The 132,788-nt window shown below is 34.4% G+C and overlaps 4 protein-coding genes, 29 non-coding genes and 4 pseudogenes across 34 annotated transcripts; 19 read left to right on the forward strand and 18 right to left on the reverse strand.

The window, feature by feature from the left end:
• The first annotated feature begins 7,304 nt into the window (after nt 1-7,304).
• LOC127832835 (U6 spliceosomal RNA) lies at nt 7,305-7,410 on the forward strand. The gene has a single exon (XR_008027184.1). It is a non-coding gene; the product is annotated as a U6 spliceosomal RNA (small nuclear RNA).
• A 172-nt stretch (nt 7,411-7,582) lies between these two features.
• On the reverse strand, nt 7,583-43,160 carry LOC127881080 (uncharacterized). Of its 2 annotated transcripts, none has more exons than XM_052428704.1 (2): nt 42,808-43,160; nt 7,583-8,522 (listed from the first exon to the last, which is right to left on the reverse strand). In XM_052428704.1, the coding sequence occupies exons 1-2, from the start codon at nt 43,108-43,110 to the stop codon at nt 8,436-8,438; spliced, it is 390 nt and encodes a 129-aa protein (XP_052284664.1). In that variant the 5' UTR covers nt 43,111-43,160; the 3' UTR covers nt 7,583-8,435. The 2 variants fall into 2 exon arrangements, with proteins under 2 accessions (XP_052284664.1, XP_052284665.1); XM_052428705.1 differs by lacking the exon at nt 7,583-8,522 and adding an exon at nt 30,793-31,561.
• Nucleotides 30,341-30,446, forward strand: LOC127832819 (U6 spliceosomal RNA). The gene has a single exon (XR_008027169.1). It is a non-coding gene; the product is annotated as a U6 spliceosomal RNA (small nuclear RNA).
• Nucleotides 43,161-51,327: 8,167 nt separating the features above from the next.
• On the forward strand, nt 51,328-51,433 carry LOC127832820 (U6 spliceosomal RNA). Its single transcript, XR_008027170.1, has one exon. It is a non-coding gene; the product is annotated as a U6 spliceosomal RNA (small nuclear RNA).
• A 72-nt stretch (nt 51,434-51,505) lies between these two features.
• Nucleotides 51,506-51,622, reverse strand: LOC127832734 (U5 spliceosomal RNA). The gene has a single exon (XR_008027093.1). It is a non-coding gene; the product is annotated as a U5 spliceosomal RNA (small nuclear RNA).
• Nucleotides 51,623-52,597: 975 nt separating this feature from the next.
• LOC127832847 (U6 spliceosomal RNA) lies at nt 52,598-52,707 on the forward strand. The gene has a single exon (XR_008027195.1). It is a non-coding gene; the product is annotated as a U6 spliceosomal RNA (small nuclear RNA).
• A 3,866-nt stretch (nt 52,708-56,573) lies between these two features.
• LOC127832745 (U5 spliceosomal RNA) lies at nt 56,574-56,690 on the reverse strand. Its single transcript, XR_008027104.1, has one exon. It is a non-coding gene; the product is annotated as a U5 spliceosomal RNA (small nuclear RNA).
• Nucleotides 56,691-57,666: 976 nt separating this feature from the next.
• On the forward strand, nt 57,667-57,776 carry LOC127832848 (U6 spliceosomal RNA). The gene has a single exon (XR_008027196.1). It is a non-coding gene; the product is annotated as a U6 spliceosomal RNA (small nuclear RNA).
• A 3,294-nt stretch (nt 57,777-61,070) lies between these two features.
• Nucleotides 61,071-61,159, forward strand: LOC127832855 (U6 spliceosomal RNA; annotated as a pseudogene).
• A 72-nt stretch (nt 61,160-61,231) lies between these two features.
• Nucleotides 61,232-61,348, reverse strand: LOC127832899 (U5 spliceosomal RNA). Its single transcript, XR_008027236.1, has one exon. It is a non-coding gene; the product is annotated as a U5 spliceosomal RNA (small nuclear RNA).
• A 974-nt stretch (nt 61,349-62,322) lies between these two features.
• Nucleotides 62,323-62,429, forward strand: LOC127832850 (U6 spliceosomal RNA). The gene has a single exon (XR_008027198.1). It is a non-coding gene; the product is annotated as a U6 spliceosomal RNA (small nuclear RNA).
• Nucleotides 62,430-66,301: 3,872 nt separating this feature from the next.
• LOC127832735 (U5 spliceosomal RNA) lies at nt 66,302-66,418 on the reverse strand. Its single transcript, XR_008027094.1, has one exon. It is a non-coding gene; the product is annotated as a U5 spliceosomal RNA (small nuclear RNA).
• A 975-nt stretch (nt 66,419-67,393) lies between these two features.
• LOC127832821 (U6 spliceosomal RNA) lies at nt 67,394-67,499 on the forward strand. The gene has a single exon (XR_008027171.1). It is a non-coding gene; the product is annotated as a U6 spliceosomal RNA (small nuclear RNA).
• A 72-nt stretch (nt 67,500-67,571) lies between these two features.
• Nucleotides 67,572-67,688, reverse strand: LOC127832736 (U5 spliceosomal RNA). Its single transcript, XR_008027095.1, has one exon. It is a non-coding gene; the product is annotated as a U5 spliceosomal RNA (small nuclear RNA).
• Nucleotides 67,689-68,665: 977 nt separating this feature from the next.
• Nucleotides 68,666-68,771, forward strand: LOC127832832 (U6 spliceosomal RNA). Its single transcript, XR_008027182.1, has one exon. It is a non-coding gene; the product is annotated as a U6 spliceosomal RNA (small nuclear RNA).
• A 72-nt stretch (nt 68,772-68,843) lies between these two features.
• On the reverse strand, nt 68,844-68,957 carry LOC127832749 (U5 spliceosomal RNA). Its single transcript, XR_008027107.1, has one exon. It is a non-coding gene; the product is annotated as a U5 spliceosomal RNA (small nuclear RNA).
• A 6,268-nt stretch (nt 68,958-75,225) lies between these two features.
• On the reverse strand, nt 75,226-75,261 carry LOC127832757 (U5 spliceosomal RNA; annotated as a pseudogene).
• A 999-nt stretch (nt 75,262-76,260) lies between these two features.
• Nucleotides 76,261-76,366, forward strand: LOC127832822 (U6 spliceosomal RNA). The gene has a single exon (XR_008027172.1). It is a non-coding gene; the product is annotated as a U6 spliceosomal RNA (small nuclear RNA).
• A 72-nt stretch (nt 76,367-76,438) lies between these two features.
• LOC127832751 (U5 spliceosomal RNA) lies at nt 76,439-76,553 on the reverse strand. Its single transcript, XR_008027109.1, has one exon. It is a non-coding gene; the product is annotated as a U5 spliceosomal RNA (small nuclear RNA).
• Nucleotides 76,554-84,101: 7,548 nt separating this feature from the next.
• On the forward strand, nt 84,102-84,207 carry LOC127832823 (U6 spliceosomal RNA). The gene has a single exon (XR_008027173.1). It is a non-coding gene; the product is annotated as a U6 spliceosomal RNA (small nuclear RNA).
• Nucleotides 84,208-84,279: 72 nt separating this feature from the next.
• LOC127832738 (U5 spliceosomal RNA) lies at nt 84,280-84,396 on the reverse strand. Its single transcript, XR_008027097.1, has one exon. It is a non-coding gene; the product is annotated as a U5 spliceosomal RNA (small nuclear RNA).
• Nucleotides 84,397-85,371: 975 nt separating this feature from the next.
• LOC127832824 (U6 spliceosomal RNA) lies at nt 85,372-85,477 on the forward strand. Its single transcript, XR_008027174.1, has one exon. It is a non-coding gene; the product is annotated as a U6 spliceosomal RNA (small nuclear RNA).
• Nucleotides 85,478-85,549: 72 nt separating this feature from the next.
• LOC127832739 (U5 spliceosomal RNA) lies at nt 85,550-85,666 on the reverse strand. The gene has a single exon (XR_008027098.1). It is a non-coding gene; the product is annotated as a U5 spliceosomal RNA (small nuclear RNA).
• A 975-nt stretch (nt 85,667-86,641) lies between these two features.
• LOC127832825 (U6 spliceosomal RNA) lies at nt 86,642-86,747 on the forward strand. Its single transcript, XR_008027175.1, has one exon. It is a non-coding gene; the product is annotated as a U6 spliceosomal RNA (small nuclear RNA).
• A 7,547-nt stretch (nt 86,748-94,294) lies between these two features.
• LOC127832826 (U6 spliceosomal RNA) lies at nt 94,295-94,400 on the forward strand. The gene has a single exon (XR_008027176.1). It is a non-coding gene; the product is annotated as a U6 spliceosomal RNA (small nuclear RNA).
• A 72-nt stretch (nt 94,401-94,472) lies between these two features.
• Nucleotides 94,473-94,589, reverse strand: LOC127832740 (U5 spliceosomal RNA). Its single transcript, XR_008027099.1, has one exon. It is a non-coding gene; the product is annotated as a U5 spliceosomal RNA (small nuclear RNA).
• A 976-nt stretch (nt 94,590-95,565) lies between these two features.
• LOC127832827 (U6 spliceosomal RNA) lies at nt 95,566-95,671 on the forward strand. Its single transcript, XR_008027177.1, has one exon. It is a non-coding gene; the product is annotated as a U6 spliceosomal RNA (small nuclear RNA).
• Nucleotides 95,672-95,743: 72 nt separating this feature from the next.
• On the reverse strand, nt 95,744-95,860 carry LOC127832741 (U5 spliceosomal RNA). Its single transcript, XR_008027100.1, has one exon. It is a non-coding gene; the product is annotated as a U5 spliceosomal RNA (small nuclear RNA).
• A 975-nt stretch (nt 95,861-96,835) lies between these two features.
• LOC127832828 (U6 spliceosomal RNA) lies at nt 96,836-96,941 on the forward strand. The gene has a single exon (XR_008027178.1). It is a non-coding gene; the product is annotated as a U6 spliceosomal RNA (small nuclear RNA).
• Nucleotides 96,942-97,013: 72 nt separating this feature from the next.
• On the reverse strand, nt 97,014-97,130 carry LOC127832742 (U5 spliceosomal RNA). Its single transcript, XR_008027101.1, has one exon. It is a non-coding gene; the product is annotated as a U5 spliceosomal RNA (small nuclear RNA).
• Nucleotides 97,131-98,106: 976 nt separating this feature from the next.
• On the forward strand, nt 98,107-98,216 carry LOC127832849 (U6 spliceosomal RNA). The gene has a single exon (XR_008027197.1). It is a non-coding gene; the product is annotated as a U6 spliceosomal RNA (small nuclear RNA).
• A 3,872-nt stretch (nt 98,217-102,088) lies between these two features.
• Nucleotides 102,089-102,203, reverse strand: LOC127832747 (U5 spliceosomal RNA). Its single transcript, XR_008027106.1, has one exon. It is a non-coding gene; the product is annotated as a U5 spliceosomal RNA (small nuclear RNA).
• A 4,614-nt stretch (nt 102,204-106,817) lies between these two features.
• LOC127832860 (U6 spliceosomal RNA) lies at nt 106,818-106,888 on the forward strand (annotated as a pseudogene).
• Nucleotides 106,889-107,620: 732 nt separating this feature from the next.
• On the reverse strand, nt 107,621-110,698 carry LOC127881077 (uncharacterized). The gene is made up of 4 exons (XM_052428701.1): nt 110,535-110,698; nt 109,947-110,212; nt 109,257-109,505; nt 107,621-108,796 (listed from the first exon to the last, which is right to left on the reverse strand). Exons 1-4 carry the CDS (start codon nt 110,661-110,663, stop codon nt 108,208-108,210), a joined length of 1,233 nt encoding a protein of 410 aa, XP_052284661.1. The 5' UTR covers nt 110,664-110,698; the 3' UTR covers nt 107,621-108,207.
• A 572-nt stretch (nt 110,699-111,270) lies between these two features.
• On the reverse strand, nt 111,271-116,068 carry LOC127831591 (uncharacterized). The gene is made up of 6 exons (XM_052356568.1): nt 115,588-116,068; nt 114,467-114,650; nt 113,848-114,167; nt 113,324-113,610; nt 111,796-112,588; nt 111,271-111,539 (listed from the first exon to the last, which is right to left on the reverse strand). Exons 1-6 carry the CDS (start codon nt 115,967-115,969, stop codon nt 111,271-111,273), a joined length of 2,235 nt encoding a protein of 744 aa, XP_052212528.1. The 5' UTR covers nt 115,970-116,068.
• A 337-nt stretch (nt 116,069-116,405) lies between these two features.
• LOC127881078 (uncharacterized) lies at nt 116,406-117,802 on the reverse strand. Its single transcript, XM_052428702.1, has 3 exons — nt 117,700-117,802; nt 116,989-117,240; nt 116,406-116,778 (listed from the first exon to the last, which is right to left on the reverse strand). The coding sequence occupies exons 1-3, from the start codon at nt 117,779-117,781 to the stop codon at nt 116,645-116,647; spliced, it is 468 nt and encodes a 155-aa protein (XP_052284662.1). The 5' UTR covers nt 117,782-117,802; the 3' UTR covers nt 116,406-116,644.
• An 8,649-nt stretch (nt 117,803-126,451) lies between these two features.
• On the forward strand, nt 126,452-126,512 carry LOC127832858 (U6 spliceosomal RNA; annotated as a pseudogene).
• Nucleotides 126,513-132,788: the final 6,276 nt, after the last annotated feature.

A 132,788-nucleotide genomic window follows, 5' to 3' on the forward strand; every position in this document is an offset into this window, starting at 1 on the left:
CTCAACAAATAAATGATCTATAGTTTCTGGTTTCGAACAAAATGTGCATTTACTAGATCTTATCATATTTCTCGAAAAAAGATATTGGTTGGTTAAAAGAGCATTATGAACAATGGAAAAACATGTGTTCCTACACTCAGGATCTACTGCACTGGAAAAGACATTTTTAAAGCTATTATTAAAATCTACAGATTTACAATCCCTTACACATTTTGGTTCAATATTCATATTTTCAATAAAGTAATTATAAATCTCTTTAACAGTCCAGAGAGAATTAACACTTGATTTACAGTTTTCCACAAAATCTGTAAATACACTTAAACATTTAACATAAAAAGGGGGAATAATTTCACTATGAGGAATATTATTAGATGCAATTGAAGGATTATATTTCTTCAATTGCAAACCTGTCCAATAAACAGCAAATTCTACCCAAGGAGTATTGTAGTTATTAATTATTTTAAAAATATGACATAGATAGAATGAATGGATTTTTAATTCTAAATTTGGAACATTAAGTCCACCTTTTAACATGTGTGAATACAATGTTTTGCGGGATATAGGCTCTAATTTTCTGCCCCATATAAAGTTGAAGCAACGTTTTTGAAACATGTTTATATAATGACTAGGTACAATTTGAGCTTGTATAAAATATATAAGTTTTGAAAATACAAATGTGTTCAAAATCGAACTTTTACCCTTATACGATTTACCACGAGATTTCCATAAATTAAGAATTCTTTCAAAATTAGATAATAAATCATGAAATAAATCATCATCTGTTAAATCATAACCAAACCTGTAACCTAATAACTTGCAATTTTTTCCCCAAGAAATGCCGAAAGGATGATCAGACCTTGACTTCCATTTCCCCAAAAACATTCCACAGCTTTTCTTATAATCTACCCTTGACCCCGAAACCTTTTCAAAGTCTGACACATGTTTAAACAAGAGCACCGCCTTGCGGGTGCAGACCGCTCATCTATTTTCTTTTTAAAGGTGAAGGGACTCTCAATTTCAATCACAAAGGAGGGAGGGATGGAGTGAAGAGGAGGCGATGGTTGGACGGTATTTCAAAAATAAAATAATAAAAATAAATATTGGTGTTTTTTAACCGTTTCAAAAAAAAAATTTGGGGGGGGGTGGGGGGTGGGGGTGGGGAATAGTGTGAGGGTGTGGTGGTCATTTGTGAAATGATCTTTAAAAAAAAATGGGAGGGGGGGGATTTGGGGGGGGGTATTCGGGGGGGGGAGGGGGGGAGGGCGTGGGGGGATGGTTTGGGTGGAGTCTATTGTGGTATGTCAGGTAGGAGTTGTTTTGTCAAAGTATCAATAAAATCTAATTATAAATAAAGAAGTTATGGCAATTTTAGCAAAATTTAATAATTTGACCTTGAGAGTCAAGGTAATTCAAAGGTCAAGGTAAAATTCAACTTGCCAGGTACAGTAACCTCATGATAGCATGAAAGTATTTGAAGTTTGAAAGCAATAACCTTGATACTTTAGAAGTAAAGTGGATCGAAACACAAAATTTAACCATATATTCAAAGTTACCGAGTCAAAAAAGGGCCATAATTCCATAAAAATGACAACCAGAGTTATGCAACTTGTCCTTTTACTGTCCCCTTATGATAGTTTGCAAGTGTTCCAAGTATGAAAGCAATATCTATGATACTTTAGGGGTAAAGTGGACCAAAACACAAAACTCAATTTTCTAAGTATAAAGGGCCCATAATTCCGTCCAAATGCCAGTCAGAGTTACATAACTTTGCCTGCACAGTCCCCTTATGATAGTTAATAAGTGTTGCAAGTATGAAAGCAATAGCTTTGATACTGTAGGAATAAAGTGCACCAAAACACAAAACTTAACCAAATTTTCAATTTTCTAAGTATAAAAAGGGCACATAATTCTGTCAAAATGCCAGTCAGAGTTACATAACTTTCCCTGCACAGTCCCCTTATGATAGTTAGTAAGTGTTGCAGGTATGAAAGCAATAGCTTTGATACTTAAGGAATAAAATGGACCTAAACACAAAACTTAACCAAAATTTTCAATTTTCTAAGTATAAAAAGGGCACATAATTCTGTCAAAATGCATGCCAGAGTTATCTAACTTTGCCTGCCCAGTCCCCTCATGATAGTAAGTAAGTGTACCAAGTTTGAATGCAATAGCATTGATACTTTCTGAGAAAAGTGGACCTAAACGCAAAACTTAACCGGACGCCGACGCCGACGCCAAGGTGATGACAATAGCTCATAATTTTTTTTCAAAAAATAGATGAGCGAAAAATAAGGAAATTGACTTTTCATCTGATAGACAGGTGGTATTGTCATCAGCATAAAGGGACATTTTCACATCAAACTTTCCACCAGGAGTTTTGATACCATTTATATGTGGGTCATCTTGAATAACCTTAGCAAAGGGCTCTAAACATAAAACATAAAGGAGAGGTGATAAAGAACAGCCCTGACGGACTGATCTTGTCAATGCAAATGGCTCAGAAATATGTCCATTTACAATGACAGATGACCTTATGTCTTGATACAAGACCTTAATCCAATGTATAAAAGAGTCATTAAAGCCAAATGATTGAAGAGTGCTAAACAGAAAAGGCCATGACACACGGTCGAAGGCCTTCTCCTGGTCCAAGCAGATAAAACAAGCTGTTAGGTTTTTCTGCTCGACATAACTTATTATATTACGAAGTAAATGAATATTATCAAAAATAGTCCTCCCAGGTATTGAACATGTTTGAGTTATTTCAATAATAGAGGGCAAAACCTTTCCTAATCGTGTGGCCAAAACCTTTGACAAAATCTTCCTATCAATATTCAAAAGTGAAATTGGTCTATAATTTTTAACAGATGTTTTATTACTGTTATCTTTGCAAAGTAATGTTATATAAGATAATTTTTGTGATTCTGACATATTCAAAACAAGTATTAAATAAATACAATAAAATATCACCAAACAGATGAAAGAATTTAACATATATCAAAGAAGTAAGTCCATCACTTCCTGGAGACTTAGTATGATCCATTTCCTTTAATGTAGAGAAAATCTCATCCAGAGTAAGAGGTTGGCTTAACATAGCATCATCATCATTGGACATTTTAGGTAGGTTATTTAAAAACTTAGAGTTTAAAGAAGGGTCAACAGGTTCATCAGTATACAAATTTTCATAAAATGAATGAAAAGTTTTTAAAATATCATGTGATGATTTCTTGTCCATACCATCATCTATTATATGAGTTATAGTTTTATAAATACCATTTTGAAACTCTTTATCATGAAAATAATTTGAAGCATTTTCATTGCTATTCAGCATATTAATTTTGCTTCTTATGTAGGAACCATCATATATTTTATTTTGTAAATTTTCAAGTTGATTTTTTATATTAATTTTTTCTTCAATATCTTGTGAATTATGGTAAGTTTTAATTAATAGTTTTATTTCTTTGTATGCATTAGATTTCTTTGATTTAGAGTAATCAATACAACATTCTTTTATTTTATTTTTAATTCCATCCCACCAATCTAAAGTAATATCTTCCGTTCTACTTATTATTTTAAAATAAAACTCAAAGGCTGAAATAAATTCATCATCATTTAAAATTGAATTATTTAATTTCCAATAGGAATTTCCAATAGAAATGGTTTCATTAGAGTTGTTTAAATTAATAATTACATTTACAAAATCATGGTCTGAATAAATGCAAGGTTTAATGGAAGACTCAATACAATTACCAATTAATAAATTCGACACATAAATCCTATCTAGTCTACAACTTATTAATTCTTTTTTAATAGATATTCTACTCCATGTTGTAGTGGTTTGTTTAGGATACAAATGTCTAAAGACATCTTTTAATTTATATTTATCAATTATATGTTTGAAAACAGCACAGCCAATAGGAAGTCTATCAGTATCTCCCCCTGATTTATCTAACTTAGGATTCAGAACAAAATTGAAATCTCCAATAACAACTAGATGATACGAACTAACCAAATATTTCTTAATGGAGGAAAAATAATTATTTCTATCTCCAGGGGCATTTGGAGCATAAATATTACATACCCTGAAATTTGTGTTTACAAACTCAACATCTGCATATATAAAACGACCATCATAATCCGTTTGAAAACTATGGCAAATAATATTTTTATCAGTAATAATAGTACAAACACCACATGACTTATTTCCATTTGAAAAACTCCAAATATATTTATAATCTTTGGAGATAAAATTTTCTACATCTTTGGCTTTGGAGTAAATGTTTATATGTGTTTCCTGTATACATAAAATGGCAGGCTTATTTTGCAAAATGTAATCTTTAATATACTGCTGTTTTTTTCTGGATCTAAATCCATTTATGTTAATACTATGTATTATTAAAGACATTCTTGTAAGTTTTGAAATAATCTAAAACATAACTTGCACAATGAACGACACCGACGTTTTAAAAATGTAAATTATTTTTAGAACACTATCCATTACACCGAAACATACAGGACAGACATTACATGAGCTAGAAATAATCAAGGAAAGTGCATGTACAATTAAAGATGGCTGCGCCCACAAAATAAACGTTATCGGGCATTTAATTCTATTGGAGCAGTGATAATAAACTTTAGCATACGGATAGAAGTGAATCGAAAAAGATTAATAGCGAACATTCAGACTACGTGCAAATAAGCAGTCGATAGAAAAATAAAAGCGGGGCGGGATACACGAGCATTGGCAGCTAAGAAATAAAGCAGACGAAATATATTTGTGAGATAAATCGAGACCGTAAGACAAAATAGTCTGAAACTGGTTTAAACAAAATGTGTACGAGAAAAACATGTTTATAGAAGGAGAGATAATCCCACACATATTAACAAATGTGTACACAAAAAGACTGGATAGAACTGAAACATGTTCAAACATGTATATATTCATGTAGAGTTTTACAATGTTTAAACATTTTATGGCAAAAGTGCAATATAATATATATATATATTTACATAAATGTATTTATGCTTACATATTTTTAGACCTTTAACACTTCTGGGAATAGTGCAATTAACTATATGAATAACTACATAGATGTAGAAAAAGGAATAAGCAATTTCGAAGTCCATAAAGCATGCGGTTTGTTTCCAGGCCATTTTTAATATAAAGCAATCCGTTGTGCAACAATCAAGTCCATTTATGAGTCCAATCAATACAAACACTACATTCTATGGGGGGACTGAGTCGCCAACATAACATCATAGATGGAATCTTGAGATAGCATGTCAGACATATCTATCCCCCCACTCTCAACTTGTTCGACCCCACTAACTACCCTGTTACGGGGCATTGGGGTAAATTCCTCCTCTGTCTCTAATTTCCGTTTTGAAGTTCCCTCACTTACTTCCATTTCCTTGGTCTCAACCACTGGCATTTCTAAAGTGACTGGAGATGGCGTCTGGTCACCGGGAGGAGAAGTAGCAGGGGCCGCGTCCTGCGTCTCGGGGGCCTTCTTCGCCTTCTTCCCCTTCCGGGCCACATCCGTCCACGTCGATACAGAACCTGTATCCTCAACAGGCTTCGCCACCTCCGAGGCCTGTTTTCCAACTGAAAGAGAGACTGTCGGCCTGATGACCTTGCCGGGACAGTCCCTCCCCACGTGCCCGAGCGGCATGCACCTCAAGCACAAAGGAGGCCGTCCCCGCATTGTCAACAGGGCCTTGTTGCCACATTCAAAATTAACCACATGTGGTATTTTGTTCTTTGATTGCTGCGGCATTTCAACAGTTACAATTCGCACTCCCGAAAATGTCACAAAATCTTGGACAGTTAGTTTTTCAAGCTCAATCTTCAACACTTTACCAAACTGAGAGAAAAAATCTTCCAGAATCTTATTTCCTATGAAAATGGGCAGCCAATGTACTCTAATGTGCACTACTTGGCTCCCATACGACTCAAATTTGTATCTTAGTTTCTGAAAAACCGTTTCATCCGATTTCATACTAGCAAGAAAGGAAGTCAACTTATCTGGCTCTGTGAAGACCACGTCATATGCCATCGAACCCGGTAGGTTACTGGAGACCGCATCAACATCATTCTCCGTGACCCCGAGACTCCTTATCAAATTGATAATGTTCACAAGAGAAGATCCACGTTGGCCCTGTATTTTGACAGTCCTCTGTAGAATCCTATCGCAAATTTCATTTCCATCCAGCGGTCTAAAATTGCTACTAATCACTGCTATTTTTACTACTCAAAATCGCTCGTTTATGAAAAAACGACCAACGGATCACTAAAGCCACGATTTTTTCGTGACTGTAGTGAAACCAGAGTTGTTAAAGAGGGAACGCCCGTGCATTGGTTGATGTACTGAACCTGTATATCAGCTCGCAGGTTACGCTCTGCAGTGTTCCGCTACGAACGCCAATCACGAGAGTTCCTATTAAGGTTACAGTATACTAAATAATCGTTTCATGTAGGGCTGTACTCTCTAAAAAAAATATCATAGTTGACAGGAAGGCATGCTTTACACTTTAAACTATCGTTCGGGTTTTATCTTTCGGAGATAATGGTAGGGCATGAATAGGTGTTCACTACTGAATCCCTGAAATATGATAAACTTTAAGACTATAGTAAAGCAGTGCACTGAAAAAGGTTACATGCCACTAAGAAACGGCCGAAAACAAAAGTTGCAAAAACAGTCGATTTTGATTCGTGTCAAGTTCTTGCTTGGTTTGAACATGGCTACCTTTTTTATTGCATAAATCGATTCCGCTTAGAATGGCCTTTAAGAAAAGGTATTGTTATGGGGTCTCTATGTGCAAAATGTTGCACTTATTTTCGCTTAAAGTTGTCGCGCTTTTACATTGAATTATACAGGGAAACTATTTAGTATATTATGACCGACCTTAATAGTGAAGCCATTGTAAACGCACAGCTATTAGCTGGAAAACGCTATTAATAGTGAAGCTATTGTATACGTACAGCTTTTGTTCGGAAAACACAATACGTCGTGGCTAAAAATAGACTGGTAAAATTAGTACAGTGCGTCGCAATGTTTAACATTTACCATTCACAGCTGCGCTCTTCTGTTCCGTTGCACGCGATTGAAACGATGTCGGCATCTCATTCGCGTATCCTAGTACGCTGCGACCGTAGAAAGCGAATATACACTGCCGGCCGAAATACCTCTAGGTAAGTATCTGAGGCGGAACACACGCATACGGGCATTTTAGCGCGCATTTGAACCTGCAAAAGTGTACATCAGATAGCAACACATATATACAGCATTATGGCAACGTCCTTTTTCGTACTGCTTCGGCAGTACATATACTAAAATTGGAACGATACTGAGAAGATTAGCATGGCCCCTGCGCAAGGATGACACGCAAATTCGTGAAGCGTTCAATATTTTTTAGAACAAACAATATATTTAGACTCGGGTGCCTAGCTGCCACCAAGGTTTATGTATTGACACATTATCGCATATCCTGAATTAACAGGACTTGAGAAATAAGTCTATAGACTCATTGAATGTTCCACTGCACGGAAATCTTTAGTAAAAGGCGAATTTTTTTTTTCTTTTTCATAAAATTTATTTATCACATAATTGGGGTGTAAAACGCCCCAAGTATCCGCTTTAAAGAAATTAAATGAATTTATATAAGGTGACTTTAAATAATATTTATCAATAGTAAGGAAAGAAGAAAACTAATTATTTAATAATTAATTGATACACACAGTCTTTTTACCGTCTGCACGTTTTATGTATCAATATATAATTTGTAACAGTCTTTTCACGTCTGCACGTAGATAATGAAATAGATATTATATAGAATTAGAGAAATAGTGAAACGGTTTTAACAAATAAAAAGTCACCGACCTAAATGTAGCGGATCTTAATTAGTACAATGATAAGGAGGTTGTTTTATTTAATATAAATGCTAACAAATCACACTTCAAACAAAAAGAAAAAAGGTGCTCCCAGCGAACCACCCCAGGTCATGCCCGAGCACCCCCAGTGATGGTCCGCCAGGAACATGTCAAGAAGTCTACAGCTGAAACCAGATGATGGAGCTGAAGCACGTGAGAGCCTTCAGTACCACACCTCACCCGCCCCAGCCCCACCATCCGGCCAAGCCGGAAATAATTATGTAACAATAAATGTATATTAACGAATCAATTGGAAAAAGCCTCTTTACTTAAGGAAAGGTTAGTCAAGTATCCTATGACCTACATGGATGAAAATGTGTTAATGGTATGTCGAAATACATAGTGATGAAAAATGAGTGATAATGAAGTTCAATGAGTGAAATGAGATGAGCCCAACACTGGGTTACATAATATATGAAACAATGATTGAAATGATTCATAGGAATACTGATGATATAAGAGATGATGCAATAATACAATTTACAATATACAATTCACAAAAACTTCTTCACACAAAATTAACACTGTCACGTTCCCTCTCTGATCCAGGATGACAACCCGAGTAACAGCCACTAACGGCCCCGCAGCTGCCATCCTGAAATCAGAGAGAAAGCACAAAACAGCAGAGAGAAACTTAATATACATATTTCAATCATAACACTAAATGTTAGCATAAATTGCAGGATTCAAGTCTAATCTAAACTCAACTTTTTTATTTGCATTAACGTCACAATAATTACCCCATATTAATTCAAATTTCTCAGATGGAAATCTTTCAAAATCTAATAAAATGCGATATTTTAATCTATAAATAAGTTTGCAAATAAGATCAAATGGACTAAACAGTCTTTTGTCAAATTGTACATCATTTCTAGTTCTCCAAATTATTTGTCTTGACTCCGACAGCAGAATAAGAAAAACATAATTAATTTCCTTATCATATGAATTATCAAGATTAAGATAATGAAATTGTTTGAGAGACAGTTTATGATTGTCTGCAGTTAATACATGCATTAAAAATAATACGACTTTATTTATAGATGTAGAAATATAACACTCAACAAATAAATGATCTATAGTTTCTGGTTTCGAACAAAATGTGCATTTACTAGATCTTATCATATTTCTTGAAAAAAGATATTGGTTGGTTAAAAGAGCATTATGAACAATGGAAAAACATGTGTTCCTACACTCAGGATCTACTGCACTTGAAAAAACATTTTTAAAGCTATTATTAAAATCTACAAATTTACAATCCCTTACACATTTTGGTTCAATATTCATATTTTCAATAAAGTAATTATAAATCTCTTTAACAGTCCAGAGAGAATTAACATTTGATTTACAGTTTTCCACAAAATCTGTAAATACACTTAAACATTTAACATAAAAAGGGGTAATAATTCCACTATGAGGAATATTATTAGATGCAATTGAAGGATTATATTTCTTCAATTGCAAACCTGTCCAATAAACAGCAAATTCTACCCAAGGAGTATTGTAGTTATTAATTATTTTAAAAATATGACATAGATAGAATGAATGGATTTTTAATTCTAAATTTGGAACATTAAGTCCACCTTTTAACATGTGTGAATACAATGTTTTGCGGGATATAGGCTCTAATTTTCTGCCCCATATAAAGTTGAAGCAACGTTTTTGAAACATGTTTATATAATGACTAGGTACAATTTGGGCTTGTATAAAATATATAAGTTTTGAAAATACAAATGTGTTCAAAATCGAACTTTTACCCTTATACGATTTACCACGAGATTTCCATAAATTAAGAATTCTTTCAAAATTAGATAATAAATCATGAAATAAATCATCATCTGTTAAATCATAACCAAACCTGTAACCTAATAACTTGCATTTTTTTCCCCAAGAAATGCCGAAAGGATGATCAGACCTTGACTTCCATTTCCCCAAAAACATTCCACAGCTTTTCTTATAATTTACCCTTGACCCCGAAACCTTTTCAAAGTCTGACACATGTTTAAAAAATAAGGAAATTGACTTTTCATCTGATAGACAGGTGGTATTGTCATCAGCATAAAGGGACATTTTCACATGAAACTTTCCACCAGGAGTTTTGATACCATTTATATGTGGGTCATCTTGAATAACCTTAGCAAAAGGCTCTAAACATAAAACATAAAGGAGAGGTGATAAAGAACAGCCCTGACGGACTGATCTTGTCAATGCAAATGGCTCAGAAATATGTCCATTTACAATGACAGATGACCTTATGTCTTGATACAAGACCTTAATCCAATGTATAAAAGAGTCATTAAAGCCAAATGATTGAAGGGTGCTAAACAGAAAAGGCCATGACACACGGTCGAAGGCCTTCTCCTGGTCCAAGCAGATAAAACAATCTGTTAGGTTTTTCTGCTCGACATAACTTATTATATTACGAAGTAAATGAATATTATCAAAAATAGTTCTCCCAGGTATTGAACATGTTTGAGTTATTCCAATAATAGAGGGCAAAACCTTTCCTAATCGTGTGGCCAAAACCTTTGACAAAATCTTCCTATCAATATTCAAAAGTGAAATTGGTCTATAATTTTTAACAGATGTTTTATTACTGTTATCTTTGCAAAGTAATGTTATATAAGATAATTTTTGTGATTCTGACATATGGCCACATTCAAAACAAGTATTAAATAAATACAATAAAATATCACCAAACAGATGAAAAAATTTAACATATATCAAAGAAGTAAGTCCATCACTTCCTGGAGACTTAGTATGATCCATTTCCTTTAATGTAGAGAAAATCTCATCCAGAGTAAGTGGTTGGCTTAACATAGCATTATCAACATTGGAATTTTTAGGTAGGTTATTTAAAAACTTAGAGTTTAAAGAAGGGTCAACAGGTTCATCAGTATACAAATTTTCATAAAATGAATGAAAAGTTTTTAAAATATCATGTGATGATTTCTTGTCCATACCATCATCTATTATATGAGTTATAGTTTTATTAATACCATTTTGAAATTCTTTATCATGAAAATAATTTGAAGCATTTTCATTGCTATTCAGCATATTAATTTTGCTTCTTATGTAGGAACCATCATATATATTATTTTGTAAATTTTCAAGTTGATTTTTAATGTTAATTTTTTCTTCAATATCTTGTGAATTATGGTAAGTTTAAATTAATAGTTTTATTTCTTTGTATGCATTAGATTTCTTTGATTTAGAGTAATCGATACAAAATTCTTTTATTTTATTTTTAATTCCATCCCACCAATCTAAAGTAATATCTTCCGTTCTACTTATTATTTTAAAATAAAACTCAAAGGCTGAAATAAATTCATCATCATTTAAAATTGAATTATTTAATTTCCAATAGGAATTTCCAATAGAAATTGTTTCATTAAAGTTGTTTAGATTAATAATTACATTTACAAAATCATGGTCTGAATAAATGCAAGGTTTAATGGAAGACTCAATACAATTACCAATTAATAAATTCGACACATAAATCCTATCTAGTCTACAACTAATTAATTCTTTTTTAATAGATATTCTACTCCATGTTGTAGTGGTTTGTTTAGGATACAAATGTCTAAAGACATCTTTTAATTTATATTTATCAATTATATGTTTGAAAACAGCACAGCCAATAGCAAGTCTATCAGTATCTCCCCCTGATTTATCTAACTTAGGATTCAAAACAAAATTGAAATCTCCAATAACAACTAGATGATAAGAACTAACCAAATATTTCTTAATGGAGGAAAAATAATTATTTCTATCTCCAGGGGCATTTGGAGCATAAATATTACATACCCTGAAATTTGTGTTTACAAACTCAACATCTGCATATATAAAACGACCATCATAATCAGTTTGAAAACTATGGCAAATAATATTTTTATCAGTAATAATAGTACAAACACCACATGACTTATTTCCATTTGAAAAACTCCAAATATGGAATGAGTGATGTATTGGACGTCATCATTGATGACGTTCAATCGAACGAATGATAAAGGGGGCTAAAATTCGTTAAGCTCCAGCGTATAGCAGCGATTTGGGAGTCTTGAAAACTGGCCCAACACTTGTGCTGAAATTTGACATGTATATGGACCAGAACTCGATCTACACGATGGCGTATTCGTCATATCTGGGAAAAGTCCAGTTTTTGATAAAATTACGAAAAAGTGGTGTTTTTTATTGCGCAATCGCTATAAAATGAGTTCTCGCCGGAAGCGTTAATAGCGTTAATAGCAACCCAAACACAATTCAACCCAAGGAGACAATTCACGCGATAGAAACTTCAAATTTGATTTTAATTAATACATATTGCGATTTTATTCCCAAATTAATAAATAAGTTCATATTGCGTTTAACATACGAAGCTGAACCCGTTTAGAAAATATTAACAAAACAAACAAAAACAAACAACAGTTAAATTTCATTGATGTAAATATGGTAACCTGATTACATATCCACTAGCGTACACATGAAAAATAGTTCGCAAGTAAACAACAAACAATCAAATTTAAACGCAAATAAGTTAACAAAATATATAAAATAAAACCGAGAAATCGATACTTAAAACTACAATTTCTGCACTAAAAACATTTTTGAGAGTCATTAAAACATATAATTTCGGAAGTATACAACCAACAATCAAAATGGCTGCCAATGAACGTTAGAAAAGAACGCGAGAAAGTATTTACAAAATAACATCATCAAAATAATTAAAGTGAACGCTACTTCGCCGTTTTTTAGATAAGTATACGATCTATTGAAAAACACTAGCATTTGACATAAACACACCCGTGGATATGGAAATAGACATCACGCGGCTCCCGCATTTTGCGCTATGTACGGTTGTTCAGAAAACTTGGTGTCATTGTGTTCTTGACTTTGTCCGATGAGTTGAATTTTATATACCATTACCATGCGAGAAAGTTTTCAAACACATTTATTTATTACGAAACTTACCTTGAAAAATAAACAACACACATATTAGTGGCACGAACTGGTAGTTGCACGAAACGACAATCAACCGTAAAAGTTCAAGGACAATGGCATAATTTGAATGGAAATACATGTGTTGAATATTGGATAAATTAATTGTTTTGCCGTTAAAAGGGTAAGTTTTTTTGGTTTGCTTTGCTTATTTTTTTTTTTATCAAAACACAAGTTTTATAGTTTGATTTCTGTACAACAGTTCAGTTAACGTTATATCTTGAATTTATAAATATCGAAATAGATGTCGGAGTATGCACATTTCGGACGTTGCTATGCAAGTTAGTTCTCGATAGAATATACTGTTTTACCTTTTCGCATACAGTTGTGCAGCTGTTTTCCATGAAATGATGCAATGTTTTACGTCTGGAATACCCCCCTCGATGATTATAAATCATTAACTTCTCAAATTATAAGCATCGTCAACTTGACAAGGTTCTGTCAAGATTTAATTTTTTAATTTAATTAATAATTAGTAGAATATGAAAAGCTGAGTAACATTAATTCATACTGATTTCTGATTAGGGCAGTGGTTCACCTGATTCTCTCATAGGTTGACCACACCACAATTTATAGCAGAACAAAAACAAATAGCTTGTAATTATAATTGGTAAATGTGAATGTTTAATTTATTTGTTTGCAACAATTTGGAACCTTTTGGTTTAAGCATTGTAAGCCTAGTGTATAATTGCCCCTTTGTTCAGCACACATGAATTGATATGAAATACAGCTATATCTCGTGTGGCGTATTTTCATTTAAACTCTGGATTGTAATGACTACAAGTCAGTCGTGCAGTTAAATATGTTTTAAAGCATAGAAAGAATCCAAAATTATTTTGGATTTTGTGTTTGCCATGCATAATTTAAATTTTCATAGGAATAAAATAACTTACAGCGACAGGATTACGGCTTTGTTATGTTAAGCATTTGATACAAATGTAATTAAGAATTAGTGTGGTTGTAAATAAATTTTGAGAAATGGAACGCAAAAAAATCACAGAAAATGGAAGTGCATGCATGTTACTGTATCTTGCAACTTTATTGTTGTAAGAATTGGATTAAAGTTTAAATTTAGGTAAGCGTGTTGCTTATACCTAATTAAGTTTTTATGTCTCCTTTGCTCTAATATGGTATGAAATGCGTATCTCGTGTAACGTAATTTCATTAAAACTCTGGATTTTAATGACGACAAGTCAGACGTGTTATTTTATTTAACAGTAAAATATTTTTTAAAGCATCAAAAGATTGTAAAAATATTTCCGATTGTATTTTTGTCATGCATAATTTAATCTTCCATAAGAATAAATAACTCGCTGCGTAAAGATTTCGGTTTCCTTAACCCTTTGCATGCTGGGAAATTTGTTGTCTGCTAAAATGTCGTCTGCTGAATTTCTAAAATTAGCATTTTCTTCGATTTTTTTTCAAAGAATATTATCAGAATAGCAAACAGTTTGGACCCTGATGAGACGCAACGTTCTGTGGCGTCTCATCTGGATCCAAACTGTTTGCAAAGGCCTTCAAAATTCGGTTCCCGCACTGAAAGGGTTAATCATGTTTTAGGTAAGAATGGTTAGAATTGATACACAAATTAAAAAAAAAATAGTGTGGTTTTTAATAAATTTTGAGAAAGAGAAGGATGACCAAAATTGGAGGTTCATATCTTTGTAACTTTATTGTTTTAAGCAAAGGATTAAAGTTAAAATTGATGTACATGTAAGCGTGTCGTTAATACTAAATTTAGTTTTTTTATGACTCCTTCGCTTCTGTATATACAATGTATACACTACGAGACCCGTGATTGTTGCCTAATTTGCGGAGTCAAGGCGGACAGTTTGCTTTTTGAGTGGAAAATCACCGCGATTTCACGTGATTCGTCACTCTGCCGTCGTGCGAGAGCAAGATAATCTTCGCCCTGATTCCCCTCAGTTTGCGGTGATTCGCCATGATCGCAGTGGATATCGGTGACATCGATGATTCAGCAATTCATGCATATAAACCAAATTGTATCGATAACTGTATACATAACGCTTTTCTAATGTTCACAATTATCAAATAATCTAACATAATTACAACATCACTTACGAAAAAATAATCTTAAACATTTATATCGGTAAATATGTTTGAGAATTTCATTAACACAACCATATGGCTACGCCATTTTTCAGAAGTGTAAAGAGTACAGTGCATAATGCGGGGGGACGAGCGTATTTAAAAAGCTTATATCATATTTCTCGTAAATTACCAAATTATTAGTTTTGTCTAAATCAAATACCATGTATAGAGAAACAAGGTAATTATAACCGACCAATGACAAAACACTATGCAACTTTCAATTTAGACAGTGCTACATGTATATGGCAACAATATGGAATTTGAAAAGTGGTAGTGTATTCGGGCCTGGAATATAATTAAATAATGTTTACATGTTATGTTCAATAATTATTGCATGATCATTCTGCGCTGTTATATTAATTTGGAGCCGTTAAAGCTTCCGACATTACTTCATCAAATTCATGTCGGAACGGGAGTATTTTAGCTAATACGCCCATTGTATACAACAACAACAAAAGCTTTATTATTGCAATGTATAATGTAAGTGTAAACATATATGTTACATGTACATGCGGTGATGCGAGAATCGCGGCAAAAATCACGGGTCGCGTAGTGTAGTATAAAAATACATATCTCGTGTAACATAATTTCATGTAAACTCTGGACTTTAATGACGACAAGTTAGATGTACGGTTTCCTATATTGTGTTTAAGGTCAGAATGGTTAGCATTTTATACTTTTATAATTAAAAAATAGTGTGGTTTTAAATAAAATTTGAGAAAGGGAAGGAAGAACAGAAAATGGAAGTTCATATCATTGTAACTTTATTGTTTAAAGCATTGGGTTTAAGTTAAAATTGAGGTAAGCGTGTTGCTAATAATAAATTAAGTTTTTTTATGACTCCTTCGCTCTTGTAAAGTATGAAATACGTATCTCGTGTATCGTAAATTCTTTTAAACTCTGGATTTTGTGATCGCCTTTTGTGTGTCGTCTGTTGTTAGTCGTAACATTTACCTTGTTAACACTTAAGAATGTAATGTATTGCAGATTCAGAGATGTCTGTTCTGTTTTGAAGGTCATGTGAAAAATAAACTTATGGGATGTTTGCATATTTTAATAACATATAAATATTGTTCAAATCTATTTGTTGATAGATTTAAAATAGCTAACTTTCCTCTTACATGCCCTTGTATTTCAAGATAGAATACTTTCCTTCACAGAGGAAAGAGGTCTGAGTTTGAATCTCAGTGGGGGCTTCAGAGGATGATTTATTTGTAGAAAAATGATTATATTTGCTCAACTTTGTAAATGACTTAAAGCCACACACCTAAAAATTAACTGCATGGCATAGTAAATTTATGTATAAATAATAAACATATTTTTATCTTTGCCATTTAGAATATATCTGGTGATTACAAGGTAGAAATCAGTCTTTTTTGCGCTTTAAAACTTAAAAATAATTGCATTTGTCGAAATAGACATATATGTCTACAAATCCTACTTTTGGTTTAAAAGCGGTACCATTTAAACAATAATATATTATTTTCTAACTAGGCTATAGATTTAATTTTATCTATGCCAATTAGAATATACACATGTAATGCTATAGATTTAATGACAATTTTGCACACTTTCAAATTGCATCTTTATGTATTGATTAACATGTATTTCATTTCAAAATGTGTGGCTTTAACCAAATAACTTTGAAAATTTCTTTTAAAGAATGAGGTTTCTGAAAATTCAATTATTGAAGAAACATTTATAATTTGAGGGTACAATAAGACAGCAAACTAAGAATAGACATCTATTTGAGTTTTTTTATTAATTGAATATGCAAAGAAGAAATTAAATATCTGCAATACAAAAGCCTGTAATATGTGCAGCGTGTGGTTTTTCTATCTATCTATATATGCTCAGTCAAAGGTGTTTATCATATAAAATGATAAAATTATTGAATAGCTATTAATTTTAAGGTCACACATTTGTATCTGACGTTAAATAATAATACACGCCATACATGGTACTAGTTTTGTTTAGCAATTTTTATGTCCCCCACTATAGTAGTGGGGGACATATTGTTTTTGCCCTGTCTGTCTGTTGGTCTGTTGGTCTGTCTGTCTGTTTGCGCCAACTTTAACATTTTGCAATAACTTTTGCTATACTAGAGTTGCGACACCTTAAGGGTTTCGCGGGATGGAATGAGTGGAGAGTTCAAATCAAATTGAAAATCGATTATTTCAAAATAAAAAATTGGTACGAAAAAATATGTGGGCAGTGGGTACGAAAAAAAAAAAATTTGGGTTAGAAAACAAATTTGAGTACGAAAAAAAAAGGGTACGAACAAAATAAAGGTACGAAAAACTATTTGGGTACGAAAAAAATGGGTACAAATAAAAAATTAGGTACGAACAAATTTGTGTACGAAAAAAATTTGAGTACGAACAAATGGGTACGAAAAAATTTGGGTACGAACAAATTTGTGTACGAAGAAATAATGGTTACGAACATAATATGGGCAGGAAAAAAAACTAATTTGGTTATGAAAACAAATTAGAGTACGAAAAAATAAAGGAAACAAAAAAAAATAGGGTACAAAACTATTTGGGTACGAAAAAAATGGGTACAAATAAAAATTTGGGTACGAAAAAATCTGGGTACGAAACAAATTTGGGTACTAAAAAAATGGGTACGAATTTTTTTATTTGGGTACGAAAAAAATGGGTATGAAAAAAAATTTGGGTACGAACAAATTTGGGTACGAAAAAGATTGGTACGAAAAAATAAATGGGTACCAACAAATTTGGGTACGAAAAACATTTGGGAACGAAAAAAATGGGTACAAAAAAAAAAATTGGGTATGAAAACAATTGGGAACAAAAAACATTTGGGTACGAAAAAAATGGGTACGAAAAAAAAAATTGTTACGAAAAAAAATTTGGTACGAACAAAAATTTAGGTACGAAAAAAATGGGTACGAAAAAAATTGGGCACGAAAAAAAAGGGGTACGAAAAAAATTGGGTACCAAAAAATTGGGTACGAAAAATTTGGGTACGAAAAACATTTGGGTACGAAAATAATGGGTATGATTTTTTTTTAGGTACGAACAAATTTGGGTACGAAAAACATTTGGGTACGACAAAAATGATTACGAAAATCGAAAAATTGGGGTATGAAAAATCTAATTTGAATTGTGTAGCCCGTGAATTGTCTCCTGGGGGTGAATTGTCTTGGGGTTGCTATTAAGGCTACATGTACTTCCGGCCAAGCCACGTGTTTATAGCGATTGCGCAATAAAAAACACCACTTTTTCGTGATTTAATCAAAAACTAGATTTTTCACAGTAATAACGAATACGCCAACAGGTAGATCGCGTTATATGTACAGTTAATGGAAAATTTCATAGGGCCATACATTGTAACTCTGTGAAAAATCATCTGACCAGAACCGGCTGATAATAAGCATGTCTCCTCTTGGTAGTGAAGCTTCCCATTAAGTTTAATTGAATTCCAGTCATTAGTTGCTGAGAAATAGCCCGGACAAAAATTGTGCACGGACGGACAGACGAAGCGGCGACTATATGCTCCCCCCTTAAAAAATTTGGGGAGAGCATAATAAAAAAGTTGTGGCAATTTAAAGGTGGTACGCAAACTTTAAAATAGATTTATCAATTATATGCTTATTCTTAGTGAAAAAAAGGCCATTATTGTTACAAAATGCTTGATACAGTTATCTGCTTTTGTTTATACATTGGGGTCATGTTGGTTAAGAAGCAAAATACATGTATGAAAGCAATATGTCAATGGACATAGGAAATATATTCGAGGTAGTACGCAAACATTCCAATGCGCGCACCTACGCCGGGGTGAGTAGGATAGGTCCACTATATATATTTCATATATAATAGTCGAGCTAAAAATTAAATATACTATAAACAACAAGCTTACCTCAATCACAATTTTAATGCAATACAGTTAAACAACAAGGGACAAAATTGTCACAAAACCAGGTTTTCATTGTGAAAAAAAAATCTGATAAAGGGAGAAAACTGAAACTGAACTTTTGAAATGACCAAAAAAAATTAACCCCCTTTGTAAGTTTTTTTTTTTTTTTTAAATCTATTTTTAGTCGTGGCGACCTTGACATTGGAGATATTGACGTGATTCTTTCGTGGGACACACCGTCCCATGATGGTGAACAAATGTGCCAAATGATTTTAAAATCTCACAATGAATGACATAGTTATGGCCAGGACAAGCTCATTTATGGCCATTTTTGACCTTTGAACTCAAAGTGTGACCTTGACCTTGGAGATATCGACGTAATTATTTCGCGCGACACACCGTCCAATGATGGTGAACAAATGTGCCAAATGATTTTAAAATCTGACAATGAAAGACATAGTTATGGCCCGGACAAGCTTATTCCGCCAGCCCGCCAGCCAGCCAGCCAGCCCGCCAGCCCGCCCGCATTCGCCAATCTAATAACCAGTTTTTTCCTTCGGAAAACCTGGTTAATAAAGTTACAATGATATGCCAGGGATTGAAACTAACTTTTTGCTATTGTGGGCAACCATCTTTAGTATTTTGGTTGCCCAGATAAAGAATAACGATCCCAGAAATATGAACATGTGAATATTATTATACATTTTTTTAATAAAATAATAGATAATTATATACATTTGCTGACAATACACATGTTCAATGCATGATGTATTATTATGAGCCTGAATTGAGTCATGTCCTATTCCTAAATAATGAATGTTATTTAACTAGTATTGATCCATGGTGATCAATTGTTTTTCAATTTTTATTGCACTGAATTGTTTTAAGATTTAAAAAAAAGAAGTTTACCAACTTTTGAAATTGAGTTGCCCAGGCCAAAATCTACTTGCCCCGGGCTCACGGGATACCACATATTTCCATCCCTGTATGCTCTTCATTTTCTGATCTTCCATCCCATTCTCAAAATTAATTTTAAAGCACAATATTTTTTAATAACATTTGTATGAATTACTAACCATTATCACCCAAAACACAATTTTACAACGCTGTAATCGTGTCGTAGAGATTTAGTTTACTATTAAATACCGTTAAATACCGTCAGCCAGCGATTCTGCCGGTTACATTTACTCTTACATTTACATGACGGCTTCTTTTCCCAAATATATCAAGTAAATGTCATAAATGCTTTTGTTTTACTGCATAGTTGCCGGCCATATAACTGGTACTCAATTTTCTGGAAAACACTGAATTATGCATGACAAACACACAATACTTAAAATCTTAGATTCGTTTTTAAAATAAATTGACACTTCCAGCTTGTCGCCATTAAAATCCAAAGATTCAAATAATTTTCCACGAGGTACGTCAACAATTGCGTAATCAAATGAATGAAAAATAAAAGTAAAGAAAGCCGGTGTTTACATAAATTCCAGGTTGATAAACACAACAAGGTAAATGTACCTTGTAGTCAGTGAGATATAATAATAATACAGTTAGTAAGGCTCGTACCCTGGGTACGGTAAATATACTAAAACGTACCCAGAAATTTTAACACTAAATCGGTTGTTGTCGGGTATTTTGTAAAAATTAATTATGTTTACATTTATGTCAATTTTCTGTTCAATGGCATTTATATTATCAAAACTCATTGTTAAAACCAATGATGTGATTTAATTTTAAATCTTAAATTGTTTAAAGTCGCGTCATTGTATGACGTCGTCAAGTATAATATTTTCCGCGACATCGCACGCTAACTTTTTACCGTCATAGATTTTTTTAAAGAAACATTATTTGGTTTGCAAGGTCCGTTAAATGGGGAACACCATATTCGGTATTTATATTATGTTTTAACAATTAATTCATGCTGTGTAATAAATATTGTATAAGATATTTCGATATTGATTGAAAATGTTTCAAATTGTTATTTATGAAACCTCTTATTCTAATGAGTGTTTGCTATTATATTATACTTTGAAAAGCATATCTGTTGTACTATAATCTTATTATTCATTTTTTATTGTTAATTTCATTTATTGTAGAGAATCGTCAATGTTACATCTAGGCGCCAATGCTTGTCGTCAGTGTTAGTCGTAAATGCTTGTGATCATTGTCGTCAATGTTAGTCGTCAATCCTTATCGTCATTATACATGAAGGAAATAAAAGCAGAAACAGAGACATATTCTTGATTACTTGCTTATTCCTACGGCGTCCTCTCAACACTCAAACTAAAAAGCATGTTGATGCAGATTTTTTAAAAGAGAAGGTTGTTTAAGGTAAACAAAATCGTTCTACGTTATCGGTAGCATGTTTAACGACATCAGATTTTTGGCGGATATACAACTCGGATACAATTTTATATTTGCGGGTATGTTTAAGTTTATTTACCGTACCCGGGGAACATGTAAGTAAAGTTAAGAGTACCCAGGGTACATGTACCGGTAAGTAGTACCCGAGCCGAGAATGACCAATCGAGCCTTAGTAAGTGATTGATGGTGTATGGGATAACATGCACTGAGGGTGTATATTTTTCATGGACAAGTCAATTGAAGGTGTTAGAGATGCATTGATCCATAACATTAAAAAGGGTAATTAACCAAGGGCTTATTAAAATTAAAACGATGATATTACATTGTACCAGCTGTTTATTGTTCAGTACTGTAAGCTTGCAATATTTTAAATAATGTAAACAACTTACCTTGTATTAAGTTGGCACATTGTTGTCAGGTGTAGAAACTTTTTATACTTATTTCTGTTAAGTTGCACTGGCTGAACCAAAAGAATTATGTAGTCGTTTCTAAATAATCACGAAACAACCTACTAATGCATATATGCTTGCCAGTTGCTGAGTTTGTGCATTTCCATTCATTATACTATCGGCCTTGACAAACAGCGTAGACTCAGATTAGACGCCGCATGATGTCTGCTATTTGGTACGCAGAAGATTTGCATATCCACGGGTGTTTTATGTCAAATGTTATGGTTTTTCAATAGATCGTATACTTATCTACAAAACAGCGAATTAGCGTTCACTTGACATCATTTTTAATTATGTTATTTTGTTAATACTTTCTCGCGTTCTTTTCGCCTTTGGTCGACGCCGTCTGCTATTTCGAACGATGAAGATTTCCATATCCACTGGCGTTTTTTTATGTCAAATGTTAGTGTTTTCCAATGGATCGTATACTTATCTACAAAACAGATAAGTAGCGTTCACTTTACATTGTTTGAGATGATGTTTTTTTGTAAATACTTTCTAAGCGTTCATTCTGACGAAGTCGACCATTTTGACGGGTGTGAAGAAATACCGAATTTCCCGTAATTACCAAAATCCCCAGAAATCCACGAGATCCCACGAAATCCCCATTAATATTGATTATTTATCGAAAAACTGCGTATTTTAATATAGACTGTTGCGAAATACACGGAAATCACTAATGAAACATTGTTTTTATCAAAGTTTGATTTCGGGAATTTCGGTAGGGAATTCGGTATATCCACACCGCATTTTGTAATTCCGGTTTTGTCAAACTTGCGAAACGTTTTCGTGATTTAATCAAAAACTATATTTTTTCCAGGTATAACGCCTACGCCAACAGGTAGATCGCATTCTTCTTCATGTACATGTCAAATTTCAGCAAAAGTTGCCGACCAGTTTTCAAGCGCCTCAAATCGCGGCTATATGCACCAACTTAATGAAACTTAGCCCCCTTTATCATTCGTTCGAATGAACGTCATCAATGATGACGTCCAATACATCACTCATTCCATATTGAAGATAGCAACTTCATATTTGGCATGCATGTGTATCTCATGAAGCTGCACATTTTGAGTGGTGAAAGGTCAAGGTCAAGGTCATCCTTCAAGGTCAGAGGTCAAATATATGTGGCCAAAATCGCTCATTTTATGAATACTTTTGCAATATTGAAGATAGCAACTTGATATTTGGCATGCATGTGTATCTCATGGAGCTGCACATTTTGAGTGGTGAAAGGTCAAGGTCAAGGTCATCCTTCAAGGTCAGAGATCAATTATATGTGACCAAAATCGCTCATTTTATGAATACTTTTGCAATATTGAAGATAGCAACTTGATATTTGGCATGCATGTGCATCTCATGGAGCTGCTCATTTTGAGTGGTGAAAGGTCAAGGTCAAGGTCATCCTTCAAGGTCAGAGGTCAAATATATGTGGCCCAAATAGCTTATTTTATGAATACTTTTGCAATATTGAAGAAAGCAACTTGATATTTGGCATGCATGTGTATCTCATGGAGCTGCACATTTTAAGTGGTGAAAGGTCAAGGTCAAGGTCATCCTTCACAAGGTCAAGGTCATCCTACAATGTCAAACATCATATAGGGGGACATTGTGTTTCACAAACACATCTTGTTTTTTTTAAATGCTGAACGCATGTTAACAGTGAATATAAACAGGAATCGCTTCTTTGTAATATCTTAAGAACAATTTCCAAAACAAAAGTACTTTATACTTTTTTAACTAGTCTAAGCTATGCTTAGCGCGCATGTCAGGTATGAGTCTGGTCAATACAGCCTAAACTTACAACGGCCTCGATAAATGACAACCGGCCTGTTTCACGCATGGACATTGATAGCCAAGATAATAACGGTTTGAATGACAATGATCATTATTATACATTACTATTGCTATTAAAACCACACAAATTGATATCTGCATCATTTAAATTGTAATAATCAGATTTATGATTATCTTGTTAAGCGACTAGGCCGTCATGGATTTGGACCGTCCTGACCCGCATTTGTAAGATGCACATAAATAGACCAATCAGGTGCCCTCGGAAAATTCCGTCAGCAGAAAGAGCGTTGGTACGGAAAAGCACGTGTATAAAGACGCTATTGCTATTTTTGCACCTCAGAAAACTTTCAGAGCCATTAACAAACCTATACAAACCTATGAATTTGTTTTTGTTTTTTTTACCGGACAATCAGTCCTGTAAATTTGACAGACAGGCCAGACCTTACACAATTTTACAGGACGTGTCCGTCGGTCCGGCCATGTTTGGCCAAGACTGTATACTGTCTAACTCCCCTTTCGGGTATTATTGACAGGTAATAGATATGACAGATTACTCTGTGAATATAATTGTGCACTCAAATTTTTTATGACAAGTTGAATTATTAGTATTGTATATACCATTTCCATGCGATAAATTTTAGAAACCCATTTATTTCTCACAAACTGGGGTTGAAAAGTAAACAATAACGGGGTTTGATTTTACATTCATGAGTTTTTTGGGGTGTTTAATACATGTATAGTCATTCAAATTACTAATGTTTGACAAGGTTTTATTAATTCTGGGTATAGTTAAAAATGTTCTGTCGGTTTAAAACCATGGCCGTTGAGGGCATAGCAGTTTTCTTTATAAGGGCCAATGGCTATAGTAAAATCTTGTTACCACTCTAGAAATCACATTTACTGTGCATCCTTCAAGAAACTTGGTCAGGTCATTTGTTCTAATGATGTCTTGGCTGAATTTGAAAAACTGTTTCGCTTTCTTTAATTGTTTCGCAAATCTTAATGAAGTTTGGTCAGAAGATTTGTATAAATTAAATCTCAGCCAAGTTTGACACTGGGTCATTTGAGCTAACAAAATTGGTTAATATATTAAACAAACAAAAAGCATGTTTATACCACAGAAGTCACACTACACTGTTAGTCTAATCTTCATCAACATCGGTATGCATATTTAACTTCAAAACAAATATTGGACCAGCGATTTCAATAGAAGCAGAATCCTGCAAATTGACCCGAGCAAATTAAAAATGACTCATTTTTGACGCAACCCTTTTTTCTGCCGTGCGTCATTTTGACGCATCGAAAATTTAACCCGTGTGTCAGTCAGTTAACATCTCCAGTTCCATGGTAATAAATCGGCCTGTGCTCCTAATCAAAATTAATGTTTCAGTATTTGAAACTCGGTCTATAATCGAGGGAATAGAGGTCTACCCCGGGCGTTGTTTTTTTATACTCACAAGTCATAATACTACACATAAACATTAAGAAAACACATTTTCTCAATTAGATATAAATTATCCGAGTAGAATTAAATTGCTACGTCTTGACCTTTGACATTGTAATTAGCGGACGTATTGTAAATTAACATTAAACCCGCGTTCAATTAAAAAATGGCGATTCAAACAACAACAACAATTCAAATTACAAGTAATGGTGATTCAATAATGGAGATAGCATTAACTGGATTTAACGAACATTAAATAAGGTTTGTTAAACCAGATAACAACAAGGAAATTTTGGATTATTAAAGTTAAACTACTACTGGTAAGGCATTCTTAAGTGTATATATTTCCAACATGTATAGTATTTGGATAAACAGTAATAGATATACTAGATGTTCCATGCATTTAGATTGTGTTTTTGTACAAAAGCTATCATAGGGATGATGATAAAATAACAAGGATAAATATGTAATGAAAAGGTGCTACAGGTACATATCTTAAATTACTTAAATGTGTTATGATGAAGTAGATTTTAATGAGCATTTTTATTGTTTTAACAAATAAACATAGTATAGTGATAGAAATAATAAAAGTTGTAAAATGAACATGTTTTGTTTTTGAAAAACTTAAAGTTGATATTGTTCGCACAAATTATTGATATTTTGTCCTTATCTTTGTGTACCAATTCATTAAAATATGTTGTGTTATGTATCATGGTATTTTTATTTAATAACGCAGTATAACTTTTTTTAGATATTGTGTAACTCTTGGAGCATGTTTTTATCTAAAAAAATTGAATAATACAGACAAAAACACAATTAACGCACTTCAAAGTTGACCCCAGAATTTTTCAATTTGACTCCTCAAAATTTCAGTGCAGGGTCATTGACTCCTGGTTTTTATGGAATGAGTGCTATATTGACGTCATCATTTGATGACGTTCAATTGAACAAATGATAATGGCGACTAAAATTCGATAAGCTCCAGCGTATAGCAGCGATTTGAGAGTGTTGAAACTGGCCCGACACTTGTGCTGAAATTTCTCATGTATATGGCGTTTTTCGTCATATCTGGGAAAAATCCAGTTTTTGATAAAATGACGAAAAAGTGGTGTTTTTTATTTGCGCAATCGCTTTAAACACATGGATAAGCCGGAAGTACATGTAGTGTTAATAGCAACCCCAAGACAATTCACCCCCACAAGACGATTCACCCGCTAGACAATTCAAAATTGATTTTTAATATAAACAAATTCGTACCCATTATATTTCGTAACCATATTTTTTTCGTACCTATTTTTTTTGTACCCATTGTTTCGTCCTTAAATTTTTTTCGTACCCAATTTTTTTTTTCGTACCCATTTTGTTCGTACCCAAATGTTTTTTGTACCCTAATTTGTTCGTACCCAATTCTTTTTTTCGTCCCCTTTTTTTTCGAACCCAAATGTTTTTCGTACCCAATTCTTTTTCGTACCGAATTTTTTTTTGTACCCAAATTTTTTTTGTACCCATTTTTTTTTCGTACCCATTTTTTTCATACCCAAATGTTTTTCGTACCCAAATTTGTTCGTACCCAAATTTTTTTTCGTACCCATTTTTTTCGTACCCAAATTTTTTTCGTACCCATTTTTTCGTTCCAAATGTGTCTGTTCCCAATTTTTGTCTTACCCAATTTTTTTTTTCGTACCCATTTTTTTCGTACCCAAATGGTTTTCGTACCCAAAAAAAATTTCGTACCCATCTTTTTCGTACCCAAATGTTTTTTGTACCCAAATTTTTTCGTACCCAAATTTTGTTTCGTACCCATTTTTTTCATACCCAAATTTGTTTCGTACCAAAACTTTTATTCGTACCCATTTTTTTCGTACCCAAATAGTTTTTTCGTACCCTAATTTTTTTCGTTCCCTATATTTTTCGTATTCTAATTTGTTTTCGTAACCAAATTGTTTTTTTTCCTACCCACATTTTTTTCATACCCATTTTTTTTTCGTACACAAAGTTGTTCGTACCCAAATTTTTTTCGTACCCATTTGTTCGTAGTCATTTTTTTTTCGTACCCGAATTTTTTCGTACCTAATTTTTTAATTGGTACCCATTTTTTTCGTACCCAAATAGTTTTTCGTACCCTTATTTTGTTCGTACCCTTTTTTTCGTACTCAAATTTGTTTTCATGCCCAAATTTGTTTTTTTTCGTACCCACATATTTGTTTCGTACCAATTTTTTTTTTTTATTTCATTTGATATCTCCACTCATTCCATCACGCGAAACCCTTAAGGTGTCGCAACTCTAGTATATTTATAATCTTTGGAGATAAAATTTTCTACATCTTTGGCTTTTGAGTAAATGTCTATATGTGTTTCATGTATACATAAAATGGCAGGCTTATTTTGCAAAATGTAATCTTTAATATACTGCTGTTTTTTTCTGGATCTAAATCCATTTATGTTAATACTATGTATTATTAAAGACATTCTTGTAAGTTTTGAAATAATCTAAAACATAACTTGCACAATGAACGACACCGACGTTTTAAAAATGTTAGTTATTTTTAGAACACTATCCATTACACCGAAACATACAGGACAGACATTACATGAGCTAGAAATAATCGAGGAAAGTGCATGTACAATTAAAGATGGCTGCGCCCACAAAATAAACGTTATCGGGCATTTAATTCTATTGGAGCAGTGATAATAAACTTTAGCATACGGATAGAAGTGAATCGATAAAGATTTATAGCGAACATTCAGACTACGTGCAAATAAGCAGTCGATAGAAAAATAAAAGCGGGGCGGGATACACGAGCATTGGCAGCTAAGAAATAAAGCAGACGAAATATACTTGTGAGATAAATCGAGACCGTAAGACAACATAGTCTGAAACTGGTTTAAACAAAATGTGTACGAGAAAAACATGTTTATAGAAGGAGAGATAATCCCACACATATTAACACATGTGTACACAAAAAGACTGGATAGAACAGAAACATGTTCAAACATGTATATATTCATGTAGAGTTTTACAATGTTTAAACATTTTATGGCAAAATTGCAATATAATATATATATATTTACATAAATGTATTTATGCTTACAGATTTTTAGACCTTTAACACTTCTGGGAATAGTGCAATTAACTATATGAATAACTACATAGATATAGAAAAAGGAATAAGCAATTTCAAAGTCCATAAAGCATGCGGTTTGTTTCCAGGCCATTTTTAATATAAAGCAATCCGTTGTGCAACAATCAAGTCCATTTATGAGTCCAATCAATACAAACACTACATTCTATGGGGGGACTGAGTCGCCAACATACCATCATAGATTGAATCTTGAGATAGCATGTCAGACATATCTATACCCCACTCTCAACTTGTTCGACCCCACTAACTACCCTGTTACGGGGCATTGGGGTAAATTCCTCCTCTGTCTCTAATTTCCGTTTTGAAGTACCCTCACTTACTTCCATTTCCTTGGTCTCAACCACTGCCATTTCTGAAGTGACTGGAGACGGCGTCTGGTCACCGGGAGGAGAAATAGCAGGGGCCGCGTCCTGCGTCTCGGGGGCCTTCTTCGCCTTCTTCCCCTTCCGGACCACATCCGTCCACGTCGATACAGAACCTGTATCCTCAACAGGCTTCGCCACCTCCGAGGCCTGTTTTCCAACTGAAAGAGAGACTGTCGGCCTGATGACCTTGCCGGGACAGTCCCTCCCCACGTGCCCGAGCTGCATGCACCTCAAGCACAAAGGAGGCCGTCCCCGCATTGTCAACAGGGCCTTGTTGCCACATTCAAAATTAACCACATGTGGTATTTTGTTCTTTGATTGCTGCGACATTTCAACAGTTACAATTCGCACTCCCGAAAATGTCACAAAATCTTGGACAGTTAGTTTTTCAAGCTCAATCTTCAACACTTTACCAAACTGAGAGAAAACATCTTCCAGAATCTTATTTCCTATGAAAATGGGCAGCCAATGAACTCTAATGTGCACTACTTGGCTCCCATACGACTCAAATTTGTATCTTAGTTTCTGAAAAACCGTTTCATCCGATTTCATACTAGCAAGAAAGGAAGTCAACTTATCTGGCTCTGTGAAGACCACGTCATATGCCATCGAACCCGGTAGGTTACTGGAGACCGCATCAACATCATTCTCCGTGACCCCGAGACTCCTTATCAAATTAATAATGTTCACAAGAGAAGATCCACGTTGGCCCTGTATTTTGACAGTCCTCTGTAGAATCCTATCGCAAATTTCATTTCCATCCAGCGGTCTAAAATTGCTACTAATCACTGCCATTTTACTACTCAAAATCGCTCGTTTATGAAAAAACGACCAACGGATCACTAAGGCCACGATTTATTCGTGACTGTAGTGAAACCAGAGTTGTTAAAGAGGGAACGCCCGTGCATTGGTTGATGTACTGAACCTGTATATCAGCTCGCAGGTTACGCTCTGCAGTGTTCCGCTACGAACGCCAATCACGAGAGTTCCTATTAAGGTTACAGTATACTAAATAATCGTTTCATGTAGGGCTGTACTCTCTAAAAAAATATCATAGTTGACAGGAAGGCATGCTTTACACTTGAAACTATCGTTCGGGTTTTATCTTTCGGAGATAATGGTAGGGCATGAATAGGTGTTCACTACTGAATCCCTGAAATATGATAAACTTGAAGACTATAGTAAAGCAGTGCACTGAAAAAGGTTACATTCCACTAAGAAACGGCCGAAAACAAAAGTTGCGAAAACAGTCGATTTTGATTCGTGTCAAGTTCTTGCTTGGTTTGAACATGGCGTACCTTTTTTATTGCATAAATCGATTCCGCTTAGAATGGCCTTTAAGAAAAGGTATTGTTATGGGGTCTCTATGTGCAAAATGTTGCACTTATTTTCGCTTAAAGTTGTCGCGCTTTTACATTGAATTATACAGGGAAACTATTTAGTATATTATGACCGACCTTAATAGTGAAGCCATTGTAAACGCACAGCTATTAGCTGGAAAACGCTATTAATAGTGAAGCTATTGTATACGTACAGCTTTTGTTCGGAAAACACAATACGTCGTGGCTAAAAATAGACTGGTAAAATTAGTACAGTGCGTCGCAATGTTTAACATTTACCATTCACAGCTGCGCTCTTCTGTTCCGTTGCACGCGATTGAAACGATGTCGGCATCTCATTCGCGTATCCTAGTACGCTGCGACCGTAGAAAGCGAATATACACTGCCGGCCGAAATACCTCTAGGTAAGTATCTGAGGCGGAACACACGCATACGGGCATTTTAGCGCGCACTTGAACCTGCAAAAGTGTGCATCAGATAGCAACACATATATACAGCATTATGGCAACGTCCTTTTTCGTACTGCTTCGGCAGTACATATACTAAAATTGGAACGATACAGAGAAGATTAGCATGGCCCCTGCGCAAGGATGACACGCAAATTCGTGAAGCGTTCCATATTTTTTAGAACAAACAATATATTTAGACTCGGGTGCCTAGCTGCCACCAAGGTTTATGTATTGACACATTATCGCATATCCTGAATTAACAGGACTTGAGAAATAAGTCTATAGACTCATTGAATGTTCCACTGCACGGAAATCTTTAGTAAAAGGCGATTTTTTTTTTCTTTTTCATAAAATTTATTTATCACATAATTGGGGTGTAAAACGCCCCAAGTATCCGCTTAAAAGAAATTAAATGATTTCATACAGTACAAGGTGACTTTAAATAATAGTTAACAATAGTAAGGAAAGACGAAAACTAATTCTTTTATAATTGATTAATAAACACAGTCTTTATACCGTCTGCACGTTTTATGTGTTAATATATAATTTGTAACAGTCTGTTAACGTCTGCACGTAGATAATGAAATAGATATATAGAATTATAGAAATAGTGAAACGGTTTTAACAAATAAAAAGTCACCGACCTAAATGTAGCGGATCTTAATTAGTAAAATGATAAAGAGGTTGTTTTTATTTAATATAAATGCTAACAAATCACACTTCAAAAAAAAAAGAAAAAAGTTGCTCCCAGCGAACCACCCCAGGTCATGCCCGAGCACCCCCCGTGATGGTCCGCCAGGAACATGTCAAGAAGTCTACAGCTGAAACCAGATGATGGAGCTGAAGCGCGTGAGAGCCTTCGGTACCACTCCTCACCCGCCCCAGCCCCACCATCCGGCCAAGCCGGAAGTAATTATGAAACAATAAATGTATATGAACGAATAAATTGGAAAAAGCCTCTTTACTTTAAGAAAGGTCAGTCAAGTATCCTATGACCTACATGAATGAAAATGTGTTAATGGTCTGTCGAAATACATAGTGATGAAAAATGAGTGATAATGAAGTTCAATGAGTGAAATGAGATGAGCCCAACACTGGGTTACATAATATATGAAGCAATGATTGAAATGATTCATAGGAATACTGATGATAAAAGAGATGATGCAATAATACAATTTACAATATACAATTCACAAAAACTTCTTCACACAACATTAACACTGTCACGTTCCCTCTCTGATCCAGGATGACAACCCGAGTAACAGCCACTAACGGCCCCGCAGCTGCCATCCTGAAATCAGAGAGAAAACACAAAACAGCAGAGAGAAACTTAATATACATATTTCAATCATAACACTAAATGTTAGCATAAATTGAAGGATTCAAGTCTAATCTAAACTCAACTTTTTTATTTGCATTAACGTCACAATAATTACCCCATATTAATTCAAATTTTTCAGATGGAAATCTTTCAAAATCTAATAAAATGCGATATTTTAATCTATAAATAAGTTTGCAAATAAGATCAAATGGACTAAACAGTTTTTTGTCAAATTTTACATCATTTCTAGTTCTCCAAATTATTTGTCTTGACTCCGACAGCAGAATAAGAAAAACATAATTTATTTCCTTATCATATGAATTATCAACATTAAGATAATGAAATTGTTTGAGAGACAGTTTATGATTGTCTGCAGTTAATACATGCATTAAGAATAATACGACTTTATTTATAGATGTAGAAATATAACACTCAACAAATAAATGATCTATAGTTTCAGGTTTCGAACAAAATGTGCATTTACTAGATCTTATCATATTTCTCGAAAAAAGATATTGGTTGGTTAAAAGAGCATTATGAACAATGGAAAAACATGTGTTCCTACACTCAGGATCTACTGCACTGGAAAAGACATTTTTAAAGCTATTATTAAAATCTACAGATTTACAATCCCTTACACATTTTGGTTCAATATTCATATTTTCAATAAAGTAATTATAAATCTCTTTAACAGTCCAGAGAGAATTAATATTTGAATTACAGTTTTCTACAAAATCTGTAAATACACTTAAACATTTAACATAAAAAGGGGGAATAATTTCACTATGAGGAATATTATTAGATGCAATTGAAGGATTATATTTCTTCAATTGCAAACCTGTCCAATAAACAGCAAATTCTACCCAAGGAGTATTGTAGTTATTAATTATTTTAAAAATATGACATAGATAGAATGAATGGATTTTTAATTCTAAATTTGGAACATTAAGTCCACCTTTTAACATGTGTGAATACAATGTTTTGCGGGATATAGGCTCTAATTTTCTGCCCCATATAAAGTTGAAGCAACGTTTTTGAAACATGTTTATATAATGACTAGGTACAATTTGAGCTTGTATAAAATATATAAGTTTTGAAAATACAAATGTGTTCAAAATCGAACTTTTACCCTTATACGATTTACCACGAGATTTCCATAAATTAAGAATTCTTTCAAAATTAGATAATAAATCATGAAATAAATCATCATCTGTTAAATCATAACCAAACCTGTAATCTAATAACTTGCAATTTTTTCCCCAAGAAATGCCGAAAGGATGATCAGACCTTGACTTCCATTTCCCCAAAAACATTCCACAGCTTTTCTTATAATTTACCCTTGAACCCGACCTTTTCAAAGTCTGACACATGTTTAAAAAATAAGGAAATTGACTTTTCATCTGATAGACAGGTGGTATTGTCATCAGCATAAAGGGACATTTTCACATGAAACTTTCCACCAGGAGTTTTGATACCATTTATATGTGGGTCATCTTGAATAACCTTAGCAAAGGGCTCTAAACATAAAACATAAAGGAGAGGTGATAAAGAACAGCCCTGACGGACTGATCTTGTCAATGCAAATGGCTCAGAAATATGTCCATTTACAATGACAGATGACCTTATGTCTTGATACAAGACCTTAATCCAATGTATAAAAGAGTCATTAAAGCCAAATGATTGAAGAGTGCTTAACAGAAAAGGCCATGACACACGGTCGAAGGCCTTCTCCTGGTCCAAGCAGATAAAACAAGCTGTTAGGTTTTTCTGCTCGACATAACTTATTATATTACGAAGTAAATGAATATTATCAAAAATAGTCCTCCCAGGTAGTGAACATTTTTGAGTTATTCCAATAATAGAGGGCAAAACCTTTCCTAATCGTGTGGCCAAAACCTTTGACAAAATCTTCCTATCAATATTCAAAAGTGAAATTGGTCTATAATTTTTAACAGATGTTTTATTACTGTTATCTTTGCAAAGTAATGTTATATAAGATAATTTTTGTGATTCTGACATATGGCCAGATTCAAAACACGTATTAAATAAATACAATAAAATATCACCAAACAGATGAAAGAATTTAACATATATCAAAGAAGTAAGTCCATCACTTCCTGGAGACTTAGTATGATCCATTTCCTTTAATGTAGAGAAAATCTCATCTAGAGTAAGAGGTTGGCTTAACATAGCATTATCATCATTGGAAATTTTAGGTAGGTTATTTAAAAACTTAGAGTTTAAAGAAGGGTCAACAGGTTCATCAGTATACAAATTTTCATAAAATGAATGAAAAGTTTTTAAAATATCATGTGATGATTTCTTGTCCATACCATCATCTATTATATGGGTTATAGTTTTATTAATACCATTTTGAAATTCTTTATCATGAAAATAATTTGAAGCATTTTCATTGCTATTCAGCATATTAATTTTGCTTCTTATGTAGGAACCATCATATATTTTATTTTGTAAATTTTCAAGTTGATTTTTTATATTAATTTTTTCTTCAATATCTTGTGAATTATGGTAAGTTTTAATTAATAGTTGTATTTCTTTGTATGCATTAGATTTCTTTGATTTAGAGTAATCAATACAAAATTCTTTTATTTTATTTTTAATTCCATCCCACCAATCTAAAGTAATATCTTCCGTTCTACTTATTATTTTAAAATAAAACTCAAAGGCTGAAATAAATTCATCATCATTTAAAATTGAATTATTTAATTTCCAATAGGAATTTCCAATAGAAATGGTTTCATTAGAGTTGTTTAAATTAATAATTACATTTACAAAATCATGGTCTGAATAAATGCAAGGTTTAATGGAAGACTCAATACAATTACCAATTAATAAATTCGACACATAAATCCTATCTAGTCTACAACTTATTAATTCTTTTTTAATAGATATTCTACTCCATGTTGTAGTGGTTTGTTTAGGATACAAATGTCTAAAGACATCTTTTAATTTATATTTATCAATTATATGTTTGAAAACAGCACAGCCAATAGGAAGTCTATCAGTATCTCCCCCTGATTTATCTAACTTAGGATTCAGAACAAAATTGAAATCTCCAATAACAACTAGATGATAAGAACTAACCAAATATTTCTTAATGGAGGAAAAATAATTATTTCTATCTCCAGGGGCATTTGGAGCATAAATATTACATACCCTGAAATTTGTGTTTACAAACTCAACATCTGCATATATAAAACGACCATCATAATCCGTTTGAAAACTATGGCAAATAATATTTTTATCAGTAATAATAGTACAAACACCACATGACTTATTTCCATTTGAAAAACTCCAAATATATTTATAATCTTTGGAGATAAAATTTTCTACATCTTTGGCTTTGGAGTAAATGTCTATATGTGTTTCCTGTATACATAAAATGGCAGGCTTATTTTGCAAAATGTAATCTTTAATATACTGCTGTTTCTTTCTGGATCTAAATCCATTTATGTTAATGCTATGTATTATTAAAGACATTCTTGTAAGTTTTGAAATAATCTAAAAATAATTACTTGCACAATGAACGACACCAACGTTTTAAAAACGTTAGTTATTTTTAGAACACAATCCATTACACCGAAACATACAGGACAGACATTACATGAGCTAGAAATAATCGAGGAAAGTGCATGTACAATTAAAGATGGCTGCGCCCACAAAATAAACGTTATCGGGCATTTAATTCTATTGGAGCAGTGATAATAAACTTTAGCATACGGATAGAAGTGAATCGATAAAGATTTATAGCGAACATTCAGACTACGTGCAAATAAGCAGTCGATAGAAAAATAAAAGCGGGGCGGGATACACGAGCATTGGCAGCTAAGAAATAAAGCAGACGAAATATACTTGTTAGATAAATCGAGACCGTAAGACAACATAGTCTGAAAATGGTTTAAACAAAATGTGTACGAGAAAAACACATATTTGTGATTTAAATGGAGAGAAATAATATTGGAAAAACACAAATAAACCATAGCAGACGATAAAAAGTATATCGATAGTAATTTAAAGCATGAAAACAAGCAGTCGACAAATAAATCAAAACGAAGCGGGTTATTCAAGTGTAGAAAATGTACACTCAACAGTGACGGAGTGTATCGACGGTTTAAAACATCTCCAACATGATTTAAACACAATATGCATTTGTAAGATAACATGTATTTAAAAGGGGAGATAATTGTACACTTATTAATAAATGTGTACCCACGAAACATGTATTTATACAAACTGATGTCTAGATATGTATCAAATTTTACGGGGATAGTGCAATTTAATACATATACAGTGTATTTATATATACAGATTTTTAAATGTTTTAACATTATTACGGGAAAAGTGCAATGTAATATATAAACACTAAAATAATCAAGTGTGCATATGTATACATGCAGACTGTACAACAAAACTACACAGTCCACACCTACACACATGCTATATTGAATACCGTATAAAATACATGCCAATAAAACAGTAAACACTGTGCAATATATATTCAATATATTCATAAAATGAACTATGTTTTTATTCATGCCATATTTATAAATTTTTACCATGAGAATGAAATATACAAGACCCCATAAAATGGGTTGTTTGGGGGTTATGCAGTATTCAATATCCATAATACTAGCGTGTCGTTTACAGTTCATGGTGTTGTAGTTATCAAAATCATTATGCTAAATCGAAGTCCGTTATTGAAAAAGAGGTATGAAACTAGTACGTATGTGGGGACTGCGCATCCAGGATTCCATCTAAAATGGAATCCTGGGTGAGCATCTCTGAGGTATCCAATCCAATGTCCCCGGGTGGCTCACGGCCACTTGCCACCTTATTCCGGGGCATCGGAGTGAACTCATCCAGGTCTTCAACCTTTCTTTTGGAGCTGGCCATACTCACCTCCATTTGTGAAGGCTCAGCAGGCTGTTCTTCATCATTGTCAACCACGGTTGTAGGAGCTGCTTGTGGTACCTTCTCTTTTGGTTGCTGAGATTTCCTTGGACGACGCTTAGCCTGTTGCCAATTCTCGTCTTGTGTGACCACTGTCTGCTCTTGGACATTATCAGTAGCTGATCCTGGTTTCTCGACAGACTTCACGGGTGGCACGTCCTTGGAGACTTCAACTGTCTTCTTCTGCTTCAATCTGTCAGCGTATGTCCCTGATGATTGATCGGTGTCCTTGTAACCTTTATCTGGGCACATTCCCCTGACATGCCCTAATTCTAAACACCTTAGACATAGTGGGGGACGTCCTCTCATTGTCACCAAGGCCTTCGACCCACACTGAAATTTGAGCAAGTGAGGTATGGAAGCCTTTTGTGAGTCTGAAACCTCCATAGTGACAAGGCGAGTACCAGACTGACACTTAAAACCACCTAGTTCATACATTTCATTTTCAATGGTTAAAACTGTTCCATAATTAGAAAAGAGTTCCTTCAAAACAATCTTCTTAGTACAAATGGGCATCCAGTGTACTCTCACTTGTACCACCTGTCTGCCATGTAAAGTAATGTCATAAGACACATCTCGGTATTTAATATGACCATTTGAACTTGTACAAAAAGCTTTGCACTTATCTTCGTCATCAAAAACCACATCGTAATGGCCGCTCCCAGGGGGACCAGACGCAATGGCCACGATGTCCTCGCTGGTCCAGCCTTTCTCCTGGAGGATATTGACGACATGCACCATAGCAGATCCACGTCTTCCCTGGAAGCGGACCATCCTACTCGCGATATCCGAGTCCACCGTTCGCTCATCCAAAGCGCCAAACACATCAGACATGATTTCAATCTCTTTCAAAAATACTTTTATCTCGCAAGACCCCAGAGCAGAAAAATACGTTTACGGTATTCTCTGCACCAGGTAAGTTTCAATAAAGACTCGAAAGATTTATTTTTTTTTCTTTTTCATAAAATTTATTATCACATACCTTGGGGTGTAAGGCGCCCCAAGTATCCGCTTAAAAGACTTAAATTGATTTATACAAAACAAGGTGACTTTTTGTTAAACTTTAACATAAGTGAAGAATGAAGAACACAACTTATTAAATAATTATTAATGTCACAGTCTTTTCCGTCTGCACGTTTGAATCATTATTTTAAATTATTCCAGTCTTTTCACGTCTGCACGTACATATATATGTAATGAAATGAATAAATAGATATAGAGGAATAGTAACGATTTTTAACAAATACACAGTCACCAACCTAAATGTTGCGGATCTTAATTAGTTAATAAAGAGGTTATATGAAATATTAATATAAATGATAAATATTCACACTTCCTTAAAAAACAAAAAACAACAAACAAGAACAGAAAGTAGTATACTGAAGTACACTTGTAAACTCAAATACAAAAAAAGGTGTCTTCAGCGACCCGCCCCAAGTCATGCTCGGCAATCCCCGTGACGGTCCGCCAAAAACTTTTGAAAATGTCTACAGCTGTACCAGATGATGGGGCTGGAGCACGTGAGAGCCTTCGGTACCACTACTCACCCGCCCCAGCCCCATCATCTAGCTAAGCCTGAAAAAAGTGTGAAACACAAAATGTGTACCATTACCAATAATTTTGAATAAACCTCTTTACTCAAGGAAAGATTAGTCAAGTATCCTATGACCTACATGATTGAAAATGTGTTAATGGTATGTCGAAATACATAGTGATGAAAAATGAGTGAAAATGGAATTCAATGAGTGAAATGGGATGAGCCCAATACTGGGTTACATAATATATGGACAAATGATTGAAATGACTCATAGGAATACTGATGATAAAAGAGATGATACCATAATACAATGAACAATATACAAGTAACAATTCACATTCACTAAACACAAGATAATCACTGTCGCATTGCCTCTCTGATCCAGGATGGCAACCCGAGTAACAGCCAATAACGGCCCCGCAGCCGCCATCCTGAAATCAGAGAGAAAACACAAACAGCAGAACGAAAATAAAGTATAAATATTAAATATTTGCATTATAGAAATTTTATATAATTTTTGTAATCCAAATCTGCATGAAATACTACTGTATCATTAGTGGTATGACATAATCCATCCCAATATAAATAAAAGAAATCATTTGATAAACGATGAAAATCTAGTACAATTCTAAACTTAATTCTATTAAGAAACTTCACAATTAAGTCTAAGGGAGACAACACAAATTTTTCATGCTTTACCAAATTCCTAATCTTCCAAATTATATGCCGTGATTCCGACAAAAATACCAAATACACATATTTTAACTCAGCATCTGAATTTTATACATCAAAGAATTGAAAGCATTTAGATGAAATAGAAATGTTTTCAATAGTCAGAATGTCCATTAAAAATAGAATAGTTTTATTCAAAGGAGTGATCATTGAACATTCTAAAAATAAATGTTGAAATGTTTCATCACTTATACAAAAAGTACATTTTTTACTTGCTTTATTGAATTTTTTATCATATAAATATTTGTTAACATACAACACTGAATGTACTAATTTAAAACACGTATTTCTACAGTCAGGATCAACTGCTGAAGAAAAAATATTTTTAAATACATTTTTGAAATTAATTAAAGGAAATTCCTTTATACATTTAGGGTTATATTCATTATTAGGAGTAATTAAATAAGCATATATTTGTTTAACATTCCAATGTGTAAAATTATCACTTTTTATATCTTTTACAAACTTTGTAAACATGTTTAAACATTCCAAATAAAATGATGGTACAAATTCGCTATGGGGTTCATTATTAGTGAACAAAGAAGGATTAAATTTCCTTAACTGCATTCCAATCCAGTATCTCGCAAAATAAGTCCAAGGATGTTTACAATCATTTAATAATTTAAATAAGTGTGATAAATAAAAAGCGCTAATTTTTTGCTGTATATTAGGAATACGAAGACCACCTTCCTTTAAATCTAAATATAATGTTTTCCGAGCAATTGGCTCATAAACACTTCCCCAAATAAATTTAAAACAACTTTTTTGTATCATGTTAATGTAATGACTAGGGATTGTTTGACATTGAACAAAATATAAGACTTTAGAAACTACATATGTATTTAAAACTGAACTTTTACCTTTAACAGATTTACATTTATAATACCACAAATTTAATGTATTTGAGAAATTAATATATGTTGCATTTAAAATATCATCATCAGTTAATTCGTAGCCAAATTTATATCCCAATAATTTAACATTTTTCACCCATGATATACCAAATGGATGATCTGACCTAGTCTTCCATTTACCTAAAAACATTCCACAACTTTTATTATAATTTATTTTAGAACCTGAAACTTTCTGATAATCGGAAACATGACGAAAGAAATGAAACATAGATCTGTCATCTGTAAAAAGAGAAGTATTATCATCTGCATATAAAGACATTTTAACATGAAATTTATTACCTGGTGTATGTATTCCATTTATATTCTCATCATCTTGAATTAATTTTGCAAAAGGTTCTAAACATATGACATATAAAAGAGGCGATAAAGAGCATCCTTGACGAACTGATCTAAATAAGGAAAATGGGTCAGAAATATGACCATTGACAATTACGGATGACTTTATATCTTTATATAGTACTTTAATCCATTTAATAAAGGTATCAGAAAAGCCAAATGCAGAAAGTGTAGTATATAAGTAGCACCATGAGACCCTATCAAAAGCCTTCTCCTGGTCGAGACATATAAAACAAGCACTCATATTTTTTTGCTCAACATAATCTATTATATTTCTAATTAAATGAACATTATCAAATATTGAACGACCTGGGATTGAACAGGTTTGTGAAATACCAATTATTGATTCTAATACTTTGCCTAATCTATTTGCTAATATTTTAGATAAAATTTTTCTATCTATGTTTAGAAGTGATATAGGTCTATAATTTTTTGTTGATGTTTTATTATTGTTATCTTTACATAATAATGTTATATAAGAAAGTTTTTGTGAATCTGACATGTATCCTAAATCAAAGCATGTATTATATAAATGTAACAAAATATTCCCAAATAAATGGAAAAATTTCAAGTAAATAAAAGAAGTTAATCCATCACTTCCTGGACTTTTAGTATGATCCATATTTTTTAAGGCTAATTCAATTTCCTCTAAAGATATAGGGCTGCTTAACATATTATTATCATCATTTGATACTTGAGGTAAGTTATTTAAAAATTTATCATTTAAGGATGTATCTACTTGTTCTTCTGTATATAATTCTTTATAAAAAGTTTTAAAAGAATTTAAAATGTCATTAGTAGATTTCTTATCTACTCCAGCATCAATTATATGATGTATAATTTTGTTATTACCATTTTCAAATTCCTTATTATGATAAAATGTACTTGAGTTTTCATTATTATTTAAAACATGTACTTTACTTCTTATATATGCACCTTTATATAAATTGTCTTGAAGTTTATTTAATTTATCTTTGATATCTAATTTTTCAGAAATATCAATACATTGTTTATATTGTTTAACTAATTGTTTAATGTTATCAAAATATTTTTTATTTTTTGATTTGCTATAATCAATACAAAATTCTTTAATTTGTATTTTTAAATTATCCCACCACTCTAAAGTTATATCTTCTGTTCTACTAATAATTTTAAAATAAAACTCAAAAGCAGAAACAAAGTCTTCATCTTCAAAAATTGAATTGTTTAATTTCCAATATGATTCACCAATGTTTATGCTATTAGTTGTATTATCATTATTATCTAAATTTATTGTAAGGCTAACAAAATCATGATCTGAAAATGGACATGGAATAATATCTACGTTTTTACAGTTTTCAATAAGCGACTTGTCAATATAAATTCTGTCTAAACGACATGCAATAGATTCTGTTAAACATTTTCTGCTCCAAGTTGTTATTACTTTATCTGGATTAAGATATCTATAAATATCTGTTATTTTAAAGGTATCAATGATTTGTTTGAAAACATTACAACCTTTTATTACATCAATTGATGAACCTCCTATTTTATCTAAATCTGTATTTATAATGAAGTTAAAATCTCCTAAAATTATTAATTTGTTTGATGATACTAAATAATGTTTTATTGATTCAAAGAATTCATTTCTGTCTCCAGGCTTATTCGGTGCATAAATATTACAGATTTTTAAAGATTCATTTAAGTATTGTACATCTAACGAAATAAATCGACCATCAAAATCAAGTTGAAATTTAGAACATTTAATATTCGTATCCGTGACGATATTACAACATCCGCAAGAAAGATTATTAGAAAAATTCCAAATGTAAAAGTATTCATTAGATATTAAAGTTTCTATTTGTTTAGACATTTTATAATTATCAATATGAGTTTCTTGTATGCATAAAATATTGTATGCTGCGCCCACAAAATAAACGTTATCGGGCATTTAATTCTATTGGAGCAGTGATAATAAACTTTAGCATACGGATAGAAGTGAATCGATAAAGATTTATAGCGAACATTCAGACTACGTGCAAATAAGCAGTCGATAGAAAAATAAAAGCGGGGCGGGATACACGAGCATTGGCAGCTAAGAAATAAAGCAGACGAAATATATTTGTGAGATAAATCGAGACCGTAAGACAACATAGTCTGAAACTGGTTTAAACAAAATGTGTACGAGAAAAACATGTTTATAGAAGGAGAGATAATCCCACACATATTAACAAATGTGTACACAAAAAGACTGGATAGAACTGAAACATGTTCAAACATGTATATATTCATGTAGAGTTTTACAATATTTAAACATTTTATGGCAAAAGTGCAATATAATATATATATATTTACATAAATGTATTTATGCTTACATATTTTTAGACCTTTAACACTTCTGGGAATAGTGCAATTAACTATATGAATAACTGCATAGATGTAGAAAGAGGAATAAGCCATTTCGAAGTCCATAAAGCATGCGGTTTGTTTCCAGGCCATTTTTAATATAAAGCAATCCGTTGTGCAACAATCAAGTCCATTTATGAGTCCAATCAATACAAACACTACATTCTATGGGGGGACTGAGTCGCCAACATACCATCATAGATGGAATCTTGAGATAGCATGTCAGACATATCTATCCCCCCACTCTCAACTTGTTCGACCCCACTAACTACCCTGTTACGGGGCATTGGGGTAAATTCCTCCTCTGTCTCTAATTTCCGTTTTGAAGTACCCTCACTTACTTCCATTTCCTTGGTCTCAACCACTGGCATTTCTGAAGTGACTGGAGACGGCGTCTGGTCACCGGGAGGAGAAGTAGCAGGGGCCGCGTCCTGCGTCTCGGGGGCCTTCTTCGCCTTCTTCCCATTCCGGACCACATCCGTCCACGTCGATACAGAACCTGTATCCTCAACAGGCTTCGCCACCTCCGAGGCCTGTTTTCCAACTGAAAGAGAGACTGTCGGCCTGATGACCTTGCCGGGACAGTCCCTCCCCACGTGCCCGAGCTGCATGCACCTCAAGCACAAAGGAGGCCGTCCCCGCATTGTCAACAGGGCCTTGTTGCCACATTCAACATTAACCACATGTGGTATTTTGTTCTTTGATTGCTGCGACATTTCAACAGTTACAATTCGCACTCCCGAAAATGTCACACAATCTTGGACAGTTAGTTTTTCAAGCTCAATCTTCAACACTTTACCAAACTGAGAGAAAAAATCTTCCAGAATCTTATTTCCTATGAAAATGGGCAGCCAATGTACTCTAATGTGCACTACTTGGCTCCCATACGACTCAAATTTGTATCTTAGTTTCTGAAAAACCGTTTCATCCGATTTCATACTAGCAAGAAAGGAAGTCAACTTACCTGGCTCTGTGAAGACCACGTCATATGCCATCGAACCCGGTAGGTTACTGGAGACCGCATCAACATCATTCTCCGTGACCCCGAGACTCCTTATCAAATTGATAATGTTCACAAGAGAAGATCCACGTTGGCCCTGTATTTTGACAGTCCTCTGTAGAATCCTATCGCAAATTTCATTTCCATCCAGCGGTCTAAAATTGCTACTAATCACTGCCATTTTTACTACTCAAAATCGCTCGTTTATGAAAAAACGACCAACGGATCACTAAAGCCACGATTTTTTTTTTTTTTTCTTTTTCATAAAATTTATTAAATCTTACCCTGGGGTGTAAAGCGCCCCAGGTACCCGCTAAAAGAACTCTAAATACAAATATACAAAATTAGGCGACTATTTAAATACTTGTTTAACATGTATTGAATATACCATTTATTAAACAGTCTTTTATACTACGTCTGCACGCTTATAATGATATTATATTTCAAAACCAGTCTTTCATTGCGTCTGCACGCATAATTGCTTTTAACATTTTAATACTATTTAGAATACTATTGAAGCAATTAAATAATACAAATTATAAGTCGCCTCCCTTAAATGAGCGGGTCTTAATTAGTATGTAATAAAGAGATTTTTCAAGTATTTTTAAATTAAGAAATATAAAAATGTGTCACACACCTAAGTGAGAATGTATATAAGAAAAATAGTAATACTGTTATTACAAGAAATTAAACAAACAAAAATCGTCTGCTGTGTGCTCTCTCAGTTCATGCACGGGCACTCACCGCGAAAGCTCGCAACAAACTTCAAAAATAAATACAAGTCTACAGCTGCACCGGGAGATAGAGCTAAGGCGCGTCTATAGCCTTCGGTACCACCACCAACCCGCCTCAGCTCCACCTCCCAGATAAGCTTGAAAAAAGTGTGACAATAAATATAAATTATTTTTTGAAAGAAAACAGACAATCTCTTTACTTGAGGAAATATTAGTCAAGTATCCTATGACCTACATGATTGAAAATGTGTTAATGGTATGTCGAAATACATAGTGATGAAAAATGAATGATAATGGAATTCGATGAGTGGAATGAGATGAGCCCAATACTGGGTTACATAATATATGGAACAATGATTGAAATGACTCATAGGAATACTGATGATAAAAGAGATGATACAATAATACAATTAACAATATACAAGTGACAATTCACAACCACTTCACTAAACACAATATAACCACTGTCGCGTTGACTCTCTGATCTAGGATGGCAACCCGAGTAACAGCCAAAAACGGCCCCGCAGCCACCATCCTGAAATCAGAGAGAAAAAGCAAACAGCAGAAAACAAGTACAGTTATAAAAACTTTAAGTAATATTTGTATTCAAGTTCCTTATGATAGACTATGTTTTCATTAGTTGTGTGGCATAAGCCTCCCCAATATAAGTAAAAGAAATCATTTGATAAACGGTGGAAATCTAATAAAATTCTGAACTTAATTCTATTAAGAAACTTAACAATAAAGTCTAAGGGAGACAACACAAATTTTTCATGCTTTACCAAATTCCTACACTTCCAAATAATATGTCGTGATTCGGACAAGAATACTAAATACACATATTTTAATTCAGCATCTGAATTATGTACATCAAAGAATTGAAAGCATTTAGACGAAATAGAAACGTTTTCAATAGTCAGAATGTCCATTAAAAATAGAACAGTTTTATTCAAAGGAGTGATCATAGAACAGTCTAAAAATAAATGTTGAAATGTTTCATCACTTATACAAAAAGTACATTTTTTACTTGCTTTATTGAATTTTTTATCATATAAATATTTGTTAACATACAACACTGAATGTACTAATTTTAAACACGTATTTCTACAGTCAGGATCAACTGCTGAAGAAACAATATTTTTAAATACATTTTTGAAATTAATTAAAGGAAATTCCTTTATACATTTAGGGTTATATTCGTTATTAGGATTAATTAAAAAAGCATATATTTGTTTAACATTCCAATGTGTAAAATTATCACTTTTTATATCTTTTACAAACTTTGTAAATATGTTTAAACATTCCAAATAAAATGATGGTACAAATTCGCTATGGGGTTCATTATTAGTGAACAAAGAAGGATTAAATTCCCTTAACTGCATTCCAATCCAGTATCTCGCAAAATAAGTCCAAGGATGTTTACAATCATTTAATAATTTAAATAAGTGCGATAAATAAAAAGCGCTAATTTTTTGCTGTATATTAGGAATACGAAGACCACCTTCCTTTAAATCTAAATATAATGTTTTCCGAGCAATTGGCTCATAAACACTGCCCCAAATAAATTTAAAACAACTTTTTTGTATCATGTTAATATAATGACTAGGGATTGTTTGACATTGAACAAAATATAAGACTTTTGAGACTACATATGTATTTAAAACTGAACTTTTACCTTTAACAGATTTACATTTATTATACCACAAATTTAATGTATTCGAGAAATTAATGTATGTTGCATTAAAAATATCATCATCAGTTAATTCATAGCCAAATTTATAACCTAATAATTTAACATTTTTCACCCATGATATACCAAATGGATGATCTGACCTAGTCTTCCATTTACCTAAAAACATTCCACAACTTTTATTATAATTTATTTTAGAACCTGAAACTTTCTGATAATCGGAAACATGACGAAAGAAATGAAACATAGATCTGTCATCTGTAAAAAGAGAAGTATTATCATCTGCATATAAAGACATTTTAACATGAAATTTATTACCTGGTGTATGTATTCCATTTATATTCTCATCATCTTGAATTAATTTTGCAAAAGGTTCTAAACATATGACATATAAAAGAGGCGATAAAGAGCATCCTTGACGAACTGATCTAAATAAGGAAAATGGGTCAGAAATATGACCATTGACAATTACGGATGACTTTATATCTTTATATAGTACTTTAATCCATTTAATAAAGGTATCAGAAAAACCAAATGCAGAAAGTGTAGTATATAAGTAGGACCATGAGACCCTATCAAAAGCCTTCTCCTGGTCGAGACATATAAAACAAGCACTCATATTTTTTTGCTCAACATAATCTATTATGTTTCTAATTAAATGAACATTATCAAATATTGAACGACCTGGGATTGAACAGGTTTGTGAAATACCAATTATTGATTCTAATACTTTGCCTAATCTATTTGCTAATATTTTAGATAAAATTTTTCTATCTATGTTTAGAAGTGATATAGGTCTATAATTTTTTGTTGATGTTTTATTATTGTTATCTTTACATAATAATGTTATATAAGAAAGTTTTTGTGAATCTGACATGTATCCTAAATCAAAGCATGTATTATATAAATGTAACAAAATATTCCCAAATAAATGGAAAAATTTCAAGTAAATAAAAGAAGTTAACCCATCACTTCCTGGACTTTTAGTATGATCCATATTTTTTAAGGCTAATTCAATTTCCTCTAAAGATATAGGGCTGCTTAACATATTATTATCATCATTTGATACTTGAGGTAAATTATTTAAAAATTTATCATTTAAGGATGTATCTACTTGTTCTTCTGTATATAATTCTTTATAAAAAGTTTTAAAAGAATTTAAAATGTCATTAGTAGATTTCTTATCTACTCCACCATCAATAATATGGTGTATAATTTTGTTATTACCATTTTCAAATTCCTTGTTATGATAAAATGTACTTGAGTTTTCATTATTATTTAAAACATGTACTTTACTTCTTATATATGCACCTTTATATAAATTGTCTTGAAGTTTATTTAAATTATCTTTGATATCTAATTTTTCAGAAATATCAATACATTGTTTATATTGTTTAACTAATTGTTTAATGTTATCAAAATATTTTTTATTTTTTGATTTGCTATAATCAATACAAAATTCTTTAATTTGTATTTTTAAATTATCCCACCACTCTAAAGTTATATCTTCTGTTCTACTAATAATTTTAAAATAAAATTCAAAAGCAGAAACAAAGTCTTCATCTTCAAAAATTGAATTGTTTAATTTCCAATATGATTCACCAATGTTTATGCTATTAGTTGTATTATCATTATTATCTAAATTTATAGTAAGGCTAACAAAATCATGATCCGAAAATGGACATGGAATAATATCTACGTTTTTACATTTTTCAATAAGTGAATTTTCAATATAAATTCTGTCTAAACGACATGCAATAGATTCGGTTAAACATTTTCTACTCCAAGTTGTTATTACTTTATCTGGATTAAGATGTCTATAAATATCTGTTATTTTAAAGGTATCAATGATTTGTTTGAAAACATTACAACCTTTTATTACATCAATTGATGAACCTCCTATTTTATCTAAATCTGTATTTATAATGAAGTTAAAATCTCCTAAAATTATTAATTTGTTTGATGATACTAAATAATGTTTTATTGATTCAAAGAATTCATTTCTGTCCCCAGGCTTATTCGGTGCATAAATATTACAGACTCTTAAAGATTCATTTAAGTATTGTACATCTAACGAAATAAATCGACCATCAAAATCAAGTTGAAATTTAGAACATTTAATATTCGTATCTGTAACGATAATACAACATCCGCAAGAAAGATTATTAGAAAAATTCCAAATGTAAAAGTATTCATTAGATAATAAAGTTTCTATTTGTTTAGACATTTTATAATTATCAATATGAGTTTCTTGTATGCATAAAATTTGTATTTTATTAATTGATATATAATCTTTAATAAAGGTTTGTTTCTGTTTGGATCTTAATCCGTTTATATTTATTGTTTCTATTTTTAACGCCATGATTATTTATAACTGAGGTTGTCAGGTAAATTACTAAAAATAACTTTACAAAAGGACACGTTAGATATTTTTAGAACTGTTACAAGTGGACACACAATACACAAACTGAAAATATCATGTACCATAAAGAATGGCTGTGCAATTATCAACGGGTGTTGAGTATTGAAAATGTAAAAATACACACAAGCAGACGATAAGAACAGACATCTACTTAAAATAAAGCAGTCGACAGAAAAGACAACACGGGGCGAGTTACTCGAGGACAGAAAACATAGACGCTTGTACAAAAAAGATGGCTGCGCCCATGCACCAAAAGCTAACTGGCAATTTATATTGATTAAATAAACAGCAGACGATATCAGTGTAAATTTAAAGCGAATGTTTAAACTAGCAGAAAATAAACGGTAGATAGTAAATCTAACGTGATGCGGGTTATACCCATATTGGCAAATAATAAATACAACAGACGACGTATATTTGTGATTTAAATCGAGACACAAATAAACCATAGAAGACGATAAAAAGTGTATCGATAGTGATTTAAAGCAGTCGACAAATAAATCAAAACGGAGCGGTTTATTCAAGTGTAAAAAATGTACACTCAACAGTGACGGAGTGTATCGACGGCTTAAATCATGTCCAACATGATTTAAACACAATATGTATTTATAAGATAACATGTATTTGAAAGGGGAGATAATTTTACACTTATTAATAAATGTGTACAAAAGAAACATGTATTTATACAAACTGATGTCTAGATATTTATCAAATTTTACGGGGATAGTGCAATTTAATACATATACAATGTATTTATATATACAGATTTTTAAAAGTTTTAAAATTATTACGGGAAAAGTGCAATGTAATATATGAACACGAAAATAATGTTGTAAGCATATACTCGTACAATGGAAAGGGGAGATAATAGGAAAAAGTTCATGATGTTTTATAACAAAACACAATATGTATTCATGTAACCAGCACAGCCTAGCTATGCCGTTCACATGTATGCTAAGGTCATGTTCTACACAATTAAGCATAACACAATAGAAAGTACATAGACAATTAGTGATATTTATGTTTTTAAACATAATTTTAAGAACATATAGACCAGCACACAAGAAATACTTTAACAATGACATATATAAGTAGACTGCATACATGAATATGCATAAAAAGAAGTATGCTAACTCATAGTCCATTACACAAGCGTTTCGTTTCCAGTCCATTGTAAAAGTATGTGAAATCAGTAAGCAAAATCGTGTCCTTTAAGGGGTGAAAGTGGTTAGTCCGTTATTGTCACTTTGCATGAGGGGACTGCAAACCCAGGATACCATCCTGGATGGAATCCTGAGTAAACATCCCATCAAATGGGTCCTCGGGAGGGGGGGCAGGCCCACTCCTGGGCGCATTCCTGGGCATAGGTGTGGAAATATCATCCACATCTATGGACCTCTTAGTGCCCTGTATGTTGGTGTCCATCTCATGATGGGCACCATCATCCGTGACACCAACAACGTCAGTGAGTTTCTCACCTTGCGTGTCTCCCAAGGTTGTGCCTGTCTCTATCGGGGCGCCCTCGAAAACCGACCTCGTCTTGGCCTTTTTAGCATGTCCCTTGCCGTCTCCTGTCTGGGGGTTCACGGACTCCGTGGACTCCCCGGCTCGGTCCGGCCCGGAAGCTCCTCCTGAAGGGGTCTCCTCACCCACCACCTTTGATACCATTGGTGCAGCCTCTGTTGGGGTTTTCTTGAACGTTTTGCGCGAGACAACTTCCGCCCAGGAACCTCCCTGTGATCCATCAGTATCGCCCGAGGTATTCCTTGTGGTCTTGGGCTTGCTATTTTCCGGGCAGCTCCCTCTAATGTGCCCGAGATTCATACACCTCAAGCACAGTGGTTGCCGCCCTCTCACGGTCAAGAGGGCTTTCGCTCCGCATGCAAAATTCAATAGATGTGGGATTGAATTTTTTGCCTCTTCATCTATTTGCAGACGCACGACTCTAACCCCGGAAATGACGTGGAATCCATCCATATCCATGGTTTCATGTTTTATTGAAATGACAGTTCCGAATGTTCCGAACATTTCCTCAAGTACACGGTTGTCAATAAAAACAGGCAACCAGTGTACTCGTACATCCACTAACTGCTTTCCATAGGACTGGACAAAGTACTTCACTCCATCATGAGTTAATCCTCCTGAAGGTACATCTTCAATAAACTCCATCATTTTCGCCTTTTCCGTAAATACAACATCATAGGACAATGATCCTGGAGGTCCACTTGCTACAGCATCAATATGGTGTTCTGTGAAACCATTCGCACGCAACAGATTGATGACAGCAGCCATGGAAGCCCCGCGAGTTCCTTGCACTTTCAATGTCCTTTCCATCCATCCTTTGTTGATAGCGTTTCCGGTTAACGGACCAAACATTTTGGTGTAGTGTGCCATTTTGAAAGCAAAATACTTGTATCTAGCAAACGCAAGACCCCAGAGCAGAAAATGGCGTACCTTTTTTATTGCATAAATCGATTCCGCTTAGAATGGCCTTTAAGAAAAGGTATTGTTATGGGGTCTCTATGTGCAAAATGTTGCACTTATTTTCGCTTAAAGTTGTCGCGCTTTTACATTGAATTATACAGGGAAACTATTTAGTATATTATGACCGACCTTAATAGTGAAGCCATTGTAAACGCACAGCTATTGGCTGGAAAACGCTATTAATAGTGAAGCTATTGTATACGTACAGCTTTTGTTCGGAAAACACAATACGTCGTGGCTAAAAATAGACTGGTAAAGTTAGTACAGTGCGTCGCAATGTTTAACATTTACCATTCACAGCTGCGCTCTTCTGTTCCGTTGCACGCGATTGAAACGATGTCGGCATCTCATTCGCGTATCCTAGTACGCTGCGACCGTAGAAAGCGAATATACACTGCCGGCCGAAATACCTCTAGGTAAGTATCTGAGGCGGAACACACGCATACGGGCATTTTAGCGCGCATTTGAACCTGCAAAAGTGTGCATCAGATAGCAACACATATATACAGCATTATGGCAACGTCCTTTTTCGTACTGCTTCGGCAGTACATATACTAAAATTGGAACGATACAGAGAAGATTAGCATGGCCCCTGCGCAAGGATGACACGCAAATTCGTGAAGCGTTCCATATTTTTTAGAACAAACAATATATTTAGACTCGGGTGCCTAGCTGCCACCAAGGTTTATGTATTGACACATTATCGCATATCCTGAATTAACAGGACTTCAGAAATAAGTCTATAGACTCATTGAATGTTCCACTGCACGGAAATCTTTAGTAAAAGGCGAAAGATTTATGCGTGACTGTAGTGAAACCAGAGTTGTTAAAGAGGGAACGCCCGTGCATTGGTTGATGTACTGAACCTGTATATCAGCTCGCAGGTTACGCTCTGCAGTGTTCCGCTACGAACGCCAATCACGAGAGTTCCTATTAAGGTTACAGTATACTAAATAATCGTTTCATGTAGGGCTGTACTCTCTAAAAAAAATATCATAGTTGACAGGAAGGCATGCTTTACACTTTAAACTATCGTTCGGGTTTTATCTTTCGGAGATAATGGTAGGGCATGAATAGGTGTTCACTACTGAATCCCTGAAATATGATAAACTTGAAGACTATAGTAAAGCAGTGCACTGAAAAAGGTTACATGCCACTAAGAAACGGCCGAAAACAAAAGTTGCAAAAACAGTCGATTTTGATTCGTGTCAAGTTCTTGCTTGGTTTGAACATGGCGTACCTTTTTTATTGCATAAATCGATTCCGCTTAGAATGGCCTTTAAGAAAAGGTATTGTTATGGGGTCTCTATGTGCAAAATGTTGCACTTATTTTCGCTTAAAGTTGTCGCGCTTTTACATTGAATTCTACAGGGAAACTATTTAGTATATTATGACCGACCTTAATAGTGAAGCCATTGTAAACGCACAGCTATTGGCTGGAAAACGCTATTAATAGTGAAGCTATTGTACACGTACAGCTTTTGTTCGGAAAACACAATACGTCGTGGCTAAAAATAGACTGGTAAAATTAGTACAGTGCGTCGCAATGTTTAACATTTACCATTCACAGCTGCGCTCTTCTGTTCCGTTGCACGCGATTGAAACGATGTCGGCATCTCATTCGCGTATCCTAGTACGCTGCGACCGTAGAAAGCGAATATACACTGCCGGCCGAAATACCTCTAGGTAAGTATCTGAGGCGGAACACACGCATACGGGCATTTTAGCGCGCGTTTGAACCTGCAAAAGTGTGCATCAGATAGCAACACATATATACAGCATTATGGCAACGTCCTTTTTCGTACTGCTTCGGCAGTACATATACTAAAATTGGAACGATACAGAGAAGATTAGCATGGCCCCTGCGCAAAGGAAGGAGCGCAATCTTCTCCCCAGCCGTTCCAATTTAAAAAACGCAAATAAGGGGCCATAAAAAAACGCAGAAAATGCCCGAAAAAAAGGCGTTTGCGGGCCGTTGTCGACAGGGCCATTGAAAATCGCGTCGTAAAAACCGCTTATCGACAGGGCTTTTGTCGATTTTGCTTTTCAAGAAAAAAGGCGGGAAAAATGCCCTATTTTGCACACCGAGGTTCTTTGACGGCGTATAGAATCGGAACCACGGGGCCGATTTGGATGAAACTTGGCAATTTTATAGATTATGGTCCAAACAAGCTATAAAATGGACGCTTTTGTACCTGACTGAGTAAAACATTCATAATTGACAGCACAAAATGGGTCATTTTTTACAGAAAGTGTCAACTTTAAGTGGCATTTAAAATGAATTTTAGACCTCAGAGAGTTGCAATTTTTTTTATATTCTGCACACTTCGACTTGTTTTGCACAAACTTAAAAGCATTTATGCTTGGGATGCATATAAACCCTGTTATTTGAATGTCAAAGTCGACCAAAAATCACAATAAAGTCCCAAAAATGGCTTAACAGCAAAATCGGTACCACTGGGTCAAATCAGCTGAAACTTGGCAGTATTATAGATTATGGTCCAAACAAGCTACAAAATGAGCGCTTTTGGACCTGACTGCGTAAAACATTCATTATTAACAGCATAAAATGGGTCATTTTTTACAAACAATGTCAACTTTAAGTGGCATTTTAATGACTTTTAGACCTCAGAATTTATAATATTCTGCACACGTCGACTATTTTTTTGACAAATTTAGAAGCATTTATGCTTGGGATGTATATAAACCGTGTTATTCAATGTCAAAATTGGCCAAAAAATCACAATAAAGTCCCATAAATGGCTAAGCAGCAAAATTGGAACCACTGGGTCAAATCAGCTGAAACTTGGCAGTATTATAGATTATGGTCCAAACAAGCTAGAAAACGGGCGCTTTAGGACCTGACTGCGCAAAACATTCATAATTTACAGCATAAAATAGGTCATTTTTCACAAAACAATGTCAACTTTAAGTGGCATTTAAATTACTTTTAGACCTCAGAGAGTTGCAATTTTTTATATTCTGCACACTTCGACTATTTTCTTTTAACAAATTTAGAAGCATTTATGCTTGGGGTGTATATAAACCCTGTTATTCAATGTCATAGTTGGCCCAAAAATCACAATAAAGTCCCAAAAATGGCTAAGCAGCAATGCCCCTTTAACAGTATTCCTTATATTGAATTGTACTGTTTAAATATATAACTAAGTATATTTAATCATAATGGCTCAGTATTTCACACTTGATAGGCCACTGCTGGGGTTTGAACCCAGAACTCATCTCACATAATAGTATGAGTTTTTCAATTAAACTACAATGACTGTATCGTGTGAATTGGAGCCGAATCTGCTGAAACTTGGCCTTATTATAGATTATGGTACAGACAAGCTACAGAATGAGCCCTATTGGACCTGATTGCGTAAAACTTTGATAAAAGACAGCACAAATGGGTCATTTTCTACAAAAAAATGTCTTTAAGTGGCATTTATATGACTTTTAGACATTAGAGAGTTGCAAATACAGTCCCAAAAATGGCTAAGCAGCAATGCCCCTTTAACATTTATTACTTATATTTTATTGTATTGTTTAAATAGATCACTGTGCATAATTGATTTTAAATAGTTTGCATACTTTGACTTGTTGTTTACAAATTTAGAAACATTTATGCTTGGAATGTATATAAACTCTGTTATTCAATGTCAAAGTTGACCAAAAATCACAATAAAGTCCCAAAAATGTTTAAGCAGCAATGCCCCTTTAACACTATTACTTATATATAATTGTACTGTTTAAATAGATAACTTTGTTTATTTAATTTTTAATATTCTGCACAATACGACTAGTTTTTTTAAAATTTAGAAACATTTATGCTTTGGATGTATATATATCCTGATATTCAATGTCAAAATTGGCCAAAAATCACAAAATAGTCCCAAAAATGGCTAAGCAGCAATGCCCCTTTAACATTATTACTTATATTGAATTGTACTGTTTAAATAAATAAATGTGTTATATTAAATCATAATGGCTATGTATTTCACACTTGATAGGCCACTGCTGGGGCTTGAACCCAGAACTCATCTTACATAGTGAGATGTGTTTTTCAATTAAACTACAATGACTGTATCGTGTGAAGTGGAGCCAACATACACCCACATAAGTGAAAACAATCTTTATGTGCCCAAATAACAATAGATGAATGCATATTAGGCTTCAATGTTGCTTATACTTTGACTACTGGTTCATTAGATGCCATTTTTATTAATAAATATGCCAAATTTAATGAAATAGACTTGAAAATGTGTGTCGGCTGGTAGCAAATAAGAAAAAAATCAGCATTTCTATGTAGGGTGCTAACACAGTAAAATGGTATGTGCCCAAATCATAACAGATAAATGCATATTAGGCTTCAATGTTGCTTATACTATGACTACTGGTTCATATGATGCCATTTTAATTAATATATATGTCAACTAGGTACCAAATAAGAAAAAAATCAGCATTTGTATGTATGGTTTTCACACAGTTAAATTATTTGTGCCCAAATAATAACAGATAAATGCATATAAGGCTTCAATGTGGCTTATACTATGACAACTGGTTCATACGATGCCATTTTTATTAATATATATGCCAAATTTAATGAAATACACTTGAAAATATGTGTCGGCTGGTACCAAATATTAAACAAATAAGCAATTTTATGCAGGGTGAGTGCTTTTTACCTGTCGCAGTAACTGTAGCCTTGGATTTCAGCAGCTTCTGAACAACCGCCGCGGGGCTAAGGGAAGAAGCCACCAGTGATGCCGCCTAGACCTTCTTCGTCTGTGACAGCGCCATGTCCGCCTTCCTCGGCATCTCATGACCTTCCTGCTTGATGGCCACTCTGCCGTTCCGGAAGCCTTGCTGATAGGCCTTTATAAAGTGGAAATAAGAAGCGTTATAAAAACGAATAGATGCCCTTTAAACATAATTTGTAAACATTTGTGGATATTTTGCATGTCTGTCAAAGAATTTTTTTTCAACAAAGGGTTTTTATGTTATCATACAGCACATTTACGTTTGTAACATATAAGTAAACGAGTATTCTACTGATATCCACCTGGAAACAGTAGCTGACAACGGGTTCAGACGTTAAAAACATGTTTTTAATGGTTTGACATTTCAATGCAAACATTGGTGGGTGGGGTAAAATTGACAGCATCGGTTTTCTGCCGAAATACGCATGCAATAGAAAAATCAATGTACACGCATTCATTTTACACTAATCTGGTTCGATTAATACCAAAGAACACGCTGTACGAGTCGTAATAATAGAAAAACTTGTCCTGAAAAATATTTGGAATTTTCGTGTAAACAATCTCCCGCTTAGAAGTAGGTCATGCGTAATTTTCATATATTGACTATTGCGATGGCGATTTCTTACCTGATGCAGATATATCCCAATAAAAGGCACTGATTTAAATCGAAGTGTATGCAAAATAACGAATAAAAGACACTAAATACCGCTAAAATCACTCTATGAAATCCAAGATAGCGGCGCCCGTGAAACCAAGCGAATACGTCACGAGTCACGCGCCAAAAGCGTGCAGTTTCATTGGTCGAAAGTTGGATCAAACTTGGAACAAATGGAACCGTATCAGCCAATCAAGATGGAGCGTTGTTCCATGTTTTGGGGAGAAGATCACTCCGTCCCCTGCGCAAGGATGACACGCAAATTCGTGAAGCGTTCCATATTTTTTAGAACAAACAATATATTTAGACTCGGATGCCTAGCTGCCACCAAGCTTGGTTTATGTATTGACACATTATCGCATATCCTGAATTAACAGGACTTCAGAAATAAGTCTATAGACTCATTGAATGTTCCACTGCACGAAAATCTTTAGTAAAAGGCGAAAGATTTATGCGTGACTGTAGTGAAACCAGAGTTGTTAAAGAGGGAACGCCCGTGCATTGGTTGATGTACTGAACCTGTATATCAGCTCGCAGGTTACGCTCTGCAGTGTTCCGCTACGAACGCCAATCACGAGAGTTCCTATTAAGGTTACAGTATACTAAATAATCGTTTCATGTAGGGCTGTACTCTCTAAAAAAATATCATAGTTGACAGGAAGGCATGCTTTACACTTTAAACTATCGTTCGGGTTTTATCTTTCGGAGATAATGGTAGGGCATGAATAGGTGTTCACTACTGAATCCCTGAAATATGATAAACTTGAAGACTATAGTAAAGCAGTGCACTGAAAAAGGTTACATTCCACTAAGAAACGGCCGAAAACAAAAGTTGCAAAAACAGTCGATTTTGATTCGTGTCAAGTTCTTGCTTGGTTTGAACATGGCGTACCTTTTTTATTGCATAAATCGATTCCGCTTAGAATGGCCTTTAAGAAAAGATATTGTTATGGGGTCTCTATGTGCAAAATGTTGCACTTATTTTCGCTTAAAGTTGTCGCGCTTTTACATTGAATTCTACAGGGAAACTATTTAGTATATTATGACCGACCTTAATAGTGAAGCCATTGTAAACGCACAGCTATTGGCTGGAAAACGCTATTAATAGTGAAGCTATTGTATACGTACAGCTTTTGTTCGGAAAACACAATACGTCGTGGCTGAAAAAATAGACTGGTAAAATTAGTACAGTGCGTCGCAATGTTTAACATTTACCATTCACAGCTGCGCTCTTCTGTTCCGTTGCACGCGATTGAAACGATGTCGGCATCTCATTCGCGTATCCTAGTACGCTGCGACCGTAGAAAGCGAATATACACTGCCGGCCGAAATACCTCTAGGTAAGTATCTGAGGCGGAACACACGCATACGGGCATTTTAGCGCGCATTTGAACCTGCAAAAGTGTGCATCAGATAGCAACACATATATACAGCATTATGGCAACGTCCTTTTTCGTACTGCTTCGGCAGTACATATACTAAAATTGGAACGATACAGAGAAGATTAGCATGGCCCCTGCGCAAAGGAAGGAGCGCAATCTTCTCCCCAGCCGTTCCAATTTAAAAAAACGCAAATAAGGGGCCATAAAAAAACGCAGAAAACGCCCGAAAAAAAGGCGTTTGCGGGCCGTTGTCGACAGGGCCATTGAAAATCGCGTCGTAAAAACCGCTTATCGACAGGGCTTTTGTCGATTTTGCTTTTCAAGAAAAAAGGCGGGAAAAATGCCCTATTTTGCACACCGAGGTTCTTTGACGGCGTATAGAATCGGAACCACGGGGCCGATTTGGATGAAACTTGGCAATTTTATAGATTATGGTCCAAACAAGCTATAAAATGGACGCTTTTGTACCTGACTGAGTAAAACATTCATAATTGACAGCACAAAATGGGTCATTTTTTACAGAAAGTGTCAACTTTAAGTGGCATTTAAAATGACTTTTAGACCTCAGAGAGTTGCAATTTTTTTATATTCTGCACACTTCGACTTGTTTTGCACAAACTTAAAAGCATTTATGCTTGGGATGCATATAAACCCTGTTATTTGAATGTCAAAGTCGACCAAAAATCACAATAAAGTCCCAAAAATGGCTAAACAGCAAAATCGGTACCACTGGGTCAAATCAGCTGAAACTTGGCAGTATTATAGATTATGGTCCAAACAAGCTACAAAATGAGCGCTTTTGGACCTGACTGCGTAAAACATTCATTATTAACAGCATAAAATGGGTCATTTTTTACAAACAATGTCAACTTTAAGTGGCATTTTAATGACTTTTAGACCTCAGAATTTATAATATTCTGCACACGTCGACTATTTTTTTGACAAATTTAGAAGCATTTATGCTTGGGATGTATATAAACCGTGTTATTCAATGTCAAAATTGGCCAAAAAATCACAATAAAGTCCCATAAATGGCTAAGCAGCAAAATTGGAACCACTGGGTCAAATCAGCTGAAACTTGGCAGTATTATAGATTATGGTCCAAACAAGCTAGAAAACGGGCGCTTTAGGACCTGACTGCGCAAAACATTCATAATTTACAGCATAAAATAGGTCATTTTTCACAAAACAATGTCAACTTTAAGTGGCATTTAAATGACTTTTAGACCTCAGAGAGTTGCAATTTTTTATATTCTGCACACGTCGACTATTTTCTTTTAACAAATTTAGAAGCATTTATGCTTGGGGTGTATATAAACCCTGTTATTCAATGTCATAGTTGGCCCAAAATTCACAATAAAGTCCCAAAAATGGCTAAGCAGCAATGCCCCTTTAACAGTATTCCTTATATTGAATTGTACTGTTTAAATATATAACTAAGTATATTTAATCATAATGGCTCAGTATTTCACACTTGATAGGCCACTGCTGGGGTTTGAACCCAGAACTCATCTCACATAATAGGATGAGTTTTTCAATTAAACTACAATGACTGTATCGTGTGAATTGGAGCCGAATCTGCTGAAACTTGGCCTTATTATAGATTATGGTACAGACAAGCTACAGAATGAGCCCTATTGGACCTGATTGCGTAAAACTTTGATAAAAGACAGCACAAATGGGTCATTTTCTACAAAAAAATGTCTTTAAGTGGCATTTATATGACTTTTAGACATCAGAGAGTTGCAAATACAGTCCCAAAAATGGCTAAGCAGCAATGCCCCTTTAACATTATTACTTATATTGAATTGTACTGTTTAAATAAATAAATGTGTTATATAAAATCATAATGGCTATGTATTTCACACTTGATAGGCCACTGCTGGGGCTTGAACCCAGAACTCATCTCACATAGTGAGATGTGTTTTTCAATTAAACTACAATGACTGTATCGTGTGAAGTGGAGCCAACATACACCCACATAAGTGAAAACAATCTTTATGTGCCCAAATAACAATAGATGAATGCATATTAGGCTTCAATGTTGCTTATACTTTGACTACTGGTTCATTAGATGCCATTTTTATTAATAAATATGCCAAATTTAATGAAATAGACTTGAAAATGTGTGTCGGCTGGTAGCAAATAAGAAACAAATCAGCATTTCTATGTAGGGTGCTAACACAGTAAAATGGTATGTGCCCAAATCATAACAGATAAATGCATATTAGGCTTCAATGTTGCTTATACTATGACTACTGGTTCATATGATGCCATTTTAATTAATATATATGTCAACTAGGTACCAAATAAGAAAAAAATCAGCATTTGTATGTATGGTTTTCACACAGTTAAATTATTTGTGCCCAAATAATAACAGATAAATGCATATAAGGCTTCAATGTGGCTTATACTATGACAACTGGTTCATACGATGCCATTTTTATTAATATATATGCCAAATTTAATGAAATACACTTGAAAATATGTGTCGGCTGGTACCAAATATTAAACAAATAAGCAATTTTATGCAGGGTGAGTGCTTTTTACCTGTCGCAGTAACTGTAGCCTTGGATTTCAGCAGCTTCTGAACAACCGCCGCGGGGCTAAGGGAAGAAGCCACCAGTGATGCCGCCTAGACCTTCTTCGTCTGTGACAGCGCCATGTCCGCCTTCCTCGGCATCTCATGACCTTCCTGCTTGATGGCCACTCTGCCGTTCCGGAAGCCTTGCTGATAGGCCTTTATAAAGTGGAAATAAGAAGCATTATAAAAACGAATAGATGCCCTTTAAACATAATTTGTAAACATTTGTGGATATTTTGCATGTCTGTCAAAGAATTTTTTTTCAACAAAGGGTTTTTATGTTATCATACAGCACATTTACGTTTGTAACATATAAGTAAACGAGTATTCTACTGATATCCACCTGGAAACAGTAGCTGACAACGGGTTCAGACGTTAAAAACATGTTTTTAATGGTTTGACATTTCAATGCAAACATTGGTGGGTGGGGTAAAATTGACAGCATCGGTTTTCTGCCGAAATACGCATGCAATAGAAAAATCAATGTACACGCATTCATTTTACACTAATCTGGTTCGATTAATACCAAAGAACACGCTGTACGAGTCGTAATAATAGAAAAACTTGTCCTGAAAAATATTTGGAATTTTCGTGTAAACAATCTCCCGCTTAGAAGTAGGTCATGCGTAATTTTCATATATTGACTATTGTGATGGCGATTTCTTACCTGATGCAGATATATCCCAATAAAAGGCACTGATTTAAATCGAAGTGTATGCAAAATAACGAATAAAAGACACTAACTACCGCTAAAATCACTCTATGAAATCCAAGATGGCGGCGCCCGTGAAACCAAGCGAATACGTCACGAGTCACGCGCCAAAAGCGTCCAGTTTCATTGGTCGAAAGTTGGATCAAAGTTGGAACAAATGGAACCGTATTAGCCAATAAAGATGGAGCATTGTTCCATCTTTTGGGGAGAAGATTAGAACGTCCCCTGCGCAAGGATGACACGCAAATTCGTGAAGCGTTCCATATTTTTTAGAACAAACAATATATTTAGACTCGGGTGCCTAGCTGCCACCAAGGTTTATGTATTGACACATTATCGCATATCCTGAATTAACAGGACTTCAGAAATAAGTCTATAGACTCATTGATTGTTCCACTGCACGGAAATCTTTAGTAAAAGGCGAAAGATTTATGCGTGACTGTAGTGAAACCAGAGTTGTTAAAGAGGGAACGCCCGTGCATTTGTTGATGTACTGAACCTGTATATCAGCTCGCAGGTTACGCTCTGCAGTGTTCCGCTACGAACGCCAATCACGAGAGTTCCTATTAAGGTTACAGTATACTAAATAATCGTTTCATGTAGGGCTGTACTCTCTAAAAAAATATCATAGTTGACAGGAAGGCATGCTTTACACTTTAAACTATCGTTCGGGTTTTATCTTTCGGAGATAATGGTAGGGCATGAATAGGTGTTCACTACTGAATCCCTGAAATATGATAAACTTGAAGACTATAGTAAAGCAGTGCACTGAAAAAGGTTACATTCCACTAAGAAACGGCCGAAAACAAAAGTTGCAAAAACAGTCGATTTTGATTCGTGTCAAGTTCTTGCTTGGTTTGAACATGGCGTACCTTTTGTATTGCATAAATCGATTCCGCTTAGAATGGCCTTTAAGAAAAGGTATTGTTATGGGGTCTCTATGTGCAAAATGTTGCACTTATTTTCGCTTAAAGTTGTCGCGCTTTTACATTGAATTCTACAGGGAAACTATTTAGTATATTATGACCGACCTTAATAGTGAAGCCATTGTAAACGCACAGCTATTGGCTGGAAAACGCTATTAATAGTGAAGCTATTGTATACGTACAGCTTTTGTTCGGAAAACACAAAACGTCGTGGCTAAAAATAGACTGGTACAATTAGTACAGTGCGTCGCAATGTTTAACATTTACCATTCACAGCTGCGCTCTTCTGTTCCGTTGCACGCGATTGAAACGATGTCGGCATCTCATTCGCGTATCCTAGTACGCTGCGACCGTAGAAAGCGAATATACACTGCCGGCCGAAATACCTCTAGGTAAGTATCTGAGGCGGAACACACGCATACGGGCATTTTAGCGCGCATTTGAACCTGCAAAAGTGTGCATCAGATAGCAACACATATATACAGCATTATGGCAACGTCCTTTTTCGTACTGCTTCGGCAGTACATATACTAAAATTGGAACGATACAGAGAAGATTAGCATGGCCCCTGCGCAAAGGAAGGAGCGCAATCTTCTCCCCAGCCGTTCGGATTTAAAAAAACGCAAATAAGGGGCCATAAAAAAACGCAGAAAACGCCCGAAAAAAAGGCGTTTGCGGGCCGTTGTCGACAGGGCCATAGTAAATCGCGTCGTAAAAACCGCTTAACGACAGGGCGTTTGTCGATTTTGCTTTTCAAGAAAAAAGGCGGGAAAAATGCCCTATTTTGCGCACCGAGGTTCTTTGACGGCGTATAAAATCGGAACCACGGGGCCGATTTGGATGAAACTTTGCAATTGTATAGATTATGGTCCAAACAAGCTATAAAATGGACGCTTTTGTACCTGACTGAGTAAATCATTCATAATTGACAGCACAAAATGGGTCATTTTTTACAGAAAATGTCAACTTTAAGTGGCATTTAAAATGACTTTTAGACCTCAGAGAGTTGCAATTTTTTTATATTCTGCACACTTCGACTGTTTTGCACAAACTTAAAAGCATTTATGCTTGGGATGCATATAAACCCTGTTATTTGAATGTCAAAGTCGACCAAAAATCACAATAAAGTCCCAACAATGGCTAAGCAGCAAAATCGGTATCACTGGGTTAAATCAGCTGAAACTTGGCAGTATTATAGATTATGGTCCAAACAAGCTACAAAATGAGCGCTTTTGGACCTGACTGCGTAAAACATTCATTATTAACAGCATAAAATGGGTCATTTTTTATAAACGATGTCAACTTTAAGTGGCATTTTAATGACTTTTAGACCTCAGAATTTATAATATTCTGCACACGTCGACTATTTTTTTGACAAATTTAGAAGCATTTATGCTTGGGATGTATATAAACCATGTTATTCAATGTCAAAATTGGCCAAAAAATCACAATAAAGTCCCAACAATGGCTAAGCAGCAAAATTGGAACCACTGGGTCAAATCAGCTGAAACTTGGCAGTATTATAGATTATGGTCCAAACAAGCTACAAAACGGGCGCTGTTGGACCTGACTGCGCAAAACATTCATAATTTACAGCATAAAATGGGTCATTTTTCACAAAACAATGTCAACTTTAAGTGGCATTTAAATGACTTTTAGACCTCAGAGAATTGCAATTTTTTATATTCTGCACACTTCGACTATTTTCTTTTAACAAATTCAGAAGCATTTATGCTTGGGGTGTATATAAACCCTGTTATTCAATGTCATAGTTGGCCAAAAAATCACAATAAAGTCCCAAAAATGGCTAAGCAGCAATGCCCCTTTAACAGTATTCCTTATATTGAATTGTACTGTTTAAATATATAACTAAGTATATTTAATCATAATGGCTCAGTATTTCACACTTGATAGGCCACTGCTGGGGTTTGAACCCAGAACTCATCTCACATAGTAGGATGCGTTTTTCAATTAAACTACAATGACTGTATCGTGTGAAGTGGAGCTAAATCTGCTGAAACTTGGCCTTATTATAGATTATGGTACAGACAAGCTACAGAATGAGCCCTATTGGACCTGATTGCGTAAAACTTTGATAATAGACAGCACAAATGGGTCATTTTCTACAAAAAATGTCTTTAAGTGGCATTTAAATGACTTTTAGACATCGGAGAGTTGCAAATACAGTCCCAAAAATGGCTAAGCAGCAATGCCCCTTTAACATTATTACTTATATTTTATTGTATTGTTTAAATAGATCACTGTGCATATTTGATTTTAAATAGTTTGCATACTTTGACTTGTTGTTTACAAATTTAGAATTATTTATGCTTTGAATGTATATAAACTCTGTTATTCAATGTCAAAGTTGACCAACAATCACAATATAGTCCCAAAAATGTTTAAGCAGCAATGCCCCTTTAACACTATTACTTATATATATTTGTACTGTTTAAATAGATAACTTTGTTTATTTAATTTTTAATATTCTGCACATTTCGACTAGTTTTTTTACAAATTTAGAAACATTTATGCTTTGGATGTATATATATCCTGATATTCAATGTCAAAAATGGCCAAAAATCACAAAATAGTCCCAAAAATGGCTAAGCAGCAATGCCCCTTTAACATTATTACTTATATTGAATTGTACTGTTTAAATAAATAAATGTGTTATATTAAATCATAATGGCTATGTATTTCACACTTGATAGGCCACTGCTGGGGCTTGAACCCAGAACTCATCTCACATAGTAAGATGTGTTTTTCAATTAAACTACAATGACTGTATTGTGTGACGTGGAGCCAACATACACCCAGATAAGTGAAAAAAATCTGTATGTGCCCAAATAACAATAGATGAATGCATATTAGGCTTCAATGTTGCTTATACTATGACTACTGGTTCATTAGATGCCATTTTTATTAATATATATGCCAAATTAAATGAAATAGACTTGAAAATGTGTGTCGGCTGGTAACAAATAAGAAAAAAATCAGCATTTTTATGTAGGGTGCTAACACAGTAAAATTGTATGTGCCCAAATCATAACAGATGAATGCATATTAGGCTTCAATGTTGCTTATACTATGACTACTGGTTCATACGATACCATTTTTAATAATATATATGTCGGCTAGGTACCAAATAAGAAAAAAATTAAGCATATGTATGTAGGGTTTTCACACAGTTAAATTATTTGTGCCCAAATAATAACAGATCAATGCATATAAGGCTTCAATGTGGCTTCTACTATGACAACTGGTTCATACGATGCCATTTTTATTAATATATATGCCAAATTTAATGAAATACACTTAAAAATATGTGTCGGCTGGTACCAAATATTAAACAAATCAGCAATTTTATGCAGGGTGAGTGCTTTTTACCTGTCGCAGTAACTGTAGCCTTGGATTTCAGCGGCTTCTGAACAACCGCCGCGGGGCTGAGGGAAGAAGCCACCAGTGATGCAGCCTAGACCTTCTTCTTCTGTGACAGCGCCATGTCCGCCTTCCTCGGCATCTCATAACCTTCCTGCTTGAGGGCCACTCTGCCGTTCAGAAAGCCTTGCTGATAGGCCTTTATAAAGTGGAAATAAGAAGCATTATCAAAACGAATAGATGCCCTTTATACACAAGTTGTAAAAATTTGATCATTTGGGGATATTTTGCATGTCTGTCAAAGAATTTTTTTTAAACAAAGGGTTTTTATGTTATCATACAGCATATTTACGGTTGTAACATATAAGTAAACGAGCATTCTACTGATATCCACCTGGAAAAAGTAGCTGACAACGGGTTCAGACCTTAAAAACATGTTTTTAATCGTTTGACATTTCAATGCAAACATCGGTGGGTGGGGTAAAATTGACAGCATCGATTTTCTGCCGAAATACGCATGCAATGGAAAAATTAATGTACACGCACTCATTTTACACTAAACCGGTTCGATTAATACCAAAGAAAATGCTGTACGAGTCGTTATAATCGAAAAACTTGTCCTGAAAAATATTTGGAATTTTCGTGTAAACAATCTCCCGCTTAGAAGTAGGTCATGCGAAATTTTCATATATTGACTATTGCGATGGCGATTTCTTACCTGATGCAGATATATCCCAATAAAAGGCACTGATTTTAATCGAAGTGTATGCAAAATAACGAATAAAAGACACTAAATAACGCTAAAATGACTGTATGAAATCCAAGATGGCGGCGCCCGTGAAACCAAGCGAAAACGTCACAAGTCACGCGCCAAAAGCGTCCAATTTCATTGGTCGAAAGTTGGATCAAACTTGGAACAAATGGAACCGTTTTAGCCAATGAAGATGGGGCGTTGTTCCATGTTTTGGGGAGAAGATCACTCCGTCCCCTGCGCAAGGATGACACGCAAATTCGTGAAGCGTTCCATATTTTTTAGAACAAACAATGTATTTAGACTCGGATGCCTAGCTGCCACCAAGGTTTATGTATTGACACATTATCGCATATCCTGAATTAACAGGACTTCAGAAATAAGTCTATAGACTCATTGAATGTTCCACTGCACGGAAATCTTTAGTAAAAGGCGAAAGATTTATGCGTGACTGTAGTGAAACCAGAGTTGTTAAAGAGGGAACGCCCGTGCATTGGTTGATGTACTGAACCTGTATATCAGCTCGCAGGTTACGCTCTGCAGTGTTCCGCTACGAACGCCAATCACGAGAGTTCCTATTAAGGTTACAGTATACTAAATAATCGTTTCATGTAGGGCTGTACTCTCTAAAAAAAATATCATAGTTGACAGGAAGGCATGCTTTACACTTTAAACTATCGTTCGGGTTTTATCTTTCGGAGATAATGGTAGGGCATGAATAGGTGTTCACTACTGAATCCCTGAAATATGATAAACTTGAAGACTATAGTAAAGCAGTGCACTGAAAAAGGTTACATTCCACTAAGAAACGGCCGAAAACAAAAGTTGCAAAAACAGTCGATTTTGATTCGTGTCAAGTTCTTGCTTGGTTTGAACATGGCGTTCCTTTTGTATTGCATAAATCGATTCCGCTTAGAATGGCCTTTAAGAAAAGGTATTGTTATGGGGTCTCTATGTGCAAAATGTTGCACTTATTTTCGCTTAAAGTTGTCGCGCTTTTACATTGAATTCTACAGGGAAACTATTTAGTATATTATGACCGACCTTAATAGTGAAGCCATTGTAAACGCACAGCTATTGGCTGGAAAACGCTATTAATAGTGAAGCTATTGTATACGTACAGCTTTTGTTCGGAAAACACAACACGTCGTGGCTAAAAATAGACTGGTAAAATTAGTACAGTGCGTCGCAATGTTTAACATTTACCATTCACAGCTGCGCTCTTCTGTTCCGTTGCACGCGATTGAAACGATGTCGGCATCTCATTCGCGTATCCTAGTACGCTGCGACCGTAGAAAGCGAATATACACTGCCGGCCGAAATACCTCTAGGTAAGTATCTGAGGCGGAACACACGCATACGGGCATTTTAGCGCGCATTTGAACCTGCAAAAGTGTGCATCAGATAGCAACACATATATACAGCATTATGGCAACGTCCTTTTTCGTACTGCTTCGGCAGTACATATACTAAAATTGGAACGATACAGAGAAGATTAGCATGGCCCCTGCGCAAGGATGACACGCAAATTCGTGAAGCGTTCCATATTTTTTAGAACAAACAATATATTTAGACTCGGGTGCCTAGCTGCCACCAAGGTTTATGTATTGACACATTATCGCATATCCTGAATTAACAGGACTTCAGAAATAAGTCTATAGACTCATTGAATGTTCCACTGCACGGAAATCTTTAGTAAAAGGCGAAAGATTTATGCGTGACTGTAGTGAAACCAGAGTTGTTAAAGAGGGAACGCCCGTGCATTGGTTGATGTACTGAACCTGTATATCAGCTCGCAGGTTACGCTCTGCAGTGTTCCGCTACGAACGCCAATCACGAGAGTTCCTATTAAGGTTACAGTATACTAAATAATCGTTTCATGTAGGGCTGTACTCTCTAAAAAAAATATCATAGTTGACAGGAAGGCATGCTTTACACTTTAAACTATCGTTCGGGTTTTATCTTTCGGAGATAATGGTAGGGCATGAATAGGTGTTCACTACTGAATCCCTGAAATATGATAAACTTGAAGACTATAGTAAAGCAGTGCACTGAAAAAGGTTACATTCCACTAAGAAACGGCCGAAAACAAAAGTTGCAAAAACAGTCGATTTTGATTCGTGTCAAGTTCTTGCCTGGTTTGAACATGGCGTACCTTTTGTATTGCATAAATCGATTCCGCTTAGAATGGCCTTTAAGAAAAGGTATTGTTATGGGGTCTCTATGTGCAAAATGTTGCACTTATTTTCGCTTAAAGTTGTCGCGCTTTTACATTGAATTCTACAGGGAAACTATTTAGTATATTATGACCGACCTTAATAGTGAAGCCATTGTAAACGCACAGCTATTGGCTGGAAAACGCTATTAATAGTGAAGCTATTGTATACGTACAGCTTTTGTTCGGAAAACACAATACGTCGTGGCTGAAAAAATAGACTGGTAAAATTAGTACAGTGCGTCGCAATGTTTAACATTTACCATTCACAGCTGCGCTCTTCTGTTCCGTTGCACGCGATTGAAACGATGTCGGCATCTCATTCGCGTATCCTAGTACGCTGCGACCGTAGAAAGCGAATATACACTGCCGGCCGAAATACCTCTAGGTAAGTATCTGAGGCGGAACACACGCATACGGGCATTTTAGCGCGCATTTGAACCTGCAAAAGTGTGCATCAGATAGCAACACATATATACAGCATTATGGCAACGTCCTTTTTCGTACTGCTTCGGCAGTACATATACTTAAATTGGAACGATACAGAGAAGATTAGCATGGCCCCTGCGCAAGGATGACACGCAAATTCGTGAAGCGTTCCATATTTTTTAGAACAAACAATATATTTAGACTCGGGTGCCTAGCTGCCACCAAGGTTTATGTATTGACACATTATCGCATATCCTGAATTAACAGGACTTCAGAAATAAGTCTATAGACTCATTGAATGTTCCACTGCACGGAAATCTTTAGTAAAAGGCGAAAGATTTTTCTTTTTCATAAAACTTTATTCATGACGTACCCTGGGGTGTAGATTGCCCCAGGTACCCGCTAAAAGAACTAAATGTGAAATAACAAATGTATGGTGACTTATTATAATATTTAACAAGATTAACAAAGTTATAAGAAACAAAATTATGTTTTTCACAATTTACAAACAGTCTTTTGCACGTCTGCACGTTTAATTAATATTCCAGTCTTTGTTCACGTCTGCACGATTATATGATTTTTTTGTAAAATTTATATGATGTTATTGTAAAACAGAACACAATGATAGCTTTTAACAAATAAAAGTCACCATCTTAAATTTAAGCGGGTCTTTATTAGTATTATGTATTGAGTTTATATCCTTGATTATAAAACGAGTAATGTATCCACACTTCCTTAATAATTGTAAAGAATAACGAAAAGAAACATATAAGGTTGTACATTTAAATGAAAAAACTATAATGAAATAAAATGTGGTTCCCAGCGAACCACCTCAGGTCATGCACGGGCACTTCCTGTGATGGTCCGCCAGGATCATGATATATAGTCTACAGCTGCCCTGGATGATGGAGTTGAGGCACGTGACAGCCTTCGGTACAACTACTCACCCGCCTCAACCCCACCATCCAGTTAAGCCTGAACAAGTGTGAAAAAGCATGTATAATATGAAATATATTTTTTGAAATGAAACTCAATACGCAAGAAAGGTTAGTACAGTGTTCCTATGTCCTACATGAATGTAAATGAGGCAATGGTATAGCGTATATACATAGTGATGAAACATGAGTGATAATGAAATTCAATGAATGAAATGAGATGAGCCCATGACCGGGTTACACAGTATATGATATATGATTGAAATGATTCATAGGAACATTGATGATAACAGTGATGATACATATATAAATACATCAATACAAAAACTCATCACGCAAATGACACAAAACACTGTATCACTTTGTTGTTCTCTCTCTCTGACCCAGGATGACAACCCGAGCACCGGCTCCCCACATCCTCGCTGCTGTCATCCTGAAATCAGAGAGAAAACGCAACAGCAGAAAACAAGTAAAATATTATAAATATGTTAAGTAATTTTGGTAATCAAGTTCTCTATGAAAAACAATATTTTCATTGGTTGTGTGACATAATCCACCCCAATATAAATAAAAGAAATCCTGTGTTAAGCGATGAAAATCTAATGTAATTCTATATTTTATTCTATTTATAAATTTAATAATTATGTCTAAGGGAGATAATAATATTTTTTCATGTTTGACGGAATTCCTACATGTCCAAATAATATGTCTTGATTCTGACAAAAATATTAAATATACATATTTTAATTAAATACTTCCAACATTTTTTACATCAAAAAACTGGAACCATTTAGGATTAATATTAATGTTTTCAATCGTAAGTATATCAATTAAATATAAAACAGTTTTGTTTAAAGGGGAGGTAAACAAACAATCTATAAATAAATGTTGGGCAGTTTCGTCACAATTACAAAAAGTACATTTCTTTTTTGCATGGTTAAACTTTTTATCGTATAAATATTTATTCACATACACAACAGAATGCGCTAACCTAAAACAAGTATTCCTACACACAGGATCAACTGCCATGGAAAATATATTTCTAAATGTATTTTTAAAATCAATTAATGGAAATTCTTTATTACATTTTGGAATATATTCATTATTTGGATTTATTAAAAATGTATATATTTCTTTTACAGACCACTGTTTAAAATTTTCAGTTTGAACATCCTTTATCAATTTACGAAATACCCTTAAACATTCAACATAAAAAGAAGGAACAAATTCACTGTGGGGTTCACTGTTACTATGTAATGAAGGATTAAATTTTCTAAGTTGCATACCTATCCAATACCTTGTAAAATATACCCAAGGAGAATTATAATCATTTAACAGTTTAAATAAATGTGATAAATAAAATGCATTAATTCTTTGTTGAACATTAGGTTCCCGAAGGCCACCTAAAGTGAAGTCTAAAAATAATGTTTTTCGAGCTATTGGTTCGTAAACACTGCCCCATATAAACTTAAAACAACTTTTTTGTATCATATTAATATAGTGACTCGGAATTGTTTGACATTGAACAAAATAAAGAATTTTTGATAGCACATATGTATTTAAAACAGAACTTTTACCTTTAAAAGATTTACATTTATTACACCACAAATTTAATGTATTTGAGAAATTAATATAAGATTCATTGAACATATCATCATCAGTTAAATCATAGCCAAATTTATATCCAAGTAATTTAACATTTTTTACCCATGATATACCAAATGGATGGTCAGACCTGCTTTTCCACTTACCTAAAAACAATCCACAACTTTTATTATAATTTATTTTAGAACCTGAAACTTTTTGAAAATCAGAAACATGACGAAAGAAATGAAACATAGATTTGTCATCTGTTAATACCGATGTATTATCATCGGCATATAAAGACATTTTAACATGAAATTTATTTCCTGGTGTCTGTATACCATTTATATTGTTATCATCTTGAATTATTTTAGCAAATGGTTCAAGACAAAGTACATATAAAAGAGGTGATAATGAACAACCTTGACGAACAGAACGAAATAATGAGAAAGGATCAGATATATGACCATTAACAATTACAGACGATTTAATATCCTTATATAAAATTTTAATCCAAGTTATGAATGTATCTGAAAAACCAAATGAAACAAGTGTATCATAAAGGTAGGACCATGAAACTCTGTCGAACGCCTTTTCCTGGTCTAGACAAATAAAGCAAGCATTTATATTCTTTTGCTCAACATAATCAATAATGTTTCTAATTAAATGTACATTGTCAAAAATAGAACGACCTGGAACAGAACATGTTTGAGAAATACCAATGATCGAGTCTAAAACCTGACCTAATCTATTTGCTAATATTTTTGATAAAATTTTTCTATCAATATTTAAAAGAGAAATAGGTCTATAATTTTTAACTGATGTTTTATTATTTGGATCTTTGCATAATAATGTAATATAAGATATTTTTTGTGATTCAGACATATGGCCTAAATCAAAACATGTATTGTATAATTGTAATAAAATATTGCCAAATAAATGGAAGAATTTAATGTAAATAAAGGAAGTTAAACCATCACTACCTGGACTTTTAGTGTGATCCATATCTTTTAAAGCTAATTTAATTTCATCTAATGATAAGGGGCTATTTAACATAGTATTATCATCCTTTGATACTTGAGGTAAATTATTAAAAAAGTTATCATTAAATGATGCATCTACTTGCTCTTCCGTATACAGTTCTTTATAAAATGTTTTAAATGAATTTAAAATGTCATCAGTTGATTTTTTATCAACTCCACCATCAATAATATGGTGTATAATTTTGTTATTACCATTTTTAAATTCCTTGTTATGATACAATGTACTCGAGTTTTCATTATTATTTAAAATATGTATTTTACTTCTTATATATGCCCCTTTTTATAAATTGTCTTGAAGTTTATTTAATTTATCTTTAATATCGATTTTTTCCGAAATATCAATACAATGTTTATATTGTTTAACTAGTTTTTTGATTTCGTCAAAAGATTTTTTATTTTTTGACTTGCTATAATCAATACAGAAATCTTTAATTTGTGTTTTTAAAATGTCCCACCACTCTAAAGTTATATTTTCAGTTCTACTGATAATTTTAAAATAATATTCAAAAGCAGAGACAAAATCTTCATCTTCAAAAATTGAATTGTTTAATTTCCAGTATGATTTACCAATGTTTATGCTATTAAATGTATTATTATTTTCAAAATTTATAGTTAAACTAACAAAATCATGATCTGAAAATGGACATGGAATAATATCTACGTTTTTACATTGTTCAATAAGTGACTTTTCAATATAAATTCTGTCTAAACGACATGAAATAGATTATGTTAAACATTTCCTACCCCAAGTTGTTATTACTTTATCTGGATTAAGTTGTCTATAAATATCTGTTAATTTAAATGTTTCAACTATTTGTTTGAAAACTTTACAACCTTTTATTGTATCAATAAATGTACCTCCTATTTTATCTAAGAGTGGGTTTAAAATGAAGTTAAAGTCTCCTAAAATAATTAATTTGTTTGATGACACTAAATAATGTTTAATTGATTCAAAAAAAATATTTCTGTCACCTGGTTTATTCGGTGCATAAATATTACAAATTTTAAAATAATCATTTAAGTATTGTATATCTAAGGAAATGAAACGACCATCAAAATCAATTTGAAATTTAGAACATTTAATATTCGTATAATTTACGATTATACAACATCCGCAAGAAAGGTTATTAGAAAAATTCCATACATAAAAGTATTCTTTTGATATTAAAGTTTCTATTTGTTTCGACATTTTGTAATTATCTACATGGGTTTCTTGTATGCATAATATATTTATTTTATTAATTAAAATGTAATCTTTAATGAAGGTTTGTTTTTTTGTGGATCGAAATCCGTTAATATTTATAGTTTCTATTTTTAACTCCATGTTCTAGTTTATAACTCAGGTTGTAGTTAAAAGAAAAAATTGCGACGTCCATGATTTAGTGTTAGGATAGAAAAACCGATAATAGCGTTAAAAAGATTTAAACCAGGTAGAAAAGAGACTCGGCCAACGATTTTGTAAACTCGCTGTAATGAATATACTACGTACCGAAGTAATGTTGGAAAAAGATAGATGTGCTCATATTTACCACGAGGATATTGGAAAAGGATTAAAGATATATTGTTGCTGTGTATTGTGTTTAAAAAAGGTGTTTTATAATAGATATGGATTGAGTATACATAACGGTGAAAAGTGTTTACACACACTGGCATATGAACGTTCTTTATACGTTTATATAAAATAAAAAATGCATTTATGTTATATAAGATTATAAAGTAATAGTTTTTAATTGCATATATATACATACTATTTACATAGATTTTATTTATACATATGCTGTATTTTATAACAAAAAGTATACTATATATAATGTGAAGACATGAACTGTTAAATATGCTAATATATCGGACACACAGATTGTCTGTGTGCTCGGTATATAAGCCAACATTATATTTTAAGACATAAAATATAATGGTAAATATACATACAAATGAACTATTTACACTAGGTAATATTAAACATTGATTGTAAACAGTTATTGGTATTTGTAAAAAGGGGTTTATGAAATTGTTATTACATTTTGTAAAAAGGGAGTTTATTCAGCAGGGGTCATAACAAGATCTTGGGAATCTAAATCAATAACTAGTGGGTGTTCTTCCAAATCATCTGGGTCTATATCTAAAACTTTGAACTTGTTCTTAGGCATAGGGGTCATGTCCTCATTGCTATCTGCTTTCCTCCCTCTTTTTGAGCCCCTTACCTCTGTTTCTACATCAATTTCTTGTATATTCTCTCCATTTTTCTTTCTTCCCTGGCTCTTTCCTTTCTTCTTACTCCCCACCGTCTCAAAGCCCTCGTCATCAATCTTCTTCTGTTCTGGTTGGTCTGTATGCTTTTCTGTTTCCTTTCGTTTCTCACCATCTGTCTGTTTCTCTCCGTCTGTCTTTTTCTCTGGTGTATTGTCCTTGTTGTTTTCTGAAACACTTACTTTTTCTTTAAAAATGGCATTGATATTTTGGGGGCAAGTGTTTCGGACGTGCCCAACCCCTTGGCAATAGAGACAAAGGGGCTGCCGTCCCCTCATGGTAATCAAGGCCCTTGTGCCACACTCAAATTGAATTATGTGTGGAATGGACTCCTGCTGAACTCTGTCACACTCCACCGTGACCACACGCACCCCAGAGTGGGTACTAAAATCTCCTATTTTCAAAGAATCATATTCGACCGACATAACAGTTCCAAATTTTTCAAAAATATCAGCTATGACCTTGTCGTTAACGAATGCCGGCAGCCAATGAATTCTACACGATACAATTTGCTTTCCATACTTTACAAATCTGTATTGTACTCCTTGGTGAGACACAGATGATTGCATTTGTATTCTATTTAAAAACGAGATACACTTATCTTTTGTCTTGAAGGTCACATCGTACTGTGAAGATCCGGGAGGTCCAGACGCCAGCCATTCGATGTCAGTATCAGATACGCCATTCTTCATTAAAACGTTTACAACTCCCTGCATACTGCATCCTCGTTTCCCTTGTGCTTTCACTGTCCTCTCCATCGACTCCGTCCGTAAAGAATCTCCTGTCAACGCTGGCATATGCAATACCGTCATCATTCTTAAAGTTCGGAAATCTTTAGTAAAAGGCGAAAGATTTATGCGTGACTGTAGTGAAACCAGAGTTGTTAAAGAGGGAACGCCCGTGCATTGGTTGATGTACTGAACCTGTATATCAGCTCGCAGGTTACGCTCTGCAGTGTTCCGCTACGAACGCCAATCACGAGAGTTCCTATTAAGGTTACAGTATACTAAATAATCGTTTCATGTAGGGCTGTACTCTCTAAAAAAAATATCATAGTTGACAGGAAGACATGCTTTACACTTTAAACTATCGTTCGGGTTTTATCTTTCGGAGATAATGGTAGGGCATGAATAGGTGTTCACTACTGAATCCCTGAAACATGATAAACTTGAAGACTATAGTAAAGCAGTGCACTGAAAAAGGTTACATTCCACTAAGAAACGGCCGAAAACAAAAGTTGCAAAAACAGTCGATTTTGATTCGTGTCAAGTTCTTGCTTGGTTTGAACATGGCGTACCTTTTGTATTGCATAAATCGATTCCGCTTAGAATGGCCTTTAAGAAAAGGTATTGTTATGGGGTCTCTATGTGCAAAATGTTGCACTTATTTTCGCTTAAAGTTGTCGCGCTTTTACATTGAATTCTACAGGGAAACTATTTAGTATATTATGACCGACCTTAATAGTGAAGCCATTGTAAACGCACAGCTATTGGCTGGAAAACGCTATTAATAGTGAAGCTATTGTATACGTACAGCTTTTGTTCGGAAAACACAATACGTCGTGGCTGAAAAAATAGACTGGTAAAATTAGTACAGTGCGTCGCAATGTTTAACATTTACCATTCACAGCTGCGCTCTTCTGTTCCGTTGCACGCGATTGAAACGATGTCGGCATCTCATTCGCGTATCCTAGTACGCTGCGACCGTAGAAAGCGAATATACACTGCCGGCCGAAATACCTCTAGGTAAGTATCTGAGGCGGAACACACGCATACGGGCATTTTAGCGCGCATTTGAACCTGCAAAAGTGTGCATCAGATAGCAACACATATATACAGCATTATGGCAACGTCCTTTTTCGTACTGCTTCGGCAGTACATATACTAAAATTGGAACGATACAGAGAAGATTAGCATGGCCCCTGCGCAAGGATGACACGCAAATTCGTGAAGCGTTCCATATTTTTTAGAACAAACAATATATTTAGACTCGGGTGCCTAGCTGCCACCAAGGTTTATGTATTGACACATTATCGCATATCCTGAATCAACAGGACTTCAGAAATAAGTCTATAGACTCATTGAATGTTCCACTGCACGGAAATCTTTAGTAAAAGGCGAAATTTTTTTTCTTTTTCATAAAACTTTATTCATGACGTACCCTGGGGTGTAGATTGCCCCAGGTACCCGCTAAAAGAACTAAATGTGAAATAACAAATGAATGGTGACTTATTATAATATTTAACAAGATTAACAAAGTTATAAGAAACAAAATTATGTTTTTCACAATTTACAAACAGTCTTTTGCACGTCTGCACGTTTAATTAATATTCCAGTCTTTGTTCACGTCTGCACGATTATATAATTTTATTGTAAAATTTATATGATGTTATTGTAAAACAGAACACAATGATAGCTTTTAACAAATAAAAGTCACCATCTTAAATTTAAGCGGGTCTTTATTAGTATTATGTATTGAGTTTATATCCTTGATTATAAATCGAGTAATGTATCCACACTTCCTTAATAATTGTAAAGAATAACGAAAAGAAACATATAAGGTTGTACATTTAAATGAAAAAACTATAATGAAATAAAATGTGGTTCCCAGCGAACCACCTCAGGTCATGCACGGGCACTTCCTGTGATGGTCTGCCAGGATCAGGATATATAGTCTACAGCTGCCCTGGATGATGGAGTTGAGGCACGTGACAGCCTTCGGTACAACTACTCACCCGCCTCAACCCCACCATCCAGATAAGCCTGAACAAGTGTGAAAAAGCATGTATAATATGAAATATATATTTATTTATTTATTTTTTTTTAATGAAACTCAATACGCAAGAAAGGTTAGTACAGTGTTCCTATGGCCTACATGAATGTAAATGAGGCAATGGTATAGCGTATATACATAGTGATGAAACATGAGTGATAATGAAATTCAATGAATGAAATGAGATGAGCCCATGACCGGGTTACACAGTATATGATATATGATTGAAATGATTCATAGGAACATTGATGATAACAGTGATGATACATATATAAATACATCAATACAAAAACTCATCACACAAATGACACAAAACACTGTATCACTTTGTTGTTCTCTCTCTCTGATCCAGGATGACAACCCGAGTAACAGCCACTAACGGCCCCGCAGCTGCCATCCTGAAATCAGAGAGAAAACACAAAACAGCAGAGAGAAACTTAATACACATATTTCAATCATAACACTAAATGTTAGCATAAATTGCAGGATTCAAGTCTAATCTAAACTCAACTTTTTTATTTGCATTAACGTCACAATAATTACCCCATATTAATTCAAATTTCTCAGATGAAAATCTTTCAAAATCTAATAAAATGCGATATTTTAATCTATAAATAAGTTTGCAAATAAGATCAAATGGACTAAACAGTTTTTTGTCAAATTTTACATCATTTCTGGTTCTCCAAATTATTTGTCTTGACTCCGACAGCAGAATAAGAAAAACATAATTAATCTCCTTATCATATGAATTATCAACATTAAGATAATGAAATTGTTTGAGAGACAGTTTATGATTGTCTGCAGTTTATACATGCATTAAGAATAATACGACTTTATTTATAGATGTAGAAATATAACACTCAACAAATAAATGATCTATAGTTTCTGGTTTCGAACAAAATGTGCATTTACTAGATCTTATCATATTTCTCGAAAAAAGATATTGGTTGGTTAAAAGAGCATTATGAACAATGGAAAAACATGTGTTCCTACACTCAGGATCTACTGCACTTGAAAAGACATTTTTAAAGCTATTATTAAAATCTACAGATTTACAATCCCTTACACATTTTGGTTCAATATTCATATTTTTAATAAAGTAATTATAAATCTCTTTAACAGTCCAGAAAGAATTCACATTTGATTTACAGTTTTCCACAAAATCTGTAAATACACTTAAACATTTAACATAAAAAGGGGGAATAATTTCACTATGAGGAATATTATTAGATGCAATTGAAGGATTATATTTCTTCAATTGCAAACCTGTCCAATAAACAGCAAATTCTACCCAAGGAGTATTGTAGTTATTAATTATTTTAAAAATATGACATAGATAGAATGAATGGATTTTTAATTCTAAATTTGGAACATTAAGTCCACCTTTTAACATGTGTGTATACAATGTTTTGCGGGCTATAGGCTTTAATTTTCTGCCCCATATAAAGTTGAAGCAACGTTTTTGAAACATGTTTATATAATGACTAGGTACAATTTGAGCTTGTATAAAATATATAAGTTTTGAAAATACAAATGTGTTCAAAATCGAACTTTTACCCTTATACGATTTACCACGAGATTTCCATAAATTAAGAATTCTTTCAAAATTAGATAATAAATCATGAAATAAATCATCATCTGTTAAATCATAACCAAACCTGTAACCTAATAACTTGCAATTTTTTCCCCAAGAAATGCCGAAAGGATGCTCAGACCTTGACTTCCATTTCCCCAAAAACATTCCACAGCTTTTCTTATAATTTACCCTTGACCCCGAAACCTTTTCAAAGTCTGACACATGTTTAAAAAATAAGGAAATTGACTTTTCATCTGATAGACAGGTGGTATTGTCATCAGCATAAAGGGACATTTTCACATGAAACTTTCCACCAGGAGTTTTGATACCATTTATATGTGGGTCATCTTGAATAACCTTAGCAAAGGGCTCTAAACATACAACATAAAGGAGAGGTGATAAAGAACAGCCCTGACGGACTGATCTTGTCAATGCAAATGGCTCAGAAATATGTCCATTAACAATGACAGATGACCTTATGTCTTGATACAAGACCTTAATCCAATGTATAAAAGAGTCATTAAAGCCAAATGATTGAAGAGTGCTAAACAGAAAAGGCCATGACACACGGTCGAAGGCCTTCTCCTGGTCCAAGCAGATAAAACAAGCTGTTAAGTTTTTCTGCTCGACATAACTTATTATAATACGAAGTAAATGAATATTATCAAAAATAGTCCTCCCAGGTATTGAACGTGTTTGAGTTATTCCAATAATAGAGGGCAAAACCTTTCCTAATCGTGAGGCCAAAACCTTTGACAAAATCTTCCTATCAATATTCAAAAGTGAAATTGGTCTATAATTTTTAACAGATGTTTTATTACTGTTATCTTTGCAAAGTAATGTTATATAAGATATTTTTTGTGATTCTGACATATGGCCAGATTCAAAACAAGTATTAAATAAATACAATAAAATATCACCAAACAGATGAAAGAATTTAACATATATCAAAGAAGTAAGTCCATCACTTCCTGGAGACTTAGTATGATCCATTTCCTTTAATGTAGAGAAAATCTCATCCAGAGTAAGAGGTTGGCTTAACAAAGCATTATCATCATTGGAAATTTTAGGTAGGTTATTTAAAAACTTAGAGTTTAAAGAAGGGTCAACAGGTTCATCAGTATACAAATTTTCATAAAATGAATGAAAAGTTTTTAAAATATCATGTGATGATTTCTTGTCCATACCATCATCTATTATATGAGTTATAGTTTTATTAATACCATTTTGAAATTCTTTATCATAAAAATAATTTGAAGCATTTTCATTGCTATTCAGCATATTAATTTTGCTTCTTATGTAGGAACCATCATATATTTTATTTTGTAAATTTTCAAGTTGATTTTTGATATTAATTTTTTCTTCAATATCTTGTGAATTATGGTAAGTTTTAATTAATAGTTTTATTTCTTTGTATGCATTAGATTTCTTTGATTTAGAGTAATCAATACAAAATTCTTTTATTTAATTTTTAATTCCATCCCACCAATCTAAAGTAATATCTTCCGTTCTACTTATTATTTTAAAATAAAACTCAAAGGCTGAAATAAATTCATCATCATTTAAAATTGAATTATTTAATTTCCAATAGGAATTTCATTAGAGTTGTTTAAATTAATAATTACATTTACAAAATCATGGTCTGAATAAATGCAAGGTTTAATGGAAGACTCAATACAATTACCAATTAATAAATTCGACACATAAATCCTATCTAGTCTACAACATATTAATTCTTTTTTAATAGATATTCTACTCCATGTTGTAGTGGTTTGTTTAGGATACAAATGTCTAAAGACATCTTTTAATTTATATTTATCAATTATATGTTTGAAAACAGCACAGCCAATAGGAAGTCTATCAGTATCTCCCCCTGATTTATCTAACTTAGGATTCAGAACAAAATTGAAATCTCCAATAACAACTAGATGATAAGAACTAACCAAATATTTCTTAATGGAGGAAAAATAATTATTTCTATCTCCAGGGGCATTTGGAGCATAAATATTACATACCCTGAAATTTGTGTTTACAAACTCAACATCTGCATATATAAAACGACCATCATAATCCGTTTGAAAACTATGGCAAATAATATTTTTATCAGTAATAATAGTACATACACCACATGACTTATTTCCATTTGAAAAACTCCAAATATATTTATAATCTTTGGAGATGAAATTTTCTACATCTTTGGCTTTGGAGTAAATGTCTATATGTGTTTCCTGTATACATAAAATGGCAGGCTTATTTTGCAAAATGTAATCTTTAATATACTGCTGTTTTTTCCTTGATCTAAATCCATTTATGTTAATGCTATGTATTATTAAAGACATTCTTGTAAGTTTTGAAATAATCTTAAAATAATTACTTGCACAATGAACGACACTAACGTTTTAAAAACGTTAGTTATTTTTAGAACACCATCCATTACACCGAAACATACAGGACAGACATTACATGAGCTAGAAATAATCGAGGAAAGTGCATGTACAATTAAAGATGGCTGCGCCCACAAAATAAACGTTATCGGGCATTTAATTCTATTGGAGCAGTGAAAATAAAGCAGACGAAATATATATACAGAGACTAGGCTAACGATTTTGTAAACTCGCTGTTGTAATGAGTGTACTATGTACCTAAGTAATGTTGGAAATAGATAAATGCGCTCACATTTACCACGAGGATATTGAAAAAGGATTAAAGGTGTACTGTTGATGAAAAGAGTGTTTAGAAAAGGTGTTTTATTAAAGATCATATAACAATGAATAGCGTATACACACACTAGCATATGAACGTAATTTATACGCTCACACATAATAAGAAATGCATTTGTTATATGAGATTTTAAAGTTATAGTTTTTGTTATTGTACATGTATACATACTATTATTTACATAGATTTTATTTATGCATATGCTATATACTAAATAAATAATGTGAAAACATGACATTTTAAATATGCCAATATATCGGTCACACAGATTTTCTATGTGATCGGTATATATGCCAACATTATATTGTAATACATAAAATATAATGATAAATATATGTACAAGTGAACTATTTACACAAGGTATTGATATACATTGATTTTTAACAGTAAAGGGTAATTTAAAAAAAGGATTTTTAAAGATGTAAGTTGATTTTTGATAAAGGTAATCTATTAATTGAAATGGAATTGTGTTTATGTTTGTTCTTACACATTTAATCAACAGGGGTCATGTTCAGATCTTGCGAATCTAAATCAATTACTAATGTATGTTCTTCGAGATCATCAACTTCTAACACCGTAAATCTGTTTTGGGGTAAGGGAGACAATTCTTCACTACTGTTAGTATTTTCTTTATCACATACTCTTTTTGATCCTGTGATCAAACCCTTTCGACCCCTCTTTTCTCCCCTCACCTCTAAATCTTGTGCGTCCATGTTTTCCTCCTCTTTCTCTGTTTGTGTCACCTGTTCTGCTGATATCTGTTTCTTTTGACCGCTTGATTTCTTTTTCTTGCTAACAACGACCTGGAAATCGTCCTTCTGTGTTGATGGTTGTTCAACCGTCACTTCCGGCCTTTCTGCAACTGTCTCCTTGACATTTGATGATGGTGCCTTTTGTGCCACATCAGGTGCCTTTTGTGCCACATCCTTTACAACTTTTGTCCCTGAAACACTCTCCTGGTTGTGCTTAAATATTGCATTAATATTTTGTGGGACATGTATTGCGTACATGTCCCACCTCTTGACAATAGAGACACAAAGGTTGCCTTCCCCGCATGGTAATAAGGGCTCTTGAGCCACATTCGAATGCTAGTATGTGTGGTATAGCCTCTGTCATATTTGAATCACACTCAAGTGTGACTATCCTCACTCCAGATCTTGTGACAAAGTCACCAACCTTCAAAGTGTCATGTTCTACAGAAACCACTTGCCCAAACCCTTTAAACATATCTGCAATTGCCAAATCGCTAATAAATGCTGGTAGCCAGTGCACTCTGCACTTGACCAGTTGTTTTCCATATTTGAAAAAACGGTACTGAACCCCGCTATGAGTAACAGATGATTGCATTGATACTCTAGATAAAAAAGAGCGGCACTTATCTGAGTTTGCGAAGGTGACGTCATACTCTGCCGATCCCGGAGGTCCCGAGGCTAACCACTCCACGTCAGTATCTTCCACTCCATTTTTCGTCAGAATATTTACTACGCCCATCATACTGCATCCTCTTTTTCCTTTAACTTTTACTGTTCGTTCCCTAGCACTGTCTACTAAAGCACTTCCGGTCAAAGCCGGCAAATGCATTACTGTCATCATTTTTAATTACTTTAATCAATCACTAAGGCCACGATTTTTTCGTGACTGTAGTGAAACCAGAGTTGTTAAAGAGGGAACGCCCGTGCATTGGTTGATGTACTGAACCTGTATATCAGCTCGCAGGTTACGCTCTGCAGTGTTCCGCTACGAACGCCAATCACGAGAGTTCCTATTAAGGTTACAGTATACTAAATAATCGTTTCATGTAGGGCTGTACTCTCTAAAAAAAATATCATAGTTGACAGGAAGGCATGCTTTACACTTTAAACTATCGTTCGGGTTTTATCTTTCGGAGATAATGGTAGGGCATGAATAGGTGTTCACTACTGAATCCCTGAAATATGATAAACTTGAAGACTATAGTAAAGCAGTGCACTGAAAAAGGTTACATTCCACTAAGAAACGGCCGAAAACAAAAGTTGCAAAAACAGTCGATTTTGATTCGTGTCAAGTTCTTGCTTGGTTTGAACATGGCGTACCTTTTGTATTGCATAAATCGATTCCGCTTAGAATGGCCTTTAAGAAAAGGTATTGTTATGGGGTCTCTATGTGCAAAATGTTGCACTTATTTTCGCTTAAAGTTGTCGCGCTTTTACATTGAATTCTACAGGGAAACTATTTAGTATATTATGACCGACCTTAATAGTGAAGCCATTGTAAACGCACAGCTATTGGCTGGAAAACGCTATTAATAGTGAAGCTATTGTATACGTACAGCTTTTGTTCGGAAAACACAATACGTCGTGGCTGAAAAAATAGACTGGTAAAATTAGTACAGTGCGTCGCAATGTTTAACATTTACCATTCACAGCTGCGCTCTTCTGTTCCGTTGCACGCGATTGAAACGATGTCGGCATCTCATTCGCGTATCCTAGTACGCTGCGACCGTAGAAAGCGAATATACACTGCCGGCCGAAATACCTCTAGGTAAGTATCTGAGGCGGAACACACGCATACGGGCATTTTAGCGCGCATTTGAACCTGCAAAAGTGTGCATCAGATAGCAACACATATATACAGCATTATGGCAACGTCCTTTTTCGTACTGCTTCGGCAGTACATATACTAAAATTGGAACGATACAGAGAAGATTAGCATGGCCCCTGCGCAAGGATGACACGCAAATTCGTGAAGCGTTCCATATTTTTTAGAACAAACAATATATTTAGACTCGGGTGCCTAGCTGCCACCAAGGTTTATGTATTGACACATTATCGCATATCCTGAATTAACAGGACTTCAGAAATAAGTCTATAGACTCATTGAATGTTCCACTGCACGGAAATCTTTAGTAAAAGGCGAAAGATTTATGCGTGACTGTAGTGAAACCAGAGTTGTTAAAGAGGGAACGCCCGTGCATTGGTTGATGTACTGAACCTGTATATCAGCTCGCAGGTTACGCTCTGCAGTGTTCCGCTACGAACGCCAATCACGAGAGTTCCTATTAAGGTTACAGTATACTAAATAATCGTTTCATGTAGGGCTGTACTCTCTAAAAAAAATATCATAGTTGACAGGAAGGCATGCTTTACACTTTAAACTATCGTTCGGGTTTTATCTTTCGGAGATAATGGTAGGGCATGAATAGGTGTTCACTACTGAATCCCTGAAATATGATAAACTTGAAGACTATAGTAAAGCAGTGCACTGAAAAAGGTTACATTCCACTAAGAAACGGCCGAAAACAAAAGTTGCAAAAACAGTCGATTTTGATTCGTGTCAAGTTCTTGCTTGGTTTGAACATGGCGTACCTTTTGTATTGCATGAATCGATTCCGCTTAGAATGGCCTTTAAGAAAAGGTATTGTTATGGGGTCTCTATGTGCAAAATGTTGCACTTATTTTCGCTTAAAGTTGTCGCGCTTTTACATTGAATTCTACAGGGAAACTATTTAGTATATTATGACCGACCTTAATAGTGAAGCCATTGTAAACGCACAGCTATTGGCTGGAAAACGCTATTAATAGTGAAGCTATTGTATACGTACAGCTTTTGTTCGGAAAACACAACACGTCGTGGCTAAAAATAGACTGGTAAAATTAGTACAGTGCGTCGCAATGTTTAACATTTACCATTCACAGCTGCGCTCTTCTGTTCCGTTGCACGCGATTGAAACGATGTCGGCATCTCATTCGCGTATCCTAGTACGCTGCGACCGTAGAAAGCGAATATACACTGCCGGCCGAAATACCTCTAGGTAAGTATCTGAGGCGGAACACACGCATACGGGCATTTTAGCGCGCATTTGAACCTGCAAAAGTGTGCATCAGATAGCAACACATATATACAGCATTATGGCAACGTCCTTTTTCGTACTGCTTCGGCAGTACATATACTAAAATTGGAACGATACAGAGAAGATTAGCATGGCCCCTGCGCAAGGATGACACGCAAATTCGTGAAGCGTTCCATATTTTTTAGAACAAACAATATATTTAGACTCGGGTGCCTAGCTGCCACCAAGGTTTATGTATTGACACATTATCGCATATCCTGAATTAACAGGACTTCAGAAATAAGTCTATAGACTCATTGAATGTTCCACTGCACGGAAATCTTTAGTAAAAGGCGAAAGATTTATGCGTGACTGTAGTGAAACCAGAGTTGTTAAAGAGGGAACGCCCGTGCATTGGTTGATGTACTGAACCTGTATATCAGCTCGCAGGTTACGCTCTGCAGTGTTCCGCTACGAACGCCAATCACGAGAGTTCCTATTAAGGTTACAGTATACTAAATAATCGTTTCATGTAGGGCTGTACTCTCTAAAAAAAATATCATAGTTGACAGGAAGGCATGCTTTACACTTTAAACTATCGTTCGGGTTTTATCTTTCGGAGATAATGGTAGGGCATGAATAGGTGTTCACTACTGAATCCCTGAAATATGATAAACTTGAAGACTATAGTAAAGCAGTGCACTGAAAAAGGTTACATTCCACTAAGAAACGGCCGAAAACAAAAGTTGCAAAAACAGTCGATTTTGATTCGTGTCAAGTTCTTGCTTGGTTTGAACATGGCGTACCTTTTGTATTGCATAAATCGATTCCGCTTAGAATGGCCTTTAAGAAAAGGTATTGTTATGGGGTCTCTATGTGCAAAATGTTGCACTTATTTTCGCTTAAAGTTGTCGCGCTTTTACATTGAATTCTACAGGGAAACTATTTAGTATATTATGACCGACCTTAATAGTGAAGCCATTGTAAACGCACAGCTATTGGCTGGAAAACGCTATTAATAGTGAAGCTATTGTATACGTACAGCTTTTGTTCGGAAAACACAACACGTCGTGGCTAAAAATAGACTGGTAAAATTAGTACAGTGCGTCGCAATGTTTAACATTTACCATTCACAGCTGCGCTCTTCTGTTCCGTTGCACGCGATTGAAACGATGTCGGCATCTCATTCGCGTATCCTAGTACGCTGCGACCGTAGAAAGCGAATATACACTGCCGGCCGAAATACCTCTAGGTAAGTATCTGAGGCGGAACACACGCATACGGGCATTTTAGCGCGCATTTGAACCTGCAAAAGTGTGCATCAGATAGCAACACATATATACAGCATTATGGCAACGTCCTTTTTCGTACTGCTTCGGCAGTACATATACTAAAATTGGAACGATACAGAGAAGATTAGCATGGCCCCTGCGCAAGGATGACACGCAAATTCGTGAAGCGTTCCATATTTTTTAGAACAAACAATATATTTAGACTCGGGTGCCTAGCTGCCACCAAGGTTTATGTATTGACACATTATCGCATATCCTGAATTAACAGGACTTCAGAAATAAGTCTATAGACTCATTGAATGTTCCACTGCACGGAAATCTTTAGTAAAAGGCGAAATTTTTTTTTCTTTTTCATAAAATTTATTTATCACATAATTGGGATGTAAAACGCCCCAAGTATCCGCTTAAAAGAAATTAAATGATTTCATACAGTACAAGGTGACTTTAAATAATATTTAACAATAGTAAGGAAAGAAGAAAACTAATTATTTTATAATTAATTAATAAACACAGTCTTTTTACCGTCTGCACGTTTTATGTGTTAATATATAATTTGTAACAGTCTGTTCACGTCTGCACGTAGATAATGAAATAGATATATAGAATTATAGAAATAGTGAAACGGTTTTAACAAATAAAAAGTCACCGACCTAAATGTAGCGGATCTTAATTAGTAAAATGATAAAGAGGTTGTTTTTATTTAATATAAATGCTAACAAATCACACTTCAAAAAAAAAGAAAAAAGGTGCTCCCAGCGAACCACCCCAGGTCATGCCCGAGCACCCCCCGTGATGGTCCGCCAGGAACATGTCAAGAAGTCTACAGCTGAAACCAGATAATGGAGCTGAAGCACGTGAGAGCCTTCGGTACCGCTCCTCACCCGCCCCAGCCCCACCATCCGGCCAAGCCAGAAATAATTATGAAACAATAAATGTATATGAACGAATAAATTGGAAAAAAGCCTCTTTACTTTAGGAAAGGTCAGTCAAGTATCCTATGACCTACATGAATGAAAATGTGTTTATGGTCTGTCGAAATACATAGTGATGAAAAATGAGTGATAATGAAGTTCAATGAGTGAAATGAGATGAGCCCAACACTGGGTTACATAATATATGAAGCAATGATTGAAATGATTCATAGGAATACTGATGATAAAAGAGATGATGCAATAATACAATTTACAATATACAATTCACAAAAACTTCTTCACACAAATTAACACTGTCGCGTTTCCTCTCTGATCCAGGATGACAACCCGAGTAACAGCCACTAACGGCCCCGCAGCTGCCATCCTGAAATCAGAGAGAAAAAACAAAACAGCAGAGAGAAACTTAATATACATATTTCAATCATAACACTAAATGTTAGCATAAATTGCAGGATTCAAGTCTAATCTAAACTCAACTTTTTTATTTGCATTAACGTCACAATAATTACCCCATATTAATTCAAATTTTTCAGATGGAAATCTTTCAAAATCTAATAAAATGCGATATTTTAATCTATAAATAAGTTTGCAAATAAGATCAAATGGACTAAACAGTTTTTTGTCAAATTTTACATCATTTCTAGTTCTCCAAATTATTTGTCTTGACTCCGACAGCAGAATAAGAAAAACATAATTAATTTCCTTATCATATGAATTATCAACATTAAGATAATGAAATTGTTTGAGAGACAGTTTATGATTGTCTGCAGTTAATACATGCATTAAGAATAATACGACTTTATTTATAGATGTAGAAATATAACACTCAACAAATAAATGATCTATAGTTTCTGGTTTCGAACAAAATGTGCATTTACTAGATCTTATCATATTTCTCGAAAAAAGATATTGGTTGGTTAAAAGAGCATTATGAACAATGGAAAAACATGTGTTCCTACACTCAGGATCTACTGCACTTGAAAAGACATTTTTAAAGCTATTATTAAAATCTACAGATTTACAATCCCTTACACATTTTGGTTCAATATTCATATTTTCAATAAAGTAATTATAAATCTCTTTAACAGTCCAGATAGAATTAACATTTGATTTACAGTTTTCCACAAAATCTGTAAATACACTTAAACATTTAACATAAAAAGGGGGAATAATTTCACTATGAGGAATATTATTAGATGCAATTGAAGGATTATATTTCTTCAATTGCAAACCTGTCCAATAAACAGCAAATTCTACCCAAGGAGTATTGTAGTTATTAATTATTTTAAAAATATGACATAGATAGAATGAATGGATTTTTAATTCTAAATTTGGAACATTAAGTCCACCTTTTAACATGTGTGAATACAATGTTTTGCGGGATATAGGCTCTAATTTTCTGCCCCATATAAAGTTGAAGCAACGTTTTTGAAACATGTTTATATAATGACTAGGTACAATTTGAGATTGTATAAAATATATAAGTTTTGAAAATACAAATGTGTTCAAAATCGAACTTTTACCCTTATACGATTTACCACGAGATTTCCATAAATTAAGAATTCTTTCAAAATTAGATAATAAATCATGAAATAAATCATCATCTGTTAAATCATAACCAAACCTGTAACCTAATAACTTGCAATTTTTTCCCCAAGAAATGCCGAAAGGATGATCAGACCTTGACTTCCATTTCCCCAAAAACATTCCACAGCTTTTCTTATAATTTACCCTTGACCCCGAAACCTTTTCAAAGTCTGACACATGTTTAAAAAATAAGGAAATTGACTTTTCATCTGATAGACAGGTGGTATTGTCATCAGCATAAAGGGACATTTTCACATGAAACTTTCCACCAGGAGTTTTGATACCATTTATATGTGGGTCATCTTGAATAACCTTAGCAAAGGGCTCTAAACATAAAACATAAAGGAGAGGTGATAAAGAACAGCCCTGACGGACTGATCTTGTCAATGCAAATGGCTCAGAAATATGTCCATTTACAATGACAGATGACCTTATGTCTTGATACAAGACCTTAATCCAATGTATAAAAGAGTCATTAAAGCCAAATGATTGAAGAGTGCTAAACAGAAAAGGCCATGACACACGGTCGAAGGCCTTCTCCTGGTCCAAGCAGATAAAACAAGCTGTTAGGTTTTTCTGCTCGACATAACTTATTATATTACGAAGTAAATGAATATTATCAAAAATAGTCCTCCCAGGTATTGAACATGTTTGAGTTATTCCAATAATAGAGGGCAAAACCTTTCCTAATCGTGTGGCCAAAACCTTTGACAAAATCTTCCTATCAATATTCAAAAGTGAAATTGGTCTATAATTTTTAACAGATGTTTTATTACTGTTATCTTTGCAAAGTAATGTTATATAAGATAATTTTTGTGATTCTGACATATGGCCAGATTCAAAACACGTATTAAATAAATACAATAAAATATCACCAAACAGATGAAAGAATTTTACATATATCAAAGAAGTAAGTCCATCACTTCCTGGAGACTTAGTATGATCCATTTCCTTTAATGTAGAGAAAATCTCATCCAGAGTAAGAGGTTGGCTTAACATAGCATTATCATCATTGGAAATTTTAGGTAGGTTATTTAAAAACTTAGAGTTTAAAGAAGGGTCAACAGGTTCATCAGTATACAAATTTTCATAAAATGAATGAAAAGTTTTTAAAATATCATGTGATGATTTCTTGTCCATACCATCATCTATTATATGAGTTATAGTTTTATTAATACCATTTTGAAATTCTTTATCATGAAAATAATTTGAAGCATTTTCATTGCTATTCAGCATATTAATTTTGCTTCTTATGTAGGAACCATCATATATTTTATTTTGTAAATTTTCAAGTTGATTTTTTATATTAATTTTTTCTTCAATATCTTGTGAATTATGGTAAGTTTTAATTAATAGTTTTATTTCTTTGTATGCATTAGATTTCTTTGATTTAGAGTAATCAATACAAAATTCTTTTATTTTATTTTTAATTCCATCCCACCAATCTAAAGTAATATCTTCCGTTCTACTTATTATTTTAAAATAAAACTCAAAGGCTGAAATAAATTCATCATCATTTAAAATTGAATTATTTAATTTCCAATAGGAATTTCCAATAGAAATGGTTTCATTAGAGTTGTTTAAATTAATAATTACATTTACAAAATCATGGTCTGAATAAATGCAAGGTTTAATGGAAGACTCAATACAATTACCAATTAATAAATTCGACACATAAATCCTATCTAGTCTACAACTAATTAATTCTTTTTTAATAGATATTCTACTCCATGTTGTAGTGGTTTGTTTAGGATACAAATGTCTAAAGACATCTTTTAATTTATATTTATCAATTATATGTTTGAAAACAGCACAGCCAATAGGAAGTCTATCAGTATCTCCCCCTGATTTATCTAACTTAGGATTCAGAACAAAATTGAAATCTCCAATAACAACTAGATGATAAGAACTAACCAAATATTTCTTAATGGAGGAAAAATAATTATTTCTATCTCCAGGGGCATTTGGAGCATAAATATTACATACCCTGAAATTTGTGTTTACAAACTCAACATCTGCATATATAAAACGACCATCATAATCCGTTTGAAAACTATGGCAAATAATATTTTTATCAGTAATAATAGTACAAACACCACATGACTTATTTCCATTTGAAAAACTCCAAATATATTTATAACCTTTGGAGATAAAATTTTCTACATATTTGGCTTTGGAGTAAATGTCTATATGTGTTTCCTGTATACATAAAATGGCAGGCTTATTTTGCAAAATGTAATCTTTAATATACTGCTGTTTTTTTCTGGATCTAAATCCATTTATGTTAATACTATGTATTATTAAAGACATTCTTGTAAGATTTGAAATAATCTAAAACATAACTTGCACAATGAACGACACCGACGTTTTAAAAATGTAAGTTATTTTTAGAACACTATCCATTACACCGAAACATACAGGACAGACATTACATGAGCTAGAAATAATCGAGGAAAGTGCATGTACAATTAAAGATGGCTGCGCCCACAAAATAAACGTTATCGGGCATTTAATTCTATTGGAGCAGTGATAATAAACTTTAGCATACGGATAGAAGTGAATCGATAAAGATTTATAGCGAACATTCAGACTACGTGCAAATAAGCAGTCGATAGAAAAATAAAAGCGGGGCGGGATACACGAGCATTGGCAGCTAAGAAATAAAGCAGACGAAATATATTTGTGAGATAAATCGAGACCGTAAGACAACATAGTCCGAAACTGGTTTAAACAAAATGTGTACGAGAAAAACATGTTTATAGAAGGAGAGATAATCCCACACATATTAACAAATGTGTACACAAAAAGACTGGATAGAACTGAAACATGTTCAAACATGTATATATTCATGTAGAGTTTTACAATGTTTAAACATTTTATGGCAAAAGTGCAATATAATATATATATATTTACATAAATGTATTTATGCTTACATATTTTTAGACCTTTAACACTTCTGGGAATAGTGCAATTAACTATATGAATAACTACATAGATGTAGAAAAAGGAATAAGCAATTTCGAAGTTCTTAAAGCATGTGGTTTGTTTCCAGGCCATTTTTAATATAAAGCAATCCGTTGTGCAACAATCAAGTCCATTTATGAGTCCAATCAATACAAACACTACATTCTATGGGGGGACTGAGTCGCCAACATACCATCATAGATGGAATCTTGAGATAGCATGTCAGACATATCTATCCCCCCACTCTCAACTTGTTCGACCCCACTAACTACCCTGTTACGGGGCATTGGGGTAAATTCCTCCTCTGTCTCTAATTTCCGTTTTGAAGTACCCTCACTTACTTCCATTTCCTTGGTCTCAACCACTGGCATTTCTGAAGTGACTGGAGACGGCGTCTGGTCAACGGGAGGAGAAGTAGCAGGGGCCGCGTCCTGCGTCTCGGGGGCCTTCGCCTTCTTCCCCTTCCGGACCACATCCGTCCACGTCGATACAGAACCTGTATCCTCAACAGGCTTCGCCACCTCCGAGGCCTGTTTTCCAACTGAAAGAGAGACTGTCGGCCTGATGACCTTGCCGGGACAGTCCCTCCCCACGTGCCCGAGCTGCATGCACCTCAAGCACAAAGGAGGCCGTCCCCGCATTGTCAACAGGGCCTTGTTGCCACATTCAAAATTAACCACATGTGGTATTTTGTTCTTTGATTGCTGCGACATTTCAACAGTTACAATTCGCACTCCCGAAAATGTCACAAAATCTTGGACAGTTAGTTTTTCAAGCTCAATCTTCAACACTTTACCAAACTGAGAGAAAAAATCTTCCAGAATCTTATTTCCTATGAAAATGGGCAGCCAATGTACTCTAATGTGCACTACTTGGCTCCCATACGACTCAAATTTGTATCTTAGTTTCTGAAAAACCGTTTCATCCGATTTCATACTAGCAAGAAAGGAAGTCAACTTATCTGGCTCTGTGAAGACCACGTCATATGCCATCGAACCCGGTAGGTTACTGGAGACCGCATCAACATCATTCTCCGTGACCCCGAGACTCCTTATCAAATTGATAATGTTCACAAGAGAAGATCCACGTTGGCCCTGTATTTTGACAGTCCTCTGTAGAATCCTATCGCAAATTTCATTTCCATCCAGCGGTCTAAAATTGCTACTAATCACTGCCATTTTTACTACTCAAAATCGCTCGTTTATGAAAAAACGACCAACGGATCACTAAAGCCACGATTTTTTCGTGACTGTAGTGAAACCAGAGTTGTTAAAGAGGGAACGCCCGTGCATTGGTTGATGTACTGAACCTGTATATCAGCTCGCAGGTTACGCTCTGCAGTGTTCCGCTACGAACGCCAATCACGAGAGTTCCTATTAAGGTTACAGTATACTAAAATAATCGTTTCATGTAGGGCTGTACTCTCTAAAAAAAATATCATAGTTGACAGGAAGGCATGCTTTACACTTTAAACTATCGTTCGGGTTTTATCTTTCGGAGATAATGGTAGGGCATGAATAGGTGTTCACTACTGAATCCCTGAAATATGATAAACTTGAAGACTATAGTAAAGCAGTGCACTGAAAAAGGTTACATTCCACTAAGAAACGGCCGAAAACAAAAGTTGCAAAAACAGTCGATTTTGAATCGTTTCAAGTTCTTGCTTGGTTTGAACATGGCGTACCTTTTGTATTGCATAAATCGATTCCGCTTAGAATGGCCTTTAAGAAAAGGTATTGTTATGGGGTCTCTATGTGCAACATGTTGCACTTATTTTCGCTTAAAGTTGTCGCGCTTTTACATTGAATTCTACAGGGAAACTATTTAGTATATTATGACCGACCTTAATAGTGAAGCCATTGTAAACGCACAGCTATTGGCTGGAAAACGCTATTAATAGTGAAGCTATTGTATACGTACAGCTTTTGTTCGGAAAACACAACACGTCGTGGCTAAAAATAGACTGGTAAAATGAGTACAGTGCGTCGCAATGTTTAACATTTACCATTCACAGCTGCGCTCTTCTGTTCCGTTGCACGCGATTGAAACGATGTCGGCATCTCATTCGCGTATCCTAGTACGCTGCGACCGTAGAAAGCGAATATACACTGCCGGCCGAAATACCTCTAGGTAAGTATCTGAGGCGGAACACACGCATACGGGCATTTTAGCGCGCATTTGAACCTGCAAAAGTGTGCATCAGATAGCAACACATATATACAGCATTATGGCAACGTCCTTTTTCGTACTGCTTCGGCAGTACATATACTAAAATTGGAACGATACAGAGAAGATTAGCATGGCCCCTGCGCAAGGATGACACGCAAATTCGTGAAGCGTTCCATATTTTTTAGAACAAACAATATATTTAGACTCGGGTGCCTAGCTGCCACCAAGGTTTATGTATTGACACATTATCGCATATCCTGAATTAACAGGACTTCAGAAATAAGTCTATAGACTCATTGAATGTTCCACTGCACGGAAATCTTTAGTAAAAGGCGAAAGATTTATGCGTGACTGTAGTGAAACCAGAGTTGTTAAAGAGGGAACGCCCGTGCATTGGTTGATGTACTGAACCTGTATATCAGCTCGCAGGTTACGCTCTGCAGTGTTCCGCTACGAACGCCAATCACGAGAGTTCCTATTAAGGTTACAGTATACTAAAATAATCGTTTCATGTAGGGCTGTACTCTCTAAAAAAAATATCATTGTTGACAGGAAGGCATGCTTTACACTTTAAACTATCGTTCGGGTTTTATCTTTCGGAGATAATGGTAGGGCATGAATAGGTGTTCACTACTGAATCCCTGAAATATGATAAACTTGAAGACTATAGTAAAGCAGTGCACTGAAAAAGGTTACATTCCACTAAGAAACGGCCGAAAACAAAAGTTGCAAAAACAGTCGATTTTGATTCGTGTCAAGTTCTTGCTTGGTTTGAACATGGCGTACCTTTTGTATTGCATAAATCGATTCCGCTTAGAATGGCCTTTAAGAAAAGGTATTGTTATGGGGTCTCTATGTGCAAAATGTTGCACTTATTTTCGCTTAAAGTTGTCGCGCTTTTACATTGAATTCTACAGGGAAACTATTTAGTATATTATGACCGACCTTAATAGTGAAGCCATTGTAAACGCACAGCTATTGGCTGGAAAACGCTATTAATAGTGAAGCTATTGTATACGTACAGCTTTTGTTCGGAAAACACAACACGTCGTGGCTAAAAATAGACTGGTAAAATTAGTACAGTGCGTCGCAATGTTTAACATTTACCATTCACAGCTGCGCTCTTCTGTTCCGTTGCACGCGATTGAAACGATGTCGGCATCTCATTCGCGTATCCTAGTACGCTGCGACCGTAGAAAGCGAATATACACTGCCGGCCGAAATACCTCTAGGTAAGTATCTGAGGCGGAACACACGCATACGGGCATTTTAGCGCGCATTTGAACCTGCAAAAGTGTGCATCAGATAGCAACACATATATACAGCATTATGGCAACGTCCTTTTTCGTACTGCTTCGGCAGTACATATACTAAAATTGGAACGATACAGAGAAGATTAGCATGGCCCCTGCGCAAGGATGACACGCAAATTCGTGAAGCGTTCCATATTTTTTAGAACAAACAATGTATTTAGACTCGGATGCCTAGCTGCCACCAAGGTTTATGTATTGACACATTATCGCATATCCTGAATTAACAGGACTTCAGAAATAAGTCTATAGACTCATTGAATGTTCCACTGCACGGAAATCTTTAGTAAAAGGCGAAAGATTTATGCGTGACTGTAGTGAAACCAGAGTTGTTAAAGAGGGAACGCCCGTGCATTGGTTGATGTACTGAACCTGTATATCAGCTCGCAGGTTACGCTCTGCAGTGTTCCGCTACGAACGCCAATCACGAGAGTTCCTATTAAGGTTACAGTATACTAAATAATCGTTTCATGTAGGGCTGTACTCTCTAAAAAAAATATCATAGTTGACAGGAAGGCATGCTTTACACTTTAAACTATCGTTCGGGTTTTATCTTTCGGAGATAATGGTAGGGCATGAATAGGTGTTCACTACTGAATCCCTGAAATATGATAAACTTGAAGACTATAGTAAAGCAGTGCACTGAAAAAGGTTACATTCCACTAAGAAACGGCCGAAAACAAAAGTTGCAAAAACAGTCGATTTTGATTCGTGTCAAGTTCTTGCTTGGTTTGAACATGGCGTACCTTTTGTATTGCATAAATCGATTCCGCTTAGAATGGCCTTTAAGAAAAGGTATTGTTATGGGGTCTCTATGTGCAAAATGTTGCACTTATTTTCGCTTAAAGTTGTCGCGCTTTTACATTGAATTCTACAGGGAAACTATTTAGTATATTATGACCGACCTTAATAGTGAAGCCATTGTAAACGCACAGCTATTGGCTGGAAAACGCTATTAATAGTGAAGCTATTGTATACGTACAGCTTTTGTTCGGAAAACACAATACGTCGTGGCTAAAAATAGACTGGTAAAATTAATACATTGCGTCGCAATGTTTAACATTTACCATTCACAGCTGCGCTCTTCTGTTCCGTTGCACGCGATTGAAACGATGTCGGCATCTCATTCGCGTATCCTAGTACGCTGCGACCGTAGAAAGCGAATATACACTGCCGGCCGAAATACCTCTAGGTAAGTATCTGAGGCGGAACACACGCATACGGGCATTTTAGCGCGCATTTGAACCTGCAAAAGTGTGCATCAGATAGCAACACATATATACAGCATTATGGCAACGTCCTTTTTCGTACTGCTTCGGCAGTACATATACTAAAATTGGAACGATACAGAGAAGATTAGCATGGCCCCTGCGCAAGGATGACACGCAAATTCGTGAAGCGTTCCATATTTTTTAGAACAAACAATATATTTAGACTCGGGTGCCTAGCTGCCACCAAGGTTTATGTATTGACACATTATCGCATATCCTGAATTAACAGGACTTCAGAAATAAGTCTATAGACTCATTGAATGTTCCACTGCACGGAAATCTTTAGTAAAAGGCGAAAGATTTATGCGTGACTGTAGTGAAACCAGAGTTGTTAAAGAGGGAACGCCCGTGCATTGGTTGATGTACTGAACCTGTATATCAGCTCGCAGGTTACGCTCTGCAGTGTTCCGCTACGAACGCCAATCACGAGAGTTCCTATTAAGGTTACAGTATACTAAAATAATCGTTTCATGTAGGGCTGTACTCTCTAAAAAAAATATCATAGTTGACAGGAAGGCATGCTTTACACTTTAAACTATCGTTCGGGTTTTATCTTTCGGAGATAATGGTAGGGCATGAATAGGTGTTCACTACTGAATCCCTGAAATATGATAAACTTGAAGACTATAGTAAAGCAGTGCACTGAAAAAGGTTACATTCCACTAAGAAACGGCCGAAAACAAAAGTTGCAAAAACAGTCGATTTTGATTCGTGTCAAGTTCTTGCTTGGTTTGAACATGGCGTACCTTTTGTATTGCATAAATCGATTCCGCTTAGAATGGCCTTTAAGAAAAGGTATTGTTATGGGGTCTCTATGTGCAAAATGTTGCACTTATTTTCGCTTAAAGTTGTCGCGCTTTTACATTGAATTCTACAGGGAAACTATTTAGTATATTATGACCGACCTTAATAGTGAAGCCATTGTAAACGCACAGCTATTGGCTGGAAAACGCTATTAATAGTGAAGCTATTGTATACGTACAGCTTTTGTTCGGAAAACACAACACGTCGTGGCTAAAAATAGACTGGTAAAATTAGTACAGTGCGTCGCAATGTTTAACATTTACCATTCACAGCTGCGCTCTTCTGTTCCGTTGCACGCGATTGAAACGATGTCGGCATCTCATTCGCGTATCCTAGTACGCTGCGACCGTAGAAAGCGAATATACACTGCCGGCCGAAATACCTCTAGGTAAGTATCTGAGGCGGAACACACGCATACGGGCATTTTAGCGCGCATTTGAACCTGCAAAAGTGTGCATCAGATAGCAACACATATATACAGCATTATGGCAACGTCCTTTTTCGTACTGCTTCGGCAGTACATATACTAAAATTGGAACGATACAGAGAAGATTAGCATGGCCCCTGCGCAAAGGAAGGAGCGCAATCTTCTCCCCAGCCGTTCCAATTTAAAAAAACGCAAATAAGGGGCCATAAAAAAACGCAGAAAACGCCCGAAAAAAAGGCGTTTGCGGGCCGTTGTCGACAGGGCCATAGTAAATCGCGTCGTAAAAACCGCTTATCGACAGGGCTTTTGTCGATTTTGCTTTTCAAGAAAAAAGGCAGGAAAAATGCCCTATTTTGCACACCGAGGTTCTTTGACGGCGTATAAAATCGGAACCACGGGGCCGATTTGGATGAAACTTGGCAATTTTATAGATTATGGTCCAAACAAGCTATAAAATGGACGCTTTTGTACCTGACTGAGTAAAACATTCATAATTGACAGCACAAAATGGGTCATTTTTGACAGAAAATGTCAACTTTAAGTGGCATTTAAAATGACTTTTAGACCTCAGAGAGTTGCAATTTTTTTATATTCTGCACACTTCGACTTGTTTTGCACAATCTTAAAAGCATTTATGCTTGGGATGCATATAAACCCTGTTATTTGAATGTCAAAGTCGACCAAAAATCACAATAAAGTCCCAAAAATGGCTAAGCAGCAAAATCGGTACCACTGGGTCAAATCAGCTGAAACTTGGCAGTATTATAGATTATGGTCCAAACAAGCTACAAAATGAGCGCTTTTGGATCTGACTGCGTAAAACATTCATTATTAACAGCATAAAATGGGTCATTTTTTACAAACGATGTCAACTTTAAGTGGCATTTTAATGACTTTTAGACCTCAGAATTTATAATATTCTGCACACGTCGACTATTTTTTTGACAAATTTAGAAGCATTTATGCTTGGGATGTATATAAACCATGTTATTCAATGTCAAAATTGGCCAAAAAATCACAATAAAGTCCCAAAAATGGCTAAGCAGCAAAATTGGAACCACTGGGTCAAATCAGCTGAAACTTGGCAGTATTATAGATTATGGTCCAAACAAGCTACAAAACGGGCGCTTTTGGACCTGACTGCGCAAAACATTCATAATTTACAGCATAAAATGGGTCATTTTTCGCAAAACAATGTCAACTTTAAGTGGCATTTAAATGACTATTAGACCTCAGAGAGTTGCAATTTTTTATATTCTGCACACTTCGACTATTTTCTTTTAACAAATTTAGAAGCATTTATGCTTGGGGTGTATATAAACCCTGTTATTCAATGTCATAGTTGGCCCAAAAATCACAATAAAGTCCCAAAAATGGCTAAGCGGCAATGCCCCTTTAACAGTATTCCTTATATTGAATTGTACTGTTTAAATATATAACTAAGTATATTTAATCATAATGGCTCAGTATTTCACACTTGATAGGCCACTGCTGGGGTTTAAACCCAGAACTCACCTCACATATTAGGATGCGTTTTTCAATTAAACTACAATGACTGTATCGTGTGAAGTGGAGCCGAATCTGCTGAAACTTGGCCTTATTATAGATTATGGCACAGACAAGCTACAGAATGAGCCCTATTGGACCTGATTGCGTAAAACTTTGATAATAGACAGCACAAATGGGTCATTTTCTACAAAAAATGTCTTTAAGTGGCATTTTAAATGACTTTTAGACATCAGAGAGTTGCAAATACAGTCCCAAAAATGGCTAAGCAGCAATGCCCCTTTAACATTATTACTTATATTTTATTGTATTGTTTAAATAGATCACTGTGCATATTTGATTTTAAATAGTTTGCATACTTTGACTTGTTGTTTACAAATTTAGAAACATTTATGTTTTGAATGTATATAAACTCTGTTATTCAATGTCAAAGTTGACCAAAAATCACAATATAGTCCCAAAAATGTTTAAGCAGCAATGCCCCTTTAACACTATTACTTATATATATTTGTACTGTTTAAATAGATTACTTTGTTTATTTAATTTTTAATATTCTGCACATTTCGACTAGTTTTTTTACAAATTTAGAAACATTTATGCTTTGGATGTATATATATATCCTGATATTCAATGTCAAAATTGGCCAAAAATCACAAAATAGTCCCAAAAATGGCTAAGCAGCAATGCCCCTTTAACATTATTACTTATATTGAATTGTACTGTTTAAATAAATAAATGTGTTATATTAAATCATAATGGCTATGTATTTCACACTTGATAGGCCACTGCTGGGGCTTGAACCCAGAACTCATCTCACATAGTGAGATGTGTTTTTCAATTAAACTACAATGACTGTATCGTGTGAAGTGGAGCCAACATACACCCACATAAGTGAAAACAATCTGTATGTGCCCAAATAACAATAGATGAATGCATATTAGGCTTCAATGTTGCTTATACTATGACTACTGGTTCATTAGATGCCATTTTTGTTAATAAATATGCCAAATTTAATGAAATAGACTTGAAAATGTGTGTCGGCTGGTAGCAAATAAGAAAAAAATCAGCATTTCTATGTAGGATGCTAACACAGTAAAATGGTATGTGCCCAAATCATAACAGATAAATGCATATTAGGCTTCAATGTTGCTTATACTATGACTACTGGTTCATATGATGCCATTTTTATTAATATATATGTCAACTAGGTACCAAATAAGAAAAAAATCAGCATTTGTATGTAGGGTTTTCACACAGTTAAATAATTTGTGCCCAAATAATAACAGATAAATGCATATAAGGCTTCAATGTGGCTTATACTATGACAACTGGTTCATACGATGCCATTTTTATTAATATATATGCCAAATTTAATGAAATACACTTGAAAACATGTGTCGGCTGGTACCAAATTTTAAACAAATCAGCAATTTTATGCAGGGTGAGTGCTTTTTACCTGTCGCAGTAACTGTAGCCTTGGATTTCAGCGGCTTCTGAACAACCGCCGTGGGGCTGAGGGAAGAAGCCACTAGTGTTGCCGCCTAGACCTTCTTCGTCTGTGACAGCGCCATGTCCGCCTTCCTCGGCATCTCATGACCTTACTGCTTGATGGCCACTCTGCCGTTCGGGAAGCCTTGCTGATAGGCCTTTATAAAGTGGAAATAAGAAGCATTATAAAAACGAATAGATGCCCTTTAAACATAAGTTGTAAACATTTGATCATTTGTGGATATTTTGCATGTCTGTCAAAGAAATTTTTTTCAACAAAGGGTTTTTATGTTATCATACAGCACATTTACGTTTGTAACATATAAGTAAACGAGTATTCTACTGATATCCACCTGGAAACAGTAGCTGACAACGGGTTCAGACCTTAAAACCATGTTTTTAATGGTTTGACATTTCAATGCAAACATTGGTGGGTGGGGTAAAATTGACAGCATCGGTTTTCTGCCGAAATACGCATGCAATAGAAAAATCAATGTACACGCATTCATTTTACACTAAACTGGTTCGATTAATACCAAAGAACACGCTGTACGAGTCGTAATAATAGAAAAACTTGTCCTGAAAAATATTTGGAATTCTCGTGTAAACAATCTCCCGCTTAGAAGTAGGTCATGCGAAATTTTCATATATTGACTATTGCGATGGCGATTTCTTACCTGATGCAGATATATCCCAATAAAAGGCACTGATTTAAATCGAAGTATATGCAAAATAACGAATGAAAGACACTAAATACCGCTAAAATCACTCTATGAAATCCAAGATGGCGGCGCCCGTGAAACCAAGCGAATACGTCACGAGTCACGCGCCAAAAGCGTCCAGTTTCATTTGTCGAAAGTTGGATCAAACTTGGAACAAATGGAACCGTATCAGCCAATCAAGATGGAGCGTTGTTCCATGTTTTGGGGAGAAGATCACTCCGTCCCCTGCGCAAGGATGACACGCAAATTCGTGAAGCGTTCCATATTTTTTAGAACAAACAATATATTTAGACTCGGGTGCCTAGCTGCCACCAAGGTTTATGTATTGACACATTATCGCATATCCTGAATTAACAGGACTTCAGAAATAAGTCTATAGACTCATTGAATGTTCCACTGCACGGAAATCTTTAGTAAAAGGCGAAAGATTTTTTCTTTTTCATAAAACTTTATTCATGACGTACCCTGGGGTGTAGATTGCCCCAGGTACCCGCTAAAAGAACTAAATGTGAAATAACAAATGTATGGTGACTTATTATAATATTTAACAAGATTAACAAAGTTATAAGAAACAAAATTATGTTTTTCACAATTTACAAACAGTCTTTTGCACGTCTGCACGTTTAATTAATATTCCAGTCTTTGTTCACGTCTGCACGATTATATGATTTTATTGTAAAATTTATATGATGTTATTGTAAAACAGAACACAATGATAGCTTTTAACAAATAAAAGTCACCATCTTAAATTTAAGCGGGTCTTTATTAGTATTATGTATTGAGTTTATATCCTTGATTATAAAACGAGTAATGTATCCACACTTCCTTAATAATTGTAAAGAATAACGAAAAGAAACATATAAGGTTGTACATTTAAATGAAAAAACTATAATGAAATAAAATGTGGTTCCCAGCGAACCACCTCAGGTCATGCACGGGCACTTCCTGTGATGGTCCGCCAGGATCATGATATATAGTCTACAGCTGCCCTGGATGATGGAGTTGAGGCACGTGACAGCCTTCGGTACAACTACTCACCCGCCTCAACCCCACCATCCAGTTAAGCCTGAACAAGTGTGAAAAAGCATGTATAATATGAAATATATTTTTTGAAATGAAACTCAATACGCAAGAAAGGTTAGTACAGTGTTCCTATGTCCTACATGAATGTAAATGAGGCAATGGTATAGCGTATATACATAGTGATGAAACATGAGTGATCATGAAATTCAATGAATGAAATGAGATGAGCCCATGACCGGGTTACACAGTATATGATATATGATTGAAATGATTCATAGGAACATTGATGATAACAGTGATGATACATATATAAATACATCAATACAAAAACTCATCACACAAATGACACAAAACACTGTATCACTTTGTTGTTCTCTCTCTCTGACCCAGGATGACAACCCGAGCACCGGCTCCCCACATCCTCGCTGCTGTCATCCTGAAATCAGAGAGAAAACGCAACAGCAGAAAACAAGTAAAATATTATAAATATGTTAAGTAATTTTGGTAATCAAGTTCTCTATGAAAAACAATATTTTCATTGGTTGTGTGACATAATCCACCCCAATATAAATAAAAGAAATCCTGTGTTAAGCGATGAAAATCTAATGTAATTCTATATTTTATTCTATTTATAAATTTAATAATTAAGTCTAAGGGAGATAATAATATTTTTTCATGTTTGACGGAATTCCTACATGTCCAAATAATATGTCTTGATTCTGACAAAAATATTAAATATACATATTTTAATTCAATACTTCCAACATTTTTTACATAAAAAAACTGGAACCATTTAGGATTAATATTAATGTTTTCAATCGTAAGTATATCAATTAAATATAAAACAGTTTTGTTTAAAGGGGAGGTAAACAAACAATCTATAAATAAATGTTGGGCAGTTTCGTCACAATTACAAAAAGTACATTTCTTTTTTGCATGGTTAAACTTTTTATCGTATAAATATTTATTTACATACACAACAGAATGCGCTAACCTAAAACAAGTATTCCTACACACAGGATCAACTGCCATGGAAAATATATTTCTAAATGTATTTTTAAAATCAATTAATGGAAATTCTTTATTACATTTTGGAATATATTCATTATTTGGATTTATTAAAAATGTATATATTTCTTTTACAGACCACTGTTTAAAATTTTCAGTTTGAACATCCTTTATAAATTTACGAAATACCCTTAAACATTCAACATAAAAAGAAGGAACAAATTCACTGTGGGGTTCACTGTTACTATGTAATGAAGGATTAAATTTTCTAAGTTGCATACCTATCCAATACCTTGTAAAATATACCCAAGGAGATTTATAATCATTTAACAGTTTAAATAAATGTGATAAATAAAATGCATTAATTCTTTGTTGAACATTAGGTACCCGAAGGCCACCTAAAGTGAAGTCTAAAAATAATGTTTTTCGAGCTATTGGTTCGTAAACACTGCCCCATATAAACTTAAAACAACTTTTTTGTATCATATTAATATAGTGACTCGGAATTGTTTGACATTGAACAAAATAAAGAATTTTTGATAGCACATATGTATTTAAAATAGAACTTTTACCTTTAAAAGATTTACATTTATTACACCACAAATTTAATGTATTTGAGAAATTAATATAAGATTCATTGAACATATCATCATCAGTTAAATCATAGCCAAATTTATATCCAAGTAATTTAACATTTTTTACCCATGATATACCAAATGGATGGTCAGACCTGCTTTTCCACTTACCTAAAAACAATCCACAACTTTTATTATAATTTATTTTAGAACCTGAAACTTTTTGAAAATCAGAAACATGACGAAAGAAATGAAACATAGATTTGTCATCTGTTAATACCGATGTATTATCATCGGCATATAAAGACATTTTAACATGAAATTTATTTCCTGGTGTCTGTATACCATTTATATTGTTATCATCTTGAATTATTTTAGCAAATGGTTCAAGACAAAGTACATATAAAAGAGGTGATAATGAACAACCTTGACGAACAGAACGAAATAATGAGAAAGGATCAGATATATGACCATTAACAATTACAGACGATTTAATATCCTTATATAAAATTTTAATCCAAGTTATGAATGTATCTGAAAAACCAAATGAAACAAGTGTATCATAAAGGTAGGACCATGAAACTCTGTCGAACGCCTTTTCCTGGTCTAGACAAATAAAGCAAGCATTTATATTCTTTTGCTCAACATAATCAATAATGTTTCTAATTAAATGTACATTGTCAAAAATAGAACGACCTGGAACAGAACATGTTTGAGAAATACCAATGATCGAGTCTAAAACCTTACCTAATCTATTTGCTAATATTTTTGATAAAATTTTTCTATCAATATTTAAAAGAGAAATAGGTCTATAATTTTTAACTGATGTTTTATTATTTGGATCTTTGCATAATAATGTAATATAAGATATTTTTTGTGATTCAGACATATGGCCTAAATCAAAACATGTATTGTATAATTGCAATAAAATATTGCCAAATAAATGGAAGAATTTAATGTAAATAAAGGAAGTTAAACCATCACTACCTGGGCTTTTAGTGTGATCCATATCTTTTAAAGCTAATTTAATTTCATCTAATGATAAGGGGCTATTTAACATAGTATTATCATCCTTTGATACTTGAGGTAAATTATTTAAAAAGTTATCATTAAATGATGCATCTACTTGCTCTTCCGTATACAGTTCTTTATAAAATGTTTTAAATGAATTTAAAATGTCATCAGTTGATTTTTTATCAACTCCACCATCAATAATATGGTGTATAATTTTGTTATTACCATTTTTAAATTCCTTGTTATGATAAAATGTACTAGAGTTTTCATTATTATTTAAAATATGTATTTTACTTCTTATATATGCCCCTTTATATAAATTGTCTTGAAGTTTATTTAATTTATCTTTAATATCGATTTTTTCCGAAATATCAATACAATGTTTATATTGTTTAACTAGTTTTTTGATTTCGTCAAAAGATTTTTTATTTTTTGACTTGCTATAATCAATACAGAAATCTTTAATTTGTGTTTTTAAAATGTCCCACCACTCTAAAGTTATATTTTCAGTTCTACTGATAATTTTAAAATAATATTCAAAAGCAGAGACAAAATCTTCATCTTCAAAAATTGAATTGTTTAATTTCCAGTATGATTTACCAATGTTTATGCTATTAAATGTATTATTATTTTCAAAATTTATAGTTAAACTAACAAAATCATGATCTGAAAATGGACATGGAATAATATCTACGTTTTTACATTGTTCAATAAGTGACTTTTCAATATAAATTCTGTCTAAACGACATGAAATAGATTATGTTAAACATTTCCTACCCCAAGTTGTTATTACTTTATCTGGATTAAGTTGTCTATAAATATCTGTTAATTTAAATGTTTCAACTATTTGTTTGAAAACTTTACAACCTTTTATTGTATCAATAAATGTACCTCCTATTTTATCTAAGAGTGGGTTTAAAATGAAGTTAAAGTCTCCTAAAATAATTAATTTGTTTGATGACACTAAATAATGTTTAATTGATTCAAAAAAAATATTTCTGTCACCTGGTTTATTCGGTGCATAAATATTACAAATTTTAAAATAATCATTTAAGTATTGTATATCTAAGGAAATGAAACGACCATCAAAATCAATTTGAAATTTAGAACATTTAATATTCGTATCATTTACGATTATACAACATCCGCAAGAAAGGTTATTAGAAAAATTCCATACATAAAAGTATTCTTTTGATATTAAAGTTTCTATTTGTTTCGACATTTTGTAATTATCTACATGGGTTTCTTGTATGCATAATATATTTATTTTATTAATTAAAATGTAATCTTTAATGAAGGTTTGTTTTTTTGTGGATCGAAATCCGTTAATATTTATAGTTTCTATTTTTAACTCCATGTTCTAGTTTATAACTCAGGTTGTAGTTAAAAGAAAAAATGGCGACGTCCATGATTTAGTGTTAGGATAGAAAAACCGATAATAGCGTTTAAAAGATTTAAACCAAGTAGAAAAGAGAAATTGGAACGATACAGAGAAGATTAGCATGGCCCCTGCGCAAAGGATCCCTGAAGATCTTCAACATCCCGGCCTTCCATAAATGCTTTTATTAAATTATATAATATGACTGAAAATAACTCACTATTATGTCAATTTTGACATATAATCACATATATCTAGGATGGTGCATCAGAGACTTATTAAAAATAAAAAATCCAATTATTTACATTCGTACCATGCTGCTATGTACCTTTACATTCGTACCCAAACCATCATTTATGTTGACTGAAATTAACACACTATTATGTTAATTTTGACATATAATCACATATATCTAGGATGGTACATCTGAGACTTATTAGAAATTAAAACATCCAATAATTTACATTTATACCACGTTGCTATGTACCTTTACATTCGTACCCAAACCATCATTTATGTTACCTTTGCTTAACATATATCGGCTTTTATGTCTAAAAATTTCAATATCAGACCTAATAATTGTGTACATTAATCAGTATTTGCCTTATATGATGACCTTGAAGATATGAATATAGGATTCTGTAGCCGATACAAAGATGCACACTTCATTCAAACAAACCATTTCCTTTTTTTAAGTGAAAAAAGGGTAACAATTATGATAAATAAACGAGTCAGAATACTGAGGTTTTGTTTTTGAGGTCTAATATAGTTTGAAGGTAATGATAGTGTCCTAATATTATTCATAAATCCTATAGTATAACAACATTATTACTACTATGTGTGTGCTTGTGTGTGATACAGAATTAAAAAAACATCTTGGTATCAATTTTAATATAAATATTAAAATCCATTCACTATGAAAACAAATAATATTCTGTGCATTATTTACATTAAAAGAGTTGCTGCTTATTTGGGATCCCCACCAGGATTTGAACCTGGATTTCCTCTTCACGCGAAAAGGTGTGTTTGCTTACACTATAAGGAAGTTCCCGTTAACAGCAATATTGGTTGCAATTATAAATGTCATATAAATTAACTATTTCCAAAAGTAAAGAAACATCAAATGTGTAAATACATTATTCGAAGCTTTAAAAAACACAATTCGTTCTCCCTCTGCTTTTCAAGGCAGATGTCACTTTACTTGTGACATGTACCATAAGGGCTTGGGACCTTCTAGCTTTTATATATGCAAAACACAAATGAATAAACCACTGTGTAATTCTCAATAAAAGCTAGGCAGCATTAAGATTTGTTTAATTGTTACTAAAGTTGATATTAATTCTGTTGTCGTTAAAGTAAATGTTAATACTGTTGTTTTATAAGCCCAAAAGCACAGTGTCAGAAAATGCTATTATATCCAGATATTGTTTAAGTGTGAATGATGAATGTCCAGCTATTAATGTTTAACTTTTTTCATTTGGTTTCTTCTTTCCATAGCCCTTCAACTTAAGAGCATCTATCCACTCTTCATAAGACTCTGATGACTTGAAGGGGCACCACCAATTTCCATAGTACTGTTTGTGCCCACCCGTATTCCTGTCCTCAAAACATTTGTTGCAGCTGCGGTAGGGCAGTTTCTTGTGGTACTGTCTCCGGAACTCCCCTGCCTGCTCAGCCTCCAGCTTCCTCTTCCTGTAATGCTTTGTAGAGTATGGCAGGTAAGATTCGGCTGGGGCTGAAATCGTCGAAGTCAGTGCCAGGTCAGGGGCGGGAGCAGTCACAAAACGCACCAATGGGGCTGGTGCTATGGGCACCGGCACTTCATGCTTTACCTCATCTGGTGGCAGAATTCTTCTGCGCACTTGATGAATGAGGGAGCCTTTCGTGGTGATCTGTATGGGGAACTTGTGTGGTTCAGTGGTTCCCATTTCCAAGGAAACTGGCCTTTTAAGGGGCGCTGGCAGTGATTCAGGCGCTACCAGTGGAACTGACTGAAGGGCAAGTCCCTGTTCCAGCAAGGTTCTTTCTCTGCGCTTTCCACAAGCACTGAACCTGAAATCAGACACATATATAAATTATAATCTATATATTTTTTAATAGAAACAAGAACAAGAGATGTGTTTGTCAGAAACACAATACCCCCAAATACGCCGCTTTGTTTCTTTTTTTTACCTTTGACCTTAAAGGATGACCTTTACATTTCACCACTAAAAATGTGCGGCTTTATGAGATACACATGCACGCCAAATATGAAGTTGCTATCTTCAATATTGCAAAAGGTATAACAAAACATTAAGATTTCTTAAAGTTTTGGGACAGAATGACAGACAGGCCAAAAACAATATACCCCCTTTTTTTAAAAAGGGGCATAAAAAGCCTTTCTTATGTTAATCGATTATTATTGTCATATAAATAAAGTAATATATAAATTGACTCAAAATGTTAATGAAATATTATAATATGCCGATAATATTTATGTATATGTGTACCGTACTAGTCAATAAATACCTACCAAGCAGTCAAGGTGCGCTGGTTTATATCAGACAGCTGAATGCGTGTATTCTGTATCACGCGCTTACTGTTGAAGACCATCTCTCTTATTAGGTTGTACTTCTCCAGTACTGTCCGCCACCGCGCCTGTTGAACGCCATCTTTGGTGGTGGAACCCGGAAAGGCTGCGCACAACTTGACCAGCAAGGCTTCCTGATACTTGTTACAGTCAGGCCAGGTGGCTGGGCCAAGGTGTGGGGCCAAAGCACATCTGTAATTGTTAAATATAATGGTTTATATTTTATGAATAATACAGACACAATAATAACAGAAATAAAACAGTGAAAATAGGTTTGATACATGTTGCTTATTTGCTAATAAATCCTGATAAACTTGTGGAACATTAATAACAAATGATGTGCTTGAAAAACACTATTTCCCCTTTTGAGCGATTTTGACCTATATATTTGACTTTGACTTTAAAGGATGACCTTGACCTTTCACCACTCAAAATGTGCAGGTTCATGAGATACACATGCATGCCAAATATCAAGTTGCTATCTTCAATATTGCAAAAGTTATGACCAAGGTTAAAGTTTTGGGACAGAATGACAGACAGGCCAAAAACAATATACCCCCTCTTCTTCAAATAAGGGTCATAACAAATTATAAATTGAAAATTAACTAATGTGATGTTGTGTAGTTTTCTTGCCTTCTGACACTCTGGACTCCAGGAACCAGCTGTATCCGGGTTGTCTTTGGTGCCTTGAAGCGTCCCTTGATCAGCTGGGTCTGATGTCGGTCCTTATATTTTGACGGCGACTGGTCGTAAGGGGACATTTTACACCACAGTTTCACGATGTGGTCAGCTTCTGCGTTGGTGATGGCCTTACTTTCCTTGTCTTTTAAATGAAACAAATACTCAGCCAGGTCCATCACATGACCATAACCTGCAACTCTGTCTGGTCCAATAGAGTCCTGAAAGCATGGGTAATCAGTTGAGAAAGAAATGTATTAATGGAAAATAAGCAGAGCACTAAAAATTTAAAAGTACATGTGTTATGCTTATTTTGCACAGTTCCTGCAATTAAAATGCCAATTTAACATGCTGACTCCATAATATACCTATTGATTTATAAATGGGTGTAATCATAAATACACAAAGATATTAATGTTTATATTGAGTTATTAGTTTCCATTATTAATCAACATGAAATTGTAAAATTGTAAACATTAATGAGTGATCATTTGAGGACAGAATGCCTAAGTTTATTACATTATATCATTCATCAAAACCTACCTCAGCTTTATCCTCAACACGTTGGGAACTGCCAGCGATAGCCGACGCTGATGTAGCGGTAGTTACGGCAGATAATGATGAAGTACTTGCTGCAGCTGTTGTAACAGAAGCTGCTGTTGCTCTTGTCATAGAAGCTGCTGTTGTTGTTTCTAAAGAGGCACTCGTGATGGTAGGTTTGGCTTTGAGCTTAGTGGGAACGTTGTACATCTGCTGGCCATACACATCCTTCGCTGACATCTCTTTAAAGAATCAGAACAGTTTTGTTAAAGTATGACATCTACTATAACACCCTCTCTAACTTTTTAACAATCAACATTTCTGAACAAAAGTAACACAAACATGCCATTAATTTCAACATGAAAATAAGTATAATCACTGTTCTCCTTCAATACCTGATTGAGACGGCCTGTTCTGCTGCATGATCTGCTGAGCCCTCTCACGACTCAAAGCAGGCAGAAAGGAATCCACTATGTGGATGGTTGGATCATTATCATCCATGGCCGCGGAGTCCTCAAAGCCCTCATCCAGAAGGCTGTCATCAGGCTCCACCTCATTTACAGGGTTTTTAGCACCTAGAGGCTTACCCGTTTGGTTGTATAGGTATTCGATACCTATCAGCTCTCCTGTAAAACAAAAATGTAAGAACTTAAGCGCTATATGATATAGGTTCATGTCAAGGAGTAATCTGCTTAAAAATGGTAATTATGCCTGATTTACTCCACAATGTACATCTGGTTTAATATAGAATAAATGTCAGAGAAATGTGTGAATAAAATAGCAAATAGAAATTTAAATTATCAGTGTATTTGTTTGGTGGCTGGAATGTCGGGAAGATATCCTTGTTGAAAAGCTCCTGACTCAGTCTGTTGGCTGCTGTCTTCAATCTGGAGTCATACAATACAGTCTCCTTCTCAGTGCTGGTCGCAGCAATCTGCCGGTCTGCGTTCCAGCGCATCAGGCCCTCCAGCAGGTAAGTCTGGAAGTTGCTGGCGCTTGCACTGGTTCCTGCAAAACAATCACACAAAATGTTACTATTTAAGATCGTAACACTATTCAACAGAGTGATGTATGTTTCAACAAGAGATTAGTAGTATTATAACTAATTTACATGTCTTTGTATATCTTTCATGATTGGAATTAAGAAACATGCAACAAATGGGGTTTTATTTTGTATGACATTGTACCTTAAAGGCTATAATAGCAATTAATATATTTATACCTTTAATTAAAACACAGAAAAAAGAACACAAATAAATCTTACCAGGAATGAATCGCTGTAGGTGGAGATGGAAGGACTCCAAGGAGGTAGATCCTCGTGCACAGCGATACACAGGCAACACCACGCCACCCTTCTTCAGCGTGCCCGTCTGAGTGTAGAGCTGTACACCTTTAGGGTCCTGGATGCACTCTACATGCTTCTGCTGCTGTTTCCAGAGCTCCCAGATACGCTCATGAAACAGTGGTACACCCATGGTATCCCTTCCTGAGTCACCACCGAACAACTCCAAGACAGCCTGGATACGCTCCCTGATGACCTCTGTGCTTCGAGTCATCCGACGACAGTGCAGGGACAACTCCTTACGGTCTAAACGGACAGAGACATCTGAGTCAGACGGGTCCGTGATGTTGGCTTGTATAAGCTGCTGCCTTTTAGCTTCTTTGAGAAGATTCAGGTCAGACTTGTCCCAACAAAAGATGGCTGCTGAAAGCTGACCCATAAATGTCGCGTACAGTCTGTGGGTGTCCGTTGTGACCCCAACAGCAAGACGCCGTATGAAGTGCCACACGTCTAATCGCACCACAAGGTCAGGCCAAGCTGTCCTGAAAATGTCCATCAGTGCTGACTTCCCGCAACAGTCGCAGTCTGTGTACAGCAGGATTGGTGGTAGGACATCAGCCTCGGAATAGCGTTTTACGAGACCTTTCACCATGTCGTCTAACCCACACCCTTCAATTGATGTCATAACGCTCATTAGCACCTGGCCATGTTCATTGCCAACGTTAGTCGACCATGCTGCCGTCCGAGCAGCTTCACCTGCCAGCTTCTTGGTCACCTGAAATAAATGTAAAATAGTTCTAAGACAATTGTAATTTTATTCTATGGTTATTGTGTCTATTTTCTATTCTAACACGGCACGCGACTTGTTTTCTATAGACAAAGAAGGAAATCAAGTGTGGGTTATTCTGCAATAACTTATGGGCGGAGCTTAATGTTTCGAAAATAGTTCCCAATAAATAAAGCAAATATTGCAGTAAAATGCACGCGCTAAAACCCGCTCTAAAAGAAATGTAATAAATGTAGCCTGTATATAAATGTAATGAAACAATAAATTGTATATTTGGTCATAAGTGGCATAACCACGTCTACAAAGAATGTTATTTGTTAGGAAACGTAATTCAGAAAACATTTATAGCATGTCAGCTTTTCAGTAGCATCAATAAACGTGACGTCATTAAGTTTCTAAGATTGTTGTTTTCAATGAAAGTGACGTCAATTGCAAAATATTTATGAATGAAAATGACGTCATATGTTTATACAATTCAATGACGTCACTAAATAGTGAACTTTGTACTGATAAGGGCAGAGTATTGAAAAATATAGTTCACGTCCTAAAACTTGAACCAAATCAATCAGAATCGTGTTAGAACCAAAATAATATTTTTCTATGATAGTTTGTTGTCGAATAACCCACAATAAGTTGTATAGATGCGTGTTATCAAAAAGAAAAATATTATTTCTTAAACAGATTCTAAAAGTGTATAATTCAATATTTTCTACCCATGTATACCTTCTTAGTAGAGTCCATCTTTAAAATTCGACCAAAGATGGTTGTCAAAGCCGCCTTGACCTCTTCTGCTCGAGACAAAACCTCCTGATGGTAAACACGCAGGAACCATTGGTATGTTGGCAACTGAGATTGTTTGGGCAGCTCCTCGAAGACGGTTTTGGAAATCAACTTTGCTGTCATAGACTTGAGGTACAAAGAACAGTCGTTCATGTACTGCAGTTGTTGCTTCGTCCACCTCAAATTGTGAAGCTCAGTGATCTGCTTCTGTAGCTGAGTAGGGCTGTTACCTGAAACAGCAACATTTCAAAACTTGCACATGTGTGTGGTTCGTCTTAAAAGTTGTAAAATAGTATGGCTTTAAGACAAGGAGAAGAAGCTCTATCTTCAAACTTAATTCTTTTTTGACTTGGTGACTAACTGACAGACAGACTAACTGACCGACAGAGTGACTCAAATTAACCGTATTGTAAATTTCATTTGGGGAAGATATATACACATCTTTAGCTTAACAAAGTCATGATTACCTAAGCCTCGCTGACGCAACAAGTATATGACACGAGTGTCACATGCGCTATGGTACATCATCTGTACCGGAAACGTGGACCTGGTAGCCGGATCCAGCTGATCCAAGATGGCTTCACTCCAGCCTATCTGATTTTTCTTGCACTTGACACAGTGCAAACTCTCAGTGGCTAGAATGTAGAATGCATCTATGTCTAGCACTATCCTGGTCAGCCGGTACAGGCCCTGCTTGGTCAGATGAGTAACCTTGCAGAAGAAACAGGTCAGCGCCATCCTGCATAGCCGCAGTGGAAGCCACAGGAATAGGCGATGTCCAAAATATCTAAATATATAATTGACACCAAAATGAATGCCAGCACACACAATACAAAAATGTTTTAATTTATATTATTTTTAACACCAAAAGTATTATGTCAATTGATATCAAATGCTGACTGAAGTGCAAAACACTGTAAAAAATAAAGGCAGTAGAAAATCATGCATAACAACACTAAAAATATACTATACATATTCTAGTAATAACATGCATACATTAAGAAAAAAAAAACACATAATGCAGCCATTAAAGCCATATTGTGAGTTAAAACAGCTTCACTTAATGGTTTTTTAAATCATACACACCTGTCAAGTCTTGGCTTCTGGTTTGGTATTGTCTGGGACTTAGGAGGGTCATACCAAAAACCATCCAGCTTTCTTTCATCCAGCTCAGGGTGGCCATTACTGCTGTAAGTGAACAGGGCTTTAGAGATCCACTGTTGGTCCACCTCTGGCACACAGGCGCGCCAGCTCTCGATGAAGGGAAATTCTGGAATTAAAGAAAAGTGTCTCTGTAATATCTAATATTTACTTATTTTGAGTGTTTGGAATTTGCAGTGTCATGATTTGGGAGGAACAGAAACATAAGCTACAACATTGATACTTGCAAGCCATTGTTCCAGTAATTGATTTCACATGAAAAAATATGAGTTAAGTAATAATATTCTATAATGGTTTGTAGTCCAATAACCCACAGTAAGGAGTATAGATGCGTAGGAATTTAATCAAGAGTGCAAATCACTAGTGATTTGATAAAACGCATCTATACTCCTTACTGTGGGTTATTCGACTACAAACCATCAAAGAAAAATAATATTTTGATTCTAACACTATTCCGATTGATTTGGTTCAAGCTTTTGGACGTGAACTATATTGTTTAATACTCTGCCCTTCTTTATACAAATTTCACTATTTAGTGACGTCATTGAATTGTACAAACATATGACGTCGTTTTCATTCATAAATATTTTGCGAATGACATCACTTTCATTGAGAACAACAATCGTAGAAACTAAATGTTTATTGATGCTACTGAAAAGCTGACATGCTATAATGTTTCCTTAATTTTGTTTTTTAACAAATAACATTCTTTGCAGGCGTGGTTATGTCACTTATCACCAAATATACCATTTGTTGTTTCATTACACTAATATACATGCTACATTTATTACATTTCTTTTAGAGCGCAATTTAGCATGTGCACTGCAATATTTTATTCATAAATTCGGAACTATTTTCCAAACATTAAGTTCCGCCAATAATTTATTGCAGAATAACCCACACATGATTTCCTTCTTTGTCTATAGAAAACAAGTCGCATTCCGTGTTAGAATTATCCATAAGTATCATTTTTCTCAATAACTTCTTTTGTAATTTATGCTGTTATCTAAATGAGCGAACCTTTTGTTAATTAAAATAATTAATACCTGTTACTGTGGGCCTCATCAATTCTGTGAAGGCAGAAGGTTGCTTCACAACTAACGACCCTTTACAGGGCTCTCCAGGGGGCTTGGTTGTCCGCAAAGTGACAGTTGTGGTAGCTGGTGGCAGCTTAACTGTCTTGCCATGACCCACATCTAGCGACTCTCTACAGGGCTCTCCAGGGGGCTTGGTTGTCCACAAAGGGACAGTTGTGGTAGCTGGTGGCAGCTTAACTGTCTTGCCATGACCCACATCTAGCGACTCTCTACAGGGCTCTCCAGGGGGCTTGGTTGTCCACAAAGGGACAGTTGTGGTAGCTGGTGGCAGCTTAACTGTCTTGCCATGGCCCACATCTAGCGACTCTCTACAGGGCTCTCCAGGGGGCATGGTTGTCAATACAGACTGAGAGGCAGTGATGGTAGCTGGTGGTGGCTTGGTTGCAGGTGGCTGTTGTGCACTAGTTGGCACTAAAGAAAAACTCACTGAAGAAGCTCCAAACCATTAACAAGATATATTTGTAAATTATTATGTCTATAAAATAATATATTTTAATCAATAGTTATTTAAATTATATACTAAAATAATGTCTAAACCATTTAATTTAACCATTTTATTCCAATAAACAAATTTTTGAATACAATTCAATATTGTAATTTATACATCAAATTATAATAGAAGTATAGACTTTTTACTAAACATTATATTTAATATAAAAAGAAATTTTGGCATTAAGGTTAAGAAATATTAATTCATTCCAGTTAGTGACACTTCAATGACATAATTAGTGTGATTGTAGTGATGAATGATGAAAATAATTAAAAACTATGAAGAAGTAATAGCATATTAGAAATAAAATGAAAGGCTATCTATAAGCAATTAAAGGCAGGCAAAAGAAGCAAGAAAGAAGTGTTTTGTGAGGTTAATAAATATAAAGGTAAACATCTGTTAAATAAAAAAACATACAAAAAAACTTGCAATTACAACTTGAGGTGAAACCAATATTAAAAATAGAAACACAATGAGCAGGTGAAATTTATCAGTTTAGGAGCTACGTGTTTATTACTAAGACAACAACCAACACCAGTTATCTATTGATATAGTAGAACAAAAGCCAAGGATATATAATTTCACAGAAAAGGTATCACAGACACCGGAAAAATACATCATTACCTCATGTTGGATAAACATCAGCACCACTATTCAAATAAATGACATTGAAAATAATTATTAATTATTGTACAAATAGTTTTAAAAAATAACAAATTACGTGTATCAACATATTTTTTCCACTTGAAAGTCATTTTGATTATATAAAGAATACAGTAAATGTATTCAGTTATTATGATAATTGCACACTAGATTTAAGTATTTAAATAACTAGTTATTTTGCATTAGAAGTTAATTACCTTTTCTAGCAGCCTCCATCTGTTCAACCTCCCACACAAGCACATCATCGCTCATTTCCTTCCTGGGGGAAAACTTTGCGTGAGAAAGGTTTGGTCTGAGAGGTCGAAGGCGGGCAGACTGTTCCCGCAACTGCCTACGGGCCAGGTCAGCAGGCATCATGCTGAACAGCTCTGCCTTGGTGGTTGGAGTACTGGCAGTGGGTGTCGGCATTTTCTCCTTCTTTGCCTTGTGTTGCTCTACAGCCTCCTTGCCTTTAACAGTTAAAAGTTATTTGGTGCCTTATATGCAATTACTACAACAACAGACCAACGAACATAAAACAGAAACAACTACTGAATACCAAAAATACATAGTTACAAACTCAACATTGGATTGTTTTGGCAAAAAAAAAATTCTTCTGATAAAATAAGGAATGTGAAGTATATGCATTTACTCAAGCGAGTCATGTACATTTTTTTTAATATTGAACCAAATTACACTTTAAATATTATCAAAACATACAATGCTTACACTATGTCTCAAATCAGAAGAAAACATTAAAACTAACATTTACAACCTCATGTTCCAGATAGGTGGATGTACAATAAAAAACTAGGTCACACTTCTCTCTTATTAAAATAGAATAACATTATGATTGAACAGCTAAATTGAATATAAGTCTCACACATGTATATAAAACAAGTAATTTATCAATTCCTTATTAAAACTACCTTGTGGAAATGAGTTGAGGTACTCCTTCAAGGCAAACTTGTTTGCCGACAAAGGAGTGTCTACCCGCACCTCCTTCCTCATGTCCTAAACAAGATATGCACAAAATCCTAGGGCGTTTTCCACAACCCAGTGGAAAGTCTCTCCCTTATACTTTCCAAACTGGATTGTGTACTGCCCTAAGATATGCTGGCGACTAGTGACATCGCCGCCCAATCTTCGCACGGCAGCTACCGCCTGATCCTCAATCACATCTGGTGACTGACACAGTGCCGGAAGGCTGCCTGTGCTTACCATAGGGACCTCTCGGCGTATCATCCGCAGATCCCCAGAGGATAATCGCTCGAATTTCGGACGCAGATTCATGACTGTACATGTAACAACATTATATATGAAAACACAAAAAGATTTAGAAAATATTATTAATATTAATAAGTAAACATTGTCATCTGTGCAATTTAACGTATAAACGAAAGGGGGGTAAATGATTAAAACGGAAAACGTTCAAAATCCATATAAACATCTAAACAGCAGTATTCTACACGAAGGGTACTCACGAAACCACAACAATAATACTCGATGATTGGGCTGTCCGAAATCCGACAAATATGTACACTACAATAACAAGACGATACTACAAATGTGCACGTTAACATTAAAAACGATTACTGACATTATTGACTGTGATATTATTCTCACCTATTTAAATGAACAATCGTTGTTATAACATTTCTATAAGTGCTTAAATTAATACGCAAATAATACACAGGCTTTCTCGCTAAGAATTTCAAGATGGCGATTTATGGAAAGTTGTTGGAAGAATGCTGCAATTTGATTGGTCAATTTATGGAAGATTTACGGGAGACTGCTACAGTCTGATTCGTCAGCTAAAGATGGAAGATTCGTTTCCACGGAGCGCAAGGATGACACGCAAATTCGTGAAGCGTTCCATATTTTTAGAACAAACAATATATTTAGACTCGGGTGCCTAGCTGCCACCAAGGTTTATGTATTGACACATTATCGCATATCCTGAATTAACAGGACTTCAGAAATAAGTCTATAGACTCATTGAATGTTCCACTGCACGGACATCTTTAGTAAAAGGCGATTTTTTTTTCTTTTTCATAAAATTTATTTATCACATAATTGGGTGTAAAACGCCCCAAGTATCCGCTTAAAAGAAATTAAATGAATGTATACAAGGTGACTTTAAATAATATTTAACAATAGTAAGGAAAGAAGTAAACTAATTATTTCAAAATTAATTGATACACACAGTCTTTTTACCGTCTGCACGTTTTATGTATTAATATATAATTTGTAACAGTCTTTTCACGTCTGCACGTAGATAATGAAATAGATGTTATATAGAATTAGAGAAATAGTGAAACGGTTTTATCAAATAAAAAGTCACCGACCTAAATGTAGCGGATCTTAATTAGTAAAATGATAAAGAGGGTGTTTTATTTAATATAAATGTTAACAAATCACACTTCAAACAAAAAGAAAAAAGGTGCTCCCAGCGAACCACCCCAGGTCATGCCCGAGCAGCCCCCGTGATGGTCCGCCAGAAACATGTCAAGAAGTCTATAGCTGAAACCAGATGATGGAGCTGAAGCACGTGAGAGCCTTCAGTGCCACTCCTCACCCGCCCCAGCCCCACCATCCGGCCAAGCCGGAAATAATTATGTAACAATAAATGTATTTTAACGAATAAATTGAAAAAAGCCTCTTTACTTAAGGAGAGGTTAGTCAAGTATCCTATGACCTACATGAATGAAAATGTGTTAATGGTATGTCGAAATACATAGTGATGACAAATGAGTGATAATAAAGTTCAATGAGTGAAATGAGATGAGCCCATCACTTGGTTACATAATATATTAAACAATGATTGAAATGATTCATAGGAATACTGATGATAAAAGAGATGATGCAATAATACAATTTACAATATACAATTCACAAAACTTCTTCACACAAAATTAACACTGTCACTTTCCCTCTCTGATCTAGGATGACAACCCGAGTAACAGCCACTAACGGCCCCGCAGCTGCCATCCTGATATCAGAGAGAAAACACAAAACAGCAGAGAGAAACTTAATATACATATTTCAATCATACCACTAAATGTTAGCATAAATTGCAGGATTCAAGTCTAATCTAAACTCAACTTTTTTATTTGCATTAACGTCACAATAATTACCCCATATTAATTCAAATTTCTCAGATGGAAATCTATCAAAATCTAATAAAATGCGATATTTTAATCTATAAATAAGTTTGCAAATAAGATCAAATGGACTAAACAGTTTTTTGTCAAATTTTACATCATTTCTAGTTCTCCATATTATTTGTCTTGACTCCGACAGCAGAATAAGAAAAACATAATTAATTTCCTTATCATATGAATTATCAACATTAAGATAATGAAATTGTTTGAGAGACAGTTTATGATTGTCTGCAGTTAATACATGCATTAAGAATAATACGACTTTATTTATAGATGTAGAAATATAACACTCAACAAATAAATGATCTATAGTTTCTGGTTTCGAACAAAATGTGCATTTACTAGATCTTATCATATTTCTCGAAAACAGATATTTGTTGGTTAAAAGAGCATTATGAACAATGGAAAAACATGTGTTCCTACACTCAGGATCTACTGCACTTGAAAAAAACATTTTTAAAGCTATTATTAAAATCTACAAATTTACAATCCCTTACATATTTTGGCTCAATATTCATATTTCAATAAAGTAATTATAAATCTCTTTAACAGTCCAGAGAGAATTAACATTTGATTTACAGTTTTCCACAAAATCTGTAAATACACTTAAACATTTAACATAAAAAGGGGGAATAATTTCGCTATGAGGAATATTATTAGATGCAATTGAAGGATTATATTTCTTCAATTGCAAACCTGTCCAATAAACAGCAAATTCTACCCAAGGAGCATTGTATTTATTAATTATTTTAAAAATATGACATAGATAGAATGAATGGATTTTTAATTCTAAATTTGGAACATTAAGTCCACCTTTTAACATGTGTGAATACAATGTTTTGCGGGATAAAGGCTCTAATTTTCTGCCCCATATAAAGTTGAAGCAACGTTATGTTGAAACATGTTTATATAATGACTAGGTACAATTTGAGCTTGTATAAAATATATGAGTTTTGAAAAAACAAATGTGTTCAAAATCGAACTTTTACCCTTATAAGATTTACCACGAGATTTCCATAAATTAAGAATTCTTTCAAAATTAGATAATAAATCATGAAATAAATCATCATCTGTTAAATCATAACCAAACCTGTAACCTAATAATTTGCAATTTTTTCCCCAAGAAATGCCGAAAGGATGATCAGACCTTGAGTTCCATTTCCCCAAAAACATTCCACAGCTTTTCTTATAATTAACCTTGACCCCGAAATCTTTTCAAAGTCTGACACATGTTTAAAAAATAAGGAAATTGACTTTTCATCTGATAGACAGGTGGTATTGTCATCAGCATAAAGGGACATTTTCACATGAAACTTTCCACCAGGAGTTTTGATACCATTTACATGTGGGTCATCTTGAATAACCTTAGCAAAGGGCTCTAAACATAAAACATAAAGGAGAGGTGATAAAGAACAGCCCTGACGGACTGATCTTGTTAATGCAAATGGCTCAGAAATATGTCCATTTACAATGACAGATGACCTTATGTCTTGATACAAGACCTTAATCCAATGTATAAAAGAGTCATTAAAGCCAAATGATTGAAGAGTGCTAAACAAAAAAGGCCATGACACACGGTCGAAGGCCTTCTCCTGGTCCAAGCAGATAAAACAAGCTGTTAGGTTTTTCTGCTCGACATAACTTATTATATTACGAAGTAAATGAATATTATCAAAAATAGTCCTCCCAGGTATTGAACATGTTTGAGTTATTCCAATAATAGAGGGCAAAACCTTTCCTAATCGTGTGGCCAAAACCTTTGACAAAATCTTCCTATCAATATTCAAAAGTGAAATTGGTCTATAATTTTTAACAGATGTTTTATTACTGTTATCTTTGCAAAGTAATGTTATATAAGATAATTTTTGTGATTCTGACATATGGCAAGATTCAAAACAAGTATTAAATAAATACAATAAAATATCACCAAACAGATGAAAGAATTTAACATATATCAAAGAAGTAAGTCCATCACTTCCTGGAGACTTAGTATGATCCATTTCCTTTAATGTAGAGAAAATCTTATCCAGAGTAAGAGGTTGGCTTAACATAGCATTATCAACATTGGAAATTTTAGGTAGGTTATTTAAAAACTTAGAGTTTAAAGAAGGGTCAACAGGTTCATCAGTATACAAATTTTTATAAAATGAATGAAAAGTTTTTAAAATATCATGTGATGATTTCTTGTCCATACCATCATCTATTATATGAGTTATAGTTTTATTAATACCATTTTGAAATTCTTTATCATGAAAATAATTTGAAGCATTTTCATTGCTATTCAGCATATTAATTTTGCTTCCTATGTAGGAACCATCATAATTATATTTTATTTTGTAAATTTTCAAGTTGATTTTTGATATTATTTTTTTCTTCAATATCTTGTGAATTATGGTAAGTTTTAATTAAAAGTTTTATTTCTTTGTATGCATTAGATTTCTTTGATTTAGAGTAATCAATACAAAGTTATTTTATTTTATTTTTAATTCCATCACACCAATCTAAAGTAATATCTTCCGTTCTACTTATTATTTTAAAATAAAACTCAAAGGCTGAAATAAATTCATCATCATTTAAAATTGAATTATTTAATTTCCAATAGTAATTTCCAATAGAAATTGTTTCATTAGAGTTGTTTAGATTAATAATTACATTTACAAAATCATGGTCTGAATAAATGCAAGGTTTAATGGAAGACTCAATACAATTACCAATTAATAAATTCGACAAATATATCCTATCTAGTCTTCAACGAATAAATTCTTTTTTAATAGATATTCTACTCCATGTTGAAGTGGTTTGTTTAGGATACAAATGTCTAAAGACATCTTTTAATTTATATTTATCAATTATATGTTTGAAAACAGCACAGCCAATAGGAAGTCTATCAGTATCTCCCCCTGATTTATCTAACTTAGGATTCAGAACACAATTGAAATCTCCAATAACAACTAGATGATAAGAACTAACCAAATATTTCTTAATGGACGAAAAATAATTATTTCTATCTCCAGGGGCATTTGGAGAATAAATATTACATACCCTGAAATTTGTGTTTACAAACTCAACATCTGTATATATAAAACGACCATCATAATCAGTTTGAAAACTATGACAAATAATATTTTTATCAGTAATAATAGTACATACACCACATGACTTATTTCCATTTGAAAAACTCCAAATGTATTTATAATCTTTGGAGATAAAATTTTCTACATCTTTGGCTTTGGAGTAAATGTCTATATGTGTTTCCTGTATACATAAAATGGCAGGCTTATTTTGCAAAATGTAATCTTTAATATACTGCTGTTTTTTTCTGGATCTAAATCCATTTATGTTAATACTATGTATAATTAAAGACATTCTTGTAAGTTTTGAAATAATCTAAAAAATAACTTGCACAATGAACGACACCGACGTTTTAAAAATGTTAGTTATTTTTAGAACACTATCCATTACACCGAAACATACAGGACAGACATTACATGAGCTAGAAATAATCGAGGAAAGTGCATGTACAATTAAAGATGGCTGCGCCCACAAAATAAACGTTATCGGGCATTTAATTCTATTGGAGCAGTGAAAATAAAGCAGACGAAATATATATACAGAGACTAGGCTAACGATTTTGTAAACTCGCTGTTGTAATGAGTGTACTATGTACCTAAGTAATGTTGGAAATAGATAAATGCGCTCACATTTACCACGAGGATATTGGAAAAAGATTAAATGTGTACTTTTGATGAATAGAGTGTTTAGAAAAGGTGTTTTATTAAAGATATAAATTGAGTACATATAACAATGAATAGCGTATACACACACTGGCATATGAACGTAATTTATACGTTTACATAAAATAAGAACTGCATTTATGTTGTACGAAATCTGCAAGCAACGGTCCCTAAATGCCCATATATACATACTGAAATTTACACAGATTTTATATATACATATGTTTTGTTTTATCACAAAAAGAAAACTATATACTAGATAAACAGTGTAAAAACGTATGATTGGCGTTTTAACACAAGCAGTTTTATAAGACATACAAAACGCGTTTACACACACAACCTAGCTGTGTAACTTTTATGTTTACAGAAATGAAAAACTGTATATACATTATGAAAAAATAACACATATATTGTGTTATATATATATATAAATGACTTTGTAAATATGCCAAAATACCGTTCACATAGAATACCTATGTGGTTAGTATATATGCAGACATTATATTTCAATAATGAAGATATAATGATACATGTATGTACATATGTTCTATTTAAAAATAATAATATTTGAAAGAAAATTATACTCAATGCCAGAGGCCATAAACACGTTCCTTTAAGGGGTTGAGTAGTTTCATAGTACATAGGGTTTTAAATTATGTAAGATTTTAAATAAAGTGTTCGATATCATGTTGTTACGAATGGAAGGTAGCATTTTATTGTGTTTAAAGGTTCAAAGTTAAATAGGGGTCATTACGAGGTCTTGTGAGTCTAAATCCAAATCTATTACAAGCGGGCGTTCTTCTAGGTCATCATCAACTATTACTGCAAATCTATTTTTTGGTAACGGGGACAGATCCTCATTTGTCGCTGTCTCACGGCCTCTTTTTTCGCCCCTTACCTCTGTGTCTTCTTCCATTGTATCGCTTTCTCCTTCATCTGCCTTCTTCTTCTCGGCCTCCTTCTTCTTTTCCTGTTTCCTAGCTTTCTTCTTCTTCCCCCCAACGACCTCATATCCTTCCTCGTCTTTCTGTCTTGGTTCCGGCTGTTCATTCTCTTTTGTTTCTGCTTCGATTGTTTTCTTTTCGGTTGTCTCTGTATCGGTGGGTGTTGTTTTGGGGCTTTCTACAACACTTTCTTTTTGTTTGAAAATAGCATTAATGTTATTTGGACAATTCATCCTAACATGACCAACTTCTTGGCAGTATAAGCAGAGGGGTTGACGCCCTCGCATTGTGATAAGGGCTCTAGCGCCACAATCAAACTCTATCATATTAGGGACGCTGTCCTCTTTGTTATTATCGATCTCTAAGGTGATGACACGAACTCCTGGGTGGGTGACGAAATCTCCCACCTTCAGAGTGTCGTGTTCAATACTCAGAACTGTTCCAAATTTGCCAAATATTTCTGCAATAACGTGGTCACCTACGAAAGCTTGCAACCAGTGAACCCTGCAGTGCACAATCTGTTTTCCACATTTAAGGAATCTATACAGTACATTATTGTGCGTAACAGATTGATGCTTCGTACAATTTAAAAACGTAAGGCACTTATCTTTCTCCTTGAAGGTTACGTCATATTGGAGAGATCCAGGTGGTCCAGACGAAATGCACTCAACATCTGTGTCGGCAACTCCATTCTTAGTAAGGATATTTATAACTCCTATCATGCTCGCTCCTCTCTTTCCATGCACCTTTACCGTTCGTTCAACTGCATCATCTATCATACATTCTTTAGTCAAAGCTGGAAATCTCATTACAGTCATCATGATTTATACTCAAAACCGCTCGTTTATGAAAAAACGACCAACGAATCACTAAGGCCACGATTTTTCGTGACTGTAGTGAAACCAGAGTTGTTAAAGAGGGAACGCCCGTGCATTGGCTGATGTACTGAAACTGTATATCAGCTCGCAGGTTACGCTCCGCAGTATTCCGCTACGAACGCCAATCACGAGAGTTCCTATTAAGGTTACAGTATACTTGATAATCGTTTCATGTAGGGCTGTACTCTCTAAAAAAAATATCATAGTTGACAGGAAGGCATGCTTTACACTTTAAACTATTGTTCGGGTTCTATCTTTCGGAGATAATGGCAGGGGATGAACAGGTGTTCACTACTGAATCCCTGAAATATGATAAACTTGAAATCTATAGTAAAGCAGTGCACTGAAAAAGGTTACATTCCACTTAGAAACGGCCGAAAACAAAAGTTGCAAAAACAGTCGATTTTGATTCGTGTCAAGTTCTTTCTTGGTTTGAACATGGCGTACCTTTTTTTTTGCATAAATCAATTCCGCTTAAAATGGCCTTTAAGAAAATGTATTATTATGGGGTCTCTATGTGCAAAATGTTGTACTTATTTTCGCTTAGAGTTGTCGCGCTTTTAAATTGAATTATATAGGGAAACTATTTAGTATATTATGACCTTAATAGTGAAGCCATAGTAAACGCACAGCTATTGGTCGGAAAACGCTATTAATAGTGAAGCTATTGTATACGTACAGCTATTGGTCGGAAAACACAATACGTCGTCGTTAAAAATACACTGGTTAAATTAGTACAGTGTGTCGCAATGTTTAACATTTACCACTCACAGCTGCGCTCTTCTGTTCCGTTAAACGCTGCGACCGTTGAAAGCGAATATACACTGCCGGGCGAAATACCTCTAGGTAAGTATCGGAGGCGGAACACATGCATACGGGCATTTTAGTGCACATTTGAACCTGCAAAAGTGTGCATCCGATAACAACCCATATATAGAGCATTATGGCTACCTACTTTTTGGTACTGCTTCGGCAGTACAAATACTAAAATTGGAACGATACAGAGAAGATTAGCATGGCCCAAACAATCTACAGAATGAGCGCTTATGGACCTGACTGAGTAATTCATTGACAGCACAAAATGGATCATTTTCTTCAAAAAATGTCAACTTTAAGTGGCATATAAATGACTTTTAGACATCAGAGATTTGCAAATTTTTAATATTCTTCACACTTTGATTTGTTCTTTACAAATTTAGAAGCATTTATGCTTGAAATGTTTATAAACTATGTTATTCAATGTCAAAGTCGGCCAAATTTACAATTCACTAACAATCCAAATACTGTTTTAGCACCAATGCCCCTTTAACATTATTACGTATATTTAATTGTTCTGTTTAAACAGATAACTGTGTATATTTAATTTTAATATTCTACACACTTTGACTTGTTTTATTACAAATATTAGAAACATTTATGCGTGGGATGTATATAAACCCTGTTATTCAATGTCAAAATTGGCCAACAATCTCAATACAGTCCCAAAAATGGCAAAGCAGCAATGCCCCTTTAACATTATTACTTATATTGAATTGTACTGTTTAAATAGATAACTGTGTATATTTAATCATTATGGCTCTGTATTTCACACTTGATAGGTTACTACTGTGGCTTGAACCCAGAACTCACCCCACATAGTAAGATGCGTTTTTCAATTAAACTAAAATGACTGTATCGTGTGAAGTGGAGCCAACATACACCCACATAAGTGAAAAAATCTTTCCATTGATATATTTGTACTAGGCGTTTTCTGACACATGTCGCAAAACTGTTTACAACAAAAGATATATATATATATATATATATATATATATATATATATATATATATATATATATATATATAGATATACATTAATGGGGAAAAAATAAACAGTCTATATTTTATTTTTGCTTCATATATACACATTTCCTAGCAATGATTTATAATTATATCATGTTGAAATCATTTATAGACAGAATATTACTGAAACTGCAATACACTTTAAGATGGATAGATATAATGTTTCATTCTATCTTGTACAATGATCATATGTTCTTCCTGATATACGACTAAAAATGTTTGTCGGCTAGAATAAAAAGTTGCAAAAACAGTCGATATTGATTCGTGTCAAGTTCTTTCTTGGTTTGAACATGACATATCTTTTTATTGCATAAATCGATTCCGCTTAGAATGGCCTTTAAGAAAAGGTATTGTTATGGGGTCTCCATGTGCAAAATGTTGCATTTATTTGCGCTTAAAGTTGTCGCTTTAACATTGAATTATATAGGGAAACTATTTAGTATATTATGACCTTACACATATTCGGAAGATGGGCAGCCATTTAATTTAATGCATCAAATGCGCATACGTCGAGTCTGTTTTCACTTATGGTGCACGTTAAGTTTGTCATCGAATAAGAGTCCATCAGCGTTTCGTCCTTTTCAGAACTCGTAGCGCCCGCTCGGAAACCGAACTGCTTGCAAACTACATCCATTCTATGCGACCCCAGTTTTTGAAGCAGACTGGTAGCCAGTTGTTTTTATGATAGATTTCCAGACTACCAGACTGCCGGGGCAGTTCCGTTTCGTCCTCTTCATTGCTCTTCGTGAGCCGATTCATGTGATCTGTAAGAGGAAACATTCATATTATGTTTTTGCGAATAGTTTTTGTTAAACATGAAAAAAATTATAAAATGATTGTCATAGTAACGTACATAACTTAATTCTTACCACACATAACTCCGGCGTCCATTTCGTGACTGTACGCAGAGGTATGTTTCACGTGACTGATTATCACAGCAGCGTGTTCGCAAACAGGTCGTGTTCGGGTCCCAGAATGCACCTGAGCTGCAACAGAAGGAACCTCTTCCGACTGAAACCCCGCAGAAATATCCCAAATTCGATATGGTCAATATTCCGAGGAATGGTCCCCCATTCGCCTTTGTGGTATATTTCGACGCGTCTCTCTTTGTCCGTGTTTCCGTCCACTAGGGCAATGTACAGCTCTGAAAAGGGCAACGAATACTGTGCAACGGTCAAAAATTGGCTCAAAATATCAAAAATGCACAATACTATTTGATCCTACACATTTAAACAAAATCATTCCAAAATGAAAGTAAGTTATGCATGACGTTAGTGAAATACATTATACTAGGACATTAGCGAAGTAATACAAGTATTTTTATCAAACGAATAAGCGCATAGCGAACCAGACACGTCTATGGCACGTAATTTCTGTTGCTTCTATTATGATTTAAAACGAATCAGAGACGGGAAAAATTGGGTAACTCGAATGTTTTGATCGGCTTTTAATTGGGTAGAAGCTTCAGAGCATCTGGCATTTCTTAAACGTGTCCGTGTCTTCCGCATTGCGGCCTTTCTTACTTGTTGCATGTTAAGCTTTGTACAAGAAAACGGGGTTTAATGAATGAGCGTAAACTATCGTCCCAGATTAGCCTGTGCAGTCCGCACAAACTTATATGGGAATTTGATTTTCGCTCAGAATAGACTTCCTTTAAAATACCATAACAGCGGAAAATGTCGTCCCTGATTTGCCTGATTTTATCTGAGACGACACTTTACGCACATTCATTAAGCCTCGTGTTTCCATAGCGCGGCTCAAATAGATGTATTTAGTCAGTAAGAACGGGTATTCTGGAGGCTGATATTCTGTTGGTGGCGGATTTTAAGTGCGCCACCACGACAACACGTCAGAAGGACAAATAACGCGTACGATAATACGATGACAACAGTGCGACAATACGAACTCGACATTGAGATAGCACGATGGCGACAATGCGATAATACGATGACAACAGTACGATAACGCGAAAGTACGATGGCGACAATGCGATTAGTACGATGGCGACATTGCAATAGTACGGCGGCGATAATGCGACAACGCGATAGTACGATGGCGACAATGTGATGGTCATATCGTACTGTCGCCATCGTATCATCGCATTGTCGCCTTAATAATATTGCGTTATCGTACTGTTGCCATCTTATTATCGCACTGGGCTCGTTAAACGTTAGCTGGGCAACCAAAATGCTAAAGATGGTTGCCTGTTCGGGCAACCAAGTGTAAAACTTAGTTTCAATCCCTCACTCCACGGAAAATTCATGGAAGACTTAAGTTTTTCAATATAAAGTATAAACATTATTTTACTATTACTAATTTCATTAGAAGATGGTTAATTAAAACTTAAATGTTATGCTATTCTAGACATGAAAACACTATCACTCCGATCCCGAGTTTAGCCATATTGCACTGTGTTATTGAAAATTGCATAGTGGTACGTCATTGTTCGGTTACAAATAACTTATTTCTCTATAATACATACCTTACTATATATATATAGTAACACATTTGTACTGTTTTTCATGCCATTATCACCATTGCGGGGTCATTATAAATATTCGGCCATACGGCCGATTATTTATATTCGGCCCTCAGAATATGTGCGCGTGACGTTCAACTGGAAAAAAATGGCGTCCACATTCATTCTTAGCCATAAAATAAGAAAAGCATCTACTGGTTATTGTTCTCCTCACCGAAGTTGTGCAATAACCATGTTTATTTTCGTAAAGTTTAATTTGCTTCCATGACGAGTTAAAATTCTGGACACATTTCTTCATCGCCATCCATCTTCTCCATTTTAAAGCACTGATGTAAGCAGGCCATTCTTTGTGGATAGACATTCTTTGATCGCTTGACAAAGGAACGACTTATTCATCAAAGAAATTACCCTTTTAATTCATCATCGATCTCCTTCGAACATTTAAAGAACAATTCACTGACTCTTTTCTTAAATTAATCCATCAATTGTTCAACAAAACATCGCGTTATTCGAGTATTAACGAAATCGAAAATGCAGTCTCGCCAGTTTCATTCCATTTCCAGTTTTATATCCCAACACTGTTATTCACATTCATAATATTATAATAATCCATCGTAGACCACACACACTAATCGCTTGATGCTTAAAAATATTTAACTGTTTAATAAAAACACTCGAAGTCCGATTGGTTGTTGTCCTTAAATCTAAGCGTCTATCTTGTTTCGTCATTTAAATTACGTCACATGAGATACGTCATAAATTGCGTAATCAATTCAATAAAAATATATCGTTGCATAGTCTAAGTTCGTGGATAGCGTAAGTTCGTGGATTGTCAGTTTAGAATAACTACACGCGCTAGATTTTGACATCCTGGAGACGAAAACCGGAATTGTGAATCGCAAACTATCTTTTTACAACTGAGAACAAAATATTTGATGAAATGCGTTCTAAACAGGCAAACAAATTGAATAATAGCCATAAGTGTATTTTACCTCCATTTTCATAATGCACAAATTTCCTTTGCCAAAAAATCCGTAACAAAATACATAAAACCTATTTGGCTCACTTTGTTTATATACAGCGTTCTATTGACACTGTATGTACACAGCCTCGTACTCGATTTTTAAATTCTTTTTAGGCAACGTAAAATAAGAAGTGTTTTACGGTACCTAGTTCCTTATGCCTTTTTATTTAATGTACACATGTGGTTAGCGTGTGGCTATGATATTTATTAGAGAAAAAATCATTTTTAATGATAAATAATCAAATTATAACGTAGAGATCAACTTTTCTGAAAAAATAAATATTTCACTATCATAGGTATTAACTCAAAATGACCCGAAAGCGAGGTGCATCGCTTTGAACAGCCATACCATCATCAGTTGTGCACGAACTCAGTCTTATTCAACGCAGAAATGAATTTACTTTCTGGAAATGTACATATCTTGCCAGATTTCTGCAAATGCAAGGAAATTTATTTCTGCGTTGCATTTATAAGACCGAGTTTGTGAAAATCGCTGTACACTTATATATGTTTATTTGATAGTGATTTTTTTTTCAGAAAGTTGATTTTTCGTTATATTTTGATTATTTATCATTCAAAATAATGTTTTCACTAATAAATATCATAGCCACACGCTAACTATCTGTGTTAATTTACAGGCCAATCCAACTCCATTGAAACATTAAATATTTCATTAAATTATGTTCTTTATAAATGTTCAATGTTCAGTTACATGTATTTTTTTTATTGTTTTCATTCATGTATTAAAATGTTTAGAAAGCACCCATTTCTACATTTGGCCTAATCAGCTGTTCTGGAGTAATGACGTCACATGTGTCATCCACGAACTTACATGAATTCAAAATGGCAGTTCATACTGATGGAAGGTGTTTGTTAACTTTAATCGGAAGACAAGATTACAATTGAATTTGATTCTTTGTTATTATTCACACAGGAGAGGATTTAATTTATGCTTAATTATATTAATTTTATCAAAATAAAAATATTACTTATAAAACTGTTCTATTTGTTATATCCACGAACTTACGATAGACCAGGATAAGTACAGAGAGCTGGTTCTACATAATTCTAGTGAAGGACCAAAATAGAATGATTTTATGACTCAAAACCTGTGTCCATCTATAATTTAGTATAAAGTAAGATATACGTGTGTATATTATAGACGTTAATACACGGCTGAGCCGAACCGGGCAGTGATAATCGGCCCCAGGTCGCAAACGGCCCTCGGCTAAAGCCGTTATGCTCCCTGCGGGCCGATTATCACTTCCCGGTCCGGCTCAGCCGTGTATTATCCTCTAAATACATATGATGGATTTCGACGAAATTAATCTACCAGGAATATCCTATCGATTTACGATTAAACTTTTGATGTTGCTATTGGTATTTATTAATATAATTACTATGTTATGCTTATTTTTGCATTTCAGAAAGAATTATATTGTGTAGCCATTTTTGTTAACTGATTTTAGCAAAAGATTTGAACCTGTACATGCAGCATATTTCCATTCTAAGTAGTCTATAATAAGGAGTAACACACAAATGCACTTTGTGTTATGATAATATATAGTTTCAAAATCTACGAAAGTGATATTCTGACATAATTCTCACACTTTTAAGGGGTAATGGTGGTCATTTGTGCCTAACTAATTTATTGTTTTAGCAAAATTAAACAATGAAAACTGAAATATATTGTATAATCAATTTGTTCCAGAAAACGACGTTCACCGTTTAATTATTTGGACTATATCCTATGATGCCATGGAACTTCGGATATACAGATAGAATACAAATAGCATGATTTGCTTTCAAAATTTGATTTGACCGATGCTATTTAAATGTCAAGACATTGATATACAAACATGTACTTACTAAAATGCGAATAACGAATCGAAATGAAACTAAATATTTAAATGACGTACCGCTGCTGCAAGATCCGCATTTTCTTACAATTGT

This window comes from Dreissena polymorpha, chromosome 5 (assembly GCF_020536995.1).
Source record: "Dreissena polymorpha isolate Duluth1 chromosome 5, UMN_Dpol_1.0, whole genome shotgun sequence".
Taxonomy (NCBI): domain Eukaryota; kingdom Metazoa; phylum Mollusca; class Bivalvia; order Myida; family Dreissenidae; genus Dreissena; species Dreissena polymorpha.

What these genes read in the sequence shown, in the direction of transcription:
- LOC127881080 (XM_052428704.1), bottom strand. Translation starts at nt 43,110, where the DNA reads ATGCGGGGACGGCCTCCTTTGTGCTTGAGGTGCATGCAGCTCGGGCAC. An exon ending in TTGAGACCAAGGAAATGGAA is followed by an intron (nt 8,523 to 42,807) that starts GTAAGTGAGGGT and finishes CTCTGATTTCAG; the next exon opens with GATGGCAGCTGCGGGGCCGT.
- LOC127831591 (XM_052356568.1), bottom strand. Translation starts at nt 115,969, where the DNA reads ATGCCCCCTGGAGAGCCCTGTAGAGAGTCGCTAGATGTGGGCCATGGC. An exon ending in CAGAAGCCAAGACTTGACAG is followed by an intron (nt 114,168 to 114,466) that starts GTGTGTATGATT and finishes TTATATATTTAG; the next exon opens with ATATTTTGGACATCGCCTAT. An exon ending in AGATGGACTCTACTAAGAAG is followed by an intron (nt 112,589 to 113,323) that starts GTATACATGGGT and finishes CATTTATTTCAG; the next exon opens with GTGACCAAGAAGCTGGCAGG.
- LOC127881077 (XM_052428701.1), bottom strand. Translation starts at nt 110,663, where the DNA reads ATGACAAGAGCAACAGCAGCTTCTGTTACAACAGCTGCAGCAAGTACT. An exon ending in GTGTTGAGGATAAAGCTGAG is followed by an intron (nt 110,213 to 110,534) that starts GTAGGTTTTGAT and finishes CCATGCTTTCAG; the next exon opens with GACTCTATTGGACCAGACAG. An exon ending in CAGCGCACCTTGACTGCTTG is followed by an intron (nt 108,797 to 109,256) that starts GTAGGTATTTAT and finishes GTCTGATTTCAG; the next exon opens with GTTCAGTGCTTGTGGAAAGC.
- LOC127881078 (XM_052428702.1), bottom strand. Translation starts at nt 117,781, where the DNA reads ATGAGGAAGGAGGTGCGGGTAGACACTCCTTTGTCGGCAAACAAGTTT. An exon ending in CCTCAACTCATTTCCACAAG is followed by an intron (nt 117,241 to 117,699) that starts GTAGTTTTAATA and finishes TAACTGTTAAAG; the next exon opens with GCAAGGAGGCTGTAGAGCAA. An exon ending in GATGGAGGCTGCTAGAAAAG is followed by an intron (nt 116,779 to 116,988) that starts GTAATTAACTTC and finishes TTATTTGAATAG; the next exon opens with TGGTGCTGATGTTTATCCAA.